The 144179-nt window shown below is 38.7% G+C and overlaps 2 protein-coding genes across 5 annotated transcripts in view; both read left to right on the top strand.

Annotated features, from left to right (window-relative positions):
- The first annotated feature begins 1587 nt into the window (after positions 1 to 1587).
- On the top strand, positions 1588 to 52882 carry IMPG2 (interphotoreceptor matrix proteoglycan 2). Its single transcript, XM_033086830.1, has 21 exons — positions 1588 to 1618; positions 2902 to 3162; positions 12782 to 12948; positions 20769 to 20800; positions 20899 to 20922; positions 26568 to 26573; positions 29811 to 29857; positions 30353 to 30444; positions 31699 to 31860; positions 32907 to 32965; positions 34250 to 34267; positions 36212 to 36456; positions 37088 to 37170; positions 41318 to 41630; positions 42054 to 43705; positions 44564 to 44783; positions 45961 to 46171; positions 48286 to 48474; positions 48661 to 48859; positions 49770 to 49849; positions 50736 to 52882. The coding sequence occupies exons 1-21, from the start codon at positions 1588 to 1590 to the stop codon at positions 50746 to 50748; spliced, it is 4104 nt and encodes a 1367-aa protein (XP_032942721.1). The 3' UTR covers positions 50749 to 52882.
- Positions 52883 to 108730: 55848 nt separating this feature from the next.
- Positions 108731 to 144179, top strand: part of LOC116992134 (ABI family member 3 binding protein) — a 141056-nt gene continuing 105607 nt past the window's right edge. For all 4 annotated transcript variants that reach the window (XM_033051398.2, XM_033051399.2, XM_033051401.2 and 1 more), the window contains exons 1-4: positions 108731 to 108915; positions 129206 to 129385; positions 137835 to 137903; positions 140599 to 140731. In XM_033051398.2, the coding sequence (XP_032907289.1) occupies positions 108837 to 108915; positions 129206 to 129385; positions 137835 to 137903; positions 140599 to 140731 (461 nt within the window). In that variant the 5' untranslated portion in view covers positions 108731 to 108836. The remainder of the gene's footprint in view (positions 108916 to 129205; positions 129386 to 137834; positions 137904 to 140598; positions 140732 to 144179) is intronic.

Consider the following 144179-nt stretch of genomic DNA (forward strand, 5'->3'; position numbering starts at 1 on the left):
CATGCTGCATAGACCTCGGAAACAGTTTCTGGGTACCCAGTGCAGTGTTGTCTCTCTGCTGTTCTATGTAGAGCTCCAGCATGGTGCTGCCAGCATCATGGTGCTGCCAGCATCATGGTTACCTTGGCAGAGCCAGACAGGTCTGCAGTGATGGTTTGATAGATCCAAAATATCTGATTCTAAGAAAACTGGAGGTGTTCAAGAAGCTCAGTGGTTAAGTTTTAAGTATAATTTAGTAATTTTGGGGCAGAGAAGGAAGAACCAAAGAAAATATGTTGCTGTTTTGAAAAATATCAGCTAGAGTCTGTTAGATGTCAGAAGACAGAGCATAAAAACAAAGGTAATTTCATTTGATTCCTGTGAGTGTTGGATGTATAATACTGCAATGCATTCCTGATATGTGAATTGCTGGCAATTCAGTAGAGCAGCTAGAAGAGAGAAGTGAGCACTGCACTGTGTAAAAGCTTTGCAGAAGACACCTGGGAATCCAACTTTGAAATACAAAACCACTACCAAAAATAGTCACTTCAACCAAACCAGCAGTTTGTTCGATTGATCTGAACACAGTAACCAGGAAACCCTGAGTAACACCATGCAGAAGACAGCACTGAAGGAGATTTCCTAGTGGTCTGAATGCAGTCTGCCATTGTAGGACAGCTTCCATACACGTTTCCACAGTGAGCTGACCCTAGATGGGAGCTGAGAGTGCTGCTGCTTTTCTGTGCTCCGTCTTTTCTGCAGTTTCCTTAGCTGATCATCTCTTCAGGTATCTGTACTAACTTCTGCTACTCATGTCAGGCAATACTTGAACAGAGATGAAAGAATCGTGACTTGCCCTGGCTTTATCTTTGGAGGAAGCAGTGCTTTTGGGATGCAGTGGGGACAGTGGTGTGACTTTCTCCTTTAGCACAGTCTCGACAGTAGCCCTGTACCCAGAATAAAGTCCCACAGAGAGGTTGCTTCAGTGTTTACATATACAATGGTGTTTAAGGGAGTTATTTATATGTGTGTTTATATTTGTACAAGCAGAAGACAAAGCATTAGAGACTTTCTACTGGAGATTAGTGTGCTCCCCGTGATGTTTTGTAGCCAGCAGGATTTTTAAAAAGAGCAGAAATTGAAAGGCCAATGAAAAACCGTGGTTAATTAAATGTGAAAGGTGCTGTCCTTGTTTGGACTGTCTGTTAATGGTATGACAAGCCCTGGTAAAGAGCTTAACTGGCCAGATTAAAATTAAAAAATTGTGTCAGTCCATCTGCTAGCTCCAAGGAGTCTACTTCGATCACCTTTTCTTGTTTCTTCACTAAAGCAGAATACTGTCTTTGAAAAGAACAGAGCCAGGATGTATTGGTTGACTTTTTTTACCTAATGCTTTCTCCAGAGATAATGATATGTGACATCAAGACATTTTCAAGAAGTGCAATGCTCTTGTTTGGTTCAAGGCTACGGTAAAGACAACAGCTCTTGTGCTAAAAGGGATTGGGATTTTTTGCTTTTATATATATATATATATTTTTTTTTTTTTTTTTACTTCAACAAATAAGTATGTTTGGCTTCATGTGGAAAATATTTCTTTGCCTTCCGGGAATGATGAACACAGATCTTCAAATAGTTGCAGGTAATGCAGACTTCTTTCTTATGTTCTTGTTTAGCTATGGCAGTGTATAGCATTAGAAATACTTCTGATTTAATTGCAACAAAGGAGGCTAATGCAGATAAATGTTTGGTCAAATCTGTGCTGTGATAGCAGTGTAAATATAGACTATTTAGAGTGATTTCCAGGTGGTATAACTGCACATTTGTTTTGAGTGTAAAAGTAGCTATAAGAGGCAATTTTTTTCAACTTTGAGATGCTAAATACTGGTAATTTTTTCACTTTTCTTTTTCCTTTATTAATTTTGTATTAAATCTTAAAAAGTAAGGTTCTGTCTTCTGCATATCGGCACTGGATATGTGTCAGTTTGAGTAAAGATTGGGGGTTTGCCTTGGTGGCCTTTTTTGGTGTTCTTTCTGCCTCTGCTATACCATCTGGTGATCTTCTGCAACAGAGCTGGTTATTAATACATTATCAAAATAACCATGCTTTTCATCTTTCAGTCGTAAAAGTCAAAGGTCTACTGATTATGAATCAGAATAAACTCATAATCTGTTGGATGACAAATGCCATATAGTTATTGCTATTCTTTCTCTAAATTATTGGTTTTGATGGTTTTTCAGGCATGTTTTCCAGGGAAGAAGTGAAAGAAGTTAAATAATTTCAGATCAGCTGGAAAACTAGACAGACTAAATCTCAGTATACATGTTCTTACCTCAGCTCTTTCTTCAAGTTTGCTCTGGAATGATGTGGAACAACTAATTTTAAAGGGAATTAAAGAAAAAAAATAAAACGACCAAAAAAACCAACCCCCCCCCAATAAAGCTACTGAACCTTTTATTCCTCTTTCCCCCACCACTCTAGTAGAGTAGAGACCTGTCTCAGTGATGGAAGGTTAACTGTCAGTTCAAGCAATTTTCTTTTTGTGAGTATACAAATTGCTCTTGTGGAAAGACAGTATGGAGTAGGATTGTTTCTCAATTATTTATTTTACTTCTGAAAAGCCCTGAAAGCTTCCAAATACATTTGTTTGTTCACAAATACAGTCCTATTGACTTAAGACTAATGGCAGATGGGAAGTTAAACACGAAGCATTAGAATTCAAAGGGTTAGAGCCTTATGCTATGTTACCATTTGATGGGATATTGTAAAGAGCTTAAGGTTGTTTATAACATCACAGTAAGAGACAGCTTCTATTAACAGAAAAAAGCATAGCAATGTCCTTCAGAGACCACAGAAGTAGCATGAAATACTAGTGATCGCATCATTATCTCATCTGAGAAATTTGTGTGGTTTTAATTTCACAGCAGAAGCTTATTCAGCTGCAGGAGGAGGACAGACTAAAGATGTTTCACCAGCCCCTCAGCTCAGTGACTGGCAGTTGGCAAACCCTTCTCTGCCTCCTGGGTTGGAAAAGCCTAATGGCATCATGGATGCTGAGCAGTTCCACAGGCATTTGCAGTTACGAAGGAAGCGCTCCATTCTGTTTCCCAGTGGAGTTAAGATCTGCCCTGATGAATCTGTTGAGCAGGCTATTGCCAACCATCTCAAGTATTTCAGGCTCCGAGGTAAGTACATCTCATGGCTAATTGATAAAGAACATTCACTTAGTAAAAATAGTTCAAGCTTTGAAACACAATAAATACCAGACCATAGGAAATATATTTTTACTGGTGAAACTTAATTTTCTGTGATACTTTTGCTTGTGAGAGCTGTTCTGGGCTAAAACCCCACCATTATTTGTCTACATTCATGTATCATAAGAACTCTTGCTCCCTGAAACCACATTGTTTATTAAAATAATCTTTTCTCAGAACAATTTGAATGCTGAGAAAAATAGGTGCTATGTACAGAGAAACTAAATAACAGAGTTTGTTTGGTTTATTCAGTGTTCTTAAAGTGCCAGCAGCATTCATTGAGGGACCAGTCAGGAAAGTCAAGTCTGAGACATTGGCACTTCAGCCATGTGACTTTTGGCCATGGCTCATTGTAAAAAATGTACAATCTGTGTGTTGGGCTGTAGTAGAACAGACACAGAGCCTTTCTTTTAAGATGTGGAAGTTGATGTGACAGAGCTTTCTCTGAAGAGCTGCAATATTCCCACTAGCATCATCTTTCACTTGATGAAATATTACAGTAACATGCTGTATTTCGAACCCTTCTGTCTGACTGCATTGGAATGAGGCATCTCAGTCATGCAACACTTTCTGCTCCTGGTGTCTTTGTGTTGTAGCATTCAAACAATTTGTAGTTATCTTAACATGTCTGTACAAAACTGGCAAAATGACAGAGCTGCTGTTGGAGGAGAAGGAAGGGTGTTCCCAGACTCGTGTTTGATGAGATTTGATTGCCTATAGAGAAACTCTCACTGGTGACAGATTATTTACTTAGACAAGTGAAAAACAGTGACAACCAGGAGTTGCTTAGTGTTTAGTGTTTGCACAAAACTGAACATAAACAATGTATTTGGAGAACAAAGTGGAATTATATAGGGTTTTACAGCCTCATTCAAATATTAATTGTGCCCAGCCTGCAAGGGATGCTGACGATGATGATGCTGATGGTTTGACAGGCTTTGCCAGTTTCTTATTTCCACCCAAGATGACTCAAGCATTTTTTGTTCCAAATGAATCCATCTATACCATGGGCTTTAACTGAAGTCACCCCTCAGTTATGTGTGCTAGGGGTACATTAGGGCAATACCAACTAAGCAAAGGTGTGAGTGATAATAAAGAAGAAAAAATCTGTAAATTAGGTTGCAAAAGTATATTTAGGTCTTAATAATCCTAGGCTGAACCAAAAATCCACCTAGTCCATCTGTTTCCCTACTGGATTTAACAGCTTTCACAGTGCACAAGCTTTTCTTGAGCAGAGAGGCTGTGATTACCATTAGTGCTTTGAAGTTAAAACTTTTGTAAAAGATGTCTGAAAGTAGAAGAGGGTACTTTAATTAGCAGAGGTGTCCTGAGTAGGCACCTGAGATCATGAAAGTTCATGTACACTGTATTGGGTTTGTGTGGCTAAATTTTGGTAGTGGGGGCTAAAAGGGCTTCTCGGAGAAGCAGCCAGAAACTTCCCCTACATCAATAGAGCCAAGGACAACTGGCTCTGCTGGTCACGGCCAATCCCATCAGCAACAGTGGTAGCACCTCTGGGGTAACATATTTGAGAAGGAAAAAGTTGTACAGCAGCAATTGCTGTTGAAAGAGAAGAGTGAAAATACAAGAGAGAAACAGCTTTGCAGACACCAAAGTCAGTGGAGGAGGTGCTGCTCTCACTGTCCTGCTCACATTTCATTGGTAATAAATTCAAGAAATATCCCCAAGTTGAGCCTGTCTTGACAAAATCTGGTGAGTGATCTCTCGCTGTCCTTACCTCAACCCATGAGCCTTTTGTTACGTTTTCTCTCCTTTGTCCAGGTGAAGAGTGGAGTGATAGAGCAGGTTTGATGGGCACCTGGTGTCTGAATTCAGTGTTACTGAATTATATGCAATGTTTTTAGTAGCCATCCAGATAGCCACAGTCCACAGTCAACAAAATAATCCTAGGAAAAAGTGTGGTCACTGTTTAACACTCAGAGACCAGCTACTATTAGTGACTAAGAAAAGAGCTGACTCCAGAAGGGAATAAATATAAATGTAGACAGAATCTGCTGATTTTTCAATCTCAGTGTGTATTTTTAGAATCTTTTTTTAATTATTATTCTGTATATGTTAAAGTAAGATTACTTCAATATTAATGTATACTTTGTCTGGAAAGGATGATTCTATAACAGTCTATTCTTTCCTTGGTTTTGCTTTACTGCCAGCAATACCATGCCACTACCTTGGAAGGGAAGGTTGATTGCTGTTGTGATGTAAGAGCTTGTTAGAAAACAAGAAAAGGCTTGCATGTGCTGATTATCCAGATTGTTTTTTATATCTGTGTCTACCTTAGTAGGAAGCAGGTGAAAATATAATTATCTGTCTGTAGCTCCTATAGCTTTATTTAGTTGTGCCAGCTTTCAAAGGCCTCTAAGTGTCAGAGACTGACAGATGAACATTCCTGTCACAGGCTTTAAGGAAATGCTTTTCATATTGCTGTAAGCTTAACAGTGTGCAGCTTTTTTTTTTTCTGACTACACCACCTGGATTTTTTGAGCCTTAAAAAGAGACAAGATAAAGAATATGATAAATACATAATAAACCATAAAAATATCAAAGCACAACAAAATACAGGGATCTGGAGAAAAATCAATATTTTATAAAACAGCAGTATAACCCTTCAACATATGAAAGTCTAATCAATGGTATGATTTTTGGTAGTTGTTTTATTACTGTGGTATTCAGAAGCACCAGCCTGGAATGGGGGAAGGTTGTACTTGTTTTTCTACACCTACAGTCTAGAAGACAAATTTCTGAAGTGCTGCTTTATTCCTACAATTAATTACATGCAGAACAGTTTTGCAGCAGCAGATGATGCTATTTTCACTTTTTTGAGAGAAATCCTGGATTGTGATTGTGTCTGAACTGTCCTGTTTCTATCTCTTGTAGCTGTGTATGGAGGTTGCTGCTGTTGGCTGACTTTTATTTTATTTTTTGTAATATGGGGTTGGAAATCAGACATAGATGTTTACAGAGTGGGCACTGTATGCAGGCTGGGTCTGAGTTCTTAACTGATGTCCTTTTGAATGGTGTAATGTTATGGTTGCTGATGGAAGAGTCATGTAAATGTAATGATGGTTCATTGCTAGACTGTTGTGACAAACACAAAGTGTCCAGCTGGAGATTCTACAAAAACATGTTGTGGAAATGTAATAGTGGGACTTCAGACAGTGAGTGGGCTGTACATGTTAATGTCTGGCATAGTGCTCTTTACTGCTGACAAGGAAATGGTTGCCTGAGCCATAGATAAATACAATTTATCATGTGAAAAACAGACACACCCACTAAGACCAAGTCTCTTGTGACCAGTCACTTTATGTGCACAATTTCTGTCATGTAAATTGTTGGTAGAGGATGGTAGTAGACTGAGAAGTTGAATTGGCATGTAAAACAGAAACAATACAAGGACTACAAGATAGGTAAATGGTACAAGCCATGCTATCTCATGCCTCTTAATTGGGCTGCTGGATTTTGTCACCATGGCTCAGGCTAATATGCTTCTTTGTCATCTCTGAGATGTAATTACTCTGGTGGCTATCTTTCCTACATTCTCCTTACAATGTTTTACCTACTGTGACCCTCTGTCTCAAATTACTCGGTGTATGCTTGTGTAATTTTTTTTTTAGTGAGCACTGATCTTCTTTTCAAATGAGTTGATCAGATAGTCTCTCTGCCAGAACTCTTCTTGTCAGCCAGAGCTTCAGATAAAGCTGAACATCTAAGGATGCTAGTAATGCTTGTTAATAATCATGAAAACAAAGAGACAAAAGTAATGAAAAGTACCTGGCTAAAAAGCATACATTAAATAAAGAATCTGGTTGAGTGTGCCTTTTTTCCCTGTCTCCTCTACATCCCTGGTACATCTTACATATACCTCATACTTAGCAATAAATGTCTGAAGTTTATTTGTAGAAGGTCTGTCTCCCTCTATATTTGAATTTTTACATACTAGCATATGCTTCTAAAAAACTTGACTTTTTCCATGAAGGACACTCGTTAGTTTTTACCAACGTGTTGTTGGTGAGAATAATTTACGTGCAAGAGTTCAGTATGTGAGCGTTCAAATAAAAAGTCTTTTATGTGAATTAGCTAATTCGCATTTCAAGTCTTTTTTCAATGTAAACCCCTTGATTGTTTTTTATATTGTTTAAGGGTTGCTGTGTACAGGATATACACAACAGCATTCCTGCAATAGATGAGTTCTTGCTCTACAGGTGTATATTAATTTGTTTCAAAAATGTTAACAAAGCCTTTGCAGCAATGAACTCTTAGGAGGTGTCTGTCCCTGTGACTGTAGTCTTTATAAAACCCCTCTGCAATGAAGCTTTTCACTTGTGCAGAAATTGTTGGAGAGGAAGAGGAGTTGGTCTCGTGTTGCCTCAAAATAGAATATTCAGCCTGATTCAATGCTCCTAGCCACCACGGACGATTCAACTCTTAAGAGGCACTAATGAGATTTAATTGGGATTAAACTCCAGCACTGCCCACTTACACAAATGGCCAGAAAGCCACCCTACCCCCTACAGGGTGCTCTGTCATGTGGTGCCCCTTCTGTTAACCTCAGAAATCCCTGAGCACAGACAGAGTGTAATAGGCTAATTGTCTCTCGTTTGAGAGATAAATGCATCCCCAGTTGTACAGCTTGAGCCACAAGGGTGCTGTATCCTACCCAGGCACTGAGGGGTAGCCAGACTGGAGAGTTTCAGAGCGATAGAAAGGTCATCCAATCACATCACATATCTTAGCTGGAGGTTTTGAAAACAGTGACGATGCCTTTAGGAAAGAAAATTTCAAATAAACTTTTTTTTCCACTCATTTCTGCAGATTAGTAGGACTGAGAAGAGCTTGTGTCTGCCTATGAGGAATTTTTTGGGTTGAAATACAATTATCTTAAACTTTTCAGATGATTGGCTATTGGTTTTGAGTATTACTTGAGCACAGACACTGCATTGGAAGTAGGTAAGCTTCCAAGGGCTGGGCTTTTCTGCTTTTGAAGCAGGTATGCAGGAGGTATTGTCTTACTACATGTCTGGCTTTCTGAAGCAGCCTTTGAAACCCGATACGGCCTTTAAAGGTTAAGGCATTGCTTACTTCAAGTACCTGTGACACTTGGCTCAATAGAAGCTTGAACAAGGGCATGGACCAAAAGTGTTGATCTTTAATTTTTCCCTACCTATTCTTTCATGTTGAAGATTATTATCTCAGTGATGAGTTATGTGACTTCTAACTTGTGAGGCTTTTCAGGATGCAGTACATGGAAAATGCAGTATATGCATGCAAAATATGCTTTGGAGACAAACTGCAGACCAAACTGTGTGATTTGCATTCTTGGTTTGAATTCTGGTTTATTGTACCAGTCAGTTACATGTCTTCAGCATAACTATTCCTTTTCCTGTAGTCAGCTGGACCTGACCACATCTCTTGTCAAAGGGAGCTTCTCTTCTCATAAACTTTTTTTTTTACATTTGAATTCTTCAGAGGAAAATTGCAAGGCAGCAGAGAGATCAACTAACTTAAAAATAAAGTTTATTTATTACTGCAGTCATGGGATGAAGGAAACAATTTTCCAGGGGTGCTTACCTTCCTGCTCACATGTGGCTTCAAGACTCTTAGCTCACTGCCTGGAGATTGATCTCGATTTTATGATGTTTTTAATCAGTATTGTTTGCTGGGGATTAGAGGCCTCGTCACAAATCCTGTCTCCTCCAGGGCCTTGTGTCACTAATGCTGTCCCACATATCTGAAAGTTTGGTGGGAGATCCAGGCGTGAAGAGCAGCTCCTCGCACATGGCCTGGGCGCTGAGCTGCTCTTTAGGTGGCAGTGGCAGAGCTGCTGGGTCTGCTCAGCAGCTCTTCCTCATGCTGGCAGGACTGTTGTTGTTTTTAAAGAATTAAATTTAATTTTAAAAAAAACTAAATCCTGGAAAGATCATAATGCAAAACCTTCCCAGCAGCTTCAACCGTAACTCTGAATTATTGGGGTCCTGGCAATTCTTTATAAGCTCTCATGCAGCATTTTTTTTCCCCATTCTCTAGCTCCTTTAAATGTTTTCTATGTAAAACTGAGTTGCATTTCTAGTTGAAAAGCTCAGTGGTCAACTTTTTAGTCCCCCTGACTCTCATTTTGTTTCATTTTCTGTTTAGGTTTGAAGGAGTTGCTATTTTAAATCTAAGTCAAAAGTTGCTTAATTTATTGTCAGCATATCTAGGTAATGTATTTGACGCAGACACTGGCTAGTTTCTGGAAGGACAGAAAGCAAAGATAGTGAATTATTTTAAACACTAAGTTATAGTTATTACCTGAAGCTTCCAGTTAAGTCTTGTTTTAACTTTGGTTTTGTGCCTCCAACTTTTGTCTACAGTCTCAGAATGCTTAAAATCTAGATAATGAAAAACATATTTTTCTTTATGGGAGTTCTCAAGAATTTGAGAAACTTTGAAAAACCTCCCTCACATACAGATAGCTGAAAACCCATCCCAGGGTGGGCTCCACTTCAAGTTAAAAGAAATTTGATCACGCTTATTAGCCAACTTGAATGCACTTGTGAGGGTGGTGGCTTTTCAGTTCCCTGAGTGGCCATCCAAGTCAGGATAGGAATTGGCTCCTTTTTTGACATTCCTGAAGGAGAGGTGGAAGATAGAATTGTGCTTTTCTCTTTCTTTTCATGTGTGTTATTTGAACCATACTGAATAAATTGTGTTGTTCTCTCACTGTGCTTGAAATGGCAACTCTCTTCTGACTGGAAAACAATGAAAATATTTATGAGAAAGAAAGAGAGGAATTTTGTTTCAGCCTTTCTTAGCCAGTCCACGAATTTACTCTTGAGCACCCTGTAGGTAAGCGCATGTGAGGATGGTTCTTGTGTAGAGCCCTTACAGCCTGGATTTGTTATCCTGCAAAGCAATGTCCTGCTTTACAAGCTGGCCAGTGACAAACTGGACTGTGTGTCAATTCTGTGCTTGGAGTTTTTAATGTCTCCCTGTGTGTCAGAACTAACACACTCTTGACTGTGTGGACGGAAGAGAATACAGGAATTTGCACTATGTTCTCCAACTTTTTGCTCACCTCAGTGGAAACACCTAGATGGGAGAAGCTAGAGAGGACAAAATGTGACTCCTTATCCGCATCTCATTTCCTCCTTTTGCAGAATACGTGGCTGTGTTGACAGCTTAGGTCTAATTAACGGACTTGGAGCCCACAGATGGCACAAAGCCTTTGGTACTGGAATTCAGTGGGGTGTCTAATTCCAAATGAAAGGACACACAGAAAATCCTTAATCTATTGGGAGCCGATTGGAACAACTGTTTATAAAGGAGCAGCTTGTATTCAGATGAGACACTGTCTCATCACATTTATTTTAAACTTGTTTAAGAGCATTAAGGAAAATTACCTTCAATTACTTGCAACTGGAAAGCCAGTCCTTTGCTTGTTGGTGTTTGAAAACTCTAGGACTAGGCAGTGTCCCTGCAAAGTATTTGCAAGCTATTGCTGTGGCTTCAGTTGTTATTGAGAGTCTGCTGAGGACTTATCCCAGCCACAGGGAGTAATCTCATTGCAGGATTGTTGCTCCACAATGTGGCACCTGGAGTGAAAGGTGTGTATGATACAAGTACCACCAAAATAAATACGAGCAAGTGATATTCCTTAGTGCAGGCTTCTGGATTTGAAACTAGACTTCAGTTTTTTCCTGGATGCCTTGCTATTACAAGAGGGATGGTAGAGAGAATATTACAGATGTTATTCTACTTTAGAAGTTTATTAGTACTCCAGCAGGAGCCAGAAATCCCAGAGCAGGATTATGGCTTCATTGCCTGAGGTCTGTGCAGAGGTCAGAAGGAAACGTGGTCTGTGTCTCAAAGGATTTGCAAGTGTAACTTGAGGGGGGGGGGTGTGAGGTGGTACATGGATCTCTGACAATTTGGCTATTTGTTTCTGATTAATAGAGATGCATACACTGACTGGAAACATGAACAGTAATTTTCAAATTAATGAATTGTGTGGATAAAGTTAACTGCCTAGATGATGGAGGGGTGCTAGAACAGCAATATACTACTGACAGTAAATAATGCAGAGTTTGGAGACTCTGTTTTCTCTGGTCATGCATACCAGATGAGCTACAATGCTAATCTCCATGTCATAAACCTGGGAGTGTGGCATAGAGATGAGAAATATCTTTATATCTGTGGAGTTCCACAACAGAGAAATGGTCTCAACTGCTCCGATAAATTAAAATCTAGGGTGAAGAAAATAACTTTTTCTGTGTGATGCCATCAAGCGTGCCAGCATCAGCTCATCTTTAAGGATGGTGCTGCATAGGAAACAATTCCTTAAGGTTGTTATTTGTAAAGCCTTTGCATTTAAGAAAAATGTCCATCTCTTGGTTGAATTAAAATGTTTCCATATGTGATCTATGTGTTAAGTTTTACATATGTACATTTAAACAACTTTGGAATTTGGAAAACAAAGCATCAAGAAAAAATAACAGCAAGGTACTGGTTTTTGGAAGCCCAGAGCTAATTTTAAAGCTGATTGTAGAAAATTACTTTCTGGAGTCTCCCGTATGGGCTTGCTCGTGATGTCAGGATTTTCCCAGAATGCAAAGCATTCCTCTGCTGAACTGTCTGCCTAAATAGTGAAATCAGATTAATCCCAAAAAGCAGATCTGTCTGCTACTCCTCCAGGATGGCATTTGGTGTGAATGATTTTGAGAGTTCACCTTTTAATGTTGATCTTTTCCAGGACACAAAAACCTATCTTTCTTTGAGTTATCCTGGGTCACAGAGTTGTTCCTGCTTGAGCATCATGTGACCAACTACTCTGGCTGGCAAAAAGAGCATGTGCAAGGTTGGGAGGTTGAAGTAGGCAGTGTAGAATGTGTTATTAAACCTTAATTCTCAGCTTGACTGTTCAGAGCTGCCCAGTTCTTTCTCAATATATACAGTACAGTTAGAGCTTGACTTATTTCATAGCTTATTCTTTTGTCATCATCCAGCCTTGTTTTTTGAATTATGAATGCAGTTGTGATTTCTGAAAAGTGTTTTAAATTCTATGTGAAGATGAGTCTGAAGGAATTGTTGCTGACTGAGCTTACTAGACTTTGATCTGTACCACCATCTTTCCTACAACTTAAGCTCCACCTCTACTTCCTATGAGGACATTTGCTATAGTATTTTGGTTTTCTAGGTTTTCTAAAAATTTGATTTATTGATCAAACAGCAGTTTCACTCCATGGAAATACTGTTGGTTTTGATGATTGTTAAGAGACGAGTGCTTTCTCATGCTCTTTTTTTTTTTTTTTTTTCCCCTTAAATTTTCTTTAGCTATTTCAGTTTAAAAAGTCAGGGAGAGAGATAATATGGGTATATGGAAGATCCATCGCATCTTCATTTCCAGTTGCCTCAATGCTTTCCACATTTCCATGTAGATGTCAGGTTGCTGTGTTCTATGAATTTATGTGCTGACAAGATTATATCATTGGGACAATAATAGCCTGGCCACTTGTGCCACTGCTGTGCTAACACCAGACCTTTCTTGTGCCTTCAGTGTGCCAGGAAACAGTCTGGGAAGTCTTCAAGACATTCTGGGACAGACTGCCAGAGCGTGAAGAATACAACACCTGGATGAGCCTGTGTGAGGAAGGCATGATGAGTATCTTTGAGATGGGCACCAACTTCAGTCAGTCTGAGGAGCACCGGAGCCTGATCGTGAAGGTGGGTGCAGCAGCTGCTTGGAGCTTTGTCTTGGGCAAGGGCATCGTGTCCCACTGCACCATGCAACTTTGGCATATTGCATTTGGCAGTGATGGACAGAGCCCTTGCAACAAACAGGCGTGGGCGTTCCAGCTCTGGGGTCTGTAGTTGTGAGACCTGTTCCAAAACAAGGCTGTGTGATCCAAAAGCACCGATGATGAAGAGAATGTTGTCTACTGTAGATGTGTTCCTGACAATTAGATGGTGACCGGACCCAGAGTATGAGTCAGGCTGTGGTGCATTTTCCCCTGGGATGTGTAGCAGCCTCCCTGCTCTGAGCTGCACATTGAGGTGCCTTCAGCCCAAATGACACTTGGAAGCAGCAAGTTCCAAGCTTAGTTCTGGTGCTACCAAGCCGTGTGGCATAATTGCCTGTTTGATCTTCTACAGGTCTGTGATGTCTGTGCACTGCTGCCTGACTGAAGTGAGTGTAGTTATAAAACTTCGGTGTCCTACGAAGGCAATAAATTACCTTAGGTAACTCACCGTGGAAAGCTGCAGGTTAAAATCAGTGTACAAGTGTAAAACAAGTCAATAAAAAATGCTTAATATCTTGGTATATTTTCTGCCGATTCCAGTTTATTTTTGCTTGAAGAAAATGAAAGAAATATTAAGTCAAACTAAAAAAACCTGTCTCCAATGAAATACAGAGATATAATTTCAGGAGTTTGTGAATTTAAAAAAAAACTGCTTAACTTTGTGTTCATCTAAGATACAGTAGATATCTTAATTTCTCTGGATAAAAGGCTTCTTAAAATGTGTGGTGGCTTATGAATCTTCTTTGAGATTACTTTTGCAAGCTGATGGATGAGTAGTTTTATGAAAGTTGTAAGTCTTAAATGTGGAACCCCATAGAAACAATAATGTTAAGTCAGTGTGGATGCGCTAATTTTTTCCCCCTCCTGCTTTTTTATTGGACTTCTGTGCTAGGAATGTGCACTAAGGAATGTGAATATGGAAACTGTTATGAAAATTGAGAGAATTTTTTTTTTCCTGAGCCTGCATGTTAGTCTTCCCGGGTGATACTAGTCAAAGTTTGCTTCTGTGAAGTCTGATGATGCTGTTGCCCTTAGAAATCTTTGCAAAAAGATACAGAGAAATAAAATTAATGTGCTTTTTTATGCACACAGTGCATATAACTGTTTTGTGTTCAATTTTCACTGTGACATGATCTGTAGTGGGAGTTTATTAAAAGAAATCAAAATTACTCTTGGAAACAGGATGATGCATCTAACTTACTGCTGCTGCTCTCCCTTTTTGGGTATGGCTCTGCAGCATTTCAGTGGAGTCAGATAAAGTTCTCTGGGTTTCATCTTTTCAGAAGGTTTATATTTATTTAGGTTTCCTTTCTCTTGTAGATGGATATATTCCCTTCAGCAATGCCATGTTCTGGAAAAAAGGCTGTTCATTCTTCTATTTTCTTTCGGCACAGTTGGTAAAAGATTATGGTTCTTGGGCTGATTTGACTAGTCTGTGGTAAGAGGGACCAAATGCTGTCACTGTGTACTCCACAAAATGTCACAAATAGGTCAGGTGACTTTTTTTGGAATAAGAAGCTGAACTCAATTTGACTTTGAATTAAAGACTGAAGGCAAGAGCACCCTATCCCCCAATCAGTCACTGTCAAAAGATTCAATGTGCATTTTAAATGCATGGGTCAGAGAGTGGATTTTATTGCTAACTCTAGTATTGACTTAATTTTCTTATATGTGCTTGTGCACAAAATTCTTGTCAGAGTCTGAAACCTTTTTAAAGCAGCTAGGAGAATGTTAAGTCCAAACAGATGCAATGGATAGCTCTCTGCTTTTAAGAACATCCTTCTTCCTGCTAATTGCTTGCTCCAGTCTAATGTGGTGGTGAGAGCTGGGGCTCAGCCTGTGGGACCAAACACTTTCTACAGCCCTGCATCCTACTCTCTTGTTCATTCCACTCTCACCAGCTAAGAAGACCAGGTTGTATGGTCAAGCCTTTCCACTTCCACTACTGGAGGGAATTTGTTTCCCTCTCGTTACAGAATGTTCATTCATTTGGTCATGATCATCTGTTGCTGTTTTTCCCCCCCACTCCTTAGGTTTGATCTCTAAAGCACGGAGCACTTGTCACCAAAGGAATGCTGTCATTTCACTGCACAGGGCTCTGTAGTGGGCAGGTGGATACATGTGAATGTGCCACACTGCTGCTTGAAAGGAAGATTCCCTTCTGCAGTGTTTTTTTTGTTAGACCATTACACTCCTCATTAAATTAAACCCTAATCTTCCTCTGCTCCCCTCCACAAACCATCTGTGGTTAATTTCAAGAGTTTAATTTAGAGCCTGCAGCTGATAAAAGTAATTCTGCTTTTTTCTTGGTATACGTTGGGCTGTTACTGTCATAGCATTGCTCAGCTGCCTCTTTTGTATGGGCATGTTGGCAGATTCTGGCAGTCTTATTTCAAAGTGTCTTTTTGTATTACTTTTTGGTAGACTGAAACAAGAAATTTAATTTTTAGAAATGCTGCATGTTATGAATTTTCCCCCTCTCTCTCAAAAGAAGTTCACTCTATGAGAAAATTAGGCCAATTAAACCTGTGGAGTTTTCTTTTAATAAACAATAATTCAGCAAAATTATTGCTTTCATAATGTTTTTGTTGTAGTGTGGAGGGTCTGTTACAAGCAGTGTAATTAAATGCCATTTTATTAGCCTTCCTCCTTGGTTTTCTTTCTTATCCTTTCCTCTAATCCCCAGTAATCACTGTCACACTCCCACAGATGCTGCAATGTCTGCTCCATCCTAACTTAGTTCATGTTGAGAAAAATTATTTCTCTTACTTTAAACATACTTTCTTACTGGACATCAGTTGGAGCTTAGACCAGCTGTCTCAGCTTTCATACTTCTTTTTTTTTGTCTTGGAGATTTGAGGTCTGACTCTGGGGGTTTCCCTGTAATATCTGTATATACATGCATGTTCTGTATGTGCTAATACAAAATATATACATACTAAGTTTTCCTGAGTTTCTTTAAGCAGATCACCTGCCAGATTTTCAGAAGGAACAGGTGGACATATTCATGCCAAGCATAAATTTTTTTAAAAAATCTTTCTTTTTTCCCCTTGATTTTAATTTTCCCAAGAACCATGGATGACTTGCTATGAGATTGAAACACTGCTGCCAAAGGAGAATTTATACCTGGCATACAGGACTTCTTCCTGAGTCCATAGCAAAAAGCAGCTTAAAGCCTGATACTGCAGGGCTTTCAGTGTAAAGTTTTGTCTGCATCCTGCATTTCCAATGTGTACATGCAATACCTCCCATCATTTCAATTTCCCCAGATTTCAATCAAATTTCAGAAAATAAAGTTTTAAGGAGTTGCTGTTCCTTACAGGTCTAATGACAATCTACAATGACAAAAGATGCTGAGAAAAGCTGTTATGAGAAATGAAGCATTAAAGAATGCATGCAACTTAATCTGTTGAGCAGATACTCAACAATACCTGCTGAGGGCTCCTCAGCACCCCCATATCTATAACAAAGTACACCTGACAGTGTTGGGCAGATGGGACAACAGGAACTAGGTTATGAATCCTTCCCTAAGGAAGCAGGTCTGTGAAATTTTTTTTTTTTTGGTTGCTGCTGAGAGTGTGCTCTGTCCACTCTGCTGGGTCTGAGAGCCAAGAGTTAAGCTGAGACTTAGCATGGAAAGGGATTTGTGGCAGAGCTTTTCCCGAGAATCAAAAAGCAGACAATTTCCCCAGGAATCCCCAAAACTGTGATGGGAGGTGCTAACATACCAAAAGGCAACCTGAAAATTTCCTGGGACAAGATACAAACCCATCAATGGCATTGACTCAGCCGTACTCGTGTGTAGTATTGGCTTTCCTGCCCATGAGCAGATCTATCTGCTTCAGTGTGTTTGCAGAACAAACTGCTCAGTGACAGATTAGGGTAAGGGGGGAGAAGGCAACCCTGCCTTTTAGGATACCTGAATGGGTGGCATAACAAAACACCTTCTTAGCATGCTGAAATGGGTGCTTAGCAATGTAAAATGAGTGATTTTGCCTGAATTCTGGGAGCCGTGTTTGAAGGTGGGATGTAGCATCCCAATGATGTGAATTTTTGTAAGCACTTTCTCCCAGTGCTGTTATTAGAATACTTCACAGAGGCAGATTATTTCGTATTCCTCAGGTTCCTGGGGAAGATTTCTTCTGGTGTCTCTCCTCTTCCCCTGTTGTGTGACCTTCCTTGCTAACCATTGTCTTTATCTGCTTAATTAAATGTCCTAACCACTCTTTCCAGTTATTTACATTTTTTTCTTTGCATAGAGCACCTCCTTTAGTTTCTTCTAAATATGGAAAAAAAGCAGATCATATCTGCTCTTTCACATCCCCCATCCCCTCTTATGCATGCAAAAAAATTTTTTTGATTGCCCTCCTTTGAGCCATAATGTCAGATTTCCCTCACCCATTTTCTTATCCATGCGCTTTTCTCCTATTGACTTTCATTCTTTGCATTGCAAGTTTTAGCCTCCTCTAGTATAAAAAGAAAACCCCTCTGCCTTTGCCATATCTATCTCTAGTCTTCATTTCGAGTTATATCTGAAACAATATCTGTTCTACCAAGCTGCTCCTGCTATTTCTCCTCTAACTCACTATTTCTCCTGTAAATCACTGTGGACAGTATTTTTACCTTACCTGTCAGGGATGTGTCTCAAAGCATTGCTCCCTATTCTGGCCTTTCTCTATAGCTTCAGTTCTGTCCTCCATTTCCTTGAATAATCCCCAGCTTTGAGGCCTTGCCTTCATGACAGTGTGAGTCTGCCAATGCAGCATGGTGGGGAATCAGGACAGGCAGATAGAGAATCATGTCTTGGTGTGACTTTTCTGTGGTAAATGAGGTGTATAGGTGGGTTAAATCAAATATGCTTGGTACAGCACTACACAGATGGGATTAAACTAATATGGGATTATTTCAGATCTCCTTGATATTTCCTCTGCCTTTTTCTCCTGCCTGGGATTACCCTCAGGATATTTTGTCTTCTGTGCATAATGATAGTCTCTTAGGATCAGGCAAGAATGTCCTATATAATTGCTTTTCTGCAAAATCATGGGTTGACAAAAGCTCACCTGGTTGTGATTTGTTGTATTGTTGTTGCTGCTGTTTAATGTATTTTTATTAATTCATGCTAACTTTTCATTATGTAAAGTAACTGTTGAGAAAGGTGAGCACTGGAGCAATGGACACAAAACTCAGCTCCCAGCATTAGCAGAGCTAGTAAAATAATGTCAGGAAGGTCCCTCTTCAAGAGACCTAATTTTGTACAAAGCACCTGCCAGAGACAGCTTCAGTGAGTAAAAGCTCCCTTTAGCTTTGGTGTGGCTGCTGCTGTTATGGAGAAGTATTTATAGATCACTTCAAGTATTGAAAGGGTGAAGACATTAAATAATCCTTGCAGTCTGTGTGCAGTAGGTTAATTTCTAACTCCATCTTAATGAAGGAACTGTCAGAGAGGTGAGGTGTTTTGGCAAGGGCTATTCTGTCCTAAATGATTAAGCAAGCCAGTATTGGAGCTCTAGAGCCCTTGGCTTCTAATTAGAGGGAAATGGTGATGTTTGCCATGGAGTTCAAATATGTCAGTGCTTCCCCCACCCAGGCTGGAAAGCAAATTAAACATTTGAGAGAGAGGAAGGCAGTCACACTACAAACTATTGCAGACCATGCTTCTTTAGCAATAGAGGGTGCTAGTTTACTATGAAGTTATATGACAATTTAGTAATTTGATGCTGTATTAAAAATGTGGCTCTGGAGAGTGTGTAGTGTTTCTTATTCTAGACTTTGGCCATTAAAATAATAATTTGACATTTCGGGTTTGGTTCTTAAAAGTTCTGCTTATAATTTGTGAACAGATGACTTGGAAATAACGAGACATATTGGTTAAGTCCAGGGACCCAGACTTAGGGAACTTGGGAGCCACCAGCTCCTCAGATTGTCCTGTAACAGAGTTTTGGCCCAGGCATCCCTCACTGAGGTGTCCCTATTTCTTTGCTCTAGGAAGTGGTCAGGACTGCACTGAGCTGTGCTCTCAGGGGCCTTTGAGGAGCAGTGAGTAAAGCTGCTGGCTACAGACCAGCACTGGATATTGAAAAGATATGTGAGGGGTAATAACCAGGGTTGGTTTTAACAGCACCTACAAATCATCCTGACTGGCTGAGTGTGGAAGAACATCTCCTTTCTACTGAACAAACACTTTTTACTGAGCTACTACTTACAGATAACTTTTCAAAATCTTGTAGAAAGAATAGATCTCTCTCTTGCTTTTAGATCCCAGTGCACTAGGGGTGAATATACAGGCACTGTGTAGATCAGCATAATGATCCCTTAAAAAACTACCCAAAGTCTAACACAGTTTTAATGGCCTTAAGTTAGTTTCCACTGTAGACTACCTTGTTTCTTTGTGACTTGAAACTAGTCTTGCTGTGTCTTAGTTTTTCATACTAAAGAATCTCCAAATGCTTCATTAAATGTAGTTGTATATAATAAATGTTGGTCAAAGAACATGCTGAAAGGCAACCTGACTGAAATTAGTGTTTTGGCAAGCCCTGCTCGGGCTGGTATCCAAGCTGTCTGCCATTCTAGCTGTGATCACAATGCCCACATGTCCTAGGAGGAAGAGAAGGCTACTCACTGACATGGCTCCAAATCAATAATTTAATAATAAAATCAATAATAAAATCAATTCAGCTGAATTTCTTCACTTTCCTAAAAACACAGGGAAACACAGGTGAGGAGAATGAACAGGCTAACCTGCTCAAAAGGTCTCTTTTGTCTTTTCAACCCTTCTTCACAAGAAAAACCATCAGGATAGCTTAGAGTGAGAGTCCTTAGGTCACTGAATACATATGGATGTTTTTCAGAGAAGTTTGCAAAGTGGAAATAGTATGTTTAATGCTAATGGTAATTTAATTTCAAAGGAGATACTTGAGTTGATTTTGTTTTTACTGAAAAATATACTACATAGATTATACAAAGAAAGATAGCTCAATAAGCAGTCTGCCAAACAATCCCTTTTTGATCCTCTGAAACAGAGAAATAGAAATTTTGTGGATGGATGATAATTTTCTGTAAGTATTTTATACTCTCTTTATACTGGTACACCAGCAGGATATAGCATTTTTTCTCAACAGGTCCTGTTATTTCTCAGGACTTCCTCCACTTCTTGTGGTGTTCCTCACAGAAGTGTCTCTGACTCTCTTCTAGAACTTATGGCACTAATACCATGAGAATTTTGATGAAAAAAAAGAACTGTGTAGCCTTTCTTAGTCTTTTTACGGCCGTACATGAAAAATCCCTGCCACTACCATAAACAAAGTCATCAGATTAATCCTGCTGTAGTATTTTAAGCTGTAGCTTTATTTTCAAAAGATGGTTTTAAATCTATAGACAAGTAGCAGAAGTAATACTGAATTTCTGAAGACTGCTTGCTTAAAAGATTCTTATTGTTGGCATCCTCTAAAATGGAAGAATGCTGTACCTGCAGAACACTGCAGGAAAATGTAGAAATGTAGAGCACTTCTGACAAACCTAATGCTCTGTCTGATGTTGAGTTTCAGTTGTATTTTGGAAATGTCAGACATATTTCCTTTCCAGTAGGGACTTTGTTAACTTGTTGAATTTTGAACTTAACAAATGACAGTACAGAAAATAGAATTATTTCAGCATGCAGAAGGATATAAAGTGGCATAAACTGCATTTCAATTTCTTTCTCCTTTTATTACTCAAATATATTTAGGATTTGTTTTTGTTTTCCAGAAACTGGCCTATACAAAGGAAGCAATGGGCAGGTGAGTATCTGTATTCTCCTTGCATTTTATTCTCTCTGGAGATGACAACAGGGCTGAGCTGTGACGTTTTGTAATCTTTTCTCTCTTTGTCTTGTCAGTTCCTGTGCTGATTGGTCGTGTGGGTAAGTAATTTTCCCTTTATAAAGTCTAGTGATAGGTTGTTTCTCTGGCTCTTGCTGCTGCTGGCATTGATCGGTGTGCTGAAAATGAGCAAAATTCACCTTTGTGCAAAAGGATGTATAGAAAAGTGTGGTGGAGAGCTCTGGTGGTTGCATGTGAACCTCTGTCCTGGCATGGTTGGCATGCTGAAAATATCTCAGCCAATCTGAGGCTTGTACTTCTGCTTAAGTGTGTCATCACCTTGTTGGTTGTCGGGCTGCCAGGCACAGACACAGCCTATTTACCTGAAGAGGTTTAGTGGGGGAAATCTATTCTGGGAAAGAGATGTGTCCATAGTTACTTGTAAGTGCTCTGGTTGTCTTGAAAATCTTTCCCAAAGGCTTCCAGGTAGTCCTGCTCATCATTACAAAAACAAAAAGAAAAGGAGTATTTTGAAATGCTATTTTATAAGACTTTCAAGGGATGTGTTCTATAAATAGTTTCAAGGGAATTGTTTTTTTGAGCTCCTCACACTTTTAATGAGGCAATAAAGCCTCATTTGTGGCATCCTTGTACCAAAGCAAACCTGAACTTGACCTATTATTTTCATGTCTTTTATTGAACTGAAAGCAAGTTGAATTTATTATTGCTCCATTGCTACTCAGAACTTAATCTAAGCTGTTATTTTTAGGGTAATTCAAACCCAAACAATCTGGTGCTGAACTCCTCTGAAAACTAGCAGGTTCAATTCTGTTTTACAGGCCACATAAAGCTATGCTAAATATGATCAATTAAAATACCAGGAAGAATAATAATTTAACAGACTTCTTAGGAAAACCCCCAACTTCTCAAATTAGGTATCCTCATAGTGATTTCATAACCACAGCATATGTTAAAATTAGTAATGTGAGATGATAATGGCAAAAGCGATTCCTAAAAGATTGCTTTCTCTCTGTCCTGTGGAGCTGAGTGCTCCTTTGACAAGGGCTCCCCCTGAAAGCCTCCAGGTCAGCTGGGTAGTGTCCATCTGTTCTGAAGAAGTTTGAGTTTGAAAATCTACTGCATCCCTCTGTGTGATCGTTTGGGAAATCTAATAAATGTGGAGATACACGAGAGGACTTGGAGTCAATGCATCTAGAGTCTGCATGTACTGAGCTAAGCAAAGGAACAGTGCCCAAAAAGTTGGGAAAAAGCCCAACTTTTGATTGAAAGGTGGATCAGAGTGATACATGTTGTACTTTTCCAAGAGCCATCTTATGAAGTGTTTCATGGCAACATAAAAGGGGTTCCGGTAGACAACTGGCAAATTTTACCAGACTCAGTTCACTGTGGGACTGTTCTCTGTCTGTCTCAGAAAGACACTGCTTTTATTTCAGTATGTATTGCTTCAGATTGTTTGTAGCTTTAGGCTGGGATCCTGGTTATTGCCATTAGTTTAAACTTTGTGTTTACTGTATATTTTTGTCTATAATTTGTTGTTTGTCTTGTGCTTGGAAATTGTAGTGTTTTATAGCATAAAGAGGGTGATAGAGTACTGAAACAGTGACAGAAATAGATAGACTTGCCCTGGGTAATTGGACTTCAGGAGAAATTAGTAGAAATAATTTTTCCATTATAAAATCCAAACTTACTCTAAGACTATTCTGGACATCTTAGAGTGTTCATGGTTTAAGATGTGGAGTTGGTATGCCACAGTCCTATAAAACGCAAAACTGTGATTTTCTGTCATGGGTAGATGATGACTTATCTAACTCAGTGTCTTGCCCCAAGAGGAGTAAGCCAACCATCCCAATACTGCCAACAGCCAACATTATTCCCTGAAAAAAATAACCAGACCTCCCAGTAAAGATCAGAATAAATGTACTTCTAAAAATGTTCTGTAAGAAATTAGCCTAAGTGCCCAACCCAGGACCACGATCAGCCTCTAGGGCGTGGGATGGGAAATTCGGTGTCAGTGTCAAGTCCCTCCTGCAGAAAGGAAAAGTGAGTGGAGTTCTGTCCTCTCCTGGGCATTGCTGTACTCACCTGCTGGCCCACATGTGCAGAGAGAGGCTGGTCCAGTGCAGGGCAATGCTAGAATCTGAACACAGCTGATTTGTCATCCAGCTGTGCCACTTGTGTCAGAATGCACAACTGCTCTGGTCTTGTCTCGAGGGATGGCAGGACTGTCCTCATTATCTAAATATTAAAAGTATCTAGTTGAGATGTTCAGGTGAGATTCCCATGTTGCTAGGGAAGGACAGGCTTCTGCGGATGGTGCCTTGAAGTGAGGGTGTGGCTGAAGTCTGATTTGTCCTGTGGTGAACTCCAGTTGTCTCTGATGACTGTGCAGAAGCAGCCAGTTCACTTTGGAGGCCTGGCACTGGGCATATTTCTTTGTCTGTTTTCCCACTGATAAGAACAAGAGAAATTTTGCCATAGGTTCAAGAGCATAGTCCCCACACAAGAAACTATTCCATAAACTTTGAGCAATCTCTTTCCTCTGAAACAATTTTTTTCTTTGAAACAATTTCTTAATTTGGGATTGATCTGGAGTGGAAGACAGGCGCTTGAGATCTGTTCATCATTTTAACTATACTACCTCTCTAAATCAAATCAAAATTGCGCTGAAAGTTATAAACAACTATAGAATTGAAGCTGTGACTTGAGCAGTTTAATACACCTCATATAGTTCTACCTGGATGTCAATATGGTGTCTCTCTCTAGCTGGAAAAAGCTGATTTCATCTAGTTAAATGCTGGGATAGTTTTAATGTAGCCTACAGAAAAATGCCTTGTGCTCTTGTAGTTCAGTTCCTGGAATAACTCCCAGTCTGGCATTACTGACAGTGATATAACAGCAGGAGGAAGGTTTGTTCCCGTAAGGTTTAGAGCATGCATTCACATAGGTTAAATGCTCAGCTACCCTGGCCTTTTCAGGAACTGAGGGATTAAACTAAGTACCACCAAGGAGAAAAGCTCAAAAGGAAAAGCAATATAAGAGACAAAATCCAGATGTGTACAGACCAGTGCAGTGGACACTGTAGAGTTTTTGCCCCAACTGGAAGTGTCAGAGCACTACATCAGCTAAAGATTTTTCCTGATTGCTTTGTTCAGTAGGCCACAGGCACTTCATATAATGGAATTCTGTCTCTTAATGTTGAAGTCTGTCTCTTGACAGTAGGACAGTCCTTTTGTCTAATTCCTGGGGGATCTAAAGCCACATCCGGAGAGTCAGCTGAAAGCAAAGATGTAGCACAAAATTGTTGCAGAGGAAAACAAAAGCTTTTGTCATAGCCTTGCTGGAGTGCTGCATGCACAACAGCATGCTGAGGAACAGATAAAGAGCATAGGAAAGTTGAAAAGGAGGAATATAACACACTTCTTTTTCACTTCTTCAGAAGCATTTTTTAATGTAAAATGAAATATGTAGAGACGTGTCCTTTCTCATGGTGCTTGCTGATTCTAAACTTACTGAAATTAGTTGCAGTAAATCTTGTCCAGACCTCCTGTGTTCTGTCTCTGTTCTCTGCCTCAAAATACATTGGCAAATATAGAATCCATACTTTATCAGCAGTTATAGCAATGGTTGATGATTTGGCTTTTGTACTGTTTATTTAAATGTGCTTCATGAAAGAGTAAGAGTCTGTGCTGGGATCATTTCATCAGTTCAGCAGTTCTGTCGGCAGTGACATGGAAACATAGCTGAGTTTCTTTACTGTTTGCATGTGGACTTGGCAGGGATATTGCTAGTTTCAGAATTTTTTAATCATCTGCCCAACTTTACCACATGTGAAGAGTTCCACACTGCTCCTTTTCAGTTGTATGTTTTCTTTTGTGCTCTCTACTGTCTGGTAGCAAATATGAAAAGTTTGCCCTGATTTATTAGAACCAAAAGAGTTGAAAATTCAGGAACTACCTAAATGAAAATTAATATAAATGCATGTAGATATTAAAAGGAAGAGAATCTGAAGTCAAGGCTTTGTCTTGCATTCTGAAATTGCATAAAAATATTTCTTAAATTGTGTGCTAGTTAATTCAAGGCTGTGTGATTGAAATATTTAAAAATGAGAAAATCAGACAATAAAATTCTCTCCTTTGTGCAATATGAGAATTGAAGTAATATTGTTCAAGAAAAAGAAGTGCTTGATATAGCCAGTTAGACTTCAGATCATTCAAGCTGACCAACAATCTTATAAATAATGGATAAACTGGATGTCCAGAACATATAGTACAAATCTGAAGATTTTATTATCTTCAACCATGGAGTTGGGTTTGTCTTAAACCTCGAATAAAAATGCAGAGAAAAATCTAAACGATGCCTCATAGAACTTCATGGGGAGCTGTGAAATGGTATCACTGGCCCATCTGACAGGTCCAGAGTGTTGTTTTTCCTTAATAGCACAGTATGGCTGCACATAAAGAACCAGTTTAGGTCTATGATTCAGTGGAACTCTGTTTATGCTTTGTTGTACTGGAACTTGTCAAGTCTTCTCCTGATATGACTGATGTCACACAGAAGTACGTATCTGGGCCTTGAAAAAAGGGGAATGTGGGCTGTAGTTGTGAGCTGTGATTGCTGTATTAATATGTATAGGCTGTCCATAAGCACTCTTAGCTTCAGATCAGCTTCCTAGGCCCTTATGGATCTTGTCTTACACCTGCCTAGATCCTGGTGTCTAACAGAGCTGTGTGATCTGAAACCGCTTGTTTCTGCCATGGAAACACAAGTGCAGTGCTGTTTGTTCTGGTGCTTAGACATCTGCTTGTCTGTATTCCTTCCTGCCTCTCCATACATATGTGTATGTTTTTATATTTTGCTTACTGCTCAGCCAAGATGATCCAGGGAAACACTCATGCAGGTAGGACAATGGAAATTCCATTTCATGTGTCTGTGTCTCAAATTCACAATAAACTCTTGTTGGAGTACAGTCCCTCTACTTGGAGTGGCTTGTTTGTGTAGGTAGAATTAAAAATCAAGTGTGGGCCCTGAAGTAATCCTGGGGCAAAACCATAAAAAATCCTGTGTATTTGAAGTGGTGCAAGTGAGTGTGAATTTGAATCTGTGTTTACCGTGAAAAGTGATGTATTCAGACAATTCAGTATATGCATTGCCATGTGCATTTTGAGTGACTTCCTTAGAGGTGCCCAGTAAATTAATGTTTTTTTAAGTGATAATAAAGTAGGCATTTGAAAAGTGCTAAGTGGTAGTAAAAAGCAAAAAGAAAGCAAACCTTATCATTCTGGTGAAGTAATGAAAAACCAGTGTTGTGCGTAAAGTGAGCTTGGTTGCAGCATAGTAGCTTTAAAATTGTATTTTCATCCTCTTGAAAAAAAGTGGTAACTGATCATTTGACCAAATTTTGGTGCTTGACTGGTTTGGTTAGATTTGTTAGGGTTTTAGCAGGTGATGTTTAAGTGCTTGGTTTTTAATTTTCAGCCAGCTGTGCACTGGAATTCTGTCAGAAAATTTGTTAGCTGCTGAGGACTTGTGTTTAAAAGCCCCTCAGCACCAGTAAGAATATATTACCCGGCCTTGACAAAGAGTGTGGTCGGTTGTTGCTTGAGGAGCTGTGTTTGCTACACACCCGTAACCCTCACCTTGACCCTGGCCCTACTCTCACCTCGCCTTTCAGCACTACCAAGGCTGCCCCATGGGCTGTGGTTGTCACCATGTGGCTACAGCAGAGCTCGAGGTAATGCCTGTGACAGAAGTGCCCTGTTGGAGAGCTGCGATTTGTTGGGGTCAGCGACAGAGAAAGTCCTCTTGGACTTCTGAAACTTGGAGAACTTAACTTTGATGTCTATAACCAGTAATCTGATCTAGAACTTGTGAAATGTATTAGGCCTTTCCATTTGTAAACTGCTTCTCTTTTGAAAGTATGATTTATACCACAGCATTTTGTTTGGGGTTTCTTGTCTGCTTTGAGGATTTTTCCTTTGAAAACTCAAGCAGCTTAGTTGAGTGGTCTCCAGTCTGGGGGGGTCTGGGGCTGTCCCAAGGTGGTCCCAGATGGCTTTGATGGGCAGGGTTGAACCCCACACTCGTGGCAGTGGCAGCTCGGGGAAAGCCTGTGTGTGAAAGGGCGGAAACACAGCACAGAGGGAGGAAGAGAGAGCAAAAAGAATGAGAAACAGTGGCATGGGGAATGCCAAGGCCAAAGGCACTCCACCATGACAAATTATGTATTCCCTGCAGCTGAGGGAGGGCTCGGACTGGAGCAAGCAGACCTTTCCTGAAGGAGCTGCTGCCCCTGCAGAGCCTGGACTGGGTAGGGGAGTCCAGAGTGAGGTTGAGCCTGGGAAAGGGTGAAGAAGTGGTGTTTTAATGTTTGTCTGCTTCTCACTATCCAAATGTACTTAAATATGCAATAATTTAGTTTTCTCAAAGCTGAGTCTGATTTTCCCATGGAGGTCATTGGTAAGCGATCTTCCCGGCCTTATTTCAATGCAGAAACTTTTCGTCGTGTTTATCCCCTGTCTTATGGAGATGGAGGGAGTGAGGGAGTGGCTGGGTGGGTGTCTGGCCCTTGGCCCCCAGAATTGGGTGCTCGGTTGGTCAGAGAGTGATTTTGGTCCTTTTGAGATGCCCTGAGTTGCAGCACACACTGCAGAAGGCTGGTAGGGATGATGTGGGATCCTGTGCCTTTTGGGGCAGTAGCTGGAGGTCAGGAGTACCTGGGCACCAACCTGTGGCCACCTGGATCAAGTGCCATGAGTCTCAGGTTGGGATCAGGACTTACCATGGTAAATCATGTTTCTTCTGGTCCTCTTCTTTAGAAAAGGTGGTGGATACAAGACTCGGCTATGGCTATATACATAGGTTTGAACCGACCAGAACATTAAAAATCCTGTAGCAGAGTTTTACTGTTCACTGCTTTGCTTTTCTTGAGTTTATATTCTGACCCTAGTTACACTGAACAGTTTGTAAGAAATAAAATCCCAGACTGGTTCATCTCTTCTGAAAAGTAGAGTCATTCTTGCTCTGGACATTAAACAGGAGGTACTAAAATGCTCTGATGCTGTAATTTGGTGACACTCTGGTATAGGTATTATATCCTTCCTATCAAAACTGATAAAAGAGGCATCTTGAAGCTAGGTGAACTTAATTGGAAAATGTTTCATCAGACCAATTAATAATTAAGCAGTAGTTTTTATTACAGTTCTAAGATGATGAATTTCCTTTTTAGTAAGGAAACTAAATCCCTCTAAAACATAATAAGCATTCTTAAGAAATTACCCTTAAGAGATGCTATCTTGTCTAAATTACACTTTTTAGTAAAATTTTCCAGTCTTGGAAATGCTTCAAAGATTTACTGATTTTGTCAAAGAATTGGCAAACTCAAAAGTAGTTTTGCAGTGTACTGGCTGAAAACAGGTGTCCATGAGATGGAAGCAGATACAACTACACTTCAATGCTTGCATGGAGCTCATTGATTTTATTTGTGCAAGGAAATACATGAAGGTACTGTTTAAACTCTTGAATAAATATTTTCTGATTTATTCATCTGGAAGTTGTTTGGTTTTTTTTGTTAATATTTTAGAGTTGTTGTGGAGATCTCACCCTGTCAGTTTTAACATTCCCTGAACTATATTTTGGTATAGTTAATCATGATGTGGAGGATTAGACTGTGCTTCTGGGAAAGGATGAGTGAAAAGATTATTGGCTTGAATTAAAAGTTCTTCAGGTTTGCCTTCAGGTCTGTTTATTGGCACATAATTATGTGTCTGTGAGGGGCAGAGAAAGTATTTCAGGTATTAACTCAGTGAAAGTATGGTGTCTGATCATATGCTGGTGCTCTGGTATCTGTAGAATGTAACTGTGGATCAGGTTGTCTGGCTGGTGCTGGGAGACTTTCTTTGAGTAATACAAAGACTGACTATACAGCCTGAAGGAGGCAAGATAACAACTTTGAGAGTAGTTTTGCTTCAGGATGGACTGCAAGACCAGTTGTAGAGAATGTGAATCATAAAACAAACCTGGCAAACCAGGAGCTGTGGCTGACGTTGCATATATCAGAGTGAAGACCTGCTGCAGTGTGTGTTTCATGGCACAATAAGAAGATCCTTTAGAAGTGAGAAATTTCTCAATACAATTAACTTCAGTAATTTTCATGTTCAATTTCTCTCCAGCACTTAAACTCCCAGTCCTACAGCTTGTGCTGTATATATTAACAATACGACAAACTCAAAAAATAATTCTCCCTTTGTTCAGGAAAGACTTGTTTCTGTCAGAGCATGTCTTCCACTCTTGGTAACTTGGCAGTTGCTCCAGGCTCATGGAATTGGCTCCAAGCATCTTGGGTTTACTGTAAGAGTTGTGTCAAAGCTGTTAGTTTTTCTTCAGGCTGACAGTCTTCATGTGATTTTTCTTTCGAATTTTTTTTCACATTTGGCCTAGAGTTGTTTTATATGTGTGTGTGAATCCCATGACTGGATTTGGAAACTGATGTGGTTTGAAGATTTCCAAATAAGCAGATTAAAATTAATGATTACAAGAACCCATGTTCTTGCAGTGATTTCAGCACAGCTATGGTGTTTTAGTGCACTGGGGAGTATTTTAAAAACTGAGCTTTTTTTTGGGATATTATCAGTTATCTTTGTGTTTTATCTCTTTATTTCTTTATAGAACTGCTAGAAGGCAAAATGTATCTTTGTATGGGACTTCAGGTCATTTGGGATATAAGAGGGTTAGCAACGCAGAGACACACATGATGAGTTGCATGATGCAAGTGGCCCAAAATCTAAGTTGCAAAATATAACTGAAGTACTGCAAAGCCTAATTTTTATGAAGTTATGAGCAAAAGAGTACCATGAAAAATTTCTTCTGCACATGTGCCTCTTGGTGTAGTATCCGAATCACAGAAATATCAAAAGCTACTGCATTTATCTTACCATATCCAGCTTCAATTTCTGACTTGTTTTTTATCTAGTGGGACTCCTACTCCACCTTTGGATGCTGATGTTACCACACTGAGAGGTCAGTTTTTATCTAATTGCTGTTAAGGCTGATTCTGAATTACCAGAAAATTGAGAAATTCATGTGTTTGGATTTCAGAAAGAGCCCTGAATTTTTCCACCTCTAGAATGCCATTTATAATCTGGAGATCATGTTATGTGCCAAGATTTTTTTATTTCATGAATCATGAAAATCAAGAAATTAATTCTGTGCTGTTTTTACTGCACTTAAGTTCATGTTTCCAAAAATACATCTGCTTAGGCAGAATGTTAGCAACTTATTCTGATTAGTATATTTGATACTTCTCAGGCTCTTCTGTATCTCCTGTGCTGTTGCTGGCATGATGATGGGAATAGGAATCAAATTAGATTATTGGTTTATGCTTGCTGAACTGCTTCTGTGGGTATGCAAAAAAACCCAAAAAACAAAACAAAACAAAAAACCCAACAAAACAAAAAACCCCAAAAAACAAAAACCAAACCCAATCAAAATAATACTGTTCTCTTTCAAACTTAGATGCAGCTGCCAATGTTCCTCCCCCTCATGAGGTCTCCATCGAGAGTCCTGTGGGTGATACCATCCAGGAGCATGACAATGTAGACACCACAGTGAGTGGGCTTTTTCATTTCAAGATTGAGCAAAACTCATCTTCTGCACTTTCTGTGTTGGCTGTACCAGGTTTTGGGGGGCTGATAAATTATTTAAAACTACATGGTGTTGCAAACAGCTGAATGATAGCACTATGTGTATGCCTGCTAAATGTGTATCTCTCAAATGCTAACTAACTTTAAGTAATGTATCCTTATGGTCTTTGGACCAAGTTATCCCATGAAAAAAACATGTGAGGGCCAGAAAGAGAATTTAACAAAATAATTCCAGAGGCTTCCTAAACAATGTAGAAGTTGCTCACTGATGGCAGGTACACTTTCTGGAGAAAGCTTTTTCTGTTTCCTGCATGATGCATAACTTAGGCTGCAGTTTTGTTGAAAAGATCTGTTTTGCTGACTCTTTTCTTCCTTTATAACAGGAAAAAAGCAACAAAACTTCTAGCAAAAGACATTTGACTAAAGTTAACAAGCCAGCCTTCTCTTCCCACCCAGACAATTTTTTATTATTTTTTTTTCCTGATGTCTTTTGGTATGCCACAAGGAATAGTATGCTGTTTAAAACATACTAGGGATGTAAGCAGAAAGCATGCTCAGTCATTCAGATTGGATTAAAACTTGGCATTTACTGCTGCCTGTGGCAAGCATTATAGCTCCATGCATCCCTGATGCACTGGACTGCTCTGGGGCTTTTTGGGCAGCTGTAGGCACAGCAGTTGAAGCCCACTGCTTTAGCTCAGCAGAGCTCCCATTCCCAGTGCCCATTGTATATCTGGGGGGATCCTTCACCTCCTGAGGCTGAACAGTGCAGGGTATTCCTCTGAATGCAGAACTTGGCAAAGGTAGCTTGTCTTCCAGCTGGACAGTAAGTAGGAGCCTTGTGATAAATGAGTAAATTTGGGGTAAATCAGCCTAGGCTGACAGGACTCAAGTGAGATGTTTGAGTGGCCATGCTTGCACTTTAAATTGCGTAGTGAACATCCCACACATCTGTACTTCCCTTTGTACCTGAGGTCAATGGGATGGACTTACATTGAAGGTGTCCAAATTGAAAACAGAATTAACTTCAATATGAGAATTGTCAGGAAGTGTTCTTGCTTAGCAGACTGCCTCATTAGCTGCTGCCTCTGTCCCTGCGGCTTCACAAGCACTCCTTTACAGTGCAAGGCAAACTGTAGTGAGCACACTGTGCTTTGGACTGCAGCATCCACATGTCATTAAGTGTTTCTCTTCTCTCCCTTCTTCCTTCCCTTTCAGATCAATAATGAGATAAAGAAGCAGGATGAAAAGCTAGTCAGACCTGTAACTGAGCAGATGATTGAGTTCAACATTTTGGTTGTTAGTGAACAATACAGTGAGGAGCTGAAGGACCCATCTGCTGCTGAGTATCAACTGCTGTCTGAACGATTCATTTCTCAGGTGATTCCCTTCCCTAATTCCTTTTCCCTTTTGCTAGCCCTGCAAAAAAATAGCAGCAAAAAGCATCTGTGCCAGGGCTCCTAATTTTTGTGTCCCTGTTGTTTCCAATATTTGTTTTTTGTCTATAATGGTGGTAATTATATTACCATCATATTTTGGGGGCAGGGTGTACGTCTTTCTTTTCTCTTTGCAGAGGCATCTAGGCTGTCATATGGTTGCTTACCGAGAGGCTAATCTTTTCTCTAGCTTTGCCTCCTTCTTAGCCCCATTTAGTTAGGGTTAGTTCCCTTTTTACTGGGGGACCTAACCTCATGCCAGATCCTGGGCCAGATGGGAAAGAGATGAACTCATCACTGCAGACAAAAAGCATCACCATGACTGTCACAAGTTGCTAGCATAGGCTAGACATCTTAGTTTTCCTAGTTGTGAGTTCAAGTAGCAATATCATGGTGTATGTGTGTGTAAAAAATGTCATATGGGACAGAGTCCACCTGGCGCATGGATGTTCCACTCCTTTGATCCCTTGCCTGGTTTTCTCTAAGGTTGAATAAATAAGATCTTGGAAAACAAAAGTGAGCAGCACTGTGATTGTTTGTCTCACCTGAGACAGTTTAAAAATAAGGAGATGGGGAAGGGGAACAAGAATTTACAGAGTAAAAAATAATCCTTAATTGGCAAGGATCTTTGGAAGCAAAAATATTTCTAAACCAGCATGAACTTTCAGTATTCTCTGTCTTGGTTTTGTCTCCTGTAGCACAGTTGATTATCTTGGCAGTCTTTCCATTTCTCTACTTGGAATGTTTACACTTCTTGGGGAACACTGGATGTTATAGTTCATACTTGTTATTTCCCCTTTTTCTAATAATGAAACAATGTCACCAAAACTACTCTTCCATAGAGGAAAGAATATTTAACTGTTTTTCACCTCTTAGATATAACAGCTCAGATACTTCTTTGGAAAATGCTAGAAACACTTCCTGATTTTTCACTACAAGAGCAGAAGTGAATGGAATCTGTGTTAATTTTTTTGTTTTTCCTCAAAATAGATTAAAAGAGTATTTGAAGGACTACCTGGATACAAAAACATCCATATCCTGGATTACAGGTAAAAAGATACAGATGCATATATGGTGTTTGAACATGATGCTTGGCAGGAGGTCAGGCATGTGTGTGGGAACTCCTAGGATGGATTAACCGAGTGCTGCCATACTTGGTACCTCTATATATGCAACTGAAACAAACATACAGGACTAATTTTGTTTTTCTTTCTTGCATTCTCAAGTGAATTTCACATGAAATGTTTGCTGTCATTTTAAGACATGGCATTCTTGTTCAAGATTCTATCCTAAAATTTAAAGATATATTCCTATCTGCTACTTCTAATATGTCCAAGTATTAAACAAGGAAGGACACAGAAATCTTTTTGGAAAAATGTGGGATATTTAAATTTCTTTTTCAAATTCTTAATTTGGGATGGCTCTAAGACTTAGTGTTTGAGATGTGTAAAAGTCTCTCTCTTGGACCAAAAAAAGGTGGAGGATAGTTTGATAAATGATATGGAATGTTTTAACTCTGTATTCTTATAAATATATTTTAGAGACCTGATTCACTCAAACCCATTTGTGCCTCGGAGTGACATTTAAAGTTAATTTGTTAAATTAACACATCAAATGTAAAATGTCTGACTTTTGGAGTACAGGGCTCACAAACTGATTTTTTTTTTTCCTTGAACGGACTGAAAATAACTTAGAATCTAATGAGTGTGTTCATTAGTTAATCCAAATTGTGTTTTTTTTGAGACTGTAATCTGTGTTTCTTAGAATTTATTGCCTGGGGTATTTTAACTAGCATACATGTAGGTAACAAAGCAGCTGTAGTGAGAGAGGTTTTGTGGTTGGAGCCCTTGGCTGTGTCCCTTTTTCAGCCTGGAAGGTAGCAAAACCTTCCATCTTGGTATTTGCAGTCTAATAGGTTTGCAAGCACTTGGTTAATTTGAGAAGACAAATAAAAGGCTGGTATTTGTGGCAAAGACTGTTCTCTGCTGTGCATGACAAAAAGCCGTTGCTTGTAAATTAAACCTTTAGGTAGAATAAGTGAGCCTATATCTTCTTGGTACTGACAGCAATTTAACTGCATTATTTATAATAATCTGAGGTGACTCTGCTAATTCCTTGGGATCAATAGGAAATAGTTCAGGAAAAGCAGAACAATTTGTTACGTAGCTGAATAACTATGAATAACTATGCAACTTAAAAGGATTTTCCTGTATGTTTTCAAATTGATGTGCCCTGTAGAATACCAAAGCAAACTTGTTAAAGTTTTAAGATTTAAAGGAAATTATGACATTGATTTAATAGGTTTTGCTATTCTGTTTTGTTTTTATAATCAGCCCTTCCGAGGAAGACAGGTAAAGAGAACTTTTTTAATAGATATTGTCATAATACAGATGGGAAAAACATATTTAGCAAAAACATTGGTTTTTGGGATTTGTAGTTTTGTTTGTAGATCTGTAGTTTCAGAGCAAGATAGTTATCTAACATAAATATTGTGAGAGAGGGTTCTCTCAGAAACTGCAAGTAACTGATCTGTTTTTATTAATGATAAACCTAAATATTTAAGTCCTAATAATAAGAAAAAACCCTCAGGAAAAATCATCCTAAACACAAGTCAGCTAGTGGGGTACCTTGTGTATGAGTCTCTTCTGTGAAGAAAACAAAATTCCTTAACAATGACTCAAAGTCTTCATACATTTGCAGCAAAGTCTTGAATAGACGTGGGATTATTATTATTATTATTACTGTTACTGAAATTGAAGATAAGAAACCCACAGTTCTCCAGCAAAGGCTGTTGGCATAGCTTCAAGGCCTGAGGTACTGCAGATCTTAGCAGAACTGTAATAAATATTCTTTAGCAGAACATGGGATTAGTCTGGACTTGTTTCACATGAAACATATGCAAGTTAAGAATCCAGAATTTTCCTTCATTAGTATGCTAAGAATGTCACAAGACAGAAAAAGAACTCTGCAGCCTTAATTTACTAAATGTATTAATTTGTTCTGTGTATCTCAGCACAGCCAGTTTCAGTGAACAAGTTTAAAGAGAATAAAGAGAATGAGCATTCTAACTTTTCAAGAAAGGTTAGAAACACAAATCTCTTCACAAACTATATGCAACTGTTCACAAGGGCCATGTTCCAGGCACCAGATATTTAGCTCTTTCCAGAAAGAGGATGGTCTAATAGTTATTTGTTAGGAATTACGAATGACAGCACAGTTGTCATTCTGTGACAACTAGAGCTAAATGTTATGTTTGAGGAGCATATTCTGTTCCATCTTTGCTGTGCCTTTTCATGACTGCTGTCCTTTTTAATTTCCTCTGCTGACAGTCAGAGGAAATGTCAATGATAGAGCCAGCAGCAAAACCCAGGCTCCTGGGTTCAGTCAGTGTGTTTGTGGATTGTCTCTGTTGCATCTGGCACTGGGGCTTTAAAGACTTCTCTGAGCAGAGACATCATTCTGGAAATCCAATCCAGCTCTGTGGATCAGGAAAACCTGTATTCACAGCACATTTTTCTAATGCTTCATAGGTTAATTTTCTTCCTGTGTTCTGTCCACAGCCAAAATGTGTTATATCTTGTAAAGTTCCCTTGTGCTTATGCCCAGTGTATAGTAAATCTGATTGCAGCCTAAGCTTTCATGTGGAAAAGACCTCCCGATGTATTCAGGAAAAGAAAATTAAGGAAATGGAGGAGAGTTAATATGAAACAACCCCCTAAACTGTACACTGATACAAAACCAAGTTATAGAATAAATGATCAAATGAGTCTAGATAAATTTTCCCAATTATAAGATTAATTAAATGCTATTTAATCGCTATTAAAAGCATTCTTTCAAGCAGATTAGCACTGCACAGTGACAGAGATTAGGGCTCTCACTTGCTACTGTAGCTTTCTACTATATACAACCTGTTTTTTCTGCCTATTTTCATACTTTAGAGCTGTTCCTATAATTGGCATGACCTTAAAATCACCACTGTCACCACTGCATGCTGGTGGACCCACTAATAATGCTTGCAGAAAGTCAGTGTTTTGGTCTGCTTGTGGTCTGTCTACCATTCACTAGTAGAAACGCGGGATTGGGACCAGACCAGATGCCAGTTTTCAGTAGCATTTCCCTTGAGAACTTTGTGAAAAGAATCAAAGAATCAAGTAGTTTTTATTAATCCTTTAAAGCCATGTATTTTTATATTAAAAGGGACATTGATGTGGGCCCCTGTGAAAAAATACAGTGTTTACTTGCTTAGGAAAACCTGGCATTTCTCATCTGTTTACTTTCTCTTTGTGCAACTGAAGTGGGGTGGAAGTTCACTATGCTGTCACATTTGATGGAAAAGCCATCAGCAATGCCACCTGGGACCTGATTAACCTTCATTCAAACAAGGTGGAGGACAACTCCTTCATGGGCATAGAGGATAATCCAACAGTTGTGTACACCATCAGTGATTTCCGAGATTATATTGCTGAGATCCTCCAGAAAAATGCTCTGCTTGAAAATGCTTCCATCTCTTTAGACCCAAACTCTCTTCAGCTTACTAATGGTGGGTATTAATTATGATGCATTGGTGTGCCATACATCTGACTTATAAAATATATCTCAGATGGGTGAATTGTTCAGATGTCCTCTGAAAAAATTAAAGAGAACACAATCAGGTTATAGCCTGTTTTGCTCAGATCTTAACCAGGCCAAGTCCTTAGCATTGGCATCCTATTCTTGATCCATTAGCTTAGCCCTCCCATTTTATTTTAATTTTTATTTTGAAATTGAGGTTTGTGGTGTGCAGTTTCAGTTATACTTTCAAAAATTACGCAATAAGAATAAAAGGGGAAAACATGGTTCACATGGTGCACATTGCATCAGGGTGACCTCAAACTTAACAGCTCTGTGTTGGCCTTAGGCAGCACAAAGGAAATACCCAGACTATTGTTGAATATTGAATGATCCTGCTAGAGGTGATGAAAGAGTGCTGTCACCCCTTTGTTCTCATTTTCCCCCTCCACTTCCTGTCAGTGATTTTGGAGACATTTCCAGAAACAAAATCACTCTGGCAAACTTTTTGAGATTTTACTTACAAATATGAAACCAGAGAGGGTTTTTCAGTCAGTTTTCCAACACAACTTTCTCACACTGTTACTGCAGCCTTTAGATCCCCAGTGTTTCTATTTCCACAGTGAAGGAAATACTGCACCCCACATTGGAAGACCCATCCTGGATTACTGAGCATCCAGTTGTGCTGGAGCGCCCGGAGTTCGATGTGAGTATGGTTCTGAGCAGTGGCCTTGGGACACATTTGAGCAACTTAGTTCAGAAAGGTAGAATTGTAGCCAACACCCAGAGCTTCTCTATCCTGTTGTTCATGCAGAATAAATACTAATGAAGGTTCACCTAATATTGGAGTAAAAACTGGTGAAATCTCTTGTGCTGGTGTCTGCTGCCCAACAGTTTTCTGTGGTCATCTTATTTTGATTGTAAATGTCTCTAGAGATGTGATTCTACCTTTCTTTGGAAAAAAGAAATAGAGGTAAACATTAAAATTGGCCATTAGAAGAGAAAACGCTAAGTTTCATAAACTCCTTTTGTTACTGTATTTCTTTTAAAGGAAGTTCTCAATTTGGTTTTAAAATTATGTCCATCCTCCTAATACCAGCAGAGGAAAATACAGTAATTTCACGATTGTAAGCTGAACCATTTTGACTAAAATTTTGCTCCCAAACCAGAAGTGCGGCTTACATTCAGGGGCGGCTTATATATGAACAAATTTTGGAAATTTCCCAACCCGGAAGTCCAAGCCAGCAGCAGCCCTGAGCCGAGGTGGAGCCCGCACGGCCCCAGGTGTCGGCAGGGCAGTGACGGGGCAATGGCAGCGCTGCCCAGCCCCGGGGGGCGCGGCGGCGGCACCGGCCGGGCACGCCCCTCTCCCTCTTCCTGGTGGCACCGGCCGGGCACGCCGTTCCCCTGCCTCCCGGCGGCAGCGGCGAGTGGGGCTGGGGCCGCTCCCTGGTGGCCGCCCCGAGCAGGGCCGAGCCAGTGAACCCTGTGATCCCACAATTCTGTTACTATTTGGCAACTTTGTGAAAGTTGCACACGGATCCCTGCTGTGAATGAAAGTGCGGCTTACAATCCGGTGTGGCTTATTTATGGAGGAAAAATGAAACGTTGCTGACACCCCAGAATTGCGGCTTATAATCGGTGCGGCTTGTAATCATGAAATTAGTGTAATTGGCACTGATTTCTTTTTTGTGTCTTCAAATTGTAATTGTCTCCTCTGACTACCTCTGGAATAATCCAAGACACAGATCAGAGTTCTGTGTTGGACAGGAAACTTGGTATCCCTGACCATGTCTGTACAAAGAGACTTTATGCAAAGATACTGAGTTAGGTGCCAGCAATGCTGAGATCAAGTCGGTCAGTTCTGCCAACAGAGAGGTCTTCTGAGTGCTGAATCATTGTCTGGGCACTTGGTTTCTCCTCTCCACGCTGTTCTGTAACACAGATGTGTTTTCAACAAGAAATGAGCTCAGATCATGCCCTAAAATCCAGGTCCACTTGAGCTGTATGCTAGGTTCTCACTCAGTCCATCATGAGATAATGTTATGAACACAGACACATTTAATTTTATCCAACTTCTGAAAATTTTAAGCAAGCAAAATTTGCTTTCATAGAATGCAAATATTGTTAGAATGGACATAGGTGTAATGTCCCTAATTTCATGACTCAGTTTTCACTGAGTTTTAAAAACTTATGATTGATGTCTAAAATACAAATTGATGTGGATTTGCCATAATGGATTAAACATGGTTTAGATAAGCTTGAATTTAAGTGAACTTTCAGAAAAGGGCTTTCTCTTTACTGGAGGCGTCTTACTGGAGACATCTAACTAGTCTAAAATGTTTTAAATCTTTATTTTAGTAATACAGCGAATTCTACTATTCTGTACTCTGACAGATGTGCATAGTGGTAGCGTTGCAGTATTAAATTTTAAGCCAGTTTGGGGGAAAATTATTATGACAAAAAATTGTGGAAGTTATATTTTTCTAATAATGAACTATGAATAAAGACTTCTATGCCTTCAGTCAAAAACTCTGATTACCTAAAAGGTATCAAGTATATCCCCAAATGAGCTGTGTACAATCTGCAATACACAGGTAATTTGCAAAGTAGCTTCAGATAAATAAAAGGAAATCCTAAATATGCTTAAGCAATGCACAATTGATCAATTATTTCCACAGATGTTGAACCTTTATGGTTCAAGTAGATGCTCTCAAGTAGAACTGTTACCTATGGAAAAGAATTTTGCTATAGTTTTCCCTAGGTGACTTGAGAATAAGCTGGGTTTGTATTAACCTAACAGTATCATGGCATAACATGGAACTGTCATGATTTCACCATCCAATTGCTAGTAGATGGTGCAACTAATTCAAGTTTTGCAACTTTCTTTAAAAGTGAAGCAAAAATCAAGTCTAGTTTTTGAAATCCATATTTTCTTGTTGTTAATGTTGAGTTGTGAGTTGTAACAGGTAGAAGGAATGCTCTGGGTTGAGGAATAAAATGCCTTTCTGGCAGCAGAAAATGAAAAATCAGGGAGAGGGCTTCTATGTTTAGAGCCATCTATCATATTTGCAAGCCTTTTACATTGGTGAAAACCAGAACTAGCCAATATTATATTAAACTTGTTAGTACAATATATTGCCATGTAACCAGAATCTTTCAATAATGTTAGTTGCCATAGAAGCATTTATCCACATTCAAATAAATGATGAAGTGCAATCCCTGGCAACTGAATGCTTACATTAAATAAATGTATCAAGGAGTGATTTCTGGGAGTCTTAATTAATTCTTTATGGAATTTATGTGTGTAATTTATTTCTAATTTTGTACAGTAACTCTTTTTACAGCTTTATTTATAGTGGTTAGTCTTGCCAAAAATAAAATTACTAGAGCACATGTCTCTATGGTGTATATATACTTTTCAACTGATTGTTACAATATAAATTTAAAAATTTGACATGATTGTGGTGGCATAAAAACTGGCATTTTTAAATGTGATCAATACATGCAAACAGGAATTTTAAGGAAAAAAAAAACAAAACCAAACCTTAACTGGCCTGTTTCCAAAGCATTCAAATGCAGTTTGAATTAAGCTGAAAATTTAATTCACCCACATTTCAACTGGGAGTAAAATTTCAGATTGAAATGTATTTGGATTCTTTCTGTTATTCCTGCTGGTCAAGCAACAGAAAGATTTGACAGGAATGGTGAGCTACAGAAGTGATTACAGCAGTTTTGAACCGCAATACATATTACAGAAACCTGTGTTCACTGCATACTTAACTTGTCACCATTGAAAGTTTATTAGCCCTTAATAAATTGCTGCTTCTTGAAATTGCTTGGCAGTTTTTCATGCCCTACAGGGTTTTTGGTCTATATCCCACTGCTGCACGGCATTTATATGTGGGCAGGTGTCCATGTAAAGTACTAATTTATGAGTTTTAGGCTATCAGCTTGTTTTTATAGCCTTGACCAAATAACTTAATATCTTTATTGTCTTTTCCAATATAATTGCCTCATCAGATGCCATAGTAGGAGATTAATATTCAAAGATGAAATATGGTGACTACTTTAACTGTAAACCAACTAATGATTCTGACCTGGAATAGTAAGTAAGCGGTGTGGAAATTGGACATTATTTTCTAATTATTTTCTAATTCACAAATTCATTCTGCATGCACTTTGCTCATCATTACTGCTAATAGATTTTTTTTTTCCGGCACAGGTATCTTGGCTTTGAGACTAAATTATTCTGGGTTCTAAATGCTCTTCATTACATTCTGGACTTTGTTGTTCTCATACCCACAAACTAAAAGATATCAGTAAATGATGACTGAGCATGCATCTATCAAAGTTCACTTTCTACACTGTTCCATGTATCATAGTAACTGGAATATTAGAATGATTGTATTGGTGTGTGGCTGATGAATAACAGCTGTTAGAACCTCATCAGGCTTTAGAAAGGCAGACAACATTTATCTTTGATTTAGTTGGAGATGGGCAGATTCCTTTTTTCAGCATAGGAAAGGAGATGGGGCTGCATATAGATGGTAAATCTCTTAATACCCTAAGGGGTGCTGCATTCCAAGCAATCTGAATGGCTCCTTTCCCTTTTGAAGGACGTGACTGGACATGACATTTTTCAGAAGGATGTGCATTTTACATGCGTATTACACAAGATTAGCAAGGGTCTGTATTTGCCACTCCTGCTGATGTGTATTGCTCCCTCAGAGGCAGTAGTCTCAGACTTGGCCACTGCCTGCTGTTAACCCCTTCTGTGTGTTCAGCTCAATGCAGACAATCAGTGTTTCCCCTGTAATAGTGGAAATATTAATAGTGGCTTTATGTTCCAGGACAGCACCTTTTTAGCTGAGCGTCCTTCTGCAGATGAGTCAACTGTCAGCAATGCCTTGCCCTTTGATTACACCAAACCAGATTCCACCTCAGACAGTGAGCAGCTCAGTGACAATGAAATCCAGCCAAGACCAGAGAACATTGACTATGAGGCCGGTTTGGCACCTGAAGCCCCACTTTCCTCAGAGGTTGATGTCACTTCTTTACCTGATGGGCTGAATTTAGAGACTTCTCATTTAGTCACTGTACCAGTGTTAGAGCATGATTCTATGGACTCTCCAGAATGGCTTTCATCTCCCAGTTCTTTAGATGGTAAGTTAATGCCATTGGCTGAAGCTTACATTTGGATACCAGTGTTTCCTGATACTTACCAAATAATAGTTCACCAAAATGAGTTTTCAGAAAGGTCTAAAAATTAAATATCTTTCTCTGCCAGTTTTTACCTTTTGTGTAGGCATGTATTCAAGAACCATATACCAAGGTAAAATGCTTGTAATAGCAAATAATGCCTGTTTCTCTCTTCTGGAAATATGTGCATGGCACTTGTTAAATAGCATAGAAGTAATTTTGTATGTCTTGACTTGGCCCATAGAATATCTGAATGGAAATAGGAGAGGTTAACAGGGGTCCTTATGCCTCTGGCATACAGAGGCCGGGATATATTATGGAAAATGTGGAACACAGATCTACAGGCAATTCTAATTGTTAAATTGTTTTTATTTTTAATGTTTGAAGATACTGAAATATCTGAAGAACTTCTGCCTTTAACTCCTTCTCACCTTGTGCCTGAAGAATCTCCTTCTACTGATGACTATGCTGTTCCTCTGCTTTCTGCACCAACAGTGGCCTCTTCATCAGTCATAGAGACTGATATCAAAGAGAAGGAAGAAGTAATCCAAGGTAGTCCTGAGGGCAGTGACAGTGCAGACTCTGTGGAAGAAATTCCTTTTCCCTTAGAAGTTCCCCCTATGGAAGACGAAACTGATATATTTCTTGGAGATAGAGTTACATATGATGATGGGTCTGGTTCAGCTTTTGATGGTTCAGGAAAAGAAATGGAATCAAGTATCTGGCCTTGGGAAGAAGCAACCCTGGAACCAGTTTTCTACCCTGGTCCTGATAGTTGGCTTGAAGATGACAATGAGTCTTTGTTAATCAAAACTGAGGATATTCCCGAAGGCATGATTTTAGACTATATTCTTAACTATGGGAATAAATTAGATTATGATCTTTCCAAAGATGAGAATGAAGGGAAAGTCAATATAAAAGATTTCCTTGATGAGTCTGAAATATTTGTCTTTCCAGAGACTACAACTCCGCAAGTACCTCTGTTACAGACAGAAGAGCCATCATCCCTGGAACCATCTACACAGACAGAAACACTGGGCATGTATGATTCTTCTTTTGTCATGCCAACTGGAGAGGCCCCTGTCTCACCACCATATACAGATCTGTCTGTGGAAGATAGTCTCCACACATCTACAGGTGCTGTCAGTATGGAGCAGCCTGAGGAGTCTAGTGTAGGCCAGAACATAATCCCTGAAGTAGTTGAACACCAAAGCGAAGACAGGGCAGTGGTAGAAGAACTATTCACAGTGAAGCAGCCGGATGTAATAGAAGCTGCTACAGTAGAACACTTGGACACAATCTCTTTAGAAACTATTCTGACTGCGGATCCCTCTGTGGTAAAGCCTGAGACTTCCCCAGAAGAGCAGCAAGCCCTAGATTCATCGCTGGCAGACCAAGACACTCCTGGATTAGCAGCGAAGGAACCAGCTGATGTTTGGCCTATTGACAGGGCACCAGAAACCTCCTTAGATCAGACAGTGCAACCAGCAATGCCAGCAGCAACTCAAGGTTCAGCTGCAGTTCCTTCTGCAGATCACACCAGCCCCCCAGAGGGCTTTGCTGGACAGGATGGGACAGACCATGACACACGTACTTCCATGAGCTTCAACACTGTTATGGATTATCAAACAGTGAGTGTAACAACAAGCACTGCAGAGCTTCCGTCCCATCTCCCTTCTGCGGGATTCACACCATCATTGTCTGTGGCTACCTCAACAAAGCTGGGACATGAAACAACAAGAGTCCTGGATGTTTCAGTAGACCTGGGTCATGTCAGCACTGTCCACTTTTCTCCTGAGCTGACTGAGGAGGGAAGGAGAATGACTGAAAGTCACGTGGAGCTAACAACTCGTGTCCAGTCCACAGAGATGGCCAGTGTGGCTTGGGCTACACATGAAACTCACTACAGCAGTACTGTCCCATCCCGAGCTCTAGTTGTGTTCTTCAGTCTTCGGGTTACCAACATGATGTTCTCAGAGGACCTGTTTAATAAAAACTCCCCTGAATACAAAGCCTTGGAGCAGCGATTCTTGGAACTGGTAAGAGTCACTTCTGTGCTAAATGTCCATTACCAGATAGACAAAAACTGTGGGTAAATTATATTTAGTCATCTCTCTTTTGCAGAGAACAACTCAAAACTGGGAGTCCCTCTGTGGGGAAAATTCTGTCTGGAAATGGGTGGTGGGATGCTGTTCATTTTTTATTCAGATAATAGTCTCTCTAAAGGAGAACTCCTTAGCACCAGGGATCAGCTACTCTGCTGGCGTCAACAGATATTGCAGTGTCTCTGAAGTCACTACTACACTCCCCCTACTTGCTTCCAGAGTGCTCTGTATTTAGTGTATAGGGAGGTAGATGCAAGAAAACCTGGGGTGTGAGCAGATAACTTTTATGCAACACATTCAACCTGTCCTACGTAAGAGGTAGCTCAGGGGAATAAGCTATTCCTAACCTGGCTGATGATTTGGAAAACCTCAGGAGTTACACAGCAATAACTGCCAAATTTTAACTGAGAAATTCCCCTCTTCTGACTGAAACAAACATTCTGTTGTGAGAGATGAAGAGAACAAAGCAGAGAGGGAAGGGGGACATGCCTGATGGAAAAACCCTGTGAAATGGCAAGTATTCCAGGTACTTAGATCAAACGAGAACACAATGTGTGTCCTGAGAACTGTGTTTCTGAATTGCGTATTTTTAGAAGCTCCTTGCAAATTGCTATTCTTTTAAGAACTGCTAGAAGTACTTGGGCTCCCAGTAGGCTGCCAGACCTTTACCCAGCTGTAGGATTTGAATAAAATCATTCAGACTCTAATGGTCTGCTGCAGTAACAGTGCAACTGGCTGGAGTAGAGAGAGACTCAAAGATTCAGCTTTTCTGTCACATCCCCTGTGTTGCAGCTGGTGCCCTACCTTCAGTCAAATCTGACGGGATTTCAGAATCTGGAAATCCTGAACTTCAGAAATGGCAGCATTGTGGTGAACAGTCGAATGAAATTTGCCAAACCTGTGCCTCGGAATGTCACCAACGCTGTGTATATGATCCTGGAAGATTTCTGCAACACTGCATATCACACCATGAACCTGGCCATCGATAAATACTCCCTGGATGTGGAATCGGGTAAGGACAGCAGGGAAATGCAGCTTATAGCAAGGGATCCAGAAAAATGTCTGGTTTAAGTGCTAAGGATCCTAACAGCTCAGAGGCTGCCCACTGCTTTTCACAGCCTGGGCTTTAGAAAGACAGTCTTTCATAGAGTACAAAAACACAAATGAAAATCTATTCTGGGACTGAAGAGATGAAAGTCAAAGTGAGACACAGAGAAAGCTCTATAGGGTCCATATAGATTTATGGAAAAAAATTAACTCATTGAATACTCTGTATAATGCCCTTATATTTGACCTGGGGAGTAGATGGCTCAGGGAGAACAGTGGTGCCCATCTCTCCTGTGCTTACTTTCATGAGTGGTTTGAACTTACTCCACATGGTTATTCCCACAGGTGGTAGTCAGTTTACCTGCCAGGTGGGCATCTGCATGGTAATAGTTCCTGCCTCATGCTTGGTTGCACTAAGAAGGGACAGGCCCTCTTGCTTCCCTCCTCTGATACAGGGAGAAGTTTGTTTTGGTTTTTACCGCTGTCCAAAATAGCCAGTAGTTTACCATATAAGCAATCCAGAAATATCTCCTGTTTTAAGGTTAGAGAAAAATAAGAGTGCTGACCTGTTGGCATATGGTAGCTGTTCTTCCTATCTTGTAAAGATGGTCTAATTAGCATGAGAAATGTTCTGATATTGATTGTTTAGCTGTATGCCAGCTTCTTAAGACAAGTGAGATATCTTGAATGCTACAAGCTGGTGTTCTTTGCAGACAAAAAGGCAAATCCCCTCACAGCAGATGGTGAGTGCCTGACATCCCACTGCCCTTCCCCACATACCACCTAGGTTTTCCATAGCAAGAAATACTGGAGATCACCTGTGGTTTACCCATTTGTAAAATAGAGTTCCAGCAGACAGAGAAAATATGAGGTACCATCTGTTCCAGTATAAAAGAGATCACGCCATACTTGCTTTTTTGACTCTTTGTTGGGTGGTTTTAGCCGTGCCGCTGTCATGTGCCGACAGAGGATTATTTGCTAGTGCTTGCTCACCTTAGCAGAATATTTTGTTACTCAGGAAAGATGCACACTGGATTTTTGTGGATTAACAAGAGACCATTAGAGAAGACAGCAGCCAGGACCTTGTCTCAGTTAAGGCTCTCCCCTTTAATTATTTTTTTTTTTGCTCTGTGTATTGTCAGGTGAGCAGGCAGATCCCTGCAAGTTCCAGGCCTGCAACGAGTTCTCAGAATGCCTAGTGAATCGCTGGAGTGGGGAAGCTGAGTGTGTCTGCAATCCTGGCTACCTCAGCATCGACGGGCTACCATGCAACAGCATTTGTGACCTGCAACCAAACTTCTGCCTGAACGACGGCAAGTGTGACATAAGCCCTGGGCAAGGGGCCATCTGCAGGTAGGTCACCCTGCTGTTGGAAGTTGTGCTTCCTGGATGAAAGCTCCTATAGTCTCCTCTGTTGCAGCGTTCTGTAAGATTTGTCCAAAATTCTGTACAATATTGTGCAACAAGGGAGTAGATTGTGATTGCCATTCATGTTATCCTACTCAGTGCAAGTTCCAGTATTAACATTAGTTTTCCTATGTGTATATCATAAATGAGACAGTAACAAATTAAAAGAACAGAAACATCAGAAAATAGAACCATCTAGGAATAATAGTTGTAATGGAACACACTCAGTTGTTCAAATCACTTTTATTGATCTTTGGGGACAGAATTTACCTCCAGAGGTTTTCTCAAGTAGCAAAGTGTTTGATAGTGTCATGTCACCTATGAGAGTTAATTTCTTAACAGAAATTTATACCTTAACATCACATTGATAGTGCATAAATACATTAAATATAGTGCTTTTGGTCTGGAAAAAAGTATAAAAGTAAATCATTGTGCATTTGGGAAAATCGTGTGCGTTCATAAAAGGATCAAGTAACAGGCCCCAGATACTTGCTTAAAAAAAAAAGACACAAATGCATCTGAACGGGATTGCTGTATTTTGCAGGTAATCAAAAAGACTTTGTGAAAGATACAAATTGGTGATGTCCATGACATGGCACTGTACTTCTTACTTTTCAAATAACAGTCTATTTTTAAAATATACCAATCCACAAAAATTAAGAAAACTACCACAAAGAGGAGTATTACTACTAGTAGTTATTTGTTACTTCAAGTGATTTTCTTTTTCAAGTCTACCTAGAACTTCTCTAAAGTGAGTCTTAGACTGCTAACAGTTAACAGAAAAAAATGCTTTTAAAACTTTAAAATTGGCTGCTATCAAAGATGCATTATACATTTAAACATTTGTGTGACAGTGTTAATCAGAAGAAGCTAAGTATCTGAAACCAAGCATATCACAGCCAGTATTTAAAACTTTTTGAAAATATTGAAGTATTGCTTACCACTTTCAGAAACTGTTTCAGATCATTATATGAGAAGAATTAAGTGCTGATGTTTCTTATTAATAGAGTTCATTGATGTGCATGGTCGTAATAGTTTACAAACGCTTTGAGTTTTTATGGAAAAAACTCCCAAACACATATAATGCAAATATATTATTTTACATATATATTTAAAGTCAATAATAACAACATTATAGTTCCTACGTTCAAAACAAAATTAAGGCAGAAATGCCTTATATTTGCCCAAAGAGAATACTGTTTTGGGCAACCATTCCAGAGATACATTCTTGGACTCAAGTAGTTTATTTTGTGTATCTATTTAGGCATTGTGAAGGTCATAACACTAGGAACATTCTAGTCGGCTAACTCCTTCATTAGCATTTGCATTACAAGATGATGAAGACAACTGCTTTCTACCTCTGCAGTGTGGATGTGTCACATGCAAGGTTCAATCAAAGCAGGAGTTTTTCCTCTATCTAAACACCTTCCAGTTTTAACACCTCCCAGGGTAAATTGAATCGAGCAGAGGTATTTCCACCACAGATGTATTACCCTTTTGCCATTTTACCTACCTTCATTCAATTCTGTGATGGGATTAGTTCATCCAGGAGAAAGGAAGGTTCCTGGGAGACCTTTTTTGTGGCCTTTCAATACTTTAAAGAGGCTTATTAGAAAGGTGAGGACAAACTCTTTTGCAAGGTCTGCTGTGATAGAACAAGGCATAATGGCTTTAAACTAAAAGAAGATAGATTCAGACTAGATATAAGGAATAAGTTCTTTACAGTGGTCGTGGTGAAACACTGGAACTGTGGTCCGGAGGGATGGTAGATGGCCCACCCCTGGACTGGATGTGGCTCTGAGCAACCTGATCTCCTTGAAGATATTGCTGCTCATTGTAGGGGACTAGATGACCTTTAAAGGTCTCTCTCAACTCAAACTGTTACATGATTATCTACCAAAACTTATGTCCATAATAATAGTAATAAAGAAAATTGGTGATTGGACAATGCAGAGATATTTATTGGGGTGGCTTAACTGAGGGCGTATCAGAACAGGAACTTAAATACATTAACCAAAGCTTTTGCTGGTGTGTAATTTCCCTGTGGTTCTTTGTGGCAGGTGCCGTGTGGGAGAGAACTGGTGGTACAGAGGGGAGCACTGTGAGGAATACGTGTCTGAGCCACTGGTTGTGGGTATTGCAATTGCTTCTGTGGCAGGATTCCTTCTTGTGGCATCTGCTGTCATCTTCTTCTTGGCCAGGACCCTTCGAGACCAGTACACAAAGAGTGATACTGGGGACTCCCAGGGGTAGGTGACACCATCTAATATTTTAAAACACATCGGCTTCAATAAGGATAATCCTGTCATAAGTCTTATATCACACAGTTTGCAAGCAACAGGACGTACAGGCACCTCCAAATGCCAGGCTTCCTTAGCGTACCTGCTGCCCTTCCAGGCTGCAGAGAAGCTCACAGTGTGTTTATTGCTCCCCAGGCAGGGTGACAGCCTCTCGTCCATTGAGAATGCAGTTAAATACAACCCCATGTATGAAAGTGACACGACTGGCTACAGCCATTATTACCGGAGATACCCGCAGCTAACGTCCTACAGTTCCACCAGTGCAGAGACATCCACAGACTACAGCAGTGAAGAGATCAGGCACATTTATGAAAACAGTGAGCTTACTAAGGAGGTAAATGACCTTGTTTTCACAGTGGCATGGGAAAGATCACGGAAACAGTAAGCTTATTCCACACTTCTAACCTCAGAGGTGGGCCCGATCTTTCCCCAGGGTCTATGCTCTAGAAAAACAGGTTTCAGCTGCTGCAGCTATTTAAAAGAAGACAGAAAAGCTTGCTTTTCCTGCTTTCTTTTAGAGAAAGTTACGATTTTGTTCTGACCTGTAATGAGTTTCACATAATAAAGGAGCTGACCCCTTAAGTAACTTCATGGGAATTGGGGACGTTTGATGTATTACTTGACACAAAATTACCTTTTAAAGCCAACTATCTTATGTTAGAGCCAGTTGCACAGTGAAAAATTGGTACATCCAGGCCTTTTCACAGGGTGCTTTTGTTTTGGGTGTTTTCTGATTATTTTTAAAGTTTAAGTCTTTCTGTAACCTGCAAGTTAGATCACATCTTATTTCTTCCTGTACACACAGTATCCAAGGTTTACTCTAGTAGGCTTAAGAAAAGGGATTTTCATCCCAGAACTAACCACAGATCCTTAAGCAACTGTGAGAGGTGTGAATTCAGTATGTAGCTGGTAGGCTGACTGGTGGGCAAAGTATCTCTGAGAGATAAAATGGTTTTGTTAAAGCCTATTGAAGTGCTAGACTCTGTCCAAACCCTGCTTTTGATTTAAAAGCGAAGTATTACTGAATTCAAATGAAGTGCTTCACTTTTTTTTTCTTAATTAGAAGAATTATAATAAAATAAATAAAACAAAGAAGAATTTTAGCATTGGAGTGCCCAATTTCAAGCTCCACTCTTGGAAATAGCAACACACAGAAGCTTTATTTTCTAAAACCCAGAAATCAGTTATTTCAGTAACATTCTGATTTCTATTATGTACTTACAATTCTGTTTATTGTATTCTAGGAAATTCAGGACAGAATTCGAATTATAGAGCTCTACGCTAAAGACCGCCAGTTTGCAGAGTTTGTTAGGCAGCATCAAATGTAAGTGAAATGTCTTGTCTGGATAACTAATTCCTTTGATATTTTGTCCTGTGGCCTTTACTACATTACTGTGTTATTTTTTTAAGGTTCTAGAAATGTTAGGACACTAGAGGCTAAGATTTCAACATTATTTTTGAAGAGCTTCAACCCTTTTACAGTACTTAATAATCCCAGAAGTCCCAGGGTCGAAAAAAAGAAAGCAGTGAAGAAGAATCCCAGAGTTAATGGGTGTCAGAGCTCTGACACCAATTTAGGTCCTTGAAAGCACATATAGAATTTTATTAATCCTTCTGCTGTAATTCCCGTTTCCCAATGCTTTATTTAAAACCAGAAATTTTTAAAACCTGAAACAAAAATGCTAGTTTATCTTGAGTTCTCAAGATTTGGCAACTGACCAGCACTGGACACTGGTCACTGGTACAGTCCTGTCTGGTATTTGTGAGCACCAACTGTACCAGAAACTTTAAAATTCCAAACAATTAATCAATCTGTACTGTGATCTTTGATGAAAGCTAAGCACAAAGAAGGTCCTTAAGGGCTGAATTGTTAGCATATACACTCGCATGAACTGTATTCCTGCTGTAGGAAGCTGCAAACCACAGCTTGCTGGGTTACTTTGAAAGATAGTGTGGTAGAGTTCCTTGGCATCCTATTAAAAATGCAGTAGCAAAAAACTTGTGTTCCCAGATCTTCAGCAATTTTTTTAAAATTGAAAGGAACAGCAGTTCACATTTTTCCATGACAGTTGTTCATTTTTTCATCTTGAAAAGGATCAGTGTCTAGATTTTCCACAGCTGGAAAGTAGTAAGGGCTGCCTTGTATAAGCCTTGAATCCACCGTTTGAAAGATATGAACTTAATCACTGCTTTTCTGTTTTCCATTTCAGGAAGCTGCTTTAAGAAAAAAAGAAATTGATAGAATACACGTGGGAGATAAATGCTACCTTGCTGCCCCAGCAATGGGCTCAGATGTAACTGCAAAGTTACTTATAGTCTTAACATTGCATGGATGGATACAGATGTTTTCTAAATGAATGGCTAAACTTACAGATGTCTGTTTCTCAATTTCTTCTGGCTTTTCCGTGTAAAGTGACACTTTTAAGAGGCGATCAGAAGTGGCAGAGGTTATAAAAGTTCATTTTTCTTTAACTTCAAAATGGACATTGAAAAATTTTGTATAAAAAGGCAAAAAAAAAATCTCCTCAGATAAGACAAGATACATGCACAATCAAAATAAAATGCACATGGGAGATCCCTGCCTGGCATTTTATCCCCTCACTGGAGGATCCAGTGGCAATTTTATGGGTATGAAACACTAGTAGAAGGAAATATTTGATTTGCAAAGGAATGAGTTGTAGAAGAGAACTATTGTGCTAGCATTACCATTATTTTAAAGCATTCACAAAATTTTAAAGCAGACACAAACAAAACCTCACTGGAAAAGCTTTTCTTCTGTACAGATGCCTGATGTACATTTTACCACCTGGCATTAGCAAAGCAGAGGATAACACTGAGCCTGCAGCCCCCTGAGGGCTCTCCCTGGAATTCAGCATCACCACTGCCTGTCAGTGACCCCCCCAGGGAGCCTTGGCCAGGCAGGACAGTGCTGCTGCAGCACTCTACAGTGTCTTTAAAGCCAGGATGGTTGGTACTCCAGCTCATTCTGGCAGACACACAAGCTGGGGCACAGAAGGGCTTCTATCATACAAATGTTCTGTGAAGCTTAAGTGAATAACATTGATTTTTACTTTTTTTTGTAGGTAGACATTTTGTTTCATATTTTGTAAGTTAATTGCATTATTTATTTGTTGTGTGTTTCCTTCCCAGCTTGTGTTCATAACAGATTTAGTTTTTTAAATAGAAAGATGACTAGTTTTAATAATGAAATACTACACTGGCATTTGTGCCCATTCTTTTATATCTATATTATATTTAGTGTTTACTCAGTGTTGAATTCAGCCAACTAGTATTTGAAATTACTGAACTGGGCAATAGCCTGCCATGAACTCCCCTTTAAAATCAGGTACTTAAGTCTACGCACATTTGGTAGATGTCAGCATTTTCCTGCAGGAAAGGGAAAAACTGAAATGATTCTTAGTTTATTGGAAACAACACAGAATTTCTTAAACAGAAGAAGTCAGCCTAAAGCATTTTGAAATTGCTGAATTGAGATGTGGACTTCCAAGTAAAGCAGTAGAATTTTATCTTCAGATGATGAAGAGAGTTCTGACTTATGTTAAGCTGTGTTGGGGCTCTCTTCAGTCACCCAAGGTCTCTTGTTTAAGTCATTAACACAGCTGTCAGGGTTAGGGCACTAATTGCAATCATTAGTTTGTGCTAGCAAGAAAGGCCAAGTGATTTATTTCTACAATATCTGTAGTAGTTCTCGGCCCACATGTGCCAACAGCCACCTGATATATTCTAGAGTTAAGTGATAGTGAGAATTACTTGATTGTCTTTAGGCAGTTTAGCTAAACCAAATATTTCAATGCAAATTTTCTACACGTCCCAGCAAACCTCACTGGATCACTTACATAGTACCTTCTTGCCTTGAGTGGCAGGGGATGGGTATCAGAGCCACACATCTGTCAAAGAAATGCTCATATAAACCACTGAAAGCCAAATAATGCCAGACAGCAGGAAATACTATGGTGCTGCTGAACACTGTGACCAGATGTCATGAGACAGAGGCCCCATTCTACTGGCTGGCCCACAGGCTGTCAGAGCAGCTGGTCCAGAGCTTCTGAGGCACAGCCGACTCCTTGTAGCCCTGCAGCAGCGTGGCTGAGCCAACCTGTGAGCCATCACCAGGGCCTGTGATCAGAGAATCACTGGGCTCAGGGTGGGCAGCAGCTTGGGACTTGTTTCTGTGCAGTTCAGCTGCCAGCCCTGGGAGATTTGGTGCTGCTCCTGCTGGGTGCAGCAGTGGATGGCAGCTGGGATCACAGAGGTTTTCAAGGTATTCTGTTGTGCACAAGCTGAGATGAGGCTTGCTTACACTGAGTATGAGGTGTTTCAGTGAATATACAGTGATATTTTCTTTGTGTGTGTGTATACATATGAACATGATGGTATCTTTTCACTACAATAAAAAATTATTTCCAAGATTTTTTTCTATAACATTCATGTAGAGACTATGAGTTTGACATGGAGAAGGCATCTTAGCCATGAGCCTTTGCGTGCGTAGGATCAGAAAGTCGTTTTGTTTTAACAGAGTTGGCTAAACTGTTAAACTCCTTTCCTAAAAAAAGTGCCAAATATAGTTCATTAACACTTGCAAGGTTATAGTCTGAAAATTCATGCTGGAAAGCACATACCTGAGTGCTTTGCTTTCAGTTAAACTCTCTTGAAGATGTTTCATCCTTAATCAAAAAGCCAAGAACCTAATGAATGATTGACTTTCTTTGATACTTTCCCAATCCAAGGCAAAGATGAAGAACTCTAAATATCCTAACAATACAAACAAGAAAACCCCCAAGCCCCCCCAAACAACAAAAAAGCCAACCACCACCCAACCAGCTCTGTGTACAAATCTATCAGTCTATTATCAGTTAGCATGTGCTTTTTCACTTGTTAAAAGTAAAAAGTGCGTGTTTGAATGACTTGGCTCAATTTAAGAGCATGGAAAAAAGCAGGTAGTGTTTACTAAATGCTGACAAGTCTATCAGCCTCCGTGGTTCCCCTCAAGGCTGGAAATACTGAAGAAAATGAGGTCCCCCAGGATGCTACCTGCTCCCCTGTATCACAGGATCTCAAACACACAGCAGCCCAGGCTGGATCTCTCAAGACCTCATTTTTAAACCTCAAGGCACCAATCCACAGTGGCAGAATTCTACCAGGGCAGAAATTTTAATAGAAAACAAGTGTTCAGAGCTGCAAGACTATCAGCTTTTCAGGAATTTTGGCCTTGCCTTGTATTTGCTTTTTCACAAAGCAGAACGCCTTGCCCAGTAAGAAGTTAAAAGATACCAAGTAACTGAATCTCTATTCCATGAAGCCCCAGACTGTGAGCTTTGTGTTGCTGCTGGATAACAATTTAGTTCCAGAAAACAAGCTTTTTCAGGTTCTCAAAGACAGATGAAACTAAAATTTCTTTTATCTCCTCCAAACAAGGAAGTGTGTGAATAAACTTTTCCTAGAAAGGTTTTAAGAACTTACAGCTTAAATGTTAGAATGAAAAAATGGTTTTTTATAATCAAGAGTTTAATTCAAATTTCTCATCAGGCCTGCTGGAATTGGTCCTTATTCTGAAGAACTGCAGGAGTAGGAGAGGACTTTGAGGCCTCTGCCACATGGATTCTGTGAAGAGAGGCATGCAAAGGTGCTAGAGCTCCAGCATAGGGACAGTCATCTCATCCTATAAAACACAAAGCAAAAATATTCATCAAAACCAATTTATCTATCTGTAAGCATCATAGGACAGACACAGACTGACTCTATACAGCACAGGAAATGGTTCAGTGCATTGTTATTGTTTTAAATATTAGTAGAAAACTCACAGGGCTTTTGTGTTGGTTTATTTGAAGAGTACTACAACAAGCAGCAGCATTTCTGTCTTATCCTTCCACTACTTTATCCAGTTTGGAAACAGATATATCATCTTCTACATAACGTTGATCCATTTGCTTTGGTTTTGCAACTGGAAAAAAATTTCAAAGCTATTCCTGGACCAGACTTTTTTCATTTGTCAGACCAATTCTGGTTTTGCCATCATAACCACCAATTGGCTCTCCTATTCCAGGTTATTAATAACCCCCAGGAATTTTCATTGAGTTTCAATCCTCTTGGACTCTTGTTTGTGCTGCTACTCATCCTCCTTGCTGGGTCCCCCTCCACACTGAGCAGTGCTGGCAGCTCTGCTTGGGGGATGGCAGCAGGTTGCAGGACTAAAATGTCATAGTGCCTAACATGCTACAGCTGTTTTGAGCCTGTGCTTTTAGTTTTCCTGTGTTTCCAGTTAAACACAAAAGTAGATTTCAACTCTTAGTTGTTTCAGGATGAAAAATACCCTCAAATGCTAGAATTTTGTGAGACAGATGCCAATTTCTATTTTTAAAAAATCAATTCTACCATTCAGCATATCTAAGGACTTTGTTTCTGTACTAAATATGTACGTTGGAGTTAACTGCACTTAAAGCCTGACCTTTTAGACCTTTTAGAAGGGGGCATTGCCCCCAGCTCTCATTTATACAACTAAACCAAAAAAATATGATTATCTGTCTTGAGTCTTTGGAGGTTTAAATGTTGTTCAAAATCTATTAAGCAAATTAGAGTTGGTGTTAATTAGGCTTGTGGTTGCATCTCCACAGCTGATTACCAAATGGGGAAACCATGCCTTTCTGGCTGCCATAGCTCGAACAGAAATGAAAATGGGGACAATAAAGGATAAGGCTATACATCAAAACTTCAAAGTAGTAACAAGGGCACGTGGCTGGATAAAAGACAGCAAATGAAGAGGTAGATTTTCAGAGGTGAGTTTACAAGCAATCTAAAGTGTGAAAGATTTCCATCTAGTCATGGGAAACAGCTACAGGGAGAAAACTCACTCAGCCCCACCTAAAGAGGATTGCACAGTAATGATATGGTCTCTTGTCTCGGAAAGGGAGGGGGATGCGAAACACTTCCAGCAGCGGCACAGGACTTGTCTCCTGCTGTGACCTGCTGGTAACTGACTGCAGTTCACTGTTTGTAGGTCCCATCATCTGCTCAGTAAGGCAGTGGCTTTTCTTCTCATCCCTAGTTTCACATGGAAAGATCAGAATGTTTTGATCCAAAAGAATGCTTTATACAGTCCTCCAGTATACCAGAGACTGCTGCACAGCTTTTTTTTTTTCCTCTTTCTTGTCCTTTACTATTTATTATTTAAAGTTTTGATTTAAAAAATTAAATCAAAACAATGAGAAACAACAACAACAATGACAACAAAAATCAACAAAAGTAAACCCACAACCATGGTGGGAAGGCAGTGTATTTTACAGAGCTCTTCCTTATGGACTTCTCACTTTTCTCTTCTTCCCACCACAGCAACATTTATAAAGTCAGCACGTGAATATAAAACCCCACTGAGTTTTAAAAACCATCCCACTGTGAAATGTCCTCCCAAGGCTGGCAGGTAATGTGAATGGGAGCCCCATAAATACAGAGATTGACCTTTCAAGAGACTTTAACCTTCAGCATTAAGCAGATAGCTCCTGATGGGACATGCCTAATGCAACACTGAATACAGCAAGCTAACAAAAGCAGAAGCAGTGACTATGTGACTTGAGAGTGAGGTTGGTGGTAAATGCTTTGGGGTTATCTCTAACATGGATGGCACCACCGAGATTTTTCAAAGAGCAAAGCACTTGAGTGCTTTTCACTTATCTGCCAAGAAAAGAAGGGAAATGGAAGCTGCTGGTAAGGTGTTCAAAGCAGAGAATGAGTCCACAGTTTGCAGGCAGAGCAAACAAGTCTCTAAAAAGGGATCATTTAGTCTGGAAAGATGGAATAAAGTCATGTCAGAAAAAACAAAGTAAACAAAGAGGTTATATTTTAAAGGTTTTTTGCTATACAAGAATGAGGAAAAACACCCCATAACCATTATGATTTGATAAACCTTCAAGTCAATAAGCTGCTTTTATGTAATTATCCTTAATATTGTTTTGCAAAGGGCAGAGCTCTGAGCATTTCGCCCAGTCAGGCTCTCTGCAGCCTGCTGCTGCCACACCTGGAGATAAGCAAGGAGGAAGGATTAAGTAGTCTGTGTGCATCTATCCTTGGAGGTTACATGGAAAATTTTACTTTTGAAATATTAGTGAGGGATGTACACGACCCCAAAGAGCAGAGGTTCTGCAGCTTCACTGCTCAGCACCTATTTAAGAGCTTGTATCAATTCTTGTACCAAGTACTCTCAACTGCCTGTGGACAAACTTGTGAACTAGGCACTGTCCCTCTCCAAATTGAGCACTACAGCACCCCTTGTCATGATATAAAAATCTGATTAGCTGTGATGACCAGTATGTTTCCTCAGCACTTACCAAAACTTCCCACTCTTCAATTATTTTTGTGCAAAAAGTAGGTGATTTTGTAACATAAGAAACTTGGTCATGCGGGAAAAACCCCACAAGACAACCCAACAAAAATTTAGGAGAGCTATTCAGTCTTGTAAGACAGAAAACCAAAGATGAGAATTCTCCAGCACTCCTGTGAAGCTCTCATGAGCATCCCTTAAACTAGCTATAAGCCTCCTGACATACAATGGTTGTGTCCTGTCTCCATTCTGCTCTGGGAAATGGAAATCTCAAATTTAGCAAAGATCAGTCATCAAACAGAGAATGCATTCAGGGACCAACTTGGAAAACCAGAAGTATTTATCCAGCTTAAAATGAGAGATCATGCAAAATCTCACATAAAATTAATGCTGAAAAACAGAGCTGGTACAGCAAAATGCCATTACTTACTCTGACTGCATTTTCTAAGACCATCAGCTGTCTCACACATCCGGGATTATTTGATCATTTCAGGACATCTGCTGATCTCCAGTGTGCTTGCCTCAAAACCCTGCCACTCTGAGCTTTCTTCCCTCTAGTTAGTATCAAAGAGCTTCTGCATGAAAAGGCTTAATCAAAACTTAGTTCAAATTAAAGAAGCAGCCCAGCCCACCAGCAACAGCAATACTAACTGCTGTACATCCGTATCAATTGAATCCCACATCAGAGTGCTTTTGAGGCTGGGAGGGACAAGCAAAAGGTGGGGAGAAAAACAGACAAAAGACAAAGCTTGGCTACAGTCTGAGTCACCAACAACAGCTCAGACACAAGTCAATGTGAAACTCTAGAAAGGGAAAGAAGTCTCATCCACCTGTGCTTATGGGGTCTTTCAAAGGGCAGGGCAAAGAATTGATATCAGCCTACTCTAGTTAAAAGGTTTGTAGTTGATTTGAACTGATTAAATGTCATTTGCAGCTGCCATCAAAATACCATATGGACAAAAAGGGTTCTCCTGAGCATCAGCAAGAAAGACCAAAGCAACCACAGCATAGCAAGCGTCAGCTAAGTAAAGTTGCCATAAAATATGCAGACCACAAACAGTTGATTCCATGCTAAGAGAGAAGAGTGCCAGCTTAGCTTGGTTTCTGGGCAATGGTCTAAAGATCCCATGCAGCGTAGCACAGACTGAAGTTCCGTGAAGGCTAACTTGCCCTCCTGGGTAAGCTTTTCTACATGCACTCTAAGGTTGCTCAGGCTGCTGCCAGACTAGGGGACCTCACAGAACACACAAGTGATGGTTTGATCAGTACTGGCCTGCTGCCTTGATCGGCAGCTGAGCTCTGGAAAAGCTCAGGATGGCTGCAGCTGGCAGTTTGGAAAGGATCGTCCCATGGGGCAGCCCACATCACCCTGGTCCTTTCACCTGAACTGGCAGCAGTGTCCTCTCAGCAAGAGCCCTATCCACACCTTCCTGTGGGGAGGGAGGCCAAGATGACTCCCCAGCGACGACAAGGCAGTTCAGTTTGGCCGAGAGGGGTTGCCCTGGCTTTGGTGGGTGCTCACTTCTGGCACACACAGCACTGTGCTGGTTCAACAACATTGGAACACTGCAGCTGCCAGACATTTTCCAGTGTCTCTTGAGCAGACAGAACCACAAAGACAAAAGTGTTCTTTGGTTTCAAGATCTGACGGTTCATCTCATAGCTTATGGAAAATGGTTTCATGACTGACTCTTCTGCAGAAGACATCAACTACTGCTACAGTCCTTGCTTCTTAAATGAAGACTGAATAAATGCAGTCCCATTCTAACTGTCAGCATAAGGTTTGACATTTTACTTGCTTTGAAATTATGATGTATTTCTTTAAATCATGCTGGAAATCTTATGCCTATCAGTTTTAAAAAGCAACCTCTTAGGTATTGACACATTACTGAGAAATCTGTCACAAGGTGTTTCTAGAGGCAGTGAGTTGTAGTCAGGGTGCTTTCTGCAGAAAGCTGACTGAACATCATCCTGGACACTTATTAGACTTAAAAACATCCAGCCATTGAACAAACCCCTAAGTTTGGGGTCTTGATCAGTCTCGAAAAACTGTGATCTAGGTGAACTCCTTCAACATTAATCCTTTCCTTCACACCTCCCTCCAAAACTGCCATCTACCCACGCAGTCACCAAGGTCCAATCTTAAACTGTATCTTCAATAAGTTCTGCTCTCAGAATCTCAAGACAGTCTCATCCCAGTCTAATACATTCTTGCCAGCAGTGACAGTAAGCACCATTGCTCACAGAACATTTTTTTTGGTTGTAATAATTAGCTATAATCCACCAGAACATATATCACTTGCCAAGTTATCAAACTTATCTGCAGTTTGCCTCTCTGCTGAGGCTGGTGGTGATCATTCATATCCACTGGAGACTGCAATGATATGGCTCATTTCATATATGACACCAATTCACTATCAGAGGACAACTGATTTCCTAGTCAGCACTGAATATCAGGAATACTCATATAAAACCCTGGATACTCTAAGTTACATTTCATCTGAACATTGCCCACATAAATAAGTATGGACGTTAATGAAAGGGAGATGTCAACACTAAAAGGTGTTGAAAATTATTTTAGGAATAATGAATGCTTTGGGGATTAACAGTAGCATATGGTACCTTTCACCTCCAATTTACTGGTACAAATCCAGCTAGAGCAGCATGGATAAAAATCTTTACCATCTGGTGACTTACTACTGTATAGAAAATAAACAGGTGTTTACATCTGACACACATAAAATCCACCATAACTGGAAGTCTTGTTGGCTTTCTCAATAGATAGATCAAAGAAGGATAGAATACTCTTCTCTCCCAGAATAGCCAGTCTATTTACCTGAGAATTGAGCTGAATGCCAAATACTACCATTCAATACCAGAAACATTAAAATATGATCTACCATGTTTCCAGTCCTTCTTAGGGAACCAGGATGATTTATGGCTTTCAAACCAAAATCTCGTCTACGCCTTTCCTCCACAATAACCCCCCGAAGCAGTAGGTGTAACAATATTCTCCTTTTCTAAAAGCTTTATCTAGCTTTTTAAATCACTGGTGTTATAACAGTGCTACTTAACAATAATTCACTTTTAGCAGCTCTCAGATCATCCGTAACAGCTTTCATGACTCAGTGAGTTCTTTTGAAAATTATGCTTTTTTATACAAGAATACCATCCAAGTTTGAGTTACCTAGTTTGTTCATAAGTTTGCTCTCCCATGTTCCAATTTCTCCCTATGAGTTGGAAAATTTTTTTTCTAAAGAAATTATTATCGTTATTATTGTAGGAAACATGCAAGTAGTTAATATCAATCTTGAAATTAATAGCAACAGGTACATAAATATCCTCTGAGTTTCCTCTTAATTTATCACTTGGAAATGTGGAAATCACTTTATATATAGCAGAAGTTTTATATAGCTGTTTAATATATCTAATCTTTCTTAGTGGCATATGGGAGCTTCTCTGAATGACTTGAAACTGGGATAGTCAGAAGATAATTTGCTTGCCTTCTTTAAAGCTCTATTTTTATCCCAGAGCAAGTAGTGTGTTTTTGGTTAGGGCTGAATGCAGCTACTTTCCCATCATGTAAGGAGCAGGAACACAAATCGCATCAGAGAAATCTCTTAAGTTTCCTTGGCAAATCTGCACCTGCTGTTTTTTAGCCTCTTAATAAAAAAGACCAAACCAATAAGTGTTCTTATTTCATTACCCCATGTACACTTTGAACACTACTGATCAAAGGCCTGACAATGCAAACTAGACACTTTCTGTTCTTTCTCTTTTGCCTGTTTTATCAGGATGATTAACACACACCAAGTAAGACAAAGCTAGAGATAACTGAAAGGGATTGAGATCTGCCAGAAGCACCATCTTACAAATCATATTATGTCTTTTCATACTCCAGTCATATCAGCTCCCTGGTCTGACCACTCATGTCTGGATACACTCTCTGGCAGGGCTGCCCAGGAATGTTTCCATGCATCTGCTAAACTTTTCCAGGTATCTTTGGGCTTTTATCGTTACTCTGAAAAATACACACGTATTAAAATAAAGCATCAGTGACTACTAAATCACCAGATATTTGGAGCCAAAAGTAGCCCTGTACAACAGAGAACAGTTTACCTTACTTTGAAGTTACCAAGCGCCAGGCTGTAGTTTAAACATGGTGTGCACCTCGGTCTCTGTAATGACTTCTCCTTCAGTTCTTGCATGCTCTTAACTATACAGCTGCTGAACCTGGGAATTCCTGGGTGAATGAATGAGCAAAGTTTCAAAGGGTTCTCTTCTAAAAATGAAGTGCAATGTGTGAAGAGTTATTCAAGAATTCCAAGGACCAGAAAGTGCACAGGCCCAGATGCCTGCCCCATATCTGCAAGGCCTGTTAGAAAGACAACCCAGTTTAGGATTTTCTTGACACTTATCCATGTACGATTTCAGGACTTTGTCCTTCAGATTCTTCTATATATTTGTGGTACAGACAGAAGGCAAGAAGGCTTAATTTGAGCCTTGCTTTCAGATAGTCCTGAAAAATTTCCTGTGTCTCATCAGAATTAATGGCTTCTTTAAGGCTCTCTGTCAGCTGGTGCACTGCTCTAGCAAGTTTTCTAGGAGAAAAACAACAACAACAAAAATACAAAACCAGAACTGAAAAGCAACTATTTGACACATGTTTAAATACAATTGCAAGCTGGCTGAAACTAGATGGAGTCCTAGAAAAACAATAAAGGGACAAAGTTTTCTTTGAAATGGACAACTAACATCAACATAAGCTTGTGCTGTTCTAAACAAAAGGTAAATCCTGACAGGAGGTACCAGAGAGTTGCTGTCATTCCCTAAGGATGCAGTAACATTCTTCTGGTTGAGCTGAAACCTAGAGTTCAGACTGGTGCTAGTCCCTAGATTTACATTTGTAGTAATATACAAAGAAACCTGACTCTAACTTTGTGGTCAGCAACGTCCTCACTACCAGAGCAAGTATCAGCCTGTGGAGCTATCCTGCTATGCTTTATTAACTCTTTTAGCTCAGTCTCCAATTGGGGATGGGGAATAAATAAATAACTAAAAGAAAATATAAAAAGCAAATAAAAAAAAAAAAGTTACACACAACTACTTCAGTAGACTTCAATGCTATTAGATATACCAGAAAATACTCAGACAAAAAATGGTGTGTGCTAAGACTATATTTCTTACCATTTTCCCCACCCTAGATTCTCTTTTAGCTTCCGATTTTTGCTCCTTTAATTTTCTCAACTTATCCCACTTCTTAGCTGCCTTTCTTATGAGCATAATCTAGTATAATCTTTCATTTTCTCCTGTCATAAAGTAGGACTTGAAGGAGTGTTGCACACTGAATGGCAGCTGATTTTCTCGTGCTATCTCAGGTGTCTCAACTTTAAACAATACAGTAATTTCACAACCATAAGGCGCACCGGACTATAAGGCGCACCCCCCGGGAGCCGGCAAAATCTGCAACTTTGTAGATCAGATAAGGCGCACCGGACTATAAGGCGCACTTTTTTTTTTTCAGCGAGGCTCCGCCCCCAGCTCCCCCCGCGCGGTTGCTGGCCGAGGCCCCGCCTCAACCCGGCAGCCATGGGCCCCTGGACCCGCCTGTATTCGCTGCTTCGTGCAGCAACCCCGGGGCCGGGGCATGCCCGCTGCCGCTCTGTGCGGTGTCCCCAGGGCCCCGCTGCTCCGGGTGCCCCGATGCCGGTGGGCTCGCCCTGTGCTGCCACTGCCCTGGTTCGGGCGGCTTTTCCTCCCCCGTGCGGCGGCCGCCCCGATGCCAGCGGGCCCGCCCCGTGGAGCCCCTCTCCCCTCACATCCTGACGCTGCTGCGGGGCCATTCCCCACTCACAGCGCAGCACAGCCCCGCGGGGGCACTCCCTCCTCACAGCCCGGCACAGTCCCGCTGCCATTCCCCCCTCACAGCCCAGCCCTGCTGCGGGGCCACTCCCCCTCATGGCTCGCACTTCCGGGTTGGCAAATTTTGCCACTTTGTCCATCAGATAAGGCACACCGGGCTATAAGATGCACTTCCGGTTTCAGGGGAAAATTTTAGTCAAAAGGGTGCTCCTTATAGTTGTGAAATTACTATACTTTGTTGTCCCCTTATACCCAGTTGCCTTTCCTTGATCAAATTGTTATGCCCCAAGTTCAACATCATGAGCTAATAATTGAAAATAAGAACTAAAAGGTGTGTGTTTTGCTATTCACCTGTAATACGAGAAGCTGTCTGAAACTGGAGGCATCTTCATCTTACATACAAAGGCATTTAACAAGATCCTGTGACCTGACAATGAGCTTAGAAGAGCTAGACAACAAATGAGAAATACTCAGGTGTTTAAGCACATAGTGGTTCTGGAGGGGTTGCTCAGATTCTGGACTCACTTTCACTTGGAATCCTCAAACCTAAATAATCTTCCCCTCAGCTTTCTAAAAAGTGACATCTTAGCTTCACTTCTAAGAGAAAAATATGATGGCACCCTTGAAGGCATCTGACAGCAATACCTTTTAGCCTGAGCATGTATGTGGGCTTCATCCTTGTCCTTGTTTACACCCCTGATTGAGCTAAGCACATAAAACTGACATACTGCTTCCTGCATTTGGCAATCCTGCTTTATATTCTGTACATGACTACTGTGATATACATGAATCCCAGGGTACAGAAACACTTAAATGAGACTGGGCTTACTTAAAAAAAAAAATAAAAATCAAGATATCTTTGTAATACACATAAAAAATCATAACTTTGTACACATGGAGCTACTACAGCAAGTTTGCACTGTCCTGTTCTCTGAAATAGTGATAGAAACCAGCACCAAAAGGAACAAAGCTCTTGGAAGTTAATACATGCAGTTAATACATGCACTTCTGCTAGGAGTTTTCTCAGTGACTCACACTCTTAACTCTGTTAGATCCTAAGGGGGCTTCTTCCCTCAAAGATTGTACCTACTTACATGACTCAAATGTGAATTTCACAAACTACTCACAAGGAACATAGGTTTTGATTCATCTTTTATCAGCTCCTGGATCCTGACCTGAGTTTCACTTTTTATTTTTTCCAGATATTCTGTAATGGTTTAAAATAAAACATGGTCAAAAATAATCTTGGATTCTTCTTCTGTAAAGATATCACACTTGTGACACTGAGCACAGCATTTTTTGTGTGTGTCTCATGTCCAGCCTGTGCCTGCTATTTCTTTCTTTGTAATACATACAGAATCTGATCTCTCTCATCAGTTTGATATTTTTTCTTTCAGCCCCATCACCACTGGCCTTTCTATACTCATCACATTTCCTCAGAGCTATTCAGTGTAGCACTATTTAGATAGTTACCCTAAGCAGTAGCTTCCATTACACTTCCTTCACTGATCAGTCATCCCCCTAAGCCTGGGAGCTCTAGCAGGACTCATCCTCTGCCTCCAGGAATAGAATTACCTCCTCTTCCACTATCCTGCTTCACTGCACGGCCATCCCATCCCATTTAGTGTCACCACCCCTTGCTGTCCCACTCTTTGTACTACCTCCAATAGAAAATTCTTGTCCACAACTGTCTGTGGAGATTTCCCTGACTTCCTTTTTGAAACACTTTCAATAATTGGGGTGATTTGGGTGATTTCCCACCCCAACCCCACAGAAATGCTTTCCCAATAGGAAATCCACCCAACAGATTTATCCAACAAGTGCTGTTAACTTAAAAAATCCCAGCAATCCAATCTTACAAAACTAAGAAAAGGAAATTTAACTTCCTTTTAATAACACAGAGAAGAGTACCCCATTTCCAGTTTTTTTATATAGCTATAAACACACCATTCTCATATTCTGCAATTACATCTGGCCTTGTACCTTTAGTGTACAGAATCATGTTCAATTTCCTCTGCTCTGGGCCACATTCCTAGCTGTCACAGGGTTTCTATGTTGTTCTAGGCAAGCTGCTAAGTTACTAAATATCTGGAAATCTGCAGCACCTACTTCCTCTTCAATAGAACCAAGAGAAGTACTTGGCTTTCTCAGATTAATGGTAGGCCAAATCTGATCTCTATGCCTTTTCTCAATCTATTACTTTTTCTCTTCTAATAATTAGACAAGGATAACGTTAGTGCCTCATTTGGGTGCTGCAGAGGTCAATAAAGCACTTGAGGAAGGTTCATGCATAAGCTGTACAAATGAATCGTAGTAAAAGAGCAAAACTAAAACCCAACAAAAGCCATTAAATCTGGCCAACAACAAATAGAAAAGCAAAGCAGAGAAACACCTCAAACCCTAATTGTGCAGGATAAAAGAAAGATTAATGAAAGATCACATAATCTGTTAAACATATATTACCTCTCCTCTAAATTATGTGTAAAAAATTCTCTGCATTTACATGGCTGACCTTGTGTCTCATTAACCAGTGTCAGGGTCTCACAAGTTGTCTAGTGGCATAAGGAGTAACAGTTGTCTTAAAATTGCATGCTGAACTAGCAGCACAAGGGCTCATTAGAAAGAATGAAGGAGAAAACCTGGCCAAACTTCTTTTCAATTTTCATTTATCCTTTAAGGACAATCAGGAAAGCAGATGGTCTACATTCCTGCACAGCTTCTGAGTAAAGAAAGCTGATCCATTTATTTAATAGTCTTACCTCCTGTCAGTCCTGTCTTTGGCAAATGGCATATTGCAAGCTTTCCCCTTACTACAAGACTTCTTTCCTGTCAGGCTTGGAAAAATTTAAGCTTTACTGTCAGTCAGATGAGTCCCTTTATCCCATTTGGCAACAAACCAGCAAGTCTGTAAAAATAGACTGCCATCTGACTAAGCAACTGAGAGACTGTAGGACTTGCTGGAATGCAACCAACCTGAATGCTAGTTAATCAGCTGATGCCTTTCCAGCAACACCTTCTGGCTGCTCGTAAAGCATAGGAGACCTCTTTCCATAGTGCACTTAAAAGAGCATATTTAAAGTGGGCATTTGCTTTGTTTTCTTTGGTCTGAGGTAGTGTGTTTGTGTTTTTGTGGCTATATTACAGCTTCCTGATTGTAAAAGTTTGTTAACTTGAGCCGTTCTCATGAGATCTCTATAGAAAGTCTCATACTATTTTCTTTTCACCTTTTGTGCTTTGGGACAAAAGGGAACATAAGAGACTCAAAACCAAACATAGTTCAGAAGGCCTTAATTCAGAAGACTTCTGCATAAAGGCTGTTTGATGTAGTGCATACCAGTTTGTCATACAGGAATGACCATTCTTGGTTATTAGGAAGGCAGTAGACAAACATGGGTCAATCTTTGTGAAAGTGAGGTATTTCATGGTACTCTGACAGTATCAAGAGTATTTTGGTATTATTGACAGAATTTTTTTCCATCTAAAATAAATTAAACTCCCTCCATACAGATCAATCACTAACACAAGCTACAAAGAGTCAATAAAGTAACTGAAGTGAAAGACACTCCTCCTTCCTCTCAATATTTACTTCACCAGTTTAGTCTCCTGAATAGGATAACCTCGAATAAAGAAGTTAAGTGGAAATGACTTGCTGACATCAGTCTATTCTAATATTTCAAGCTGAATAGTAAAATGTGATGGCTTCAAATCAATAAAATGATTCTACAACTATCAAATTTAACAATTAATAATAATATCTGAGAAATTTTTGAGGTGTGTATACAGGCTGACTGAACTATCTGAACTTCATATTTTGGATTAAACACTTGCTTTTCCAACATTGCTCTTACTCCCTCACTCTCAAATGTATTTAAGCAGATAACCTACAGCACACTCTGCTGGAATTTCTAGGCTGGTGCTTCACTGAGAATTTTTTCACTCATTCTTTTCTAAGTAATTTACTTTTATATCTATACAAATGATAATTATAATTAAAAACCTTGTGGTATTGTTAACATTGTGCCCTAGAGATGCATTAGAAATGGTACCTGCACTTCAAAGAATGAGCATATTATTTTAATTAGAAACAAGTACCAGTATGGGACAATAGGAAAGGAAATCTCAGGGAAGTATTCAATACCTACTGTCTTAAGGACAAGGTACAGACTGTTACCTCTAGACTGCTATCCCAAATTCCAACACAAGACTTCACTTCAATGATAACTTTCAAGAAAAATTTAAATAAATGCTCTGTCATATATGAGAGGAAAAGCCAATTCCCAAGAGAAAAGTGGAGATGCACTACACATTTAATTCATTTGTATCACAATTATCCACACAGAAGGGAAGAGTGGAAAAGAAGAAAGTTCCTAAATTTTACTGTTACTCACCCCATTATTTTATTATTATTATGGTCTTAAAGACAAGCCATGGTACTCTACAAGACTAGGTAATCAATTAATTCAATACATCTCCAGAAAAAAAACATTTGCTGTTTAACAGAAAAAAATGTTAATTATAGAGGAAAATATGTGTGTTTCAGTCCTCTACTGAAGTCTTTGAGGAGAGAAATAAACTCCAAGATATAACTACAATTAGGTTAGGAAAATTTGCCACTTTCTACCAAACTCCACGACAGAAAAATTTCTGATCAGAAATTGTGCATCACTGTCTGGTCCTGTGAATACTGTTAGAAGGCAGAGAAAGCTGTTCACCATTTTGCAACTGGACACAATCCATTCACCACCCTGCTGGAGTTTTGTTTGCTTGGTGTTGCTTTGTGCCCAACCCCCCCGAGAGAGACAACAGGCACACCGCGATCTTTTCGACCAAAAAAGAGCGCGTTTATTCTTCTTCCCTGTTCCTTTATCACCTCCTAAATGTATCTCTTTAAGCTCCTGTTATTGGCCCAAAGTGTGACTGTCCAGCCCCCTTTCAACCAATTTTGACTTCTTGCAGCCAGGCAGGTACCATTGGACCAATCCCCTAACTTTTCTCAACTTTTCTCCTGGTGGGCTGTGTCCCACCAGTGTCCTTTTCCACAGCTTGTACTGTGACAGTTTGGTTTCTTTTTTGAAATTAAAAATAATATCCTTTTGCAAACAAATGGTAGCAACTGGTTTGATAAAAACATTGAATGTAAAGTCTCCCTCTTTTGCCTACTGCCCATGTAATTTTACTGGATGGCAAATGTTTCAGATCTTGCAGAGGATATATTCTTAGATCCCAGGGCAGACAGGCAAAGTTCATACTAACTTCCTTTTAGACATGGTGATTAGTTCTTGCTCTCAACTTTTTTAATTGGGATATCAAAAAAGGAGTCCTCCAAGAATCAAATTTTGCTACCTAGAAATGAAAAGCCTGTAAAAGCAAATGTATACTAAAAAAGAACATATGCTCCTCATTTCCCCAAATGATACTCTAATCTGTTAGAAGGAAAGTCAGTTTGGGATTATTGCAATATATACTTTCCATTAGTTGGGGGCCTCCTGCTCCCCCATATGCTGCTTTTCCTTAAAAGTGCAGGAAGGACTATTCATTCCAGTTGTGGAGCTGCATGCAGTCTGTCAAATTTATTGCATTTGTGTTGATAGAGATCAAATGAACATTTAGCGTCAAAACACCTGTAGCTGCTAAGCTAATTGTAGCAGGGGATGAGTGTGTGTGGGAGAAGAGAGTTGACATGTTGGAGCTGGACAGGAGATGTGAGCAAACCTGCACAAGTGTAAATGACAGGGGTTTACTGCAATCCAAATGCTGGCATGGCAACTTGGGTTGGTCCTAGATCAAAAAGATAGGAAATGTGAGCTGCTGGAACACGAGTAACATCTTCCCAGCTTCCAGCAGCATGAGCAAACAGGGCATATCCATTGCCAATTTTTCTCCCTTTTCCATTGAGCACCCGTTTTTGGGATGTGTGATTTCCAGTACCTATTTTTTTTGGGTGTGTGCTTTCCATCAGCTATGAAAGCATTTATCAATGTGCTTTGAGAGGCAGCTGAAAGCACAGATGAAAGTGGGTGTCTGGTGAGCACACAAGTAATAACCATTCAGAGAGTTTTATCCTATTCAAGCAAAGCTGAGCTTCTAGTCCTGACTAGCCCCCAATATTTTTCCTCTCAATTAGAGCAACAAAAAGCTGTATTGCAAGGAACTCTTCCTGAAGTGCTACAGATTTTCATGCAAGAAACTGAAATTCAGTAACCACGTTCAGTGTGGCAATCAGTATAAACCCCTGATTAAATAAAATACAGCTTAAAAAAATACCTCCGCTGCTAAACTTGCCATTATTTCAAAAGGATGTGTTTGAAGTAAGCAATACTTGAACTAAGGCCCTGCTGACCACAGATCTGCTTTCCATGGTAACTGGAAGGTTTACTTTACTTCCCAAGAAGTTCTACATGATCATTTGCCATGCTGGCCCAATATGATGATGAAAGTAGTTTTTAGTTCCTACATAGCAGTGTAGTCACTCCTCCACATCCTCATTCTAGAAACAGTTAGGATGTTTTCCTTCAAGATTTGGAAGAAAAAATTTTCATGTAACTGGCACACACATAATAATAATAATAATAATAATAATAATAATAATAATAATAATAATAATAATACTAACAATGACAATAATAAAACAACAACAATAAAAACAACCAAAACCCCACAGAAAACCACCCCCAACATAAAAACCCAAGAAATCTTGCAGTCACAACCCACTTAAAAGAACAGTAAATCCTAATTATCTGTTGTATCCACGACTAAAAGCCTGCAGGAAAAAAAGCACAAGAAAGAACAGAAGTCTTGTATTTCAGGTCTAAATCTAATTCTAGAATTAGGGATTAAAACACAGGCTTCCAGAGCAAATGCAAAAAATCTGTTTTCATCAGTTAAAACCTAACGTGAAGAACAGACAAACCAATACTGGTTCTTTCCAACTGACAATGGTGGAGTACTGGGAAGTGTTTTCAGACGGTATCCAGTTCCACACAGGGCCCCAGAAATACATCTCAGAGCACACATAAAGAAGGGATGAAATGCCACCAGTGCTGTCTCTCAAGGACTCATCTCTTTTTGCTCCCTGCAGTTCCATCCTTCAGCTAACTCCCCTCTCTTCTGTGCAGGGATTCTGTTGTAAATCTCAAAACTGCTAACTGCTCTCACTACCTCTGTTTCCAGGACTGCTAAGCAGTTTAAAAGTAAAAGTAATTACTTCAAATTATTTTCCAGGTTTTTACTGATCCGGCTTCTGTCTTCTGCAAGCTCAGATCTCCTACAGTAAATGAAGAACATTTCCTTCATTCTCACTAATCTTAGTAGTCAAAAATAATAATAAAAAAAGGTCCAGCCATACTTCAGCAAGCATTATCTTTTCTTCCTACAGCTTCTTGAAGTGCAGTAAGCCCAAGAGACGTAACATTTTGGACAGACTATAAAACATGATACCAAAACCTGTTCTCCCCATAAAAGAAAGTGTTTGCCTTTACTATCTCCTGTTTTATATCCCTTAAAAACAGCTGTCTTAACTAGCATTCTCCCATTTTTTCCACATTCAAGATAAAATTCTCTTTGTTGATATAGACACTGAATGTATCAACTTTCTTCTACCAAAAAAATTAAACCAACCAAATAAAAAATCTCAAACCAGAAAAAAAACTTACCATCAAAAAAACCCTACACCAAACACCCCACGACAAATCTAAATCCAACAAATGAACCTTCAGGGAGTCCCTGCTTTAATTTCAATGAAGATTCTCAGTGAGTAAGACTCAACTGTAAGCTACTTAAGGGTGTTTGACAACTTGCAAGCACAGAACCAGGAAACATTTTACATATTGCTTTATGAATATAAACATTTTACATATTGCTTTATAAATGCCAGTTGTGCATCCTCTGTACTTCAAAAGCAAGATTCAGGCAGCACAGGGGCTCAAACCACCAATGTTCATGTAAGTCAAAGGATGGACTGATGCTTTAACACAGTATCATCAGACAGATGTAGTGCCGGTGCAACCTGCTGAGCAGTTTTGAGCTACTAAAGTGCTAAATGAATGTTGACTACTCAGGACTAGTCCCTCACCCAACCATGACATTTCTGTGAGTGACTTCACTAGAAAATCTCGAGTAGGAAACCCCTGCATAACTCTTTCTAGCCTGATCACTTAAGACAAGGTCTTCTAAACATGGATTTTCTCTCCTAATTGAAGCTGTTATTGTGGTACTGTATTATTGTGCTGCTGTAAGAGGGGAGTAACACCTTTGATTTGAACTACCAACAGAGTAATAGAATATCTTCAGTTGGAAGGAACGCATTAGGATTGAGTCCAACTCTCTCCTCCTCACAGAACTACATAAAAATAAACCATATGACTAAGTGTTTTGTCTAGACACTGGTTGAGTTTTTACAGGCATGGTGCTGTGACCACTTCCCTGGGCAGCCCATTTTAGTGACTCCCCTCTCTGTGAGGGGGCAGATTCCTACCCCCCTCTCTGTGAGGAATCTTTTCCTAATGTCCAATCCGGACTGTGCTCCGGAGATGCTGAAGCCTGTACCCCATTACTGCAGGTTCCATTATTTTTCAAACAGGATCATTGCACACACAAAGCTGGGGCATTGGTGTGTTGTCCTCAGAAATGAGAGCTGCACGCAAGTGTGCCTGGACAGATCCCACTGAGGGCTGGAGGTGGGAGCCAGGCAGCCTCGACATCCCTGATCCAAGCACATCCCATGGGCTCCAGTGCTGCCGTGCTCTGGACACCGTGGCTCAGGCACCGTGGTTTGGGCACCATGGAAAGCACCACAGCTAAGGCATTCTATTTATGTGCTAACATTTATAGGTAATAGTGGTGATAATTGCTCACTGTCTGTGCACTAAAATACCTTTTAACAATACCTTTTGCATGTAATTATGAAATAATAATAATAATATGAATATACAAATTTTTATTAAATTATATTACATATAATTTCATAATATGAAACTGTGGGGTGGAAAATCATGCCACTGTTCACAAAGGAGACACCAGAGTCCTGCACCTTTGTTCAAACAAAGGGAGAGAGTCCACTGAGGTGTAACCCCATGGAGTTTCTCTCCCAAGGTTTTGGGGGACACAGCCTCCTTTTCCTCTAAACTCCCAGCAGCACATTGCCCCACTGACTGAGGAACTAGGATGGTACAACCTTCCTGAACAGCCTAGCACATATTCCCTTGAACCCCTAACTGTCCTTCAAAGTTTAGAAGTTCAGGCTGTCTGGGTTCTTCAATAGACTTTGTGGGGATATATTTGTCCTATTATCCTAAAGTTCAGGAATTCAAACACAGCTTATCTTGTCCCAAGTGGCAGTGCCTGGGCAGCAGAGCTGCCCCACTAGAGCCCAGAGACCACCACAGGGTCCGTGTCTGAGATGACTGTTGTGTTCTCCTCCTAATGGTTATTGCTATTTCATGGCTTGTGGTGGAGTTCGATCAGATTCTCTGAGGCTTTTTTGGGCTCTGGCAGTGCTTGTGGGAGGGAGCTGTGTGTTGATTTGGGTTTCCTGGCATGTAGGAGTGACACCAGGATGCCTGTGATGTAAGGCTCGTTTGCTCATTCCCTCGTCTATCGATGCATGGCTGAGTGTCTTTTGGGGTTTTGCAGCAACTGGGGTGTGTGCTGTCAACTGTGCTTTGATTTCTGTGTGCGTGGCTGAAATTGCATCTGTGGGTGTGAAGGTGTGACGTGCCCTCTCGTTTCAGCTTTGGTGATTGCAAGATTTGGTAGGGGTTTAGAATTTTCATCGCAGGCTCCAAGCGGAGGAATCCCAAGAGGTTTGAAAGTGAACACTTAACAGCTGATGCTGTCTCGTGCTAGCCTTGTGTATATTGTGTGCTCTCTGTGCACTGGGAGTGTGCTGTGTGTCTGAGTGGAAGAGGAAAAAGGAGAAGGAGGAAAAAGAATAGAAACAGGAAATGGACTTTTAACAGACACTGGGGATACTTATTCGGTGTTAAATACCAACCAGGGAGAATTCAGCCCAGAAATTGTAAATGTTATTGGTGTGACTGGGAAAGTGGAAAAATGAATTATTCTATAACCCCATTAACTTTAAATTTGGCAAACAGTGTATAACACTCCAGTTTTCATATATGCCTGAGAGTCTGGCTCTTCTTTTAGGAAGAGATCTATGTATTGGAGGCTCAGATTATATTTGCAGATGGAAAAATACAATTATTGGTACCCAAGACTAAAGCCATCAAAGAAAGGAATTTTATGTTTCAGGGAACACTGGAACCAGACAATTATGGATGAACACCAGAAGCCATAGAAAATGCAGTAACACCCTTGGTTTGGGCTGGTGGAGCTCCAGGCTGTTTTGGCAAGCTCAGCCTGTAAGCATTACCCTAAAATGTGGATCAAAACTGGTACGGCAGAAACAGTATCTTTTAAAATTAGAAAGGGAATAAAGAGTTTAATAGAAAATTTCAGGGAATTTGGATTATTGACAGAATTTGAGTCAGAACTCCAACTTTACCAGTTAAAGAGGGGATGGACAAGTACAAGTTAGCAAAAGACCTATGAGAGATCAGTCAAATGGTCCAGGACATCCACCTTGTTGAGGCCAATTCTTATACCCTGTTAACAGCCCTTAGGGAATATCAACATTGGTTTACAGCGCTTTTTGAAGGATGCCTTCTTTTTCCTCTCAATAAACAAACTAAGAGTATTTTTGCCTTTGAGTGGGAAAGTCCTCAAACTGACCAGAAGACTCAGCTTACCTGGACTGTGTTACCACAAGGATTTAAGAATAGTCCAGTGATTCTTGAGAACCAAGTGACAAAGGAATTGGAGACCCAGAAATAGGAGAATCCTGAAGGGTTGGTCCTGCAGTATGCTGATGACATCTTACTAGCAACTGAAAATAATGGAAATTAGTTGCCTGGAATTGACTATCAGAGCTCATAATGCTATGAGGAGCCTTGAAATGCCAGAGCAGAAAAAAATGGAACAGGAAAAAAAGTAAACATATGAACCAAGTCAAAATATGCTTCTAGCATTGTTCATGCCCATGGTCTGTATGAAACGATAGAGGTCAAGGAAGTAGACTTGCAGAGAAAGCTGCATGAGAGGTTTTGCAACAAGGCATCTTAGCATTAATATATAAGAAAGTTATTTCACCTCCAGAAGTTAGCCCTGGATATAGTCAAGCTGATTCAAAATTAACTACTTAGCTCCAAGAACTCAAAGACCAGAATAAAGAAGGTGTGTGGTTGGTGACTCCCACCACAACTGATGTTGCAAATTGTGAAGGAGAAAGATCAGCAAACCCACTGGGGAATCCATATCATGGTCATTGGTCTATGGACTCTGCATGACAAAAATTGTCAGGTCTGTTACAGAAAAATGCCCTATTAGTCTTAAAAATAATACTTTGAATTAAAAAAGACTGCCTCCAGGAATTACTAAGAGAGGAAACACTCCTGGGGAGTGTTAACCTGGCAAGTTAATTTTTCTGAGCTACCACACTGGCAAGGATATAAGTATTCCCTGGTATTAGTAGATACCTTCTTCAGGTGGCCAGAAGCTTTCCCCTGCTGCACCAACACAAGGTTATGGAAGTCACCAAAGTACTCCTCAAAGAGATCATACCCAGGTTTGGATGTCAGAATAGGGGACCTCATTTTATATCTGAAGGGTTACAGCAATTTAGTGAGCAACTGGGTATTAGATGGGATTCACATAATCCATGGTGACTGCAATCTAATGGAAGGGTTGAGTGGATGAATCAAAACTTAATAGGACACATTAATAAAATGTGTCAGGAAACTTTCTTGAAATGGCCACAGGTTTTACCACTAGCCTTGTTATGAGTTCAAGCACAGGTCCGAACTAACCTGAAGGTGAGCCTACATGAGTTTATGTTTTGGGAGACTGTTGCAACCTTCCCTAGGACCAAGGAACAAACTGGGAATCAGGAAATGGAATATTTAATTTCATCAGGGAAATACTTGAATTAACTTAAAAGATTTATCATTCTCTCAGAACGTCTTACCCTACACACTTCAGTTCATTCATTTCAGCCAGGGATCACAAGTATACATCAAGACCTGGAAATCTGAACCACTTCAGGAGCACTGGGAAGGACCTTATCTGGTTCTGTTGACTACAAGAATGGCTGTTAAAGTGAAAGGAATTAACTCCTGGATACATTGCACCCAAATTGAGAGGGCTCCCGACCCAGAGTGGACAGTGGAAAACACTAGACCCCTGCAGCTGAAAATTTCAAAGACAATTGTAAATGTAAAATGTACTGACTAACAATTATGGCAGTAATTATATCTTTAGGTGGAGGTGTTGAAGAAAATTTAATACTGACTTTAATCCAAGGGCTTGGTAAAATGTGTGATCTGTCTAGCATTACAGCCTGCATCCCTATCCCTGATTCAGAAGGGGAACATAATCCTTGGAGAATTATCTTCATAAATCTGTCAATGGTGATTCAATATGATAATCTGACTAATATAATGGCAAAGAAACTTGGTAAGTAAGAAAACTATCCAAAGTCACAGAAAGGGGATTCCAGGTTTTAAATGGATACTAAAATTATATTACAAAATAGAATGGCCTTGGATCTGTTATTGGCCAAAGAACAAGGAGTTTGTGGATATTAAACATTGGATAGAGAACATTGTTGTGTACATATCCCAAATGTAACAGAAGATCTCAAAAGACAACAAAATAGAGCAAGTTGCTGACAGCAATGCTGTCCTAACAGCCTCTGAAATTAATTGGCTCAATAGAATTCTTCAAGAAATAGGAGAATGGTCCTTGACAGGATGGCTGACTGAAGTACAGGAAACCATTATAATTGTGATTGTAATTGTAATAATTACCAGCATTGTTATTGGTCGTATTCACAAAACCTAAATCTTGCAGGAATATATATACTGTAGATAAAACCTGAGTTCAGACTTATCAAATGGCCTTAAGGAAATTCGGAAGTTTCAAAGTGGGGGGGGGAATTGATGCCAAAGGGTTAATCTAAGAACAAGGAGTTCTGCACCACCTGGGTACTCTTAGCAAAGAAACAGGGTGCGAGGGATCTGCTTACTGAGCAAGGACAGAAGGGAGATAAAGAAACCTTGGAGAGGAGTGTATCTAGCTTAGGAATGCAGCCACAGCCAAAACAAGACCATGAACCAGGGGCTGGACCAGGGGAGGGTTTTATGGTGAATTTCTGGGAATTGTGATGCACGTGCCTGTGATGACTGTGTGCAAGCAAGGCGCATGCAGAGGATGGGAATGCACGCTGGATGGAGCCGTACCCACAGCCCACAGTTAACAATGCCTGCTTCTTGATGCTGCACCGGGGTTAAGGAGTTCTATTTACCCGACTTGCAGTCATTTTTGGTGACAACAGAGCTGCCAGAACACCGTCTTTAAATAATACTTCCGACAACATTATAATGCATTCATTTAAAGAGCTGAATGTGGTTTACAATCGATCTAAAATCGCTCTAAAACTGAAGAATTGATCCAGCATGGCTTGCAGGGAGGTTCTGCAGGGGCAGCATTACAGTATTTTCAGTGCTGTCTGGGACACTCCCCACATTCAGCTCTCTTTGCTGGGAGTCAGATCCAACATTGTAGTGATCATTCAACTAATGGAAATCTTTGAAAAGATGATCATGATTCTACTTCTTCTGTCATCTTGCTTTATTAACAACAAGTAATGCAGAAACAATTGTGCAAATGCAGCTGTTGCTACAATTAAGATGATGTAGCATATATTCTTCAAGAGTATGGTACAGTGACAGAACACAGCAAGGGCTCTCTGACTATCTTGAGTACATTTTCTATGTTTGCAGCATGTTTCCAGAATCTTTAAATGATAAACAGTTCCTGCAAGAGTCACTTCAACAGAAATCCAACAGAGTGGCATACCTATGACATTATGAGTTTTTCATCTGGGTGTGTGCATGATGATGGGAGGATCAGATTCTGTTGTTCTAGTGATTTAGAGTTGAGATTAATATTTTATTTTGTAACCTCTGTCAAAATGGTAGAACTACCTTTGTGAGTTGCTGAGAAAACAAATATCTTGCCCAGTCAACTTGTTGGTTGGGGTTCTTTTCTTATTTTTAAAATAGCTGTAGGGGTTAATAGCAGGAAAGGTTAAGAACATCTAAGGGCCCTACTTGCTTCTATGCTGTTCTAAAACTCCTTCAGTTTATCTGTTGACAAATAACGTAACATTAATTAATATCATGTTTTTGGCATTTTCCAGTTGTTGATTGGGAAGATAGTAAAAGAGCCAAGTCGTCTTAAGATCCTTCTTAATGCTTTTGCTCATCTTTGTGTTGCTTCTGAAAATAATCTGCATCCTCAAGCATTGGCACCTCATATTTTTAATACACGTGAGCTGAGCCAGCTGCTATCTTCTCTAAAAAGAGATTTGAACATCAAAAACTTAGAAGCATTGTTAAAATGTATTTGAAAGCAACTGTTAAAAGCATTATGACACGCTCACCTAAAAATAGCGTATGATGTTTGTGACAAACTATAATCTGGTGAGAAAGGACTTTAATGTTCTCCATTTTTTCCTTATTTAATCATCATTGGTTAAATTTACTCCAAATGTAAGCAATGCCTACATTTGGATTCCCTTTTAACCAAACAAAAAAGTCTCAAAAGCAGTATATTGCTGTCACCTGAGTAAGATGCTGACAAGACTGCAAGTAAAGAAAGCTCATTTTTAAATTATTTCTGTCCTCTCCAGGGTTTAGAAATACAAAAAAAATGAAGGGGGAAAGGTGACAGGAGCAGAAATAACTTTTGCTCTTTCTATTAAGAATTGGTGCCTTTTGCTGGATTAAGGTGGTAAAGTTGAATTAAAAGAAAAGCTGTTCTTTTATAGAGTTGCATGTTATTTTAGCCTGTTCTTTTGAGGGTGAATTTTGGAATGCTTTACTTTACCTCAAGAAGCCCTTAACAGTGAACCATGGCTGTCCTTTAGTATTTTTGGCTGCAATATATGAATAATAGAATTGGGGTCATATTATGGCAAAGAAAATTATGGATGTTGATACTAAGAAAAAACCCAAATGAGAATGATAACATTTTTCATGCTTTGTAGATTGCAGTTTTTAATCTGCTGCTCCAAAAGGACCACGAGGTGACATATTTCAAAACCTTTATGCTTTTAGGTAATAGATCAGTTTTCAGGGAAATTATGGTGGTGATGTACAGTGACTTGGAAATACTGTGATAGGATAAAGAATTGGTGACAGAGGGATTTACACACATAGATTCAATTTTTCTATTTTTGTTACCATAGTGACTTCCTTTGAGAACTGATGGAACTAATGAAGACATTGTTCTTTCTGTGTTTTTTCTCTTCAAATTTTAAGGTATGCTCTTTGAGATTTGTCTTAAAGTTGCAAAATCATTTGTTTTTAAAAGCAGTCCTAAAATAACATAGAGGTCTTGTTTCTTTTGGGAAGGGCTCAAGGTTCCAGGGCTTGATGGCTGTTTCTTACTGCTCTAAACTTTGTTCTCTTGACATGCTGGACTGATAGAAAAAAGTCCCCGAGGAATAAGCCCCATAAGAAAGATGAGACAACAGACCAAAGTGGAATGTCTGAGCACTGACTCGCTGGCTAACCATTTAATGGCAAACTTTTCCTTGGCTGCTCTCATGTGTTGTTCCTTTCTAAGCTGTATGTATGGTACTGGTTTATTTGCCAGATAGGACTGTCCTGGTTAATTCCTCTAACACAGCCTAATATGGTGCCAGCCATGGTCAAAACTTCCTGGATCTTTAAGACCTCAAAGACTTTTAACCTTTGAGAGTTAACCTTCGCAGTTTTCTACAGACTAAGCTACGCAGTACTTTTTTTTTCCCCTTTGGCATGTAGAAGTTGGATTGCGTATTGTGCTTGTGTGGATTGTGTTTTGAGACAATGTTCAAAAAACTTAATCAACAGCTAGTTCCTACATTGCTAACTATATCTATTTTAATGAGAGAAAATGAGATGTTATGAATAGATATGGAGAGTACATTAACTGGAGAATATGGAAGAATACGCATAGAATTAACATCTGTAAGTTAAAGACTGGAACTACTTCAATACCCTCAATTACTGACTGTATCTGTTGAACTTTCATAATCTATTAACAATTGCTTTACTGCAGCTCGGAGTGTTGAAATCCCCTTCAGCCTCGTAACAGCACTAACATCAATGAAACCCCATGCAAATACAAATTTATGTCTAAAATTGCCTTCCAGTGCTTGTTTCATAGTCTGTGTTGTGTCTTGTTTCCACCAGTTCCACTCCCAGTGGGCAGCTCTCCAAACTGCAGAAACAACTACTGCTTATGGTGCTGATATCTTTGTTGACAGCTTTTGCTAAATAAGCAGTTGAATTGGTTGGGCATTAAACCTGGCATTAAACAGGTCAGCAGACATTCTGGAAAGGTTTTTACTAAGCACTGAATGTGTTCTTTCTGTATCAGCTTCTCTGCTGTATCTTCTCACATGTCACGTGCAGCTTCACGCACATGTATCTTCTTGCAAATGTCATATTGAGCAAAACATATGAATGGAAAAAGATGCTAATCCATGTACTCTGACAGATTCCACCAGTAATCTGAGAGCCTTGCATCATGAAAATTCAACAGACCTTTTAAACTTAACATGTGGCCAAGCACTGAAACATGGCTGTGCTTGATCTAGCTATTTATCTAATATTTATCTAATAGTTTAGCTATTTAAGTGTATTGTATATTGTTTTATATCTGCCACCAAGTAGATCAAAGGCCACATTTTTTTTTATTATGAGAAGTATTTTAACCTTAACTCGGAAAAATTGTAGAAATTGTGGTTCTTCTTGTGGGAAATTGTGAAAAAAAAGAAATCCTTTGAAAAGTCTCTGGTTTGGCACAGTGGCATATTTTTGATTTTGGTTTGTTGTGTTTTTCTGGGGTTTTTAATTTTGCTTTGGTTTGGTTCGGTTAACTAAGTCTGGACTGCTGACAAAAATCTAATGTTTCAATGCTTTAGTTCTGCCTATATTCCTTCAGGGTAATATGAGTCAAGCGAGGTATTTGACCTCTCTCACTCTATGATAAACTAAATCTTTAATACGAAACTATGAAGCGTATTGACTTTTTCTATAGTCTTTGTTAATTCCATTTAGTAAAAAATTGTAGCTAGCATTTGTAAGTTCCTACATAGGAAGTGAAATCATCAGTTTGTGTAATGAATGTTAACATTTAGAAGTGAACAGAATTATTAGCATTGAGAGATTGTTGTGACAGGTGCCACAGATTCTTTTTTTCCTCCTATTTTCTGATTATTTTTTTTTCTTTTGTACTGACTAGGATGGCCTATGCAGTCACAGTGCTGCTGAATAAATGAAGTTTAGTCACGAGTTGAGTAGACTGTATTGTTTTCCCCTTGCACCACCCCAGATTTTGAGGAGGGTGCCAGCAAGCTGTAACAGATGTAGAGCAATTGTTTTTAGTACTTGGACCAGAACAGAGAGTCATTTCTGTGTACACTTATAATGTTGATAACAATGGCCTATAAATATAAAAGTTTTGTAAAATATTATCTGAAATAATGTAATTAGGTTGCTTTCTTAGTTTTAGTCTTTCTTACAGATCATGTCATTCAAAACCCACATAATTATGAGAAAAATTGTATGTTTGCAATTCCAAACTAGGTTAAGCTGATTGCTGTTTGTGTCTGGTTTTACCAGTCATTTTATTGATGCACATAAATGAAAAATAAAACAAAAGTCTAATTTAATTTTTCCTAGGGAATTCTGCTGAGTTGTTTTGTTGTCTTACTAGGTAAAACTCTTATCTTAATTCCTAAAAGAGGGGTGGATGTATATGATCTCTTTAATTGAGTCCAAAAACAGATGATAATTATGTTGATATAATGCTGAGTTTCACATTTGCATTACTTATCAGTCTGAAACTTCTGTGATTTCAATTTTTATCAGTATCAGTTGTTGTTGAGATTAATCTATTTTTTCTTTAAACTTAATTTTTCTTTGGGGTGAGGCTGCTTCTTTGTTCTGTTTTTCTATTATTTCATGTGTCAGTTCTAACTTTTGGTTTTTTTGGACAGTGCTGTCTACTATACTAAGGCCATATGTTATAACTATAAACACTATTTGTTAATGACAAAGCTATTTTTTCTATTAAGCTTAAATGTTCTGAAATGAAACCTGGAATTTATTTGTCTGCTTAGATTGATTATATTTTAGTACATCTGTTGGTATAAAAAAATGCAATGGCTATTTGGAGCACTAGTAGATAAGCTTTGCAATTTGAGTGTTATATATTTTTATTTTTCTTTAATTTTATTGCCTAGGTCTTCAAAATTAATATCCTATAAAAATGTTGTGGATGTAAACTACAGCTATTTTCACTCTTTGTGACATAGCTTACTGTATTTTACAACTTTGGTGTCCCCCAAGAAGAATTCCCCTAAAGAGTTTCATATGTAGGTAACAGTTGGCAACTGTAGGCTCTGCATTTTATTTATGTTTCTGTTATTGCTTTTCTGTGAATCCTCTATAGAAGGTACTACATTTATTAAAGCTACTTTCTACTACCCCTTCTTTGATGTGAAGTGCTTTTACCTTTTATCCAGACTTTCTCAGGAATATTAGAAAAAAAAAATTCTATTATGAATATGCATTTGTCAAAACTAAAATTACAGTAATTTCACGCATATAATGTGCACCCTTTTGACTAGAATTTTGGTCCCAACCCAGAAGTGTGCCTTATACTCTGGAGTGCCTTATACATGGACAAAGTTCAGAAATTTGCCAACCCGGACGTGTGAGCCGCGGGCCGAGCCGAGCTGGCGAATTGAGCACCTGCCAGTAAAACCTGCAATCACATGATTGTTACAAATTGGTTACTCTGTTGTGCGAGCATCCTCGTTGTGAACGAAAGTGCGGCTTATACACCAGTGCACCTTATATATGGACAAAGTTCGGAAATTTGCCGACACCCGGAATTGCACCTTATACCCTGATACATCTTATACACGTGAAATTACTGTACTTTTGGAAAAGGATGACATATATGAATTGATAAGTTTCAAGAAAAAAAGAAATAATTCAAATCCATGCATACTTATATTCCACAAATAGCAGTTAAATTTTTTTTAGTTTTACAATGGAAAAATTATTCTGAAAATACCAGTATTACTATTGCTTTAAATGGTCAGTTTTGGGGTATTTTTCTAGTTTAGGTATATGATACACTCTAAGACTTTCCTTATAGCTTCGTTTGGATTGGATCCCTCTACCCAACCCCCAAAAATGAAACTAAAAATCCACTTTATGTAGTTTTTTCGGGGTATGAAAACAATCCTCCTGTTCTTTTTTTCATATTCCCTAAACTCACAGCTTGTGTCTCACAAATGTACTCTTTTTCTTTATGTTGTCTCGTTTTTTCAATCTTAATCTTTCTTACTCCGGGAAATTATTTAGAACCCATTAAAAGTGTGAATATAGAACAGCTATGAGATTTGATTAAAAAGAGATTTCCTCCAATCTACTCTTCTTCCCTCCCTACACTGTAGATTTTTAAATTTAGTACATTAATATATAATGATAATATATTAGTGTGTTTAAGACTATTGCCATCCACAGTACACTTGAATTCAAACCAGATGAAACATGAAGAACAGCCCATGGAATAAAACTATTTTGAAGCACTTGGTTTACCAGAACTTTTTGAGGACCAACATCCCATTTTTTGGTCTGATTTTCTAAGAAAATGAAGCTGCTATGGGCGTATATTTTGCTTACATTGCTGTCTGTAAACGTTCTTTATGCTGCAACAATGCTAAGATTCTGTAAACATCCTAGGAGAAAGTAGCAGAGAGAAATCGCTATGTGCATGCTGTGTTTTGAATCCCATACTCTTTTTTAAACTAAGTATTTTAGGAAGAGAAGGAAACAAGTGGCATGTTTCATTTCTGCCCTCAAAAGTTTAGCTCAATACTTTCTGGACTCCTGATTTGGGAGAAAGGAAACAATTGCGCCCCATACACCTTTACTATTCCACTACTGATTGACATATCTTTAGTGTAGGAGCCTTCAGCTGCTGTCTCCTCTGCTGAAAAGTTTTGTGTGTTTTTTCTTTAATTGGCTTATTTACTCATTTATTTTGAAATTTATTTCATCATGTGGAATCTACTTCTAAACTTTGCACACTGTTGCTTTTTTTCTTCTTTTCAGTTCTGCCATCTCCTTTTTATTGAGTGTGGGACATGGGGCATAGGCAGCTGCATCAGTCGCACCTTCTGTGCTTTATGCAGTGCTTAGGCACAATCTTGTTCTTTGTTGTCTCTTTCTTAATGATTTTTATTCATCTAACTGTTTTCTTTGCTGATTTGTGTAGCTAGGTCATCAGCACATTTTGTTGTATTACAATTGGTCTCATTTTTCTGAAACTTATATTTTGAGGAAGACAAACTGAAGGACACTTTTACAAATAATATTTTATTTTATTTTATTTTACAAATAAAAGAAGTTATCAAAGTATTACATCTTTCCATTTAGCATTAACGGTATTCAGTTTTACCTTGTGTATTTAAATTTGTAATCAATTTAGTGTTATTCCTGTTTGCCATGTTTCTTTCATTCCAGTTTAATTTAGTGTTTTTTGAGTCCTTACAAATAGGCAAGACAAAAAAAAAAAACCTTAGTAATGAATGTGTTCTTTTCAAAAAGACAGTTTAAAAGTTCATGTGAGTGTTGGCTTTACTGGGATCACTATTTTGGCACGCTGTGAGGGGAAGTGGTGCTTGAGGAAGTTGTGAGCCTTTGAACGCAGTGTACTCAGTCACTAGGGGTGTGGTTCCTGAGACACACATTGCACGTGCCTCTGGGAATTTGTGGGTTTTCCATCTGTTGTAATAGCCCTTTGTTCAATTGCACCTTCTCCCAGCTGTCAGCCTAGGGGGTGCTGGCTGATGAGTAATGACTGGAGACCTAGTGCAGGCTTGGCCAGGAGAGGTGATTGGGATCTCAGCTTGGTTTGTGTGATCTGATTCAAGGAAAAATTGTGAATAGCATTTTCCAGAATATGTTCAAATGTATTTTAGAAGGGCTGGCTAACTGTGCTAACTGTGCTGTGATACAACAAAGTCCAAGTTAGTATCAAGATTTTGCTGCTGAGTGCCCAACTCACTCTTGTGTTATGTGATACCCCATCCCCTTGCCCTCCTAGACAAGTATTATTTAGATCACCTTTATGATTTTTTTACAAAATAAACTTTTCAGTGTATGTTTGCAGATTATTCAAAAACTTAATACTTCATAATGTCAGGGCATAAAATTAAGGAAACAATGTTATGGCTTCAAGAAGTAAATAGTTTGGAATTTGTAGTTTCTCCATCACCACTACACTGTTTTCCACAACAGAAGAACAGGAAGAGGGTATTCAAAAAGACTCTCGAGGAGGACAACGTGTTTAGGAATATAAATTCTGCATTGTCATCATAGGCCTTATAGTATGGGGAAATTGGGGATTGCAGAGTGGCTTCACCTGCAGATGCAGGAGGCTTTGGCCTGAGGCCATGGGAGGCAGCATGCTAATGTGGTTGTTCTATATTAGGGCATGATTCTGGTTCTTGTTCTGGTTTGGTCCAGAACCGCTCACTTTTAAGGGCATGCTCCTAGTTGACATTCACAATGGGACTTTTGCCCTCAGATACCCCTATATATTGTTATGTTTGACAGACCCCTGGGTCTTTGGAGGTTGCCCCTTGTACCCTGCAATTCTCTACATTTGTTATTTATCCATTACAATTCTTTGTTTTTCAACAGCTCCATCGTTCCCACCTCTCTATATTTAAGCCCTGGCTGGTCCAGTCCCGGTGTCGTTTCCCACGGGCAGTGATACCACTACACTTCAGTAACTGGCCATTTCTGCCACTGATGTGGTTAACACTTTGTCTGGTTTAGAAACTTCAGACTGGCTGATCTCAAGACAGTTTCAGCTGCTCTATGAATAGCAAAGCTTTTCATTCCCAAGCCTATTCTTCCACTATCAGTAAAAGGTGGTACAATTTCAGTTTACTCCTTTGCTTTCTAGAATTGCAGTTTCTTCTTGCAATAGCCTGAATGTTCTAGATGCTGAAGGATGCCTATTTAATATTTTGCCTGTATACTCACTCCTCTTATCCTAATAAATAGATTAATTAATTCACATCAATATTCAGGACTGACATATGATACTGTTTATGATTATTTCATTGTCTCAAGATTGTGCCAGTTCTACTTCACTGCTCTATGGCTGGAAGATTTGATTCTAGTTAAAATAAAGTTAAAGAGATTTTGTCTACCAAAAATTAACTGCTTGCAGAGCTGACAGTTGTTTTTCCTTCTTCTAAACCACTCAAACATCTTATCAACTTAGAAATGGAAGTATAAAAATATAGTGAATACCCAGAAGTTGTAATTGGAAGGCTCTAAAAGTGGCTTAAAGAGTCCTTTCTATATTAGAGACCAACTCACACCCTGATCATCCTCCCTTTCTTTGCCCCTCTGTCAAGACAGAGACACCCTTAAATGAAACTCCTTTTGTTTGGTTCATTACATATTTTTTCTTGTAATGTACCTGTCCAAATTCTAGGCAGTGCCAAGTCAGACAAAATTGCAAACTATTTACACGAATTCAGGATGTTGTCAACTCATTTTATCTAAAGTCAAAAAACTATCGTCGTTGCACCTGTGTTTTATCTTGAAAAATATAATTGGAGAAGATGGTGAAGTATCTTATTTGTTTTGCAATTTGGTAACACACATCCATGTAAACTATTTTAAAAAAAAGGTTTCAGGAGAGACAAGTAAAATGTTTCTAATGTGGAAATACTTATGTTATGAGAGAAAATCATTATGCCCTCCCCAAACAAAATGAGTCTAACACAAAGCTTGAAAGCAGAAATGGAGATACAGGCATACTCTGTTAAATAAGTACTCACTCTGTCCTCCCATCTGTTTAGGAAGTGACTTTAAACGGTGCAAATTTTACCCTGGATCTGGGCCTGATGTTGGATTTGTTTTTTGTTGCTGAGGAGCATATTTATTTAAAGGACACTTGGTTAGAAAAATTGTTGGACAGCTGAAACCTTGTAGAAATGGAAAAAGTATAAATAATTGAAAAACTGTTCAGCCTAATTCAGCAAACTGTGACATTAACTAGTATTCCTTTGCCAGTAAAAGCTATGTCCACATTAGGCTATTTTGGAACTATAGCTAGGCCAAATATTGTGTATCTGAGTCTTTGCCACAGCAGAAAGAACAACTTCCACATTTTCTCCTCTAGTTGCACTGCTGGAGGAAAACAGTGCAAAAGATTATCTAAATATAAAAACCTCAAAAAATCAACTGGAGTAACTGTCAATTGTTCTTTACATAGAAAATAAACTGTGTTATCACAAATGGATCTGGATGAGCTTTCAAGCACCTCCTGCTTGCCTCAGGCTGATCAAACCACCAGGCAATTGTCCAAGCATAGCAGGCTTGGTAACTCTGCCTGGAGTTAAAAGGGAAGGAGTAAACAAACAATGACATTTTTACGCTGGAAAGTGCTTGGTCTCTGCCAAAAGGCTCTTTCCTTCCCCATGTGGAAGTTGTATAGCAATGGAATTACATTGTCAGGGCTTTAATCTCTGAACTGAGGGATTATTCTAGCAATTGACCCTTCTTAGTTTAGGACTGAAGCTGTGGGTACTGTCAGAAAATATTAGTGGGTGGAGATTTGTAGCTTTCTGCTAACAGCAGTGGCGTGAAAAGCTTCTTGCACACTCCACTGTGGTTTGTAGGATATGCTAGCAGTGATGATGAGGAAAATGAACTGGAATCCTGATACCCGTATTTAAAGAGAGAATAATCGTGTGCAACTAGATACAATTTGCATTAATAATTCAAACTAAATAAGCGAAAGAATTCAAACAGTCTTATCATCAAATAGTGGTTGTGTATATATGGTTTGTGTCTCACATGGCTACTGAAGACAAAACTGTTGAAAGCTGAGGCAAGCTAGAAGGAGGAAAGCCCTACTGATCCAAGCCTAAAGCTGGAGGGAAGTAAGTTTTCCCTAGGAAAGTGGTTACTATGTATGTCTATAGTTGTGTTTGGATAAATAGTTGTATTTATTTGGGATTTTTAAACATGCATTGTCATTCTTGTACATAGCATCTTGCCAGAATAATGTAATTTTCTGAATAAGCATGCAAACTATGCATATTAAAGCAGAGGCCAAATTTTTTGGCAGAAGTGATTGCTCCATGGTTTAACCTCTGCCTGAATATTTTGACTTTGAGAGAGTACTGGGAACCAAAGAGTTTTCCAATAAATTTTAGTTGTTTTGGGTATTCCTACAGACATGTTTATGTGAAAACTTTCTCAAGGTTAGTTTGGATACGTAGCTCCTCCTCTCCAAACTAGCTGAATCCAGGACTCTAGGATGTGAATGGCACTGATTCACAGAACTGCTACTACCTCTACAATGAGCAGAAAAGAAGTCATAGTGTTTTGAATTAATGATGCATATAGCTCACCTGCTGAGGACTTTTAATGCAGTATTTCTAATATCATGCCCTCTGTGTCACATGAACAAAATAAAAAATTTTCCCAGAGTAAAATATATTTTCTCTCATACAAGATGTATGCAAATAGCTGGGAATAATTGTAAATATATTATAAGCTGTTTTGCTCCTGTCATATGTATTACTTTAAAAATATGAAAAATGAGGAAGTTTTGGAGTTTGCAGTTTCACAATCATCATAAAAGACAAACCAACAAATCCCTAAAATGGTTGGACAAAAGGAGACAAAAAATGTCTTCTGTGAATCTGCTTTACTCAGAGATCAGATAAATTTATTAACTTTAAAATTATTCTATGGAAACACAACTTTTCCAAATTTGCCACGCATGGTCATTAAAACGAAGTAAATTAACATCTTTTCTATATTATTTGAAGACTTTGGTTCCATATCTTGCTGGTTTTTAAGAGATTTTAGTCAGCAAGCCTGAAAATAAACATTAAAAGAAGCAAATCTCTTTCATCTCTTACTCAAAAGAAGCCCAAGCTTCCAAGACAAAAACACTAGCCTCAGTATGTGCTTTTATTTAAGGACTTCATCTTACTTATTTTGCCATTTTAAAAGTTGTTTTCTGTGCAAATCTTTGCATGGGCTAAGGTCGTGCTGCTAATCAGAATTTCAGCCCACAAATACAGCCAGAATGTGGGGCCTTCTCAATGACCAGCTCATTTTGAACATTGTTTTTAAAGGATTGCACCTTTTTGTGGACTTGACCAAGCCAAAATTTGCTTTAATATATGGGAAACTATTTGAATGCTACTCAGATGTGATTTTTTGTGATTTTAATTTCTTCTCCATTTCAATATACCTTTTCTCTCTGAGTTTTATATCTGATAGTGAATACTATTTTTAGATTGTATCTAAGTCAAATGCTTGAGTAGGAGTTTTTATTCACTGTCTAGAAGAGTAGTTTCATGTTAGACTAAACAAGATATGGTGACAGAGCAGCCAGATAAGCATTCAGCAATGTAGCAAAACAAAGTGAATTTTCTTTTTCCATCCTCTGCTTTGCAGTCAAACTTCAGCAGGATTATTTAATCTGTAATCTTGGTGTTTGAACTTGAAAAGTGTTTTAGTGAAGTGCCTGCTCTTTCAGGATAATCAGCATGGCCAAACTTTCCAACTGCACCAATATTTTTGTTGATTCTTTTAGAGTTCATCAAGAGCAATGTTACTGTGTTCTTCTCTTACTTTTCATCTGGCTTGGTTTACTTGAAGGAGGGAGTGTCAGATGCATCTGATAGGGGAAAAAAAATCTATCTGAGCACAATATACAGGGGTTTTTTTTCCCAATTCTCAACTTTTAGGCAGTGGAGTTGTTAGTCATTCCTGAGTCAAGAAGATACACAAATTAATTCCCTTGCTTTTGACAATTCTTGCCACTTAAGGATGGTGATTCTAAATACTATAGGCACTGTGCATGAGTAAGCCATGGGTTACAGGATTGTGCAAGCAGATAAAAGTTTGATGTTTAGCCCTAAATATGTTCATAAAAAATAGAATTGCTACAATAATTTCCAGTAAGGTAAGATTTCCTGACTTTTACTGTCGCAATGCCAAATTAATTTAGCCTAAGGTAAGAAAAAAGACTACATGTGACCATCTAAAAAATATCCTTGTGGCTTAGCTGTCAATGATCATATCTAAAACAATGGTATTTACTTATAGGCTATCAAAATAATCCTCTTGTGATTATTGAGCCCACACTGGAAAACATAAATTTTATTTTTAAGTAGAATTTATATAACATAATGCTGAGTAAATGTTCACGAGCTTGGACAGGCATCACTTCATGACTGCATAACAGTAAGTTTTGTTGGTGATGCTGCTTACTGAAGCTGGTTTTATTTGGAAGGACTGATTGCTATTCTTGTATTCTGTAAGAAGAGGAGAGGATCTTTCTGTAGTTCCAACCTAGGAAAGCACTGCTTCCTTTCTCTGTATGTGGCATATTTAAAACTAGTTAAAATATGGATGTCTCATTGGAAATACATATATATAATGTCTATGAGAGGAGAAGGAAGTGATCAAGCTGGAAAGAGCTACAATTCTTTATAGTTCACAGAAAAGATCTGTAAAGATTTTAAATAAAATTTTTTGATTGGCTGCCTGTGAGGGAATGCTTAAAATGGTAAGAGCCATCTAGTCTGTTTTCTTCTTTTTAGCATTCTGCCTTCCAGAAAGACAGAGAGTGGGAGTGTTGTTATGGGACTGGTGACAGTTTCTAATGCAAAATATATCAGAAAATCAGTCAGAGAACTCTTAACCAACCATTAATACCATGCCTCACAGAAACGGCATCATGCTAGAGCACCTAGCACAGTGTTTGAACCAGATGGATTCTTCCATTGCCAACTGGAGAGTCAACTTGTGATTGTTCACCAGAGGTTCTGATAGAAATATCAGAGTATGAGTGGGGAAGCTCTGCACGTGTCCTAAACCATCTAGGGAGTTATGAGCAAGCATCATCTTCTTCTTGAGCTTGTTTGTAAAATACACAGATTGTTTTGTTTGCTTGGGGCAAGGTACTGCCAAGAAGTTCCTTTTGACACATCTAGCTCTTTAGCCAAAAATATAGTAAGTACTCTCCAGTCTCAAAGTCATATCCTCTGTATTTTGTATTAATAAAATAATGTTTCTAAGATTATGAATGAACTTGTTCTAACAGCCTCACCATGAGTATTTTCTTAGACTAAGCAGGAAAAGAATGAAAGGACATGTAGCTGAGAGATTTCTTTCTCTTTATGCACAGGTTGTTTCTGTTAAGGCAACTGTTTCAGAGAGCAGATTTCAGTGTATGAATGTGTCAAAGCTTCCCTGCATTTTTCAAACTCACCATATTATTCAAATATTTCTTCAAAATTAACATCAAGATCAGCCGGTGTATACCACTGTAAGAAAAATTATTGTTTTCTGAGATCTTTTTGAGTTATTTTCTTAGTTTTCCTGTCACTTTTGCATTCCTGTGTCTTGGGTTTTTCAGTATTCATTAGCAAATGTTTTATTTTCCTGCTGTCCCATCTCTATAAACTCCCTTCAGAGAGCAAGCCATCCAGCAGAGTGATTGAGGAACAGTGGTATCCTATCATGACTATCATACATGTTAAATAAAATAAGGAGGCAGAGGACTCTTTCTGTTACTATTGATTTATTATGTTTGAAAACTAATACTAATTAATTCAGCTTTTGTGTAATAAAGTCCCTATCTAGTTACCCATGCATTTACTGGAGCATTCTTTTAAAACATTCTTTTGTCACCATACAGAAATATTTCAGTTATCCTGTATCCTGTACTGTCAATCCTCTTTCACATTTAAATTGCATTTGCTCAGGATGTTGTGCTAGAATCTTACTATACTCCAAAATTTCTTATTGAGAAACATGCACTTCATCTAAAGCCATAGATCAGATGTGGTTTTATAATTACCTTATTTTGTTACAATTGCATGGCCTCAGGGTGAATAACACTGTTAGTCAAAAATCATATTCAGGCATTTATTTAATTATGTGTAATAAATAAATTATGTGTTCTGAGAAGGGAAAGTTTGTAGTTTTTGTAAACATTTGGTAATGTGCTACAAAATATGAAAATATGGCAGTAATATTTGCAAATAACAATTTGAAAATCAGTATTTGACACAGTTTGGGATATCTTTCATGTTATATCAATGATGGTGCATGGTGTAGCTGTTTTGGAAATCTTGTAAAATGCAGTGGAGCGACTTAAACATGAGTCACATTCTAATTTTTTTTTTCTGATTTTGCTCAAGAAATGCTTTGGGGTTTTTTGGTCCCAAGTTTCCCTGATAATTAGTTTAAATAATTACTGGGTCTGGGGTCTATCACACAAGCCAGCTGAATCAGGTTAGAAAAGCTACCAAAGCTGAGTTGAGTCTATCCCTGGGGATGTACAAGCCTTCTTCCTCCCTCTGTTTTACTTCTGCTTGTCACAGGTGTAACTTTTTCAAAGAAAAGATCCAGGGATGATGAACATTGGGATGTTTTGCCCGAAGAAGTAACCACAGCACCCAATCCAATGTCTCACAATGTACTAGAAAAGATTGAAGGGGAAAGCGTAAACTGCTTCGAGCCACAAGTTTCAAATTAATTGTTATTTATGAAATAAAAAATGCTATTTTTTTAATCAAGTTGGGTTTTTTTAAAATCTGTTTTCTTGGAGAAATGGAACTTCTGTGTCTTGACGTTTAATAGTACCATGTGGTCTTCTTCACCTGATGATTTTCTTGCATTCTGTGATTTAAAGTCTTGTTTGTGACCTTCTATTATTATTATTTTTATGTGCCACTGGCACAGTTTTCCTAGAGTTCAGATGAAACCTGTCTCTTATATGGGATCTTTGTATTACAGAAGGATTCTTTCTGGAATGAATCTGAAACCTTGTTCCCAACACTGTCAGTTCAGTCAGATGCCCAATTTCTGTATTCTGTTAATTTTGCCACTCTGGCATTCTATAAGCTGTGTGAGGTCTCTCAGATCACATTGCTTTACATCTGTGTTTTTATACTCTAGTGGAGGCATTACTAATTATTCCCTCACACCAGGGTAAGGGAACTGATCATACCCATGCTTAGCATACCTTATCTGCAGAACATATAGTAAAAAGCTTCAAACTTTGAAGTATTTCCATAAGAATATTCTCTCCTAAATCCTTTTGGGCTTGGCACATTCATTGTCAATCAGTATCTTCAGTGTTAATGTTTATGATATGGTCAACTCTCATTGAGAATTAAGGGAATTCTGAAATGGCATTGGTATTGGAACTAGACTTCATACATAATCAGTATTTATTAGGCAGGTTTTTGAAACATTTTTTCACAACAATTTCATGTTGATAATTACCAGGTCCAAAAGAGACAAAGGACTATGTCCCTGCATCCTTTAGAACTTATTTTTGCTAACAATAAAATTTGCATCATCTGAGATCTTGAAATTTGTGTTTTGATTGTGAGTGTTCCTTTTTTTAGTAACGTGTCACTAGCTTCTGACATGAGATTCTGATAGTTTTACTATTTCTGGAGTAGCTTAACATGTGTTGTCTCTCTGATTTCAGAACCCTCAGAATTCTTTGGAGTCCATTAAGTCTCAACTTGAGGGACTGAATTTGCTGAGGTGTTTGCTATTCATGCTTTTTTTCCCCCCCTTTCTGACAACCTTTTTCTGCAATACCAAGTTTCTGGCTGTAGAAGCAGCTTTTGATGTTTAAAATGCTAGCATTATAAAATTATGGATTATTGAGCAGAAATCTGTTTAAGGCCCCACATTATTATACCTCATTATTTACTATTGATGGTTTTCTTATGCACAGATTTTACAGCTACTGAGCACCAGTTTTGAGATTAGGAAGCCCTTATAAAGCTTGGAATCATCTCAGTCAACGACAAACCCACATTTCTCAAAACTCAGTAATAGTAACTTGCAGCGCAACAGCTGATGTAATAATGGGTGTGTATAAACAAATCCCTCATTTCCTGGCAGATATTTTGATACCCCTGCCTTGCTTTCATTACTATCAGATTTCCTCAGGATGGTTACAGCTTTTTATTTTTTTAATTTCAAAATTCTCCTTTGGTTCCCATAAGGAGCCTGCATAAGAGTCATGTGTATGTATAATCTCATGCAAGTATTTCTGGCATTTGTCTAGCTTAGTCACAACATATACTGGATTTCAGGACTGGTGTGCAGAACATTTATAAACAAAATCACATTTGTTGTGAGCAGTGATATGGCTCTCTAAAACAACAAGAGACTATTTCATCATTTGGTCTTACCTCCTGTGTATCGCAAATCATTTTCAGTTTTCAGTAAAAGCAGAAAGTGCCTTTAATGAAGGTAGAAAGGTCCTGTCCAGTTACTGTTTGAGTCTCAAATGGCAGTTTTTATTTCTTCATTTTTTTTCCCTTCATTTGCACTGAAGAGCAGAGCATAGCTGTAAGTTGATCTGAACACCAAGGAGAGATCTACTGCTTTGACTTTCCTCTATATGGTACTTGTACAAGGAATTTGATCCACAAGCGCTCAGTGCGGTTTCCCTGACACGATGGATTTTGTCTGTGTGCACAGCAGGACTGTGTGTAAGCCCTGCAGCATGGAAGACAGGTTTTGGAAATACACTGAGGCCAGCAGACCCATTCACACTGTCCTCTTTGTCCTGAACCTGCACGTGGGGACAGCCTGCACATTAGTTTAGATGCAGTCCTATTCTTGGCCACTACTTTCTCATTAGTATCTCCTTTTGGTAGGAGAAGGATTATTGATCACCTGTAAAGCTTGTCCATATGGATAGTAAGTAATGAGGGATAATAATGTGGAACCTTAAGCAGGTTTCTGCTAAAAAATCCATAATTTTATAATGCCAGCATTTTAAACATCAACAGCTGCTTCTACAGCCAGAAACTTGGTATTGCAGAGAAATGCCATCAGCTGTTCTAAGAAAGGAAAAAAAATACATGAATAGCAAAGACCTCAGCAAATTCAGTCCGTCAGTTGGGACTCACCTGAGGGGAAAGAATCCTGGGAGACAGTGTCCAAAGCCTTACTAAAGCTGAGGTGAACATCACCAGTCTTCCCTCATCTACCAAGCTAATCACCCCTGAAGAAGATATTTAGGCTTATTAAGCATGATTTCCCCTTCATAAATCCATGTTGACTACTCCCAATTACATTCATGTGTCTGGAAATTGTTTCCAAGATTAATTCCTCTATCACCTTGTAGTGAAATGGTCTCCTGTTGCCTGGATCCTCCTTGCCTTTCTTGGAGATAGTGACACTTATTTTCTTCTGATCATGGGGAATCTTTCCTGATCACCTCAACCTTTCAAAGATATTCAAGAGTGGTCTTGCAACATCATCAGCCAGCTTTGTCAGCATCCATGGATTTCTTCCAGGCTCCATGGACTTACATATACTCAGTTATTCTGCTGAGGTAAAGCCTTCCTTGCATCTAGGCATTAGACCATCAGTTCCATTGTATTTCTGGTAAATATATAATCAGCATTACCTCCTCCTCTTAATTTAGAAATACACAAATCTATAAACTCATGTGACTCCAGCAACCTCTTCTAGACTTTTCTGCTCTCTTACCAAAGGTCTTCCTTAAGAGATAACTTAAACTTTACTTTCAGAAGAATTTCATAATATTCATGTTATTAAAATGTTATTAGAAATAGTTACACAGAAAAGTTTCAGATACAGAAAAAAACCTACTACTGTAATAAAGACTATTAGGATAATGTTTTGGTCAAATTTTTATTGGCTTTCTCTTAAGATTTTTTTTTTTAAAGTTCCCAACAGAACCATATTGATTCAGCAAGAGTTGTCCTGTATACTTTTGATTAGCCATTAAAATTCAACTAGAAAGAGAAAAAAAGTCCAAAATCTCATAAATACCTTTGTAGGATGAACATCAGACAAGGGTCACAAGGATCAAGGAAGAGCGAACAGGATTCAGACCAGAGACCAATGCAGTCTGTTTTCATTAACTGAGCTGCTCTTTCTAACTCCTTTTTGCCATTCAAAGGATGCTGCAGACACTACTTAAAACACAGGAGAGTCTGGGATTCCCTTTGTGTCCTGTGAAATCCTAACAGACCAACTGACAAATTATGGGTTAGATAAGTGAATAATGAGGTGGACTGAAAACTTGCCAAATGCCTGTGAATTTTTTCAGCATTTGAACTGGAGTGTCTACAATAATTTGTCTGCCCTATTTTTTTGAGAGACAGGAGTGAAGTGGAGCGTGGTCTGAGAATAGTTTTCTTTGCAAAAGCCTTAGTTGTTTCAAGCCAGAACTGCAAGTATTTTGACAGTTATTGGATGAAGGCAGAGCAAATTAATTGTTCTGTTCTAAATCCAGGACATCTTTGTTGCAGTTTATTAGGATTATTTTGACTTCTGGCAAGGTGAATATTCAAAAATGTTTAGTTTAATGATTTTAAGTATTACTTTACAGAAATCTGCCTACTATAGTAAATTTCTTCATCACAGTGTTAAAAGGAAGGTAAGAAAAAATGCACAATACAACAGAAGGGCTATTGCTCTTATATCAATAAAGAAGAGCAAGCATAACATGAATGCTGTAAGACTGAAGAATGCTGGTGACTAGAATTTTTCCTGTGTTTTTAGAAAAGGAAAAGGTAAGATGAATGAAAAAGAAAGATTAACTTAGGTTCACATAACCAGGTGGATATATTTGTAATATTCATTTTGAGTATGGAGATCTCAGGGCAGTTGTTTCATGCATATTTTTGTGCACAGCTTTTAATATTCATCCAGCCATGCATTGCCCTACAGGGGAGAACCCTGATCCATGCCTGAAGTTGTTAGTTTTGACTCCATTCTTTTGGTCAGTGTTGGAGATGATAAAAGCTCTCTCTTTCTCTGTCTCCCCTGCCCCAACCCCTTCCCTCCATTAACTTGATAATGTGTTGAGTAACAGTTGGCAGCTTTGTAAGTTGTTTTGAAAGCTAAAAAAACTCTTTTTGTACCTTAGAGACTAAATGCTGTTTGTGAAATAAGTGATACTGTATGCTTTGTCAGTTTATTGGCTGCTTTCTCTTACGCTCTTTTGGAAAATCCCTATAGTCCCCATGCACTTCTTCCCACCAATCCCTTCTACTTGCTCACTACAGAAGATACCTCTAGTTTTTCTATTGTCATGTTGCTTGAAGAGCTTTTGTCTTTCAGCATCCAAATGCTGTTCTCATGGGACCTTCTAGAAATTGTTCACCCTGACTCATGTGAAACTGAGCTAAATCTCTTCTGATCAAAAGAGTTTAAAGCTGTTTTTCTGAGAAAATGATGTCTGACACTGTAATTTCCATTTGAAAACAGCTAACATCTGTGGAAAGTGCATAACCAATGCCTGAGGAATTTCTGCGAATTAAGTCCATGTCATGTTTGACTTTAAGTTCTCCTATAGAAGAAAAGGGAGGGTGGGGGGAATAGGGGGACCAAGCCTCTGACCCAAGACTGAGCTAATTTTGGTTTCAGCACACCCTGAGAGTATCAAGAGGTTGTCTTTCTGCTGTTTTTCTCTATTTCTGGGACTGCTCTGCACTTGCAGCACTTGTTCCCTTGTCACTGGTTCACTGAGGGTGAGCCAACATCTCGAATACCGAGTTAAGAATTAGTTGATTCAGTAGATTAACTCCATGTTTGTGCTGCTTGCACGATACCCACTGATCTGTGGGATTTTCCCCTTAACTACTTTGACTCATCATTGCCCGTGCATTTTTGGAGATGTGGCAGATGACAGAACATTTTGCTGTTAAAGAAAAGGCTTGTTACAAAAGGTACGCCTGTATACTTCCGTGTAGTTAATGAAAACGTTTTTCTCCATCTACTAAGTTATTCCAGTAGCCAAGACTGGGTTGTAATTTGGTGCAGTAGCAAAACTGATGTGCATTATGTTATTCTGTAACATTTCTGTAGTATTCCAGGAGTTCTGTTTGCAGACCTCTGAGAGCTTGTGATGCCCTTTTATGTTCAAATTTTCTACACCAAATCTCCTAGTATGATTAGAGTTGTTATAAATTATACAGGGGAATGCAAGCTATTTAGCTATTCTGATACCATCCAAAGGCCAGACACACCCCACTAGTAATTTGAAGTTTTGAGTACTTTCCTGAGTTGGCTAGGGAAACACTCATCCACAGGGAAGCATGCACACTGCTTTAATTGATAAGTGATTTCATCATCTAATGAGAATGGGATCCATTCTGATTGGGCAAACCAAGACTTCTTTGAATACCAATTACTTTGCACATCCGTCTTTTCATTTTCTCATCAAATTAAACTAAGAAATGGTGGTACTGTAATTCTTTTCTGCCTTTACAGTTTGAAGAGTTTTCTTACCGAGTGTTACTCTTTAGTTCTGTTGGTTTATCTTACTCAACACTCAAAGAGGAAATGTTCTCTGTTTGTCAATTCTTTTTTAAAGCTCCTCTGTGCAAAAGTAAGTTTAGCATCTGCTTATGAAGTAAAGAATGGCACATGTGAGATCAGAATATATTTGCAGTTTCATAGCTATATGACTATGAGTGAAAGGAGATTTAGATCCATTTGAGGACTACTGCTGCTCCTGATCTGGACTGCACAGATTCGTAGTTAAGATTCAGAGGTTCACTTTCTCACAGTATGCCAGTAAGTAGCTTTTAACTAAAATAAAAAGGGATATTTTTCCCCTGTGCACTGAAGAGAGTATAGCAAAATACTTGCAATATAAGGAGTAAGGAAATGATAACACATGAATGAATCAAACCCACATATTATCTTCATATTCTCTCTTACTTTTAATTACAAGACTAAAATTGAAAATCAATGCAAAGGTGAGCAGGCATATGCTAATTTTTTTTCCATATGTCTTCAACTACTATTTCTCATCATTGAATAATTTGCTTTTTCATTGGTGTAGCAGATACTGAACTTACTTTAAAACTTTCATTTTTATATTAATTGATGCAGAAGTATTAATATTTTTATTTGGAACAAATGGAATTTGCCACCCATGAAGTATCCCAAAGTTCTTATTTTCTTGTTAGGCTAGGGGACAATCATGTATGTGGTTGTTACGTGGCTTCTTGTACCTTGCCAGTGAGGGCTTTATATGTCATGTAATAGTCATCCAGAAGATCTGTTTTTATGGTGTTTTGTGGATTTTCATAATTTGAGAGCAGGTCAGGGTCCTCTGCAAACATCTCTGTGGTGAGCTGGTAGTGACTGCGGCCAGGTGTCAATGCTGTAAAATGAACACAATGCTCAGAGCTCTCATTTGTCTGCAGTGACACCAAGGATGAACGGCGAGAGAGAGGAAGTCTCCTTTCTTGGAGAATATCCTTACATTTTATGACTGATGCAAACTGGCAGAATACAGTTACTGAACTAGTAAAGTATTTGTCTAGTGATTAAACAGGAATTCATAGTTGAGGGTCATCTGGCACTCTGTGCTCAATTCAGGAATGAATTTTTTTTTCAATTCAAAACTGTCCTAGTCAGTGCTGTCAACCTCTCTCTGAAAATACAGAAACAATAATTTTGCAGGAAAAGGTTTTGAAATGAGCTCTCTAACATGCGTGCATGTTTCTGTGTGTTTACTTGTGTTTGCTGTAACAAAAACACAGATGCTGATATTATTTGATAAATAGTGGTATCAACTGTTACAAAAATACCTCACTGTTGCACAAGAAGAGATTTCCAAAATGTGCTATTACAACTGGGTGTACTCCAGAGAGTGTCCATGTCTCTGTAGCAGTTCCCAGCTCTTACAGACCGTCTGATCTTTTGAAAATCTGCACTTTGGACACTATATCTATGTTCCTTGAAAGTCTTTCAAGATCCTGAGGTACAGCCAGGTTCAAGAAGTTCTACATATCTTCACAAAACAAAATCCAATTTTATATGAAAGAAAATACTTACAGGATTTAAAACTAGCTAAGAATTCAGAATTCAGTTTCCCTGCTCTTCAAATTATGAGACAGTTCCCAAACTCCAGGTTTCCCAAATATTAAGGATTTTTTAAGGCAAATTATGTTAAAGTGGGATTTGTTCCGGACATGTGATTTTTAAGTCTTCTGTGTTGCATGTACCTTTTCATTTGGTATAAGGGAGACTGCTGAATTTCTTTAGCTGTAAATAATGTTTTAAATTTTAGAAACTACAGAAAAGATTGTGTTCTCCAAATCAATATTTATTTTTCATGCTAAGAAGTACCCAGATTTCATTTTTACACACACACACACATACACATATATATACATATATATATAAATGCCTGGAAAGTGACCTTCCTGCTCATTCCCACTTAATTTTGTTGATGTGATGAGAATGTTTTGGATAGCACAGCTGGACTCTTTTCAGACGGAACTGAATTGGAAGGTAAGATCCACCTTGTAGGATGTAACCCTCTATAGTCAGCTGGGTTTTCATAGCTTGGTTTCTGGTAGTGGGGATGGCCACAGAGGTGGCTTCTGCGAGAAGTTGCTGGAAGCTTCCACCATGTCCAGCAGAGTCAATCCCCGATGGCTCCAAAGACAGACGTGCTGCTGGCCAAGGCTGGGCCAGTGACAGATGGTGGTAATGCCTCAGGGATAACAGATTTGAGGAAATCAAAGCAAAGGTTGAGGCACAATTTTAATTCCAGTCAGAGAAGAGCAGACTGAGAACATGTGAGACAAACACCTGTGCAGACCCCAAGGCCAGTGCAGAAGGAGGGGCAGGGGATGCTCCAGGCACTGGAGCTGGGATTCCCCTGCAGGCTGTGGTGAGGACCGTGGTGGAGCAGGTTGTTCCCTTGCAGCCCAGGGAGGTGCACCAGGAATGCAGAAATCCACCCCAGCCCATGGAGGAGATCATGGCCAGTCCATGTGGATGCCTGGAGGAGGCTGTGACCCCGTGGGAGACCCATGGAGAGAGGGGCCCTGCTCCCAGGCTGGAGCAGCCTGTCCTTGGAGCACTGCACTCCATGGAAGGGTGACCCACACTGCAGCAGTTTTGGGAGGAATGCTCCCATGGGATGGACTCTGGTTGCAGCAGTTGCCAGAGAGTGAACTCTGTGGGAATGAGAAGAAGTCAGAGAAGTTCATGGAGAGCTGTCTCCTATGGGAGGGATCCCACAGTGCAGCAGAGGAAGGACTCCTCTCCCTGAGCAGCAGGAGAAGCCTCGGGTGATGAACTGACCATAACTCCCATTCCCTGTCTCCTGCTGGGGTAGGAGGTAGAGCTGGGAAGGAGGGAACGTGAGGGGAAGGTATTTTTAAGGGCTTATTTTACTTCTCATTATCCTGTTTTGATTTTGTTATTAATAAATTCACTTTACCTCTCTAAGCTGAGCCTGATTTGCCTGTGATGGTATTTAATGAGTGATGTCTGCTGGTCCTTATCTCAGCCCTTGAACCCTTCATTACATTTTCTCCCCTCTGTCCAGCTGCAGAGGGTGTGAGTGGCTTCCATTGGTGCCTGGCATCTGGCCTGGGGCAACCCATGACACCACTGCTGGTCATTTGGTCCACAGAACCAGGTTAAGACCAGAATTAATTGTTGTTCTTTCTTGAACCTAAAGCAAGGATGTTGGACACTGTTTGACCGGACAAAGACATTTCTTTTGGGCTGTGCTTTTTGCTAAAGCTAACAACTGTCCTTGACATAAAAGAAATCTTCTAACACACATTTGAGAGCTACCTGCTGGAAATGTGCAGTTGCTGTTCATTTTTGAAGTGAAACATAACCCCTTTCCTCTAGAGGAAGTAATGTGCTGTGACTATAATGCGATAGAGTTGTTTTGATTAGATTTACAGTTGTTAAATACTTGCTCCAAGAGTGCCGCACGAATAATCTTGTTCTAAAGACAGCATTTAGAGTTTATTTAATCCTGGGTTTAGTTTGCTTCAAATAAATTATGCATGCACTGTTACTTTAATCTTCATGTAATAGAACTTCCTATTTTTTTATCCCTGGATACAGAGGGCAATTATGACAAGTAAACATATGAATTTCATATTAATATGTGCAACTTATTTGTAATAAATATGCTGTGTACTTTAGAATAATGTGTTTCTATTGCTCATTAGCTGACTTTTTCAGCTTGAAATGAAGTGTATAGTTCATAGTGGTTTTTATATGTTTAAATTCTGTGTACAGTAGTGACAAGCAACGACACTCTAATGTTATTCACAGTATTCTGACCTAGATAAGCCTGCTGATGTCGAGTGCAAACTAATGCAGCCAAATTCAGCCAACAAGTTTTTGGAAGATGTGTTTTAGGCCAAAATGACTCATAAGGAGAGAGGAAAAAACATGAATTATTTCCCTCCTGTCTTTGCATGCATTCATCAAATCTGTGCATCCCAGCCAAAGAACTAATTTTCTTATGCCAAGAAAATAATATCTTTTAATAAAACTAAGAATCTGGTCATCTTCCTCCATCTAACTTTGAGATGACTTCTCCACTTTTCATAAAAGTTAACAGCGTTTTGTTCTTAGTATTTGCTCTAGATTTTGCAGGGGTTCCCCTGGCCTTTTGTCAGAATATTTGAAAGATTTGTGTCGAGAACGGGAGGAGGGAAGAGGGAAATAAGCACAGTTTAAGGCTGCACCTGCTGTCTCTGGACTGGGCCAGATTCAGTACTGAGCTGCATTTAACTAAGTGCCCCACTGTAGTGAGATAGAACTTAAACTTTTCCTTTTTTTTCCTTTTATTTTTTATTTCTCCTCTGTGATGAATTTAGCCGGCAGCCATGGGGAGAATACTTTTTTCTTTCTTTTAGGTAAAAGAGCACAGGCAACAGCCTTGTAGGCTTTTGTGCATTGCCTTGATACAGGTGCAGTTCGGTGTCTCCTCCATTCGGTCCTTGGAGCTCACGCTGAGGGAGCCGTGAAATAAATTGGGAAAAAGCGCAACCCACGGGCAGAAGCAGCAGGGCTCAGGAGCCGCCCAGGGTACAGGGAGGAGCAGTTCGAGCAGCAGCTCTGTTCCCAATCCTTCCCCCCTCGGAGAGACGCGGTTTGTGTGGCGCAGGGCTCATCCCGCTCTGCTGCTGGGGTTCCTGCGGGCTCGCCGGCCCCGGGCAGCTCCGCAGGGCGCGCCGCGGGCACCGGCGGGCCGGGGCCGGGCGGGGAGCTGGCCACGGCCCCGCTGGCCCCATTGTCCCCGCTAGCCTCTCTAGCCCCGCTGGCCCCGCTATCCCGGGGCTGTCCCCGCTGTCCCCGCTATCCCGAGGCTGTCCCCACTGTCCCGAGGCTATCCCGGGGCTGGACCCCCGTCCCGGGGCTGTTCCCGCTGTCCCGGGGCTGCGCCCTGGCGGCCGCGGGCGGCAGCGCCCGCAGCGCTCGGGGCGGGATCCCCCGGGAGATGGAACGCCGGGAAGGGCAGCTAAGGAGCGAGGCTAAAGGTCCAGGACACAGAAAAATGGTGGGTGTATTGAGGAGCAAGGAAGTGTGTTTTATCTCTTTGAGATGGCAGCCAGGAGTACTTGGTTACAATGTGGCTGGGCAATGGGGAAGCAGTAGCGTAAGGGCATAGCAGTTTGTCCTGTGGCAATAATCCAAAATAAGCTGAATCTGTGTCAAATACATGACATGACATGTGGTACGTGGTATTTATTCCTGCACAAACCCACTATAATCTAACTTGGCAAATATCTGCGAAGTCAATCATTGGCACTTTGTTTTAATCTTCAGAGGTGAGTGCTTCTGCAGATCTGTGCTACAGACAGATCTCTCTTCTTCAAAATAGACTTGCCAATGGCATCGACATTCGTGTTCTAAATGTATAAACAGATTTTGTATCCTATCATAGCGTGTAGTAATGGACTCCAGACTTCACATCTGATCTGGACTGTGATCTTACATTATCTTCACAAATCAGAACATATTGTGGAAAGAGACTGAAAGAGACCAGGAGCTGCTGACTTCTGCAAGGGAAGATTGTAATGGAGTATTGAAAGACCAAGACTCAGTAGAACACGGATTATGAAGCCCGCCTTCTAAAGCAATCTGGGACAGAACTGGTGCTTAAAGTCTTTGCTCATATTTTAAGCATGTATAGAATAATTGTAATTGAGAATAATTTAGGCTATCAAAAATTCATTCTAATCACAGGAAAAATCAATATATGCTAATATATTTTTGATTCATGTCGTTACTCTGTTAAAGACTCATTACTGTAACATGCCTTTTTGTGTTTTCCTCTTTGCTTGCCTGCATTCTAAGTTAATCAGATAGTGTTTAGGCAAAGGGTGGGAAGTATTTAGAGATATGATAGCGGAAAGGCAGAGACAGACGATGATTGGAAGGAATGTTCTGGGGTAATCCAATAACAGAGAGGCTGTAGTTGTGTTAATTATCTCAAGTGCTATAGATGTGTTGATGAAAAAAGAGATTAAGGTAGTTTTCTTACAGACAGAAGCAGTGTTTTCAGCACTTAGTAATTACATAGTGCTTCGAATGCCAGGCTAAGTTTTTGCTCTAGAGGCTTGATGAGGTTGGGCAGATTTATATCTGTTAAGATGCACCAATGAAGGGGAAGCCTTCAGGTGAGGAACCCATTTGATGTGTTGAGTGTTTGCTTAAAAAAGCTGGTTTCTTGATAGTGTTTTAAAATACAGATTGTAGAACACATGCTTGATGGAGTGCACATCTACCAAAGTGGTTCACAGAGACTGTGATCAACTCCCTGGCCAAGTAAGTGGTTGGATGCTTGGGCTCGGAGGGCAGCAGGTAGTGGATCATACACTACCTAGATGAGGGCAACAAGTGGAGCACCACAGATGGTTATCTTAGGACCTATCTGTTTAACATCTTTCTCAGTAACCTGGAGTGACAGAACAGACTCTGTCAGGTTTTCAGGTGACATAAATTTGGATGATCACTTGATACTCTTTAGGGCAGGGCTGCCATTCAGAGGTATACCTCACCACACTGGAGGAATGGGCTGACAGGGACATGATGAAATTCAAAAAGTACGATTGCAAATTCCTGTATGTGTATGGGAGTAACCCCTGCAGTGATACAGGCTGGGGACTGACTGGTTGGGAGCAGCCCTGGTGAAAATAGTTGGGGGATCTTGGTGGACAGAAGGCTGCACAGGAGCCAGCAGTGGGTCCTGGCAGCAAGGCAGGTCAGCAGTGTCCTGGGCTGTATGAACAGGAGTGTGGCCAGGAGATTGAGGGAAGTAATTTCCAGAAATCCACTTGTTGAATTACAGACCTAGACAGCATCCAGTGTTGGTGTCTTACCCCACCCCCAAATTTAGGATAGAAAAACAATAAACTAGAGCAAGTCTAGAGAAGGGCAACCAAGATGGTCAGGGTCTGAAGCACTTACCTTGTGAAGAAAGGCTGAGGGAATGACACTTGCTCAGTCAGGACAAGGGAACCTAACAGCAGCCCTTACAGTGTTTTCCAAGAGGTGGCCGAGAACATGGAGCTGGGGTCCTCACATTGCTGGGTAGTGGGAGCATGAGAGAAAACAGGCATGACATAGACAAGGGAGGTTTAGACTGATTATAAGGCAAAATGGTTTTCCCCCACGTGGATTGTCAGGCATGGTACCAGGAGCCATGACACTCTGCAGAGTCCTTCCTTGGAGTCAATCAAAACCTGACTGTTAAAAAATAATTCTAAAAGGCAAAATTGTCCCCAAATAAAATAATACAAAATCTTGATTACAGGGAGGAGTGGCACTGTTAAAAACATGGGATTGTGTTGGTTCTTCACGTGGCAGGCTATGATAATATTATTAAAACTGCAGAACTGAGTGTACCAACTTATTTGCATTACAAAAGGAACAATAAGATAAGTCAATACCTACTAGAGAAATTAAATAAATGGGATTTTTTATTTCACTCCATGTTGTACAGAATTTTGGTGAAATCTAACATTGCCTGCTAGAAAAGATGAATCACTCTCTGAAATTACGAGTGTTAAATGAGTGAGTGCTGAAAGAGTTTGAACTTTGTAAAATGTCACAAGAACCAGCTATTCTGTCCACTCCTTTTCACTGAATGTCTTCTTTTCACTTTGTCTCAGATCCCATTAATTTGGAAATCTGGAGATCTGTTTGGGATAAGGATACCAGAATGCCCTGTCTTTGTCGCTTTTATGCTATGAAATTAATGTGTCTTACCTTTGACTAATAGACTAGTATGTGAACCCTGTATTTTTGATAGCATGAGAGCTCAAATATTTGCTTATCAGAATGAGAATGGAGTATTGAAAAAGAAATAAGTACAGATTTCTAGAAAGTAGAGTTAATATTTGTTTTTTTCTTCTTTTTTCCTCTTTTTCTTCTCTAAATAGTAAATCTGAAAGAATGTTCTTTGGCATGTCTTTTTTCCTGAAGGCCTTTAGAGGCAATCCCACGATATTTGCAAGAAAAACGAGTCCAATAACTGAGTCACCCATAAATGAAAATTATAATTAACATTTATATAGGATATTTTACAAAAAAGAGATTTCAAAAATAATTGACAAGCGCTGCTGAAGTGTACAGTGTCAACTACAAATCTGAGAAAAGACAGGCCAAGTGTACTGTGAATAAGTACTTACTCTTGGAGAGCTCCACATGCCATTATTGTGGTTTTCAAAGTGAAGACAGGATTTTGTTTTTAAGGTTATTCTTTGCACACTCTTTCTGCTTTAAATTAGAGAAACAAGGAGTTGAGTCACCTTGGCTTTTGCTTGTCAAAATAATCAGGAATGATATGTGAATTGGGACTGAGCCCAAATCTCAACAAAAGCATATTCATATTTGGAAAAAGAAAAGTCAAATCTTGTCTCCTGCTCTTCTTCCTCCCGTTCCCCCAACTTTTTCTTCCCATACTTTTTTCTTTGTACTTGCCAGTCTGGGAACTATTAAAATAGGACTAGAAAAGCTCTGCTTTGCCCCCAGATGTGCTGTGATACTATCTGGTTGGAATCTCTGTTTTTAAGATTTAACCCACAGAGAATCAGTTGAAGTTGAGGTAATCAGGTAACTTTTGAGTACTTGACTTTGTTACTCAAGCATTAATTTGGTGCTGAAAAGGAGGAGTCGCAAGAGGATCAGAGGGGTTTTTTCCTGTTTAATGTTTGAGACTTTTCATCACTGCACTTAGCTCAATACTCTTGCCTTTTATGTTAAAGGTGTAACACAAAACTGTCATTAACTGGATCTTCTTTAATATTTTCCTTCTGGGGAGTCAAAGGATGGGTACTTCCAGGTTTGTGTGAATGAGAAAAACTTGAGAAATGTGCTGGGTTTGATAACTTTGTGAATGGAAATCAGATTCTCTCTCTGTTTCAATGGAGATTGTGAAGCAAGTCTCCAACAAGAGGAGGAATTAGATACCTGAACAGCATTATGGAAGCATACAGCAGTGTTTGAAGTCCCAGGAACTCCGTTATGTTCCCATGTTTAGTTTTGGAGTGAAGAAGTCAACATCCATTGAAATGGCAGGAGGATTTAGGAAAAAGGAAAGCAGAAGATTATTAATTTTGACTGGTTGGTTGGTTGGATGTTTTTTTTCATTTTTCATGTAGCAGAGGTTTCCTAGGAAATATTAGTCATGCAAGAAAAGAAGTGGACAAAACCAGTGATTATCTATTTATAATTTATGAATGGTGCAGATAAGGGGACCATAAAAATTAGAAAATTATAAAAGAATATTGTATAACTGATTTTTGTGCTCTTGCCTTATATTTAATGGAAAGTTACACTTGCATCTGCTTGTATCAAAATTGTGATGAAGGATCCTTGATAATACAGAAGAAAATGCATCTTGACATGGGTTTTTGAACTCTGGACTGGGAAGAGCTGTATTCTACAGGATCAAAGGGAAAGGGACCTGCATAGTCTGCCAGAATCTCAAGGAGAAGGTTAAATATCTGTGTGGAACGCCTAAGCAGAGAAGACATGGTTGGATAATGCACCAAGGAGAAAGAAGTAAGATATAAGTGGCAGCAGAGAAGCAAGTAGTTGTGAAAGCAGGGATGGGACTATATTTATCTATGAGAGAGGTTGTGAGGTAGGCAAATAATTAAGATGTTTGTTTTGCTGAGATTTTTCTGAGTAGAAGTTGTCCTTCATGCCTTTTTTTGGAAGGTGTTGTGTAATCTTTTGAAGAAAAACGAATTTGCCATAAGACAAATAGGAGAGTCTAGTTTGCACTAATACAAAGACAGCTCTGTGTGACCACGGAGCAATTTTTCCCGTTACTCCTCCCAAGAGACAGTTACATCAAATGATTGATTTCTTATTTTTTAATTTTGAAGGCAAAAAATAGGATATGATTTCTGGACCATTTTTTAAAATAGTGCTTAAAAAAAATAAGGATACATATTTGCTCTCTGTATCCATCTTTCTGCCATTTAGCTCTCTTTTGGTGTCGTGTTTTGTGAGACCCTTGTCTAACTGTATGGGTTTTCAGACATCTTTTCATCTCATTTAAATTGTACTTGACCCACTTACCTGTTCAGAGTGTTCATATTCAAGACCTGAATCCTCCCAAAGATCCTTCAGGCAGTAGTGTTTGGGGATTTTTTGGGGCGTCTGTCTCAAATATTGACTTTCAAGTTGTTCTTCCCAGATTTGAGTTAGTGAATAATAAAAACATTTTCTTATGTACAAATTCAGATAGTATGATGAGTCTGGAACGTTCATATTGATTAGAAGAGCTTGGAATTCCTCAGGTTTGTCTCTAAGACAATGATTGCTGGTTTCTGCTGTGAAGTTCTTTCTGAATTATGGCAAACACAGGGTCTTTTTAAATACATGATTAATCTGATCTTTAAGAAATGCTCCTCTATGCTTCAAGATGCTACCTTTTTATTTTAAACTACTTGTTACTAACCCAGGTATGAGTGCTGTGATTTTAGGTTTGCTTGTTGATGGTTCTTTTGGGTTTGGTTTAGGTTAGATTTTCTTTGTTGTTGGTTTGGTTTTTTGGGGTTTTTTTTTGGGTTTTTTTCCTGCCTTGGAGACCATTTTTGGGTTTTCTTTGTTGGTTTTTTCCTTGTTTCATTTTAGGGTTATATTTTTAAGGGGAGAGAGAGATATCACTACTTAATTGAATAGATTTAATCTCTTTGGAAACTTTTCCAGATACTGAGACTAAATTCTTCCTTACTGCTTCCTTTTCTTCTACTTTACCCTTTCCTTCCCATCTTCTCACTTGTGAGTGGGATCAAACGCTGTACTTACTAGTAATCATGGAATGCAACAGCTTTTAATGGAAAAATGGAACTTCTTTTCTAACTTGAGTTATGTAACTGGTGAGAAGATCACCCTGGAATGAGAAGCATTGCTTTATTACTTTCAATGTGCATTGTACCCATTAACTCACCAGACACTTATGAAAGGGAAAATTATAAAGTATTTTTAAATTGCCAAGACTAGATACAAGTGAAAAAAATGACATTCAGATTTTTCAAGTCCAGTTCTTTTGCTGAATAAATATTTACAATGTCTGTTTATAATGTCATGTCAAATTAAACTAGTATTTATTTTGCCTGGATGAAAGCCACAAGTAGCCTGAATTAACCTTAAGAAAAATGTTGAGATTGCAAAAATACTGAGGTCAATATAGCAAACAGTTCTCTGAGTACTGCAAATGCTGTTTTTGCAGTTCAAGTCCAGCTCTCTTGGATAAAACAGTGAAAATGTCTCTCAGATCAGTTTTCCATTAATAGTAAGTTTGATATTAATGATTTTATTTTCATGAAATGTAAGTAATAAAATGGTAATGTCTTACTCTTAGTGGTGGAAAAGATCTTGTAACAAACCCCAGGAGATTATTGAAGGGGGAACCTCATAATATTTTTTTATGCTAATTCTCGTTTTGCAGTGGGAGTGAATGATGTCATCCTGTCTCCTCCCACTGTGTAAACTAAGCTTGTGTCTAAGTGTTGCTGCCTCTTGTCACAGAGAGAACGGTTCACTTAAATGCAGCTGCAGTACTTCTCTGTGATACCTGTCAGAGCCATTACCAGAGCGAGGTTGGGTTTGTGACCATGATGTCAAGATTTATCTGTCTTCTTTTCTGTGGATATATTGCACTAGACCTGGGAAATACTCAGAAATTGCCAAGAGGCAAGTAGCTATAAACAACTTTCTGGGGGTTTGTTTGTTTTTCTGTTGTGGGGCTTTTTGGGGTTTTTAATGCCTGTGTTTTGTTATGGAAATTTGCTTTGCATGTTAGGAATGATTAAAGGTAATAGACAAGATGAAAGAAGGTCAGGGAAAAGGGCAAAGCCCAGGTATAACAGCAACCTTAAATCTCTTGCATAAAATAAGCTCAAAAGTTTTCATGGTATCTTGTGAATCTAGTGAGAAGTATCATGACACAAAGTTACTGCATTTAATTATTTTATAGTGATTTTGACAGCAGTGCGCAGGTCTGTGGTTTAATATCTTAAAGACAATGCGACTTGGAAGCACCCTGTGTCACTGATGGAAGACTTCAGTTCTGTCTTTGAAAGAACATGTATACTTTCCCTTGATATCTGTCTTTAACAATGCAGTAGGAATTGACTAGTGTAAGTCAGGTTGCATGCATTTTGAGGGAGAGAAATATGACTGATTGAAATTTATAGAAGAAAAAACTCTCCAAACCTGTGTGAATATTTGTTTAACTACTCCTTTCTCCCAGTCTGGAAGTACAGTAGATTTGCAAAGCTGGCAGTGATCTCTTCTTCTCCTTGGTAATATGACACACGTAACATTGGCATTTTAATGGTATTTTATTGCTTACTGCAGGAAGAACAGTCATAGCACAAAATTAAAAGAATATTTCTCTATCTGGATGGTAAAACACTTCGTAGTGCCTTGGCATTAAGGCAGCAATTTCACAACTGTTTCTGTACTGCATGTATTGCTCTCACTTTTTGGAAGTGCTTGCTGGAGCCCACTGTGCTTTGTAATGCATTTTACATCTGCATTCTCCTGCAGCCACTGACATTTAGAGGAACCTGTGATTTAGTTATGAGAATGTTTATTAATAAATAAGCACTTTGAGGGCTTCCTAGGAGACTCTCTGTCATAGAAGAGGAACCTAAAGGTATTTTGGGGAGTTGAGGTGATTTTTCACCCCCACCCCTCCTTAAGACACACTTTTCCCTTTTTTTCCCCAGACTTTCATTGTTTTTCTTTCTTCCTTATGATGATGTTCTTTTGAAATTATCTTTCTTTTATTCTCATCATCTGGAGCCAATGTGGAGTTTTCTGCATACTGGTAATAGTGGAATAGTGTGTAGTCTGTGGGTAACAGATATGCAGTTCAAGTCAAGCTAACTCTAAGACCTTAGTTTTGTCAAAAAAGGACTTAAAAGAGGATTATGTTGACCAGAGAGGAATCTTGCATGTATTACCTACACTGAGGGAACGAACTTTTCCAGTGCTTGTCATTTTAACATGGTTTCACTGGATTTTCTGCTCACCACTGTAGAATAGTGGCTCTAAGTTTATGCTAACTGTGAAATTCAGACAAAGCTTCTAATCCACTGCAAGATTAACTCTGGCATGCATTTTTTTCTGTCCTGAAATAACATTGTGGAAGTGGAGTTCTGTTTGCCAAATGCATAAAGCTGCAGGTGGAAACTTCATTTCTTTTCAGTGAAATAGCTTTTTTTAAGATTCTCCCCTTGCAGTGTGGAAACATCAGTCTAATTCTTTTGTTTGTAGCTGCCTCTCCAGTTACTATTTACAAAGAATTGCATTGAAAAAGCAAGTGTGTCAGTATTTAGCTGCTATCTGGAAATACTGAAAGGATTGTCTTCTACAGCATTGTCTTGTTTGATAGGGACTACAGACTTTTTTTTTTGTAAGCAAAGAGTATATGTGGATCTTAAAGGGTTTTAAAAATGAAAATATGTGCTGGTGATATTAAGAGGGCTTCTCTGCCTTGCTGTGCAAGCTTAAATTCCAGTGAATTCCTGTGTTCTTTAAGTCCCAAAGGATGTAACTGAGGCTTCAGAGTCACTCTTGCTCTCTGTGGAACAGTGGAATCAAGTTCATAACTTGAAGGAGAGCAATCTAGCCAAACTTGCTTTCTGGGGTTGCAGGAACTTGTGGGAACAGGTTATCAGAGTAAATCTTGCCCTTCTTACCAGCACTTTGCAATTCTAGTGCTCAAATCTTCTCTCCCAGAGGTGAAACACACTGACCCCATGTCTCATGGACTGGGATTTCCTTTCACTGGTGCAAGGTGAAAGGAACATCTTGCCTCCTGCAGCTGCAAAGGAACAGCGCCAGTACAGTGACTTCCAGAGCTGTTTGAGAGACTGTGTGCAAACGTCAGGAGGCTGGAACACAAACTGCTCCCTTTTCCCATGTATTTTTGTACATTTACCTCCACACACGTGTGTTTTACTGGCATGAAAAAGAAAATATTATTGATGTTCTCAAAAGAGTGTTCTTTATTAATGTTCTTTCTTTCATTATTTTGACTTTAAAGGTTAAGGAATTGTTGGAGGAATAATAATAATAAATGAAGACAATATAATTGGGAAAGAAAGGAAGGCTGGTAGGTATTGTGTTTGAGTATGAAGACAGTGGTTTTTTTATAATTAGGCTTGTGTTTCATCTGGGAGATAAGCTGCTAAGAAAATTCTACAGTCAATGTCTTTGGATACCGTGAGAGGGACCACGGAACAGCAGTGAGAGATGATGGTACCGTTACAGATGGCAGTTTCATCCAGTATTTCAGCGGCTGTCTGCTCAACTTCATCTAGCCTTTAAAGTTTTCTTCCAATTAGAAATTTTCCACTTATTTTTTTCTCTCTCACTATGCCATTATGCCAGTGCCATCCAACACACATGATTCTAAAGTTCAGGACTGTTGTGCTTTATTGATGGGTGGAAACGTGTTCTAATTTTTACAGTTCTGCATAACAGAAAAGTTCCATTCTTAAAGAACTCAGTGTTGTCTCCTTAGACAGGAATTAAGCACAGACATGAAATCTTATCTTTAGAGAATGAGTTGGTAAGCAGAGCATCCCAGATCTGAGACAGAGATGAGAAAACAAAGCCACAGAATCCAGAATAAATAAGTTACAGGACATAATCCACAAGATTGTACTGTTTCATAAACCGTGTTTTACTGTCTTCTTTCCAGTTGGAGCTGATACAATTGTTGAAGGAACAGTTGAAGAATAAGTTCTTAGTGTTTGGTGAAACAGCATTTCATGGTTTCGATTTTGTCACTTGACTTTCCAGTTACAGCACAGATGTGCATGGAAACGTGTTTTTTCACTGTAGTCTCTGTTTCTGATAGCTTTTGTCTATATTTTTGTTCTGTTTTACTTTGTTAGAACTGAAAAGAATTTGAGGTTGATCCCTTCTTATAAAATTTCAGTTTTAGGAAGTTGCTAAAACCAAAAGAGTCTGAATGTTTTCCTGGTTTGTTTTCAGGGGATTTTTTGACATGTTTCTGACCACTGTGGTTTTCCTACTATTTGAATTAGTCATCAGGTACAGTGGAATTCAGGTCCATTCTTGTTTACTTTCCAGGACTCAAGCTTATCCTATTTTGCTGTCCAGGAAGGGCTCAGGAAACCCTAATTCAGCTTTCTCCTGGTTGCTGTCTTCTTAGGGAAAAAGAATATAGACTTGACATTTCTTAGGGGACCATGTGAAAAAGCCTTTTACAGACTCCTGTAAGGAAAACCAGATCCAAAACTTCCTTGTATCTACAGTTGTCAGCAGTGGGGATAAGTGGGAAAAAGAATTGTTTTGCACTGAGGATTTGTTTCTTTGTTTGGAAGTACTGAATATATTTGGTCTGATATTGTAGATAGCTACTCGTTAATATTTGTGCTTAAGGTAATTATAACTGACATCCCTTTGAGAGTGAATGCTGTATTTACAGTAGACTCCCAAACTCTGACATTTGAGAAAAGGAATAGACTAATTTTGTTCCTAGCTAAGTTTGCTGGCTATGCTATGTTACGTAATAGGTCTTACTAAGCAGAGCATGTGTTTTCATTTACTGGTGTCAAACAGTTAAAACAATGTAGAGTTATTTCAGTGTATCACAGATATTATATTGCAACAGCCAAACCTTAAGGTTTGTGCTGCTTTCTCCCTTCCTGACAGAAGCACCCCTTTGGTGGCTGTAAGGTGGCAGGGCAAAATTTGTAAGACAGGGAAAAGTCTCCTGGAAGTTGTGGGTTTTTGAACATGCAATGAAGCTGGCATATCAAAATATCACAAAAGGACTGAAATGACATGTGGTTTATATATTACTGTCCCCATGGTTTACAAAACATCTTTCTGGGAACTATTTTTCAAAATACACAATGCATTAACCTTTAAAAACATTCTTATGAAGAAGGGCCAGTTTGAACTGAATTATTTAACTTTATTTTTTGTTGTGTCTGGAAAAAGAAGTGCAAAGTTAATTTGGGATTTTTTGTGAAATATTTTTCTTCTTTTTAATGGCACATAAGTGACAAGTCCAACAGGAAATTTAAAAGGGATCCTTTATCTGATGTGATAGAGTGACAAGGGTTTTCAGTCGCTAGATATGTCATGGCAAATTTGGCTCATTCTTGCTGCAAATGGAAACAGCCTGTAAGAATGTAGCCATTATAGCAATTCATTTAATCAGAGAGAGTTATCATATCACGCAGACAGTTGTGTCCTAGGCTTGCACATAAACATATCAAAACCCAGTACTGAGTGTCAGGCTTCCGAGTTCAAAGATAATCTGTATTACCAGAATTCCATTTTAGTATTGGCACATGCAGTGGTGCAACGTTGTGATGATACATATGGGTGGGTTCTGCCAGAATTAAATTCCAGTGCATATGAATGCCTCCAAAATGATCTCACTGCTGGGTAATCTATATAACTTTCCACCTCTTCATTTTAATTTTCATGTACCCAAGTATCTCTTTTTGAACCTTATTTTCCAGCCATCCTTTATATAATCTTTGGATCTAGCTGTTCCAGAAGGACAAGCTACATAATTCACTCAAGGGGAGAGCTGTAGGCTAAATCTTACTGCTGCTGCTCTGGGGCCAGACCTACTGTATATGGATAGTATAGTCTGTGTATGTCATGGCTGATGATACAGGGCATGGACAATGGGTTTGAGGCTTCTTTGGACTCACCAGGTGTGCACTATGCACTGCGTGTGGAAACAAAAATCTCTCTGTGCTCCAGGGAGGAAAAAGTGGCTAGCAGTGACCTGCCATAGTCAGAGCTGTGCATGCAGCTCCTAGTGGATTTATTTTCCTTGGGGAAATTCAAGTGCAGACTTGAAATTGTTTGTGAGCAAGACAAATTCGTTGCTGTGGAGCATTCTTGACTACTGCCTTTTACAGAAGATGATTGGAGTCCTCACTGGCATGGTGAATCTTGGTGAGAACAGAAGAAGGGATTTGTGTTCTGGACAGCCTGCAGCCTAAAATAGATGCCATTAGCAAAACAACCCAGTCTACAGTGTCTTCCCAAGTGGAAAAGGGCAGCTGGAAACAGGCCAGATCCTACTCAGACTTGCTTGACAGGCCTTAGCTCAAATGGTCTTAATTAAAAATTGGTTTTTCTACAATACAAGAAAATGTGTATGTAATGCTAGTTTGCTTTGTGAGATATGTATTTACCTTATTGTGCTGTGAGAGTGGTGGCTGTGAAGATGACTACTGGCAGCATCATGAAAGAAATTAAACCTTTGTGTGGGCAAGGCCTGGGCCAACTCTTCCAGTACTGCCATCCCTCAAAACATAACAATCGTGTGCCATTTTACTCTGGCTTTATCAACTCCAAACCTCCCCCTTGAGCAAACCAATGTGTGTCATATCAAAGTGAAGAAAAAACAGGTCAAGTTTTGAACCGCCAAGCAAATTTCTACTGTTCATGAAGTGGTGATTGTAGTTATGATCATAAGAATTTAATGTTTTTGCTTCACCAACGTGATGCCATCAAAGCGTGCAGGTATCCAGGCAAGGTTATGGAAGGATGGCTGCATTAAGAATATCAACACAGAACCTTCACAGATTCAGAGCTCCTGAATAAAATGATAATAAAGACTTGAGACTAACTATGAAGATTCCAGACCTGAAGACAGGGAGATAGGCAATGCTTTTTTATGAGAAGAAAAGTACTTTTTTTTTCTTCCAGTCTGGAGGGGAGCATTTACTGCACTGGTTCGGAGATTGGTAGACAAAATATAACCTGCGTTCTCTGAAATAGAGTGTCGCTGAGGTTCATCACTTTGCAATAATCTAGTGTTATTTAGAGCATCTTCTGGAAGAAAAATAAATGAGGCAAGTGAATCCACAACTTTTCTTAGGCCAGTTGTAGCCATGGCTCTTATATAAATCCTGTTTACCTTGAACTAACATGTCATCAGGGCTCCATGTGAATAAATTCACTTCAATAAAACCCAGCTAATGAAGTGCCTAAACCTCTGCATGTGATTTGATTTTTATTTGCTTTGTGTGGGGGGGAGGTGTGTACATATTTAAAAAGAAATTGTAGTTCTATACTCTTTCTCAAGCTGAAGAGTTGATGGCAAAATGGATTCTTGAAGTATGAGGGAATTATTTTTTAGAGCTATTTCAGCATTTTTATATAGTTCTAAGGTTTTGCAATATTCTTAAAATCTGCTCAGGAGTAGCACTATTCAATAGAGTGGGAAAAGATTCTTTCCAATCACCTGCAGTTGTGGCATTAGTTTTTGAATCTATAAATGGCCACAGAGTGCTTGATATGAGTTTACATAATTAATACTTTGGGAACCTGGCCAATTTTAAAGGACTGACAGTGTATGTGGGATAACATTATTTTTAAACTCACATTTGGAAAAGACATTTCTTCTTTTGTCAGCTGCTTGCAATATCTACTTTGCATTAATTATTCGCTTTAATTTTTCCTTCTGTGATGTAAAAGTCTGGAGTAATTTTAGAACACATAAAATTGTTTCTGGTTCAAAAATGCAGACATGTACACTTGAAATGTCCCAGAAGATAGTTTTCTGACTTCAAAGTTAAAACATTTTCTGGCAATTTAGATTACCTCATTACCACAGTTCAAGCCTATACATGAACAAGAAAAATGCATACTGAGAAAATTACAAGACCTTATCACTTATCACTTTTCTTTTGAAATCTCTGTGTGTCTGTACAACGTGCACAAACACACTGAAAACAAAGGCGTGGGTTCAATAGTCTGAAAGTTGATAAGAAGTTGAACTTTGGGATACAAGTAGTAGAAAGAAAATTTTACTGTCTGACCTGAACATTTTGGCAGAGTTCCATTCTGTGGCTCACACAAACACTGAAGTAGTTGGATTAAATGGCAGGGCAGAGTTTTTATTTATAGCACAGTGTGCAGCTTGTTTCACAGCCAGGGAAATGGCTGCAGTCAGGCTTAAGAACCATGAATTTCCTCAGTTTGATGATGAGCTGACTCAGGTAAAAGTGGTGAGTTTGTATTCAGCTTGAACCAATAGGTCTCCTTCTTTTGTCATCAAGCTAATTAAGAGACATTTACGGAGTGAACACGACTATGAAATTGCTTCACAGGGCCAGCTTGTCATTGGCTACCTTACAGATGAGCACCAGCTTTTAACTATGATCTGGCAAGCACCAATACTGGATCTCTTCAGCATTTCTTCCTGCTCTTTGGTTCAGTTACGAGGAACACAAAAACTGGAAACTCTAGTAGAAATGTCTTCTTGCTTCTTGGTTATTCAGTGCTCCTTAGTAGCTGGTACATCTGATGTGACTCGGTATTATGGGTAGGAGTTAATTTATGTCCTTTGTTAATCAAGTCTGTATAAACATAATTAAGATTTTTTTTCCCACAATATTAAAATACTAATTATCCAATTAATTTTGGCTGAAGAACTTCTATTGAATTGTTGGCAGATTTGGGGATTTTTGCTCCAATGGAAAATCTGTACTCAACTTGCGCATAAGTAAGCAAGTCGTGAGTGTGATTTCACATAGACTCTAGTACACTGAGGCATGCAAGTGCACACCAAAGGCAATGTGGGGTCTTGCTCATGTTTGGTAACGTGGTCAAACAGCAGTTGATAAAAGCATGAGTATGTTGTCTATGTACAGCCATGAATTCTTAGAAAGCAGCTTCTCAGTAATGTAACTAACATATGTTTATTGTGTTCCCTTTCCACTCAGAAATGCTTACAGCAATTAGCAAGGGAGATCTTATGCTATTATTATATTTATTTGAAGGCAATGTGAGGTTGCTCATAGTATTAAAGATGTAGAGAAGTTACATATAGGGAACAGATAATCTCATTTATGCTCTGTTGAAACTTCAGGCATTGTGAATAATTTTTTCCATGACCTGGCCCTTCTGGATTTTTTTCCAATAATTTGTTTTTGTAGTATTAAAACACTTGTCAGTTGTCATAAAGAAAACTGGCACAGGGAAGACCATCTCATTAAAAAACTCTGAAGTCATGAAGCATTATTTATGTGCTTAATACACTCTGAAGTCAGAGAGCATTCCTTGGGAATTAATGTAATCTACTGCACACTGGGTTACAAGACCAGTAATGAGAGAGACACAGCTTCCTACATACCATAAATTCTCCATGAGCATTTGGATAAATGCCTGAGAGAAGTACAAGTAAAAATGCAAAGTCAGGCCTACAAAGATTATTTAGCTGATGGTTTTGTGTATAGATGTACATGCCTCTATCCCACCCCAAAATTTTCATAAGCCTTCCTTTTGTGTGTTGTAGCTGACAGTATTCTTTATTGGCATTTTTCTTTCAATGAAACACCAGCTAGAGAATTTACTTTTAAAAAAGTAAGCGTAGACATAGAAAGTCAGGTTGGAAAGAGAGATTACTTCCTGCAGCTTTCTTTCATCTCTGTAGATAAAAGGCAACATGGTGAAAATAAAGCAGGTGTAACAGATAAGAAACTTGGAAATACAGTCACAGAACATAAACTCTGTGCCATGTCCTGGGTAGGAAGGGAAATATGTGGGTGAAAAGATGAAACAACTCCAGTATAAAAAAAAAGTATTTGTCTTATCTTAGTATTCATCTAATCATAGACATAGTTTTTATTTTGCATGTTGTATACTTACTAGGCTTGGTATCCGTTATTTTCTGTAATCCACTGATTTAGAACCATTTACTCTATATTTTAGTTTTCTTAGAATGAGTTAACAATGCTTCTGCTTCATAGAGCTGAAAAAGAATTTTGGTCAAATCTAGGAATTCAATAATACTTCTAAATTTATGAAGTATTTATTAATACTTGTTAAAATTAAACATGTACTGGCAATTTGTTGCTTCTTTTCTCCGGATGTGTTTGAATTGCAGAATCATTCCTTTGATCTCTGCAAACTCAGAATGTGGAACAATATAGAAGAAGATTAAAAGGATCACCTCTGATTTTTCTTAATCTGTTGGGGTTTTAGTTGGGTATGTTTTAGAGTAGTATTAAGAAGCCAGGTCATCAGTCTTGAGATCTGTCTCATCTAGTGGTGCAAGATGAGATACATTTTCCAGCTGGAAAAACTATGAGCAGTTGGAATCCATCCTTATAGGACTGGGCTGTATCCAGCAAGTGTCATAGACATGTGTGAGAACGTTCAGTTTGGAGACCAGGAACATAAGTGAAACCACTTTATCTTGAGTACTTTTTTGGAAACATAGGGCAATTTTTTAAAATTTACATTTTGTTTGTTAGTTAGTTTGTTTGCGCCCACAGGTTTCTAAACCAAAGGGAAGTAACTGGCTAAAAGCTTTGTTGTCAGACTTGGCTCCATTGACAAGCCCAAATCATAGTTGTCAAAGCACAATAGCATTTTATATTTCAGTACTGCTTTTGTTACTGACAAAGTGTTTTTACTCTTTCTGAGTTTAGCATTTGATATACAACACCGCCTAAGAATTTGTATGTGTGCTTCAGATATTTAATTGCTTTATCATCTGTCTGCTTCTAAAAAGTGGGGAATTTATTCCAAAGTTAACACAGAATATTGCAAGGACCTTTGCCAAGTGCTGTTCAGAGCTATTAATCCTTGCTCTATTTGAAGTCCTGCATGTCTTGGGTGTTATTTTGAGCAGAGAACACAGGTATTTTGTATGATCATGTGCAGGTTGCAATGCTGGAAGTGAAAAACCATTGTGCCTTCAGAAAAAGGATAATCCCATTCCATTTCCATCTTTTTTTGCCTATTATTTTAAAGATTCATGCTTCACTATACCCAGCATAGTAGGGGGACTTCTAAAGAGAATGTCACCTATTTCTGAATAGTTGTCTCCATCTAGTTTGTTTTCCTAACATTTCAAAGCAAGTCATTATGGACGACTCATCTGCTTCTATTTCCCCAACCTAAGTTCTTTCCCAAGTGTACACAAAGCACAAAACATTCTCCCTCACTGAAATGAGTATAGGAATTACACTAGATGTTGATATCAAAAAGAACTTTGGACTTTTAATCACTGACTGCTATTCTTTGAGCCCAGTTTTCCATCTTCTCTGTAACGTAGGCATCCAGTCGGCATTTCTCCAGTCTGACACGAAGGATACCTGTGGAAATTGTACCAAGGTTGAAGTAAATTATATTCATCCCTTTCCCATTGTGTGCAAAACCAGGAATAACATTACAGAAGGTAACAAGCTTTGCCAGACAGCCTGGTCTTGGTAAATTTGCTCTGGCTGTTCCAAATCACCTTCTGGTTCATCATCTGCATAGGTGTGACTGTTCCTGGTGGCTGAGGCCAGGGTCAACAGCTTGCAGTTTCCTGGATGCTCTTTCTTGCCTTTTACTCAATCAGTTGCACTGAGATATTTTTCTCTTCTCATATAACAAATTAATCTTGCTTCTCCCTGGAAATTCTCCTTAGGTTATCTATATACTGAAGAGACCAGACCTTACTGGATTTTCATTTTCTATATGTTAGAAATAGGAAGTAGGATACTGGAATTCACATAGAGCACTGAGGTGGGCAGCTCTCCTTGAGGCTTTTTGGTGCATACTTAGATGTGCAGAACAAAAGTAGTAGCCTTCAATTGGAGAGATTTACAAGGAAACATAGGGCTGAAATGGACTTCCTGTCCATTTTGACAACCTTGTTTTATTCCTGACACAGTTTGTTCCAGAGGGTAACTTCCTGTATCAGTTTTCCAGATATTTTCCTTGCTACAGTTTGTCACTTCTCTTCAAAAATATGGAGCAGAACTAAATTAAACTGCTTTTCCTCAGGGCTTTCTTTTGCTTGCTATATATATTTGGATACTGTCTTCATATCTATCTATGCACTTTTTCTCAAAGCTCAATGGCTCCTATTTTCTCCAGGCTTCTTTCCTGAGTAATATACTCTGTACTTCCAGTCATTGAATTTGACTTTTTTTCTGGATTTATCAAGATGGTCTGTTTTGCAGTGCTCTATGTACTTATCTATTAGTGACAGGAAACCTTTTTAGAAGTGAGAATTGGTGCATAAAAGGACTGGGATCCATCTCTTCAGATTTAGAATAGAGAAGGTAACAATTTTGACACATAGCTAGACATGTTGCAGATTCCGAGACTTACAGATTAATTTACAACTAAAGGATTGGAAGTACATGCTGGTTTCAAATGTATTCTGTTACTACAGCTTGTAAATCCTCCTAGTTCTCTAAATTCTAGTATCTTTAAGTGGTTTTGTCCCTAAAAAACATGGTTATGTGCTGAATCAGAGAAGGAGGTAGAACAAAGTTAGCTTTAAAATCATCTAAGCTAATGTTACAGAATACTGAGCTAAAGTCTTACTCTTTCAATTGCTTGGATTATAGCAAATAAGGTAATATTGATCAAAGAAGATAATTTCAGTATTTTGTTCTATTAACACAGAGAAACATGAACATTTCAATTTATTACTGCTTGAGATTTGTTCAACTGTCAATTTGAAACTGCCGTATTATAACACAGTAGAATTTATACCTTCTTGCTGTTCATTATTTTGGTTTTTTTCTTCTGAATGATTCCTCCCAAAATGTGTCAAAAGATGCCCAGATGAGTAGTCACAGAGTGAAAAAAAATTGTTATGGTGTAATAAATGGCGATCACATGTAAGGAACAGACTCCAAATTTGCTGTAGGAAATGAATCCCTCTCTAAAATCTGAGTACACAGTAAACCATGCAGCAGATTATCTGTGCACTCAGTAAGAAACACTAACATCCTGGATTGTAAAGTGTGGTGTCCTCACTCTTCTCAAGGAAGCAAAGGTGACTGCAGTTCCAGATAGTGTTTTTTTATTATGTCTTTGATTTTCAATTCTTCAAAAATGCACTGCTATTTATAAATGTAAGGTAGCTTAAGGAAGTGGTGATGCCAAACTGCCTGCCAATGAGTAGGTAATGGCAGTGATAATGCACAGCCTGCTCGTGAACAGTTATAAGAAACTTCCTGTATTAAGGTCTATGGTCTTTAATACCAATTGCTTCAATACATTTGAAGTTTATGGGCAGAGCCAGTCCATCCAACAACATTTGAACTCTTTATCTGCTCATTTGTTCAGTTTTTCCTACTGAGGAGAGGTTGTTTAAAAAAGTCCTTGATTTTATTCAGCTGATCAGCTCTAAAATATGACCAACTTGTATGAGGCCATGTTCAAAGACCACATTTTTCTTTTGGTGTTTGCAATGGCTCTTTAAAGACTTAAAAGAAAAGAAAGCTAGACCTAGAAAATTTGTGAGACTCTCCTTGCTTCCCACAGTCTTCTGCTTGCCTTTATTGAATATATTTATGCAGAATCTGTCAGGTTCTCTGGCCAGTTTTCTTCATAGCCCAGCCTGGGTGGAGTTGCCTTGGACTTGTTTCCTTGGACAGGAGAAGAAGCCAGGATTGGAAAGACAGCTCTTCTGGGTAAGATGCAGTCACTGTCTCATCAGCTCTGTCCAGGTGAAATTACATCCAGAAAAATACAGGCCAGTCTGGATAAAACAACAACAAACCTGGAACTTTGAGAGTACAGCCGGGGAAACAGGGCCCTGGAGAACCTAAAGACATCAGATCAAAATTAAACTTTATCCTACTACAAATAAGTGATCCATAATCTAAATTGAAATAAGGGTTTCAGGTTGTTTTATTAAGAAGTAGTTTTTGTCTTATCTTTTAAATCTGTGAGCTGTTTATTTTAAAAGTGTTATCTGTCAAAAATTATTCAACTTGAAGGAAAGGCCATAGGCTTTGGAAATAATGAATAGGCTTGGTTTTGTCCCTATGCTCCAAAAATGTTGAATTGTTCAATGTTGAATTTTATAAATTTTTGCCGTCAAACACCAAACTAAGTTTATTAACTGTACCCATAAAGGAGCTGAATTTTCTAAGGTTTAAAATAAAAATTAAACAGAATTCCACAAGAGGAGCCAGGGTCAGGTTGTTGTAAATCATACTGAAGAAGTTTTCAGAAGTCTAACTCCTGTTCCCTTTTCCATCAGAACTGCTGGCCTGGTTATTTTCAAACAACAGTTTTCTTTCTTGTTTTCAGTTTTGTTTCCTATTTTAATAAATAATGAAAAATGACCTGCAGAATGAAAGCTGGAATTGGGGTTTGGACCACTGAAATGGGATGCCGAGTTTAAATTCAGACCATTTTCAGCTTTGCACCCTGAAAATAACGACAGGTGTTTTACTAAGTCAAATAAAAAATATTTTTAAACCAGCATGTGTAAGGAGCCTTAGAGTGATAAAGATGGAAGTGGAACTTCAGTGAAGTTCTCGAATGACCTGAAAACAGGTGAAACAGATGGCAACATATGAGCAAAAATTTTCCTTTCTACAATGATTTATGTAGCTACATAAAAGTTGGAATTGCCAATAACTACATCTTTACCTCTGCATTGACCTAACTAGTCCTAAAGCACTAATGAGTGCAGCTTATTAACTCAGTTCTGAGCTGTAGTAGTCACTACAGAGGAATTAGCAAAATAAGTTTTAAAACCTTGTAATTTTGTAATATAAATGCTCTAACTATTCTCTTTCAGAAGTGTATATTTAGTTTATAACATTAAAGAGGAGCATATTTCTGATTACCATTAATAAAACTAAATGTGCCTAGCAACTGCAGGAAAAGGTGTCAGTAACCTTGAAGGAGTGCTGTGAGAAAGGACACAGGAAGGGATGGGGCTGACCCTGGGCATCTCTTCCTTTCAGGTCACTACCTTCAGCTGAACACAAGCATTGAGGAGTTTCCCTACTGCATATTTCAGCTACTCCTTTAGTAGTGAATTTCTCCATCATTTAAATTACTAAAATCGCCCCAGATATGAAAGAAGTATGGAGGGAATGACAGTGTATACTATTTTATTTGCTGAGTGCATTCTGTTAAAAATGTTGATACACCTAAGGAAAGTTGCCCTCTTTGAAATGAAAGTGGTTTGAAGGTGTAAGTTGGGAGCTTAAGAGCTAGCACAAACATGCTTGTTTGTGTTTTGCACAGTTAACTGCTGCCTCTTGACAGCCTGTTCTGAAGCAATGTTAGACTTGTGTAGGCATAATAATACTTTGAAAAAAGAAATAATTGGGGAACTTCATTTGCAAGTGACAAAACTACATGCAAGGCTGTTACCTCACCCTCCCCTAAAAAGGTATTCTTGCTTGCTCTCCTCATACTTACTTTCATTACTCAGAGTGTGAATGTGAATTTCATGGCTAGGAACCTTAGTATTTGATGTAATCTGTCATGAGAAAGGATCAGACATTGTATTCAGCTATCTGACTGGAGCATTAAAAGACAGATTTTAGGCAGAAGTGCAGAGTAATTTGGCAAGAGGCACTGGGCACAAACTGGAATATGGGAAATTCCAGTTGGATATTAAGACTTTTTTAAAAACAAAAGTATGCTAAGCACTGAAACAGATTACCCTAGAGATGTTATGGAATCTGTGTACTCGGAGGTGTTCAAGACTCAGCTGGATATGGCCCTGAGCAACTTGAGGTCTGCTTTGAGCAGGGAGTTGAGCTAGATGACTTAGAGAAGTTCCTTCCACCCTAAATTATTTAGATTTAGATTCTGTGGTTGTGGCTGCTTTAGAAGTGTTCTTGTTTATTGTAGTACATAGAAACAGAACTATTTTTAAATGTTTCCCTTTTTAAGATATATTTGGGTTGCAGCCAAACAACCAATATTTCTCCATGTTTGGCAGCCAAAATAAATGCAAAAATATAAAAGAGCAGAAAATAAAAGTTTCATAGTTTTAGATTATCATTGTAAACTTGCCTGGTGGTACTATGACACCAGATTTGGAGAAATCAAAGCTCTGCTGTGAATGATTTGAATAAATGAGGTAGTGCTTACAAATAGATGGTGCTAATATATTTTCATAAGGCACACTTCATTTGTCTAGCACTCTGGGAGGCAGTGCTAGGTCTTGCCTTTGTGCCCCTTAAAATCTTTGAAATGGTGGAAAATAAACAGTTTCAATGTAAGGCAAAAGGAATTCTGGCAACAAAGCCAAATTTGCTGTAATGTGCTACAGCTGTATTTCACCCTCTAGTTTTGTAGGGCAGAGTTCAAGGATCCTCACTCTATGGATAAAAACAAAATATAGGACTGTATTTGATCACAAGAGACCATGCACACTTAAAAGAGTGCAGTAGACTCCTGGTATGAGTAAAAGTAACATCTAAACTATTGAAAGTTTCAGTATTTTTTTGCTTTTTGTCTCCTGTTGCCTGTACATTCCAACTAGTCAAACTATGGTGCTTCCAGCTGGATTCTTCAGGGCACTGGTAGCTATTTTCTTCTTTCTGAAGGGTTGGTGGTGGCTGGTTCTCCTATGATGCAGCTGATTCATCAACCTGTTTTTCATTCTCTCCCAGTACAGGCAGACTCCTTTCCTTAGAGTGATTCCAACACTCCAAGTGCTCTGATGCACTCAATGTCGTGCTTTTATTTCTGATGTGCTTTGCACAGTTTCTCCTGCTGATTTTGGCCATCAGCTGACTTTTGTTGAAGAGAATACTTGCAGATCAGTGTGGAATTTCTGTTGGCAAGCATGTAGGAAAGATTGTGTTTCAGAGGTAGCTATAGATCTCAGAATCTTCCATTTGGAGATGGCCTCAATATAAAAGAATTACATTACAAATTCAAATACTTAAGACCAGGGTTTCACTATCAAATGCCAGAAACTAGCACAAATTAATTGAATTAGAGAGCATCTAGTTTATCATTCAAGTCTTTCATCAAGGAGATGCAGGGAAAAAAGGTCTCCTGTAATCCTAATATGACAAAATTATTTTCTCAGAATCAAATAGATTCTTATCACAGTGTCATAACAGTTAAGTTCCTATGAATTCTTTTGTCCATTCAATCGTATTTAATGAACGTTTATCTGAGTGGCAACTAAAAGAGACATATTACTCAGAATAAGGATGCTTTCCTGATTAATTGTTCAAAACACTGTGAGATCCACACAAGTGAAATCTATATTGCTAATATTCTCCTGGGGGCAGTCCCCATTTACCAAGATAATTTATATGTCATTTATATCTGCATTGCTCCAGTCTGGCCCTCTCTTGACTCGACTGTCAGTGTCTGTGCAGCACGTAGGATTGAGCTCTCCTTGTCCTTGGTTGCTCCACTTCTCTTCATACTCTTCCAGAGACTAGTCATTTATTGTTTTACCAGTTAATATTCATCCCTCATTTTCACTGATTCTGGAATGCACATAGCCCATGAATAGGAATGTGGTTTAGTCATATGAAATGTGGCATCTGTGTTGTTGCTTTAGCAGTTCTTTTCCCTGAAAAACACACAGCTAGATTAAAGTGAAGAAGGAGATTTGGCTGCCTTGCTCTTTGCTGCGCTTTGGGTCAGGCTTTAGGAAAGACAAGTCCTGCTTGCCTAACCTGATCTCCTCTTATTACAAGGTCACTCACTCAGTGGATGAGGGAAAGTTGTGGATATTGTATACCTTCAACAAGGCCAAATGCTGGATCCTGCACCTAGCTTACAACAACCCAAAGCTGCCTGATGAGAAAGGACTTGGGTGTGCTGGTCACCAGCAGCTGAACATGAGCCAGGGTGTACCCGTTGTGGCCAAGAGCCCGATGGAAGCCCAGCCTTTACCAGCAATAGTGTGCCAGGCAGAACCAGGGATGTGGTCACCCCCCTGCACTTGGCACTGGTAGGGCTGCACTCTAAATCCTATATTAAATTTTGGGTCCCTCTCTACAAGAAAGATGTCGAGGAGCCGAAGCATGTCCACAGAAGAGCCAAAAAGCTGGTGAAGAGATGGAGCAAAAGTCTTATGAAGAGGAATTGAGAGAGCTGGAGAAAGAGGCTCTGGGGAGACCTTATCTCTCTCTACAACTGCCTGAAAGGAGAGTGTGGGGGCCAGGTGGGGGTCAGCCTCTTCTCCCAGGTAACAGGTGCCAGGACAAGAGCAAATGGCCTCAAGTTGTGCCAGGGGAACTTGAGATTGGACACTAGGGAAAATATATTCACCAAAAGGGCCATGAAACATTGGGACAGACTGACCATGCCCTGGAGGTGTTTAAAAGTTGTGTAGATGTGGCACTTGGAGATATGGTTTAGTGGTGACTTGACAGTGCTGGGTTTATGGTTGAACTTGATGATCTTGATGGTCTTTTCCAATCTAAATAATTTTTTCTTAATGTTTTTTTTTTTTTCCTAAACTCTGCAGGGACTTGCAATACTTTTTGCCATCCAGGCCATCACTGTACTTAAAAGTAAATTAGAGGAAAATCATCTGCCCTGTCAAGACAGGGTGGTGAGGACAAGGATTTTTTTTTTTTATTTAAGTGCATCTTCCTTTTCTTCATTCCTGTCTTATTCTCTTTTAAAAAAATAAATATTATGTATTCCTTTTTATTTCCTGCTAGAACTCTCTTTGATTATCAAAGCTTTCATAGCTTTGATATACTAGTTATAAAAAAGAAGTCAAAAGGGTTTTATCGCAGAAGTATTCTGTTTTGGGATCCCATTTAAGCTTTTTAATTGGAGAAATCTCACTGAGATTTTTAAGGCTTTAAAAAAATCAAGTCTCTGTCATTATAATTGACTGCTTATGAATAAACAACAGTATCCATCTAACTGAAATCAGACCCAGTTGAATATAATCTTGGTGTAGAATTAAGTCTTCAAATTGATGTAAAGTATAACTCAGAGATATGTAGATAAAATTGTGGGGAGGAAATGGTTTAAATTATTGTAAATTTAAAATTAAATAGGCCTTCATTAATTTATTTTTTGTAAATTCAGGTTTGAGACTTATTTAGAAATTTATTACAGAAATCAAATTATCATATTTGAATTAAGTTCTGTAAGTCTTATTTTATTCTTAGACATGAATACTCAATAGAGACCAGGAGATTATAATTTCAATAATGCTTAATGGGTTTTGAAGAATCCATAATTTAAACAGATGTAACTAACTGTCAGTCAGAGATAATAATCCTAAACTTTGTTACCAGTTTTTACTAGGTGTCTTTATGAAACCCATTAGAGATATTTGAAGTGTGCTTTGTTTTCTTCCTGGTTTGTGCTACCTGGAGCTCTATCAATATTCAGAGTTGCACCTCCTCAGCAGTGTTGTGTACTAAAAATAAATAGATGTCACAGAGATTAGAAGCAACTGCCTCCCTTTTCCCCATGAAGGTTTTGCACTGCTGAAAATGCCGGAGAATTGAGTTTTCTAGACGCCTTGCAGTCTTCTGGAACCTGGCAGGGTTGCCTTTGGAAAATTGTGACAGTTTCCTGGCTGAGTGATTTTTCTTGATCAGTCTTTAGATAAAGGAAGGGAGGCAGATGTTTTCCATCATTTTTACTTGTACACTTCTTTCTGTAAAGGGAAGAGGCATAAAGTGTTGGCTTAAGGCTTTACATTCTGTGTGCAGACGACTGCAGATGCTCAAATCATCTACTCAAACCAAGTGAGGGTGTTGGTCTCTTCGCAACTCTAGTCATTAGAATTTCTCTAAAAAAAAGTAGGGTATTTTGGGGTGATACCAGAAAATCAATATGTACTTGTCTACAGAAAATTTGAAAATCAGTATGATATTCAATTACTGAGAGACAGAGAAAGGGAGAGAGAAAGAGAGAAGGAAAAGAAGGAAGAAAGGGAGAAGGAAGGAAGGAAGGAAGGAAGGAAGGAAGGAAGGAAGGAAGGAAGGAAGGAAGGAAGGAAGGAAGGAAGGAAGGAAGGAAGGAAGGAAGGAAGGAAGGAAGGAAGGAAGGAAGGAAGGAAGGAAGGAAGGAAGGAAGGAAGGAAGGAAGGAGTTTAATATCACTCTACCCTATTTTTCAATGATATTTATCATTTATCTCATAATTTTTCTTCAGGATTTTGTTGCTGAAGTAAAATGATTGTCTGCAAAGTTCTGTTTGTTCCTGATAAGTTAATTTCAGCCCTCATGATTGGACAGATGTCTGAAAATCTGCTGGGGATAAAAATTTGTATTTTGAGAATGAGAAGAGAAATAACAACCCAAAATGTACTAGTCCAGTGCTGCTGTTGTAAGTTTGGGGAAAAGCCAGCAATTCAACAGTTCTGAAAATATGATAGGTCTAACAGTAACAAGGGAGTGTTAAAATTGTGCATACCAAGGAAGGAAAAGGGGAAAGCCAATCCTCCCTTACCCCATCAAGAAGAAGCCAAAACACCAACTTGTAGCTAGAAAGTTGGTTATTGTGTTGTGAAGTCATTCTCTATTGCTACAAATTAAATTTTTGCAGATGGATATACAAGATGTTTCTTACTTTATGTGCTGTTCCCCTGGATAGCATAAAAATGAGTGTTTAAAAATAGTTTCTTCGTAGTTTTGAGCAAAGTATTTATGTTAGTTAGGTGTCCTGGTGTAATTCCAAATGCAAAATTACATTTCCAGCACCACATAGGGGAAAAATTGTAGAAGATTTACTTGGATCTAGTTAGTGTTTATCCTCTACCATATTTTTTGAGTGTGATTAACTGATTAATTTAATTTTACAACTTCATGTTTTCTACTAAGAAGCAAAAATATTCAAACCAAAAACTTGTATATTTTTCTCCTGTGGGTCCTACATATGGCTGATATACTATAAGTCTTGCATTTAAAGGAAAAATACTTGCATTTTTTCCACTTACTTCATGCATGGTTTTACTTCTGCAATTGTAGATCTTAAAGCAAATGATAAAGCTAAACTAGTGGAAAAACAGTCACGTTGGCAACCACTCTTTTATATGACTGTAGTTCACATTTTAAAATACATTGTGTTTCCAGGAGACATCATCTATAAGAAAATTTTCAGTTGCATGCTATTAGCAAATTAAACAGCCTTATATTGTTATGTTGTTATATTGTTATATTGTTATATTGTTATATTGTCATGTCCCATTATTGAACATGTGATGGTAAGATAATCCGCTCTGATCTCCTCTTTTTCACTCTTTCCCCAGTGAAAAGGCAGAGTCTGAAGGTTCAGATCAATGCAACAGATGACACTGTTTGCATGAGGTATCTTCGACCAAGTCAAAGCACCAAGCTAGAAGGTTTTGTCCTGGGTTATGGGAGCAACTTCTTTTCTAATCAGTACATTCCTTTACCTGCAGAAGGAAAAAACTACATAACAGAACTTGGTAAGACGTCTTTGCTTTGCATGCTGTTGTTGTAATGAATCATGGGAAGAGACTGAGGAGAATATGAACCTTTTGTTCACCTAATTTTTTGTTTTATTGGGTTATTGCTCAGGGTTTCTTTGTGTTTGCTTAAGGTTGCTGTCAAGAATTTCAGTGGAAAGTGGAATTAGCAGATCCTTCAAGGAGGGCAAACTAGTTCTTGTTGTTTGGAAGAATTTGCTTACTGGTATTTGTTTTGGGATTTTCATTTTACTGAGAGACTGTACTAGAACACATCACAGATCAAATGGGATGGTTTGCCTAAAGATGCAGCTATAAAGTAGAATACAAGGAAAACATACATGCTTTTAACTCGATGAAGCAGTGAAAGAGTCTTGTCCTTTTGACACAAGCATTCATATCAAAATGATGCCTCTTCTTGTTGGGATCCACTCCAGTATTGCATGTTATAGATTAGCCTCTAATTTCCATGTCAGATGTTACAGATGAAATTCCATGAGCTGTTTTACAGAAGGATTAATCCATGTCAAGAATGCTATATCCTGTTATCTGGAATAGGGAGAAGGAAGAATAAGTTTTTAAAACATTGATTTAACAGGATTTACCTTTTGAGAAATCTGTTAAATCCCTAAGGATTTTCCTATTGATTTCTTTAAGCTTTTCTAGACTGAAATGAATCAAATTACCTCATCAATGTAATGTGGTCAGCTTGGTGTAAAACAAGGGGAAAGAAAGAATGTATGAGCATAGAAGTAACAATTGCCATATTTTTGACGTGGTCAAAGGCCATTGTGGGTCTCTGCTCTGGGCTGAAAACTGCAGAATAAAAACTGAAAAAATAAGATGTTAGACAGGGAGTAATTAAGATATTAGAGACTGTTAGGATCACTGTGGCAAAGGCTTACTTTCCTTTTCATGAGTTTGTACTTCTGGGATCTCTTTGTAGTTCTATCACCAATCCAGTGTTTGACTTCACAACTATCACTTAAGCTGATTCACCCTATATGTACCTTTTGAATCAGTTCACTAAGAATGATGTACAGGATTTTCTGTAGTATACTGTGCACTAGGCATAACAATGCCTGTTGCAGGAGGAGTGAGGATTAATATTTTTCAGGTACTCTGAGATCTTAAGGAAGAGCAAAAAAAAGAACTGAATGTATCATCATGTAAGATCTTTTGCTCTTCCCATTTAAGAGATGCTTTTATACCTAATCTTTTGCAAAACTGAAAACTAAAAGCTCTAGGTCACCTGGAATTTCAGGTATATTGATTTTGTAGCTTTAACCATAACAGTTAATGGCTGGAAGCTAGATCACTACAGCACACAGCTCTACAGCACACCAGAGCACTGACCACATGCATATCCATTTGCTGTAGGGTGTCTGGAGAGGGAAAAGCACAAATGTTGAGGAATGCTCTTCCTTTATGATCATTTCAAAGGGTAATAACGTCAAAATTTAATCTCCCTCATGCTAATAGAGGTTGTGACAGTTTCCTTGTGACAATAAATCTATGCTTGTGAGTTCTGCATGTCCAGTAACTAAACATGCAAAATGAAACGTTAATATAGACAGCAAGGCAAGTGTTTCTAACCTTCAAAAAATGTCATCTTTGAAAAGACAGGAGTAAAAGAAGTTATCAGCAATATGTACTTCAAGTTGCAAACATTTATTTAATGCAATTACCAGTATGTTTATTGGAACTGTGGCTTTTAGTTGAGAGGTTTAGACTTGGATTTTATTCCTTGAGGACTTATTTATTGGAAGCAGAGAGTACATAATCTTTCTCATTTCACAAATATTAAACACAACATTAAACTGCAGCTTTGACTGTGCTTTCCAAAAGTGTATGGAACACGAGCAAAAGCAATAAATATCAGTTGTGCTTTTGGCTTTACTTTAGACTGACTTGTGTGGCAGAAACGAAGACAGAGATGATTGCTAGCACACTCCCTCCTCCCCACCATATTTAGGGATCTGTTGCTGGCAGAAACTGGAAGAATTGCAGAATGGTTCTTAATGCTAGGAACAATGATTAAATTTTATTGTGGCAGCCAGAGACCTCAGCTCTAGTATACACTTTATATTGATTTTAGAAAAACCAAGGTGTTGTAGAGGGACAATAAAAAAACTCTCAAGAAATATGCCAAAGATATAAACCCCATAGACCCTATTGCTGAAAAATCTCAGATTGCCTTTGTACTCCTAGTACATCTCATATGTGATGAAGTTGGCCTAGTATGTTATCTTCGTACAAAAACAGTGTACTTTCACACTAAAGGTTGCCTATCCCTAGTTCTAGATATTCCAGTGATCCAAGTGCCACTGCATACCCTGAATATGGTCTTCAGTGTGTTCCTCACATTTTCTTACAATCAAAACAACTAGGTTTATACAAAAACCATTCATTTTTGCTCTGAGAACTCCTTTTTGGTCCTCTCATGCTTTGACTTATTTGAATTTTAGAGAAGGCAGGTGAGTTTACAGACTTCCCTGAACAGTGTTAGGTGAGGCTTTCATTGAACAGGATGTGGAGGAAGTGGTTACTGAATATGAAAATTCACTGTGCTCTACTTAGACCAAGACTAATATAGTTTAAGGTTTCCTCCTTTCTTGCCAGTTTTAGTTGTTCATGGAAAGAGAAACCTTTCCCAGTTGATTTAGGAACTATGATCACAATCTTAAATTGTTTTGAAGCTGAAAGATAAAGATTGGAAATGGACATTTAAGGGCATTTGTAACTCACTAAGAGGTATGTTTTTCTAATTCATTAAGGAACAATACTGTGGAATATAATCCCTTGGGAGAGGGATTAGATCCAGGAGAATGGAAGATCCATGAAAGTGGATCCTGTTCTGATAGTATCAAAATCAGTTTTTCTGTGAAAATTTTTACGGAAAAATCGTACAGATACACAATCAGCTGTAACCAAAACCAAAACAAAACAAAAAAAACCCCAACAAAACAAAACAAAACAAAACAAAACCAAAAAACCCCACATTAATTTAGGTATTCGGCCAATGTAAGAAAACACACAGACTTCACATGTAAGTCATTATTCCCTTCCTAAAATGCATCAATTCTTTAAAATATAATTTCTCTTTTCTAACAGAGTATAGGTCCACAAGGTAGAATTAAGTGCCTTGCAGACATTTCCACATTTCCTTGATTTAGCTCTTCATTTAGCCCTGATTTTGTTAATGGAAGCAACATAATTAGTGTTTTGTTTGGGGTAATTGTCCCCTGTTGGAACTGGAATATGGAAGACTACAATATACAAAAATATCTTTTTCTAAGGCCCACAAATTCCATATTTCCAATCCAGCCATTATAGATTAATATGAAATTTACTGCAAGCTTTTCTGCTGGGTCACACACCTGTTATGATCCTGTTAAGAGGAAGCTTGAAGTCCGCAGCTGTATTAATTTATAAAATTACATATCTATAGATGGATAAATTTTAAAAGAAATTATTAAAGACATGACATTTCCTAGGATTTTCAGGAGAGTTATATAATTTTGTACAATGTGTGACATCCACCTATATTTCATCCATTAAAATAATCAGCGCCTCACTGCAATAATTCTTATCTTAAAATATCTCTTTTCCCATTGTTTTGCAAATTATATAGTAACTGAGGCAGCAATTGCATAATATTATCAATAAATTTGGATCTGCCTGCAGAGGGCATGTACAAAGCAATAAGGATTCTGCGGGATTTCCTGAACTTGTAATGAATTTCTGCTGTCTTGAGCAGCTTCATGCACTGGTAGATAGATGTGAATCATACTGAAATGTCAATGACAGTGATAAGGCAGCAGCAAATTTTGTTTGCAAGAATTATGCCTGTTTCAAGACTCCAGATGTGGTTTGTGCTGAGTTTATTTTATGTACTCACATGACAGTAAACAACATTATTATTGCTTGTGAAAGGTATTCAGACAGTGTCAATAGATATCAAGATGTTAATTCAGCTAGACTAAAAAAAATGTGAATGGACCCATCCTAAAGTGCTTGACTTAAACCTTTATCTTAATTTTTTCAGTCTTCCTGACTCATAAAGAAAGAGTACTTGCTGAAGAAATTTGTATTAGTCTTTTCTAACTTGGCTACAAAAATTGCAGACCAGCCTAGAAATTGTTGATACCGTTGGAGAAACCCAAAACATTGGGAGGAGATAGGAGAGTTTTGTAAGAATGAACAGCAATTACTTAACAGAGTGAACAAAATTATTTTCCCTTTCAGTTTCTAAAACCAGCTCAAAGTTGGGCAATGCTTTTGCTTTTCTTTTTCTTGTACAAGATTGTACAGTGTAGGAGGAGAATATGTGCGTAATCCTGCTTTATAACAACACCAGTAAGTGGTGGGTGAATTTTGTGTTTATGTATATATATGAGAGGGTTCTAGTACCACCTTAAGCACATTTTAAAAAGTGTAATTCAGAGATCTGTGCTTAGCTAAAAGATCTGGCTGTACAGTTTCTTTTATCTGATCAATTACCAGAAACTGGAAGTTGTATTATCTACATACTTTTCAAGATGCCAAATAACATGAATGTTATTTCAGCATTGTGTTGCCTCCTGCTACCTTTCCAGAAAGCAGATTCGCATTGGTAATGCTAGCTGAGCCCAGTGGAAGGACCTGGAGGAGGCCAGCAGATGCCCTCTGCTCTAGAAAAGTGCATTGATCAGCAGTGGGTTCATTCATGCCAGCCTCTTTGTCCCACTTCTCTCTTTCCCCATGATTGTTATACTACAATACTTTCCATCCTCCCCTTCCTCCAACTTTACCCTCAAACAATATCCCATTGAACGTCTTTAGCAATCCCTCAATACAGATTAAGGACTTGCAGCCTGAAGCCAAAAAAATATTTGTTTTGATTTCTGAATGTGGTGGTCCATGAATTCTAATGATGCATTTGTAACACTAATTTAAGATTTATTCTAAATTCACCAGTCAGTTCATTCTTGCATTGTTTTGCTTTCAAGCGCATAGTGGCTGGGCCCTGAATAGTGTGCTTGAACTAAAGAAGAATTTTCTAGCATTTTGTAGTGCATGTTAGTTGCCTGCTGCCATTGATTTGATAGCCCAGCTCATGGCATGTGGAAGCAAGTACTCTCCTATGTTAACCTGATATGCCAGTGGTATATATTTTTGCTACATTCTGGTTGTCTTCATAAGCTGTTGAGTAATAGAAGCTTTTTTCTTTCAATAATTTTATTTACTAATATAATATCCCATGTTTGGGGACTTATACCACTAAGAATTAGGCATGAATTTATTGAGAAGCACTTCTCTGGTACATGTGGGCATTTTCCTAGAGCATTTTGTGGCTAAAGAATTGAAGGTGCCAACTATTTGGACTTTATTTCTGTTCTGAAAGGAGTTCTTAGCCAAGATGTTTGTTGTTCTAGCCTTAATAAAGGGTGTTAGACAGTAATAGATTCAAACAAGTGCTCTTAGAGTAGCAGCCCTCCAAGAATGTGTTAGGCATCAACGAGCCACTAAGATTTTCATAACAAATTCACAAATGTATTTCAAACTTAACTTGTTAAATCTTGCCTTGTTTTGTAGGGATCCTCACAGATGAGAGACAGACAGATCTGTATTTATAATATATGTCTCTGTTATATACTGATTAATACTGAAATTATTTTTGGAGGCAGATGTTGGATTTATGGATTTATTGGATTTTTATCTGTGTCCAGACATTGCAACATTGATTGTAATTAAGTAACTATCCTTTTCTTACTAAATACAGTTCGAAGAAAATAAGAAATATTCAGTTGCAAACAGGATTGTCTGCACTCTGTGGTTTAGTTTACTCTAATTTGAGGTTGTAATTTTATTTTTCAAACAAGTTTCTCTTCTTAAATATATTTTCATGTAAACAATTGATCTGTTCTGTGAATCACAATTACACTCAGTCAAACATCCATATTTTTATGACTGACTGTCACATTTTCTTACCTACCTCGCATTTCAGCGATTTATCTCTTCAGCATTAAATGAATTAGTGCAAAGTGAATTATGGTTTTATTTAAGTTCTGGTATTCTGCAGAATTTTCATTTTCTTCTGCTGTGTTACTCACCTCTCCCCAAGATTCCTGCTTCTTGTAGACATAGATCTGTGGAATGGATTATGAATATATAGGCATCATAAAAAACCACAGATATATCATGAAATATTTCCGTAACTTGACAGAGTTTAACAGTTGGGTGAGGCAATTTTTTAACGCCCTGAAAATGAATTGAGTCATAGTAGTATCAGATGATTTCAGCATTGTGATGATGACTGATAGTCATATTTCTCAGCAAGAAGACTGAATCAGTGTGGAAACTCAGTAGTCTTCTGAACTTACTAAAAGAAAAAAGAATTTCAGTGGAAGACTAAGAAAGAACTCCCATTTCTAACGAGTCAGGGCTCATTATATGATATTGAAAAAGCTCTCTGCATTTTTGAATTTCAACTGCCTAGGATATAAAATGTATATCTACCCAAATAAAAGCATTTCAAGGCATGTGTCCTCCATTCCATGAATAATGCTTTGATACTGTGCATCAAACCAATGAATTTTATTTAAATTACAGTTGCTCTACTCTTAACATCTATATAGCAGCATGGGTGGTTCTGCTCAGGAATCATGGAATCATATTTCTAAATTAAGATGTGTCCTAAGGACAGAACAGAAATTAATTTTTGTATCCCAGGTATTAAATGGATATGTTTAACAATTTCATTTTCTGATCTCAGTTATAATAGTTTTATTGTCTTAAATTCGGTGGTTCTAAAGAAGTGACTTTTTAAACCTACCTCTATTCTAACAGCACTCTCTCCACATCCAGACTCAGCCTGTTTTCCTAAATACTTCCTTTTGTGGGTTGTCTTACAGTCAGAAGAGCCATGAATTCTCTGGAAAGGGGGAATGTGTTGTATTATTTAGTAAGGCACCATTTGTTCAAGTTACCAAAATAAAGCTTGATGAATAGCATATAACACAAAATATTTCCACAGAGAACAATTTTCTACATAAAAAAACAACTGCTAGAGGTAATGAATTCTGAGGAATGCCAGGTTTTGTAGCTGGGATGTCCAGTAAGGCATTAACAGTCTGATTATTGCCATATTTTGTTTAGCAGGTAATCTATTTCTATACTGCTACACAAATGATTTCAGATTTCAGCCAGAATTATTTTTTCCATTTATGGGGCAAGGAAAAACTGTTTCAAAGTATTTGAATAACTTTCTTTCACAACCCTTGGACATTTTACTGATAAACCCATAAATTTTTATAGCTTTGAAGACTGGCTTTGTAGTTCTTGAACTTTCAAGGTCATGCTTTAAAATAATCCTGTTGAATACTTTGTGAGAGTTATAAGAGTCTCACAAGCAGAGTAAACTGGGTTTAAAATAGAGGAAAATCAAGTTATTTTAAAGCATTGCCTATTTCTAGTTTTCAGTCTCAATACAAAAAATGTCCAAGTGACTACATAGGTCCTACACTTTTGTACCCCTCTAAATATTAAAAAACATTTTTTGTAAATGAAGAAAGAGGTATTTATACTTTGGGGTGCCTTTTAAAACTAATTCTTCTTTCCACACTGCTTTGAACAGCTGTTTTCAATGCTTTTCTTGGTTATTTGGTGCAGGTGAAACCCATTACTTACATGTTAGTTGTTAATTAAATGACTAATTAAAGAATTAAAGTGCTTCCGTAGAATGGGTTTCCAGTGAATTATGTGCACAGAATAAGTAAAGCTAAGTAAGAATGGCTTTCCCCACACTGGCAGAACCTTTTCAGTAGTACAGCAAGCTTTCGGTTTTTTTGGTACTGCTATTCATTTCTCTCTCTTACAGAAATCTGAGTGTAAGAGAAAATAGAATGATTTCTTTTTAGTTCATAGAATTCAAACTGCCTGTTACACTGAAATACACAGGAGATTCAGTCTCTTATTTATAGTTTAGCACTTAGATAAATGTATCTCAGCTAGAATAAGAATTCTATATAGAGTAATCCTTTTTTTAAAAAAGCTATAGAAAAAATAATTTTGGTTGGTATAGAGTGAGGCAAATTCTGCCTGTGAAAATCTTGCTGGAGTCTACTAAGACAACTTCTCTCATGTTGCAGTTAAGAGAGAACAGAGCTTGGCTTTAGATAATTAAGAAGGGCAGAAATCTCTGACATCTGGTTTTAAGAGTAAGGGAAAAACTTATTTCTGAAGAGGAATTCCCCAAACTAAAATAAACATCTCAACCTTTGTTTTAACCAAAGCATTTGTAATTTTGAACTCAATGAGTTTTAAAGAAAACAGCCTAAAGATCACAGAGATTGGATAATGTGTCAAGAATTCACTGACTAATTGACTTTTCCTTATTAATTTCAGATTAATCTCTTTTTCAAATAAATGTACATCTGTACTGATTGCTTTTTTCATTCATTTGCAGATGCAGAGCCACGGTATTTGGTTTCAGTAAGACCAGCACGTGTTTCAAATAACAAGAAATCTTGTTCAGGTATTTTAATATTACTGCATCTCTTTCTTAAAATATTTGAAAGAAAACAGAACCTTTTGCGGGGTTTCCCTGAAAAGATATTTCTACCTGTAGGCATCTGACTGGGATACACAAATTCCATATGTGGAAAGGTAAAATGTAGGACAGTGGTTTCTAGTCAGTAGCCACACACATGGTGTTCAAGACATGAAGATGTACCCAAAGATTTTTTTCATTAAGTTCTCACAAATGAGAATTGAAGTTTAGAATACTAATTTCTGATGTTTAAAGACATTAAAGTTATTCTTCCCAAACTACAAGTAAGGATTCATCCATAGATATGTTAATGCTCTTTGTTTCTCATTGGAAAATGGTAGTGTGTGTCTGTATGTCTGCCTCTATATCAATACTACTAAGTTTGCTGACGCAAGAAGTTATGGAAAGAATATTTCCAGCTGAATCTATACACAGCAGAGTAGGGATCTGAATTTTATTCTCATCAGTTTCAAAGTCTTTCTATATGATCTTAATTATGTCATTAATGTTGTTAGTTCTGAATTCCTTGTTTTAATATGGAGACTTAATTCTGTACTTTAATGTGGAGACTTCTTTTAGGATAACTGGACTGTTGCAAAAAATAAATTGATGACCTATCCCCAGAAGCACTCATGATCAGGTTGGACAGGGCTCACGGAAACCTGATCTAGTTTAAGATGTCCCTGCTCATGGCAGGAGGCTTGGTCCTTTAGGGTCCTTTCCAACCCAAATTATTCTATGGTCTTTAGATGTTTTTATTTTCCCTAACCCCTGGTAGTTCTTAGGACAAATATTTTTTTGCTCTCGGGCAGCTATAACACAATATGTCTGGAAAGATTGTGGACAGTGATCTACCCTTCAGATGCAACGTATACAGTAATTTCACGATTATAAGCTGCACCTGATTATAAACCGCACCTGATTATAAGCCTCACTTCCGGGTGCCAGCAACTTTTTGTTCTTTATCCATGTATAAGCCGCACCTGATTATAAGCCGCACGTCCAGGTGTTGGCAACTGTCTTGGGTTATAATACAGAATGGGATAAAAGGTATCTATTCTATCACCATCTGTTGAGGGTGGGGGCAGTGATCCTTATCTCAATGGCAGATATTCTGCTAATGGGCCATCCATTGAAACCAGGCAGGCCATTGTTCTTTACCTTTTCACAACTCATCCTTCCTCCAGCAAGTCATTTTCTGCTAATGGCTCATTGAGTCCCACTGTGTGACTGATAAAATTACTTAATCGCGTTGGAAGTGTTTGGAGTTTGTTTCTTTGTAGTACTGTATTTCTATTTTAATTTCCCTAGTAAAGAACTGTTATTCCTAATTCCCACATCCTTGCCTGAAAGCCCCTTTATTTCAAAATTACAATAATTTGGAGGGAAGGGGTTTACATTCTCCATTTCAAAGAGAAGCTCCTGCCTTTCTCAGCAGACACCTGTCCTCCAAACTAAAACAACAACTTTTTGTTCTTTGTCCATATATAAGCCGCACCTGATTATGAGCCGCACTTCGGGTTCAGGCCAAAATTTTAGTCAAAATGGTGTAGCTTATAATCATGAAATTACTGTATATGTTGTTTTTCATGTAGACTTTGTAGCAACATATTCATCATCAATATAAAGTAAAAACCAACATGGTTAACATTTCTAAATTAACACACATGTATTGGTTGAAAACACAAATCAGACTGTCACTAGGACTCGTTAACTGAAGAGATAATAGGGTTCAAAAGGCATGAGAAGAAAGTTAGTTAAATCTGGTTCACAACAGTGAGCAACAAACCCTTTAGATCAGTGGCTTATAAATTTTCAGGAAATGTTGGTCACTTGTACATTTTGAGGAGGTACAGATCCTTTAGATTTTTGAAGTATGCAACATGATGTGAAGAATACATTGATTTCCTATAGTCATTCATCTTTCAAACACCAGAGATTCTTCTTGGGCCTGTAGCAGTCCATAAACTACAGGTTCAAAATAGAGTCTCTGGATCATTTGCTCATTTCCATCCATTAGCTTTTAAACTTCCCTTAAAATAAGTTCTTTCTCCACACAAGAATTGTACTCCTTCGTAGAGAGCAAAGCTGAAGTTCAGTATCATGTAAAACCCTGATTTCAATACAGTCAGCAATTAAAAGAGAAAAATCCTGCAGATACAGACACTGACTCAGATCTGCCTGCAGTTAAAAGCAAAAAACTTTTGTAGGTTTTATTTTACTCTTAAAAATGTTCTAGAAAATATTAATTATGTGTGGATGTATTTGCAGTGTTACTGAGAAACCTGCCAAGAAATTACTATTTTTATTACATCCATGGACACTTTCTAATGTCCTGGACTCTGTCATGTCTTCTGTGATAGCCAAGATAGCCAGAATTTTAATTTAATCTGCCTAAAGTTTATTCTTATATTTATCATACCTAAACCCCGAAATGATAATTTTCAAAAACTAGTTTTGACTGAGCTATTTGGTAGAAAAAGTCAGCATGGACACTATCACTGCCACTTTTGTAAATCATATGTTAGAAATGGTGACCATGCAAAATGGAGAACTGTTGTTCCTTTCCCTTCAAGCTTAGAAGAGAAGTAGATTTTCATTTACTTAATTATCCAACTGCAAAAACTTTCCTTTGCTTAATGCAGCAGAGAGAAATTAACTTTATATGTCTCTTATGTAGGTCGGAACAAGACACAAAAGCCTCTCCAGCTGGTGGTTGGCACTCTCAGCCCAACCTCTGTATTTCTCTCTTGGGGCATCCTGGTGAACCCTCAACATGACTGGACAGCAACAAGTAACTGTGGTAGTGACAGGTAACAGCAGAAAAGGATGGGATTTATTGCTATTACGATTTCATTCGGTGCAGCTCTCTGCTGTGATTAAGATAAATTTTACATTGGAAATTAAAATGTATTTCTGAATGTGAAGTAAGTTTTCTCATTTACTCATGCTAGTGTTTTGCAAATCTTTATTTGACAGCAAGTTTAGTCAGATGTCCACATGCTGAATCACAGATCTTGCTATTTCACACTGGATCCTTTGTTCTTAAACTAATGACCTTAACTCTACCTTCATTTTTATCTGAGCCAATTGAAACTTTATTAAATCACAGGAAATATTTTACTTCAGAATTGACTGAATAAATGTGAAAGAAGTGTTTTGTTGTGCTGAGGTGGGGGAATGATGTCTTGTCTTAACATCTTTTGATTTTTGTCTCCTTTATTTTGTCTTATCACTATAACTGCTTTCCTGCTGTTAATACGGTACTGCTTTCATGTATTTTAACGCAAGTAAAAGATGATCTCTTCTATGTCAATATTTTTGGCATTTACTGGGTGGCACAGCAGGTGGAAAACTCAGGAAGACTCACTAAGCAACCTTTTCAAGAGAAGTCATCATGCAAAAGAGCTTCTCAAATAAGTGCACTATTATGGTTTAGTCAACCCTTGGCAGGTGAATAAAATTATTTAAATTGCTTATGCAGATGTTTCCCTTACTTTGTCTTTTTGTATTCTCTTTATATTCTTCCTTGACAACAGAAGAGTTGGGGTTTTTTTTACCTTCATGTACCTTTTGTGAAGGTCTATTCTATCATCAAGGTCTATTCTATCAGCAATGTTTTGGAATACTAAAAAGAAACATTGTGCACCCATGGGCTGCATCTCCATCTATTTTGGAGCTGTTATCTTTTGGGTTTTAAATGCAGTGGGTTTTTTGTTGTGTTTTGTTGGGTTTTTTTGTTTGTTTTCTGGTTCTTTTGGGGTTTTTTTGTATGATTCAGAACACTTCTTCTACCTGTCTAATATTTGTCTAATTTGTAGCTGTCTAATTTAGACTTGAATTTTCTACTCTGCTGTTCATAAGAAAACTCTAGCTGACATGATTAAACTGGATGTCAAACACAGGTTACATTAAAAAAAGAGTCCCGTGTAGCCAGGATGGCCTTTTGCATACCTTTACAAAAATTTCATACCTCACAAAAGGACTAAAAAAGGACTAATCCTTATCAGGCATCAGAAATTTCTCATGAAAAGCATTTGGATCTTTATCACCAACCAGAATTTCAAACACTATTGAAAAAATGTTAATGTTTGTTCAGAAACAGTTATGGAATGTCAGTAAATGTCCAAGGATGAAATTTGATCAGATTTTTCTTCAGTAGAAATAAAAGTTGGTTTAGGCTTAGATTTTACTCTTTCAACAAAGAAAGGAACAAATATTTTCCTACTGTGAGAAACTGAAGAAATGAGCTGATCTTGGATGAGATTGTAAAGTGTTCTGGTGCAGTGATTTTAGCACCATTCTTACCAAGAAATTTATTTTTTTGTGATGTGTCAGCACCAATGTTGCAGCACCCATTGTGCAGTGGGAATGAAGAACGCTTCACGAGAAACCTATATCCTGTATTAATCCACCTGGAAGTTCAAGACTAGTGGTATCCACCACCACTCCTTCTTCAATTCTGTATTTTCTCAGTAGCTGCATTTTCTTTTTGAACAGTCATTGACTCAAAGTTTGAACAAAGTTTTTAACTTAGTTTTTTAGTTAGGGCAGTGTGTTACTAGTGTCTTGCTGTGTTTAGAATATATCCTGATGTATTCCTCCTGTCAGGAATTGCCTTTAATGTGCACTCCATTTTAGTGAAGTATTGTCAGACAGGAGTAGCTAGTTTAAAAACACTTATATCAAATTACACATGAACTCATCAAGGATAGGTATATACCTATAACCAGATTTCTGTTTTGCAATCAAGTATAACAGTGAAGTTAATGAAGAAAAAAAGTCACTTAAGTGGTACTCTTATTAATTTTACCTTTACTGGACCAATGTGCTTGTGATTTGTATAAATGATGAGAACAGTTGTCCATGTGATCATGGTGTGTGTATCTAGAATTTAAGAGAGATTAGATCCATATATATTTCTAGTCAGTGTGTAGAAGAAAAACTATGAATTTATTATAATTATTTGAATGACTGTTGATAATGTACAATAAGAAAAAAACAGGAAGCAGCCCATGCTTAGCAAGTTAGCATTGGGATAGAAGTACAAGACTTCGTAAGATCACAGATTCACTGATATTTCAGGGGCCATCTACCTGATTTGAAGCTTTTTCATCTGGCAAATTCTCTGTACTATGACATGCTGCAGTGTGCTGTTAATCACCCTCAAGATTGCTGTTGGTGGCTAAGCTCTGACCTTTGTCATTGGCAGTATGAGGCAGTCAGGACCTCTTAACTCAGTTCTGCCAGTAAATATCCCACCAAGGTATAAATTTGTAGCTCTCTGTGACCTGAAATGGACTCACTGTTCTTGGCCTCAGATTTTACCATCTCCATGTGGATGTTAGGCTTTTGTACAAGTGTTGCATAATAAAAGTTATTTCAATGTGTTACTGAGTCAGAAGATAGCAACTACATGGAATAGCACAGTTCTACTGGCCAAGATTTTCTCTGGTGCGAGTTTGACCTCAGTGGGATATTCCTTGGAAGATCTGGTTTTGTGAGCAAATGAGTTTGGAATAAGAGGTGCAATATTCTAAAAGAGCATTGATATCTTTTACTGCTTCAGTGGAATTATTGCTTGCTCCTTCAGGGCACATAGTGGTCTTCTGTATCTATGAAATTTTTAAGAAACTCTGATGAAAAAAATTCACTGTGACATTTTTCAATAAAGCATTCTTTTGGCTTAACTCCCTAGAGATAAAGAGCATAAACCAATAGAGTGCTATGCATTTCCTTCAAGATAACCCCAAATGTTAACCCCTTGTTGAAGCAAAAGTATTCACTGTCTTTTTTGTGGACGAAAAATGAAAGGTGAAATTTTGGAGCATTCTTGAAGTGACTGTGATCTCTCATCAGACCCTTAGCACTTGAATTTAAAATAAAACAAAAATATCTAAATTTAAAAACTTAATTAGTTTTGATTAGTTTTATGTAACTGGTGAAAACTACATAACACCAGAAAGCACAGTTGGTGGAACCTTTTCCAACATCCTCTGCTTTCTGACACTAGTGGAAGACAATTGATGAGGGAATGTGGCAAAGTGGTGATACCCTGCTGCACAGCCATGTTCAGTTCCTTTTTATTATTTCCAAGTCTTTCCAAAAGGCTTGTTTTACTCTCTGCCTTTCTGTGTTCAAACAAATATTAGTGGGCAGATCTGTCAAAATAAAAGTACTGGGGCTTTATTTACTGCCCATCCAGGTCTGAAAAGGAGAGATTACTCTGTAGATCTTTCTTTCTTGGTATTTGCTTTGATT

The sequence above is a fragment of the Catharus ustulatus genome, chromosome 2, assembly GCF_009819885.2.
Source record: "Catharus ustulatus isolate bCatUst1 chromosome 2, bCatUst1.pri.v2, whole genome shotgun sequence".
Taxonomy (NCBI): Eukaryota; Metazoa; Chordata; class Aves; order Passeriformes; family Turdidae; genus Catharus; species Catharus ustulatus.

Coding starts and splice junctions, on each gene's coding strand:
- IMPG2 (XM_033086830.1), top strand. CDS start 1,588: ATGATGAACACAGATCTTCAAATAGTTGCAG. Junction 12,949..20,768: donor ACCGGAGCCTGATCGTGAAG/GTGGGTGCAGCA, acceptor TTTGTTTTCCAG/AAACTGGCCTATACAAAGGA. Junction 46,172..48,285: donor GGGCAAGGGGCCATCTGCAG/GTAGGTCACCCT, acceptor TCTTTGTGGCAG/GTGCCGTGTGGGAGAGAACT.